This window comes from Zootermopsis nevadensis, unplaced genomic scaffold (assembly GCF_977971745.1).
Source record: "Zootermopsis nevadensis isolate Lab colony 2312 unplaced genomic scaffold, Znev_1.0 Znev_ptg000016l, whole genome shotgun sequence".
Taxonomy (NCBI): Eukaryota; Metazoa; Arthropoda; class Insecta; order Blattodea; family Termopsidae; genus Zootermopsis; species Zootermopsis nevadensis.
Window position 1 is genome coordinate 10,898,971 of NW_028259148.1, and position 127,520 is coordinate 11,026,490.

The following is a 127,520-nucleotide window of genomic DNA, read 5'->3' on the forward strand; positions in this document are numbered from 1 at the left end:
AACAAAGCAGACGTAACTATGACGCAACAGTCAGTAGAGGGAGTGCAATACGGTTGATTCAAGCGTGCATATGGACTGAGAAATGAACCTTATCGCATGCCAGCCTTGATTGTTGCAGGCGTTCGTATTTTATATGAACACCTGCGTTTTATATTTACACATTCTTTGTAGTTAAAGAAATACAAATTGGATTACTATAAGTTATAATTTGTAAGAAATCAAAAATTAATATTAAATATTTTCTGTGTAAAAGGAAATTAATTGAAAAGTAACGAAACGAGGCTTGAAGTAAATTTTGCAATTTACTTTTCCCTTGTTTAAAAATAACGTCGTGTTTTGTATAATTTTTTAATTTTAAAGACGATTTTTGAGGGGCCCGGGCGCTGTTGAACCCATCGCCCCTGCGACAGGGAAAATGCTTCCTTCCTTCGAATCCCGATTATTCATTTTGACCAATGAGAGAACGCAGGAAGGTAAGAACTCTGGAAGAAGCCTGTAAGCTACCGGGTGTTTCCGAATTAATCTGCAGATTTTGTGTGGTTATAGCAAACCATGTATTTTTATTTATTCGTAGTTTGTTTAACGACGCAAGTTTTTACCCCCAAGGCTTCCTTCACTGTTTTGAGGTATTGGCGGACATTAGCCACGAGGGCTGAGATAGACGTAGTTTGATGGGTAAATATGAGCTGCCAATACACTGTACAAGGTTGCACAAAATGTGTCCAAAATTGGAATGTGCAGTTCAAATTTATACCACCATACTCACACATGACAGCAGCACTGTGGCATTTCCTGGTGGATTCCAATAAAGTCTGTGGGCCAGACGCTGGTAAGACTCTGAAAGACTTCAGAAACATCTGATACACAGGCTCATAAATATATCAGAAATCAAACAGAGCTCACAAAATGCATTTGATAAAACTACCTACAAATCTGTGCACTGTAACTGTCACAGAAGTGACTTGTTAGGTTGATCTAAGTCCTATGCTTCTTGGTTCGTATTTAGTATTTATTGGGTGTGTGATTTATCAAGTCTTTCACAGCTTTACAAGTGCCTTTTGACCTGGTCAACTGGACCATTCCCTTGTACGACATTTAGAAGCACAAGCAACTGGAGTTATCAGCGTGCACATTCTATACCTAAATACTGTTTCAAGATTAAACTTCCTAATTCTAGGCAAAACTGCACTGATTATACGGTCGAAAGAATCTGGGAGTCTAAAATGTCAGATTTCGGAAACTGTGATTAAAGTAGATAATAATGCTGATTCACTTTATTGATAGAGCTACCAAAACCGGTTGAACTTCTCTATTTCCCCGAGGGATGGCACAACGAGTATGAACCCCCGACCCCCCAACGCTCATAGTACCAAGAGTACTCCATAGAGTGCATCCGCTATCGCACATTAATATTGATTTTAGTTGGACAGGTTTCGCCTGCGTGAAAGAACGCTGTATAGAACACAGGTTTTAACATCACAATTGAAATGAGGCAGTGAAATTTATTTTACCCATTACTTTTACGAGCTGCATACAGACCTGTCCCTCTGATCCAGTAACCAAATCAGCCAACATTTCTTCATTAAATCTGGCGTGAACAGAGTGCACTGCAAGCCTTTTTAAGGAGTAATTAGATTTTTGTCAGCCCAGCGGAATTCGGCGTACTAATACTAATACCCACCTATCATATATTAGCCAACATAGACATATGCTTATATTGCATGCATCGCGTTAAAGAGCAAATGAGCATAAGAACAAGTCATTTGTCTTTTATTTTTGATTACGCTTAGTCCAGCTTAGGTCGTTGCAAATATTCCGTCCCAGTCAGAGGACACGCACAAAACGTCGGAACAATTTCTTATTCTCACAGTCGGCAATTGTTACAGTTTAGTAGTCTGTTTATTGACATTGTCGCGTCTGGCATTGTTGTTAGTTTATAGACATTGTTGCGTTTAGCATTGTTGCGTTTAGCATTGTTGTGTCTGTTTAATGACATTGTTGTATTCATTTATAATTGTTGTGTCTATTTAATGACATTGTTGTATTTGTATAAAAGCCGAATGACAAGCGGTTTTAGCGTCACCCTTGACGCCGGGCTTACTTGGTCGGCGCACGTCAACCAAGTGGGAAAGAAGGCAGCGCAACGATTAGGTGTGCTAGGCCCGCTTATCAATAGGAGAAGTGGCCTGTCAATCAGGAACGGTGTACTACTCTATAAGCAGCTCATCCGTCCCATAATGGATTACGCATGCCCGATCTGGAGGTCAGCTGCCCACAGCCACGTCCAGAAGCTGCAAGTTCTGCAATCCAAGTGTCTTCGAATTGTTACTAACGCGCCCTGGTACGTTAGTAACAGGCAAATACATGAGGATCTGGGGGTCCCTTTCTTTGCCGACCACATCAGAGCACTAACTGAGAGGTTTGACTCGAGGTTAGCTGGTGTGGGGAACCCCTTAGTTCGGCAACTCGGAAGACACTCGTGCCGAATGAGGGCTGCCAGAGTTCACCCAAGGGCAACCGAGGGCGACTGATGTTCAGCAGGCCAGCCGAAGCCATCCCCAAAAGACGGCCAAGTCAGCACAACGAGTGGTTAGACTACTGGGCTACCCTGACTGAGGTTTTCCGTGCTTTCCTCAGTTGTAAGGCGAATGCCAGGGTATAACTTAATAGGGGCACGGCCCGCCACTCTTCCCCCCGATCATGGAGGCCATCAGCTGAAGTGATCTTCCCCCCATGCCGCAGAGGCCTTCAGCCGAAACGGCCCCTCCCTCTCTGGGTTCATACCCCAGAGACCCAACCAACCAAATTCCTTCGACAACTTGCCTGACAGGATAACCTCCCATCAGCAGCAACAAATCCCAGTTTGAATGGTCGAGGCTCCCGCCACGACGAAACCCCGTTAGCGTTAGCAAAATTTCCGTTCTTATATTACGACCGTTTACCATTTCCAGCAATGCGTCTTGTGCGCAGGAATGGTTTCACCTAGGTAGGGACGATGCTTGCGCTTGCGCAGGCCTCTGCCCTCAGTTAGCTTCTTTGGTTGGTTGGTTGGTTGGTTTTAGCGTTTATGGCCTTTCTGAAGGCCCACCTCCCTGAAGTGTTCCAACAGGTCCAGAAGCAGATCCTGGACGCCATCGCGGCGGAAAAGCAAAGACAGCGGGCAGCAGTGGCAGCAGCATTAAATACAGCAGCTACGACCGTGGTCGGAGGGCCTACTCGAGCCAACACTGGCAAGAGGAAAGCCAAAGAGTTGGACTTGTCCAATTCGAGCGGTTCGTTGGAACCCGCATCCAGGCGCCCGACGCCCGGGCCACTGTCCGGAGCCCAGTCACCTTCTCTGCCGGCACCGGCAAAAGTTCATCGGCCCGATGGCCCGTCGGTAGCAGCAACATCATCCACCGCTTCCATGAGCAGGACAGTGCAGCCCTCAGCCAAGGGACCCGGCTCCCAGCCGGGACCCTCTTCCTCGATGGAGGTGACTGGGGACCTGTCCGGGCCGCTCATTGGTGTGTCATCTGACGCCGCTTCTTCTTCCAACGCTCAAGTGGACAAAACGGCTCCGGGGGAGCGCCGTAACAAAACCCCGGTGTACGTCTCTGGGGTGAAGGACGTACGCAGCTTCCTGCATAGGATTCGCGCGGAGTTGGCCTGCGGGATCGTGGCGCAGATGAAGGGAGACCTTCTGGCTCTTGTGCCTGAGACCGCCGACGGGTTCCGGGCCACCGTCAGGGTCCTGCGGTCCCTCGATGAGGGCGAGGGTGTGAGTTTTCACACATTCTCCCTCCCTGAGGATCGGTGCGTGCGCCTGCTGATTAAAAACCTGGGCGTGCGCATGCCTGAGGCCGAGGTACGCGAGGAGCTGGCCGCCATGCACATTGCTGTGCAGGGGGTCATGCAACTGCGATCGAGGCGCCGGGCCATGGACCAGGACGGTGACCGTCCCCTTACGCCACACTTTATAGTGTCGGTAGCACGAGGCCCCGACGTGGCGAAAGTGCGTTCCCTTACTGAGATCTGCGGTCTGCGGGTCAAGGTAGAAACATATGTTGTACCGAAGGGGCCATGCAGTGTAAACGGTGCCAACGCTTCGGGCACACGCAGCGGAACTGCGGTTATGCGCCCAGGTGCGTGGCCTGCGGGGACGCTCACCCATCCGGGTCGTGTGCCACCCCCAAGCAACAACTTAAGTGCTGCAGCTGCGGAGGCAACCACACTGCGAACTATAGAGGTTGCAGTAAGTGGAAGGAAGCCAAGACGGCCGCTGCACAAGGTGCGAAAGGGGATCGCGGCCGAAAGGACGACGTCTCCACGCGCCTGCCAGCGCCCAAATCGGCGCTAGCTAAGCCTTCCCTCGAGCAGGAGAACTTGGGCCCTGGGTGGAACCACGTGGTCCGTGGTGGCCGCGTCGTCAAGGCTGCGGCTATGAAGAACCCCGCCCCAACGCCAACTGGAGCCATTGTACAGACTGAGCGGCAGACTATCCCCAAGGGCGGCCGTGCCAAGCCCGCTCGTCCTGTGGCGCCGGTGGCAAATCCCACAGCACCTGCTCTCAAGAAGACTGACCCCACCCCACCCAAGGGTCAATCACCGCTCCAGGACATCTCAGATATCCTGGAAACCCTCTCACCACGGGTCTGCATTGAGTTGACACGACGTCTCCTCGCCGCGATCCATTCACTCCCCCCGGGGGGTCTCGTCCGCGAGCCCTCCTCAAAACCGTTCTCCTCTTCATGGCCGACAATGACTGCACGGCCTAGAGGACACGGTAGCAAGGCCTTGCGGCTGGCTTACTGGAACGCCGACGGTGTCCGCGACAGGAAGCTGGAGCTGGAGCAGTTCCTCGGTGACTACGGAGTCGATGTTTGCCTCCTGAACGAGACGCACCTCACGTCGGGTCGGGCCTTGAGGTTCGCGAACTACGTTTGCCACCGTACGGACCGCCCGACGCTAGGGGGTGGCACAGCGATCCTTGTCCGCAGGGGCATTGATCATTACCCTGTGCCGGTATCGGGTCTACAACAACTAGAAGCAACCGCCATTCACCTGGTACTGGCAACCAGGAAAGTCAAGCTAGTGGCGGCATACCTCGCACCCACCCGGCCATGGATAGAGTCGGACCTGACCGAGTGCTTGAGCGGGGGTTTCCCGGTCCTCTTGGCTGGTGACCTCAACGCGAAACACACGGACTGGAATTCTAGCCTTATCTCTACTAGGGGCTCGCTCCTGCGTGATTACGCCAACAGAAATTCCTGCTTCATCTACGGGCCGGATTCTCTCAACCACGGCTCCCTACACACACAACGCCACACCTGACGTCCTTGATATTGTCCTCATCAAGGACTTCGTCCTACCGGTGCACCTGACTGTCTGCCCCGCACTCAGCTCAGATCACCTGCCCGTCCAGGCGACCGCTTCTACCCGCTAGTATTCGAGATGAAATACGCCTGAAGAACCGGCTGAGGAGGCGATGGCAGGTCACAAGAGACCCCGCTCTTAAGACCCAGGTCAATCGACTCCAGAGGTCGGTGACCTATCGTCTCAACGAGTGGCGGAACGAACAGTGGAGCGACACGCTCGAATCCTTGGACTGCGAGGACCAGTCGCTTTGGAAAATGACCAAGCGTGTGATGCGAGTCCCCACTCCGTCGCCCCCCTTCTTAGTGATGGGAGGACTGGCTCTCTCGAACCCCGAGAAGGCAGAAGCCCTAGCCGACAGCCTTGAGGTCCAGTTCCAGCCGGTAGACTACCCGTCGGACCTGACTACAATTGACATGGTTAACGAGGCGATGCGAGCATACGAGTATGCCCCTGTAAATGAACCAAAATTAACCAGTCCATCGGAGGTCGCCCAGGCCATCAAGGGACTCAAGCTTGGCAAGGCTCCGGGCCCCAACGGTATACCGAACAGGGTCCTGAAACATCTTCCACGACGCGCGGTAACCTTTCTCACGAAAGTGTTCAACGCGGTCCTTCGCAGGCAACACTTCCCCTCGGCATGGAAACACGCTCGAGTGGTGTCCATACTGAAGCCGGGGAAGGACCCCACGCTACCTTCTTCCTATAGACCCATCAGTCTTCTCGACACGGTCGGCAAACTCTGCGAGAAAATCCTACTAACGAGGGTCCTACACGAGGTCAGTGAACGCGGGCTGCTGCGCGACGAGCAGTTTGGGTTTCGACCCAGACACAGCACATCGTTACAGCTGGCTCGCCTCGTCGAAAGGGTCAACAGAAACCTTGATGAGAAGCGGCTAACCGGCGCGGTTTTCCTGGACGTGGCCAAAGCCTTCGACACAGTCTGGGTCCAAGGCCTCCTATACAAACTGACCGTCCTCAACTTCCCGTCGTACTTGGTAAAAACCATCTCTTCCTACCTCGCTGACCGGACATTCCAGACATCCTTCCAGTCGGCCACGTCCACACGTCGTACCATGCGGGCTGGAGTTGTGCAGGGCGGAATTCTCTCCCCTGTGCTCTTCAGTCTGTATGTCAACGACATACCCACACCGTCCCGCCACGTCGAGTTAGCACAATACGCGGACGACACGGCTCTAGTAGTCACGTCCCGTAGCCCAACGCTTCTCGTCAGGTATCTGGAGACCTACCTCAGTAGACTTGAGCTCTGGCTCAGGGCCTGGAGGATTGCTATCAACGTCTCGAAGAGCACCGCGGTTCTCTTCATTTCCGCGAGAAGACACATCCAACAGCCCCGAGCAGTGCAGTTCCTCGGACAGCCGATCCAATGGGTCAAAACAGCGCAGTATCTGGGGGTCACCCTTGACGCCGGGCTTACTTGGTCGGCGCACGTCAACCAAGTGGGAAAGAAGGCAGCGCAACGATTAGGTGTGCTAGGCCCGCTTATCAATAGGAGAAGTGGCCTGTCAATCAGGAACGGTGTACTACTCTATAAGCAGCTCATCCGTCCCATAATGGATTACGCATGCCCGATCTGGAGGTCAGCTGCCCACAGCCACGTCCAGAAGCTGCAAGTTCTGCAATCCAAGTGTCTTCGAATTGTTACTAACGCGCCCTGGTACGTTAGTAACAGGCAAATACATGAGGATCTGGGGGTCCCTTTCTTTGCCGACCACATCAGAGCACTAACTGAGAGGTTTGACTCGAGGTTAGCTGGTGTGGGGAACCCCTTAGTTCGGCAACTCGGAAGACACTCGTGCCGAATGAGGGCTGCCAGAGTTCACCCAAGGGCAACCGAGGGCGACTGATGTTCAGCAGGCCAGCCGAAGCCATCCCCAAAAGACGGCCAAGTCAGCGCAACGAGTGGTTAGACTACTCGGCTACCCTGACTGAGGTTTTCCGTGCTTTCCTCAGTTGTAAGGCGAATGCCAGGGTATAACTTAATAGGGGCACGGCCCGCCACCCTTCCCCCCGATCATGGAGGCCATCAGCTGAAGTGATCTTCCCCCCATGCCGCAGAGGCCTTCAGCCGAAACGGCCCCTCCCTCTCTGGGTTCATACCCCAGAGACCCAACCAACCAAATTCCTTCGACAACTTGCCTGACAGGATAACCTCCCATCAGCAGCAACAAATCCCAGTTTGAATGGTCGAGGCTCCCGCCACGACGAAACCCCGTTAGCGTTAGCAAAATTTCCGTTCTTATATTACGACCGTTTACCATTTCCAGCAATGCGTCTTGTGCGCAGGAATGGTTTCACCTAGGTAGGGACGATGCTTGCGCTTGCGCAGGCCTCTGCCCTCAGTTAGCTTCTTTGGTTGGTTGGTTGGTTTTAGAGTAGTTGGAAAGGGAGAGTGTTGGAGAGAGTGTTGAGGAGAATCAGGATGTAGAAGTTAGTTGCAAGCGATATGCTGTTGCGGACATTGGTGGAGTCGAGTGAGTGGAGTCAACGAGAGGTCTGGTGTGGCGCCGAGTAAGGACTGGTCGGCTACGTGTGGGAGCACCGGGTACGTGGACCGGGGCGGCTGAGGATCCAGCGAGAGTCCAGTGGGGTGCTACGGGCCGACGCCGAGTAAGGAAGGGTCGGCTACGTGAGCGAGCACCGGGTACGTGGACCGGGGCGGCTGAGGAGCCAGCGAGAGTCCAGTGGGGTGCTACGGGCCGACGCCGAGTAAGGACGGGTCGGCTACGTGAGCGAGCACTGGGTACGTGGACCGGGGCGGCTGAGGAGCCAGCGAGAGTCCAGTGGGGTGCTACGGGCCGACGCCGAGTAAGGAAGGGTCGGCTACGTGAGCGAGCACCGGGTACGTGGACCGGGGCGGCTGAGGAGCCAGCGAGAGTCCAGTGGGGTGCTACGGGCCGACGCCGAGTAAGGACGGGTCGGCTACGTGAGCGAGCACCGGGTACGTGGACCGGGGCGGCTGAGGAGCCAGCGTGTGTCCAGTGGGGTGCTACGGGCCGACGCCGAGTAAGGACGGGTCGGCTACGTGAGCGAGCACCGGGTACGTGGACCGGGGCGGCTGAGGAGCCAGCGAGAGTCCAGTGGGGTGCTACGGGCCGACGTGTAAGAGAAGAGTGTGAAGAGCGGAGCTCGGGGACCAGATAGACTCGATGGACAGTGCGAGAGAATGTGTGTGTGTGTGTGTGTGCACAAAGACTCGAGTGTATTGTTGTAGAGAGTTGACTGTATGTGCAGACCACTGTAACTGATTTAGTTTGATGTGAATAAATCAGGGTTGACAATCCAAGGTCGCAACGCCGACCCACGTTACAATATAAATATAAGAATACGTAGTATAAATTAGTATTTCACGTGTTCCGAATTTCGTGTTGCATTTAAAAGGGCACTGATGCTATAATAGCATTGGAAGGTAATAAGATGTATCTTTTTTGACTACAGGTGCCTGAGGAGAAAAGCGATAACAACCATGGAGAACGTTAAGACATTGATAGACGATCTGATTGGTGATGGAAAGAAAGAAAATTGTGGAGAACAAATATAAGCAGAACCTTTATTTATGATAATAGCTCATTTCGCTCGCATGGAGAAAGAGCTGGAGGTCCTTCGTGAGCGAAACAAAGACGTCGAGGACATGAGAACAAAAATCAAGAACTTAGAGAAGCGAAAAGTGATTGACAATAGAAGCACACACGAAACGATAAATGGTCTGATTCATGTAGTATCAAATATCATGGCCGAAAGCGTCAACCTGAACGAGCAGATTCAGAGCTTACGTGACTGCCACTATCAGAACTTGGCGCCAGCCTGCAGTGAGAACTGGGACGAGGACTGCAGTGACAAAAGGGACGAGGACTGGAGTGAGAACTGGTACGAGGACTGCAGTGAGAATTGGGACGAGGACTGCAGTGAGAATTGGGACGAGGATTGCAGTGAGAAAAGGGACGAGGACTGCAGTGAGAACTGGTACGAGGACTGCAGTGAGAATTGGGATGAGGACTGCAGTGAGAAAAGGGACGAGGACTGCAGTGACAAAAGGGACGAGGACTGCAGTGAGAACTGGGACGTGGACTGCAGTGAGAAAAGGGACGAGGACTGCAGTGAGAACTGGGACGAGGACTGCAGTGAGAATTGGGACGTGGACTGCAGTGAGAAAAGGGACGAGTACTGCAGTGAGAACTGGGACGTGGACTGCAGTGAGAATTGAGACGAGGACTGCAGTGAGAATTGGGACGAGGACTGCAGTGAGAAAAGGGACAAGGACTGCAGTGAGAACTGGGACGTGGACTGCAGTGAGAAAAGGGACGAGGACTGCAGTGAGAACTGGGACGTGGACTGCAGTGAGAAAAGGGACGAGGACTGCAGTGAGAACTGGGACGAGGACTGCAGTGAGAATTGGGACGAGGACTGCAGCGAGAATTGGGACGAGGACTGCAGTGAGAAAAGGCACAAGGACTGCAGTGAGAACTGGGACGTGGACTGCAGTGAGAAAAGGGACGAGGACTGCAGTGAGAACTGGGACGAGGACTGCAGTGAGAATTGGGACGAGGACTGCAGTGAGAATTGGGACGTGGACTGCAGTGAGAAAAGGGACGAGGACTGCAGTGAGAAAAGGGACGAGGACTGCAGTGAGAATTAGGACGAGGACTGCAGTGAGAAAAGGGACGAGGACTGCAGTGAGAAAAGGGACGAGGACTGCAGTGAAAATTGGGACGAGGACTGCATTGAGAATTGGGACGAGGACTGCATTGAGAAAAGGGACGAGGACTGCTGTGAGAATTGGGACGAGGACTGCAGTGAGAACTGGGACGAGGACTGTAGTGAGAAAAGGGACGAGGACTGCAGTGAGAATTGGGACGAGGACTGCAGTGAGAATTGGGACGAGGACTGCATTGAGACAAGGGACGAGGACTGCAGTGAGAACTGGGATGAGGACTGTAGTGAGAAAAGGGACGAGGACTGCAGTGAGAATTGGGACGTGGTTGCATTGAGAAAAGGGACGAGGACTGCAGTGAGAAAAGGGATGAGGACTGCATTGAGAAAAGGGAAGAGGACTGCAGTGAGAATTGGGACGAGGACTGCATTGAGAAAAGGGACGAGGACTGCAGTGAGAATTGGGACGAGGACTGCAGTGAGAACTGGGACGAAGACTGTAGTGAGAAAAGGGACGAGGACTGCAGTGAGAATTGGGACGAGGACTGCAGTGCGAATTGGGACGAGGACTGCAGTGAGAAAAGGGACGAGGACTGCATTGAGAAAAGGGACGAGGACTGCATTGAGAAAAGGGACGAGGACTGCAGTGAGCATTGGGACGAGGACTGCAGTGAGAACTGGGACGAGGACTGCATTGAGAACTGGGACGAGGACTGCATTGAGAATTGGGACGAGGACTGCAGTGAGAACTGGGACGAGGACTGCAGTGAGAATTGGGACGAGGACTGTATTGAGAATTGGGACGAGGACTGTATTGAGAAAAGGGACGAGGACTGCAGTGAGAATTGGGACGAGGACTGCATTGAGAAAAGGGACGAGGACTGCAGTGAGAATTGGGACGAGGACTGCATTGAGAATTGGGACGAGGACTGCATTGAGAAAAGGGACGAGGACTGCATTGAGAACTAGGATGAGGACTGCAGTGAGAAAAGGGACGAGGACTGCAATGAAAATTGGGACGAGGACTGCATTGAGAAAAGGGACGAGGACTGCAGTGAGAATTCGGACGAGGACTGCAGTGAGAACTGGGACGAGGACTGCAGTGAGAATTGGGACGAGGACTGCAGTGAGAATTGGGACGAGGACTGCATTGAGGAAAGGGACGAGGACTGCAGTGAGAACTGGGATGAGGACTGTAGTGAGAAAAGGGACGAGGACTGCAGTGAGAATTGGGACGAGGACTGCATTGAGAAAAGGGACGAGGACTGCAGAGAGAATTGGGACCAGGACTGCATTGAGAAAAGGGACGAGGACTGCATTGAGAAAAGGGACGAGGACTGCAGTGAGAATTGGGACGAGGACTTCATTGAAAAAGGACTAGGACTGCAGTGAGAACTGGGACGAGGACTGTAGTGAGAAAGTGACGAGGACTGCAGTGAGAACTGGGACGAGGACTGCAGTGAGAAAAGGGACGAGGACTGCAGTGAGAATTGGGACGAGGACTGCAGTGAGAATTAGGACGAGGACTGCAGTGAGAAAAGGGACGAGGACTGCAGTGAGAAAAGGGACGAGGACTGCAGTGAAAATTGGGACGAGGACTGCATTGAGAAAAGGGACGAGGACTGCAGTGAGAATTGGGGCGAGGACTGCATTGAGAATTGGGACGAGGACTGCATTGAGAAAAGGGACGAGGACTGCTGTGAGAATTGGGACGAGGACTGCAGTGAGAACTGGGACGAGGACTGTAGTGAGAAAAGGGACGAGGACTGCAGTGAGAATTGGGACGAGGACTGCAGTGAGAATTGGGACGTGGACTGCATTGAGAAAAGGGACGAGGACTGCAGTGAGAATTGGGACGAGGACTGCATTGAGAAAAGGGAAGAGGACTGCAGTGAGAATTGGGACGAGGACTGCATTGAGAAAAGGGACGAGGACTGCAGTGAGAATTGGGACGAGGACTGCAGTGAGAACTGGGACGAAGACTGTAGTGAGAAAATGGACGAGGACTGCAGTGAGAATTGGGACGAGGTCTGCAGTGAGAATTGGGACGAGGACTGCAGTGAGAAAAGGTACGAGGACTGCAGTGAGAATTGGGACGAGGACTGCATTGAGAAAAGGGACGAGGACTGCATTGAGAAAAGGGACGAGGACTGCAGTGAGCATTGGGACGAGGACTGCAGTGAGAACTGGGACGAGGACTGCATTGAGAATTGGGACGAGGACTGCATTGAGAATTGGGAAGAGGACTGCAGTGAGAATTGGGACGAGGACTGTATTGAGAAAATTGACGAGGACTGCAGTGAGAATTGGGCCGAGGACTGCATTGAGAAAAGGGACGAGGACTGCAGTGAGAATTGGGACGAGGACTGCATTGAGAAAAGGGACGAGGACTGCAGTGAGAATTGGGACGAGGACTGCAGTGAGAAAAGGGACGAGGACTGCATTGAGAACTAGGATGAGGACTGCAGTGAGAAAAGGGACGAGGACTGCAGTGAAAATTGGGACGAGGACTGCATTGAGAAAAGGGACGAGGACTGCAGTGAGAATTGGGACGAGGACTGCAGTGAGAACTGGGACGAGGACTGCAGTGAGAACTGGGACGAGGTCTGCAGTGAGAATTGGGACGTGGACTGCAGTGAGAATTGGGACGTGGACTGCAGTGAGAAAAGGGACGAGGACTGCAGTGAGAACTGGGACGAGGACTGCGTTGAGAAAAGGGTCGAGGTCTGCAGTGGGAATTGGGACGAGGACTGCAGTGAGAAAAGGGACGAGGACTGCAGTGAGAAAAGGGACGAGGACTGCAGTGATAATTGGGACGAGGACTGCATTGAGAAAAGGGACGAGGACTGCAGTGAGAATTGGGACGAAGACTGCATTGAGGAAAGGGACGAGGACTGCAGTGAGAATTGGGACGAGGACTGCAGTGAGAACTGGGACGAGGACTGCATTGAGAAAAGGGACGAGGACTGCAGTGAGAATTGGGACGAGGACTGCAGTGAGAATTGGGACGAGGTTTGCAGTGAGAAAAGGGACGAGGACTGCAGTGAGAACTGGTACGAGGACTGCAGTGAGAATTGGGACGAGGACTGCAGTGAGAAAAGGGACGAGGACTGCAGTGACAAAAGGGACGAGGACTGCAGTGAGAACTGGGACGTGGACTGCAGTGAGAAAAGGGACGAGGACTGCAGTGAGAACTGGGACGAGGACTGCAGTGAGAATTGGGACGTGGACTGCAGTGAGAAAAGGGACGAGGACTGCAGTGAGAACTGGGACGTGGACTGCAGTGAGAATTGGGACGAGGACTGCAGTGAGAATTGGGACGAGGACTGCAGTGAGAAAAGGGACTAGGACTGCAGTGAGAACTGGGACGTGGACTGCAGTGAGAAAAGGGACGAGGACTGCAGTGAGAACTGGGACGTGGACTGCAGTGAGAAAAGGGACGAAGACTGCAGTGAGAAAAGAGACAAGGACTGCAGTGAGAACTGGGACGAGGACTGCAGTGAGAAAACGGACGAGGACTGCAGTAGGAATTGTGACGAGGACTGCAGTAAGAACTGGGACGAGGACAGCAGTGAGAATTGGGACGAGGACTGCATTGAGAACTGTTACAAAGACTGCAGTGAGAACTGGGACGAGGACTGCAGTGAGAACTGGGGCAAGGACTGCAGTTAGAATTGGGACGAGGACTGCAGTGAGAACTGGGACGAGGACTGCAGTGAGAACTGGGACGAGGACTGCAGTGAGAACTGAGACGAAGACTGCAGTCAGAATTGAGACGATTACTGCAGTGAAAAAAAAGACGAGGACCGCAGTGAGAACTGGGACGATGACTGCAGTGAGAACTGGGACGAGGACTGCATTGAGAAAATGGTCGAGGACTGCATTGAGAATTGGGACGAGGACTGCAGTGAGAATTGGGACGAGGACTGCAGTGAGAATTGGGACGAGGACTGTATTGAGAATTGGGACGAGGACTGCATTGAGAAAAGGGACGAGGACTGCAGTGAGAATTGGGACGAGGACTGCATTGAGAATTGGGACAAGGACTGCATTGAGAAAAGGGACGAGGACTGCATTGAGAACTAGGATGGGGACTGCAGTGAGAAAAGGGACGAGGACTGCAGTGAAAATTGGGACGAGGACTGCATTGAGAAAATGGTCGAGGACTGCAGTGAGAATTGGGACGAGGACTGCATTGAGAAAAGGGACGAGGACTGCATTGAGAACTAGGATGAGGACTGCAGTAAGAAAAGGGACGAGGACTGCAGTGAAAATTGGGACGAGGACTGCATTGAGAAAATGGTCGAGGACTGCATTGAGAATTGGGACGAGGACTGCAGTGAGAATTGGGACGAGGACTGCAGTGAGAATTGGGACGAGGACTGTATTGAGAATTGGGACGAGGACTGCATTGAGAAAAGGGACGAGGACTGCAGTGAGAATTGGGACGAGGACTGCATTGAGAATTGGGACAAGGACTGCATTGAGAAAAGGGACGAGGACTGCATTGAGAACTAGGATGGGGACTGCAGTGAGAAAAGGGACGAGGACTGCAGTGAAAATTGGGACGAGGACTGCATTGAGAAAATGGTCGAGGACTGCAGTGAGAATTGGGACGAGGACTGCAGTGAGAACTGGGACGAGAACTGCAGTGAGAATTGGGACGTGGACTGCAGTGAGAATTGGGACGTGGACTGCAGTGAGAAAAGGGACGAGGACTGCAGTGAGAACTGGGACGAGGACAGCGTTGAGAAAAGGGTCTAGGACTGCAGTGGGAATTGGGACGAGGACTGCAGTGAGAAAAGGGACGAGGACTGCAGTGAAAATTGGGACGAGGACTGCATTGAGAAAAGGGACGAGGACTGCAGTGAGAATTGGGACGAGGACTGCATTGAGGAAAGGGACGAGGACTGCAGTGAGAATTGGGACGAGGACTGCAGTGAGAACTGGGACGAGGACTGTAGTGAGAAAAGGGACGAGGACTGCAGTGAGAATTGGGACGAGGACTGCAGTGAGAATTGGGACGAGGACTGCATTGAGAAAAGGGACGAGGACTGCAGTGAGAACTGGGATGAGGACTGTAGTGAGAAAAGGGACGAGGACTGCAGTGAGAATTGGGACGAGGACTGCATTGAGAAAAGGGACGAGGACTGCAGTGAGAATTGGGACCAGGACTGCATTGAGAAAAGGGACGAGGACTGCATTGAGAAAAGGGACGAGGACTGCAGTGAGAATTGGGACGAGGACTTCATTGAGAAAAGGGACTAGGACTGCAGTGAGAACTGGGACGAGGACTGTAGTGAGAAAAGTGACGAGGACTGCAGTGAGAACTGGGACGAGGACTGCAGTGAGAAAAGGGACGAGGACTGCAGTGAGAATTGGGACGAGGACTGCATTGAGAAAAGGGGCGAGGACTGCAGTGAGAATTGGGACGAGGACTGCATTGAGAAAAGGGACGAGGACTGCAGTGAGAACTGGGACGAGGACTGTAGTGAGAAAAGGAACGAGGACTGCAGTGAGAACTGGGACGAGGACTGCAGTGAGAAAAGGGACGAAGACTGCAGTGAGAAAAGAGACAAGGACTGCAGTGAGAACTGGGACGAGGACTGCAGTGAGAAAACGGACGAGGACTGCAGTAGGAATTGTGACGAGGACTGCAGTAAGAACTGGGACGAGGACAGCAGTGAGAATTGGGACGAGGACTGCATTGAGAACTGTTACAAGGACTGCAGTGAGAACTGGGACGAGGACTGCAGTGAGAACTGGGGCAAGGACTGCAGTTAGAATTGGGACGAGGACTGCAGTGAGAACTGGGACGAGGACTGCAGTGAGAACTGGGACGAGGACTGCAGTGAGAACTGAGACGAAGACTGCAGTCAGAATTGAGACGATTACTGCAGTGAAAAAAAAGACGAGGACCGCAGTGAGAACTGGGACGATGACTGCAGTGAGAACTGGGACGAGGACTGCAGTCATAATTGGGACGAGGACTGCATTCAGAACTGGGACGAGGATTGCATTGAGAACTGGGACGAGGACTGCAGTCAGAACTGGGACGAGGACTGCAGTCAGGACTGGTGCAAGAACTGCAGTGAGGAGTGGAACGAGGATTGCAGTGAGGACTGGTCAAGGACTGCAGTGAGAACTGGGACGAGGACTACAGCGGCCAGGGCGCTGACCAAGGCAGATTAGATGTGGCTGTTCGTTCTGCAAGTGCGGTCGAACATTAAGAGATCGGCCTTCCGAGGCTCAAGGACTTCGATCCGCTCCAACTTCTGGGGGCAGGAGGCATTTACGATTTCTTGTAGTAAAAACTTCACAAATTAACTGTGGATTTCTCTACTTATACAATATGGCCCTGATTTTGTGAACCGCTCCAGTAGCAGTAAATCAGCTGAGACAACAGCAATGTAAGTGAGAAGAGTGGAGCTTAACCTCCGTCTAGGAACACTCACGCGACTTACATTTACGCAAACGAATCTGCAGAAACAATAAATATTTTAGACGTCAGTTACAAGAGTTACTCCATTCAGACATTTGCTAATATGAACAAGTGTTGTTGGATCATAATCTTCCTAAACTCAGAGCCAAGTCTTGATTAATAATGTTCTATAAAGATTTAGTGTCAGAATATCAGAGAACGTTTATTGCTTCCAGAAGATGGTTACAAATTGCTCGGAATTTTGTTCTGCCGAGCCTAAGGCAATCAAAATTTTCTGTCAACGATAATTTTCTCTTTCTGATGACGGGTGATTGACATTCTTCTTGAATGTCATCTGCGAAATGTTGTTAGTGGAAATCGATTCCCTACCAAAGGTAAAGGGCCAGAGGAGGGCGATCAAAATAAGATGGAACCCATATTCAGAAATAACCTGCTTCTCCCTTTGATGTAATTGATATTATAATTTTCTGTTGTGATAACGCTCTACTAAAATATTTCACGATCACCGTTGATAAATGACTAATAGATGGCGATACGCTCTTGAACAACATTTCTTTATGTTTGAATATTGATTAAACAGCATTCATTGAAGGACTGCGAAAATTAACTTGTGTTTTCAAGTTGGTGTGACTGGGTCAGTGACCCTCCGAAGACGATTCAAAGCATAAACATTATAGGAGTATGTGTTTAACAAAAATAATTCTGATTATGTATAATGTATTATTACACATAGAAAATACCGCAGAGCTAAGTGGGCTTTCTTTCTGTTTGTGTCACCCGACACGGCCATTCATAGAAGACATACTTTATTATCTTATCAACATCATATTAAGTAAGTTCCAATACATTTGAATTTACTTGCTAATTTTTTGATTTTGTTATTGGTATTGCAGGCATGCTCTTAAATCGCTCCAGTCTTGATGCCTAATGGATCGCACTGAAGAGGGAGTTCTCCGCATTTCTGAAGTTTGGGATGTGATGAGTGATATTTTGGGTGCTTCAATTTATTGGAATTCAGCTTGTAACATTAACAATTTATTTTAATTATTTCCAATAAATGATATTTACCATTGAAACATATACTTGAATATAAACAGATTATTTGATAAACAGCTACATTTTTAACCATTTGTATAATTTTTAAGTTTTCCCAAAATATATTCTTATATCTGCATGTATGTCATCACTTGACTGTCGCAGTATTATGCAGCAATGAAGATTTATGTGACATTACTAATACTTGTAGGAAAACTAACTCAGTTAGAACTTCATTCTTTACAGGCTGCATCCCTCAGACTAAGACACAAAACATTCAGAAACAGTTCCTTTGCAATTTTCAATCCACTCGAACTGTCAGCAAATTACTGTAGTTGCGGAAACATTCTTTATTTTCTGTGGCACCGTGTTTTGTCTTTCTCAGGAACATAAAGAGAATGGGTGGAAAACCTGGAAACAAAACTAAAATGTTAAGGAAATCATGCTTTAAAAGGAAATGTTCCCAATGTATCGTGATATGAAGGATTATCAAAAGGGGCAAGAGTCGAGCCGATGCGCTGATGCTGACAGGCAGAGGCAGACACTTGATGGGTTGAATAACTGCAAGGAAACTGAGGCTGACACTCAGGAACATTCGAGTTAATACAAAAGATCACCGTACATAAAATGAATGCACAGTTAACATTTCTCGCAATAAACTTTGCTCGAGAAGGAAACAATACTTGCTGAAACAGAACACAGCAGAAATGTAATTAAGAGGGTAGTAGTTTGTTGCTAACTACTCACTTTCCATTCTGTCAGCAAATGACTTTCTGGGTTACCTTTTAGATGCATTAAGTGAACAGGTATTTTTTATATTAATATTGGTATTCAGTAAATATCTCTCTATTAATTTTAACTTTACTTAAGTGTTACAATTTTATAGTTCCTGGAAGGTCTTGATGGTAGAAGCAGACCCTCTGGATGGAGGAACTCGATATAACGATATTAAGTGGAGATTTTCTGGTCATTAGATACTAAAATGCACTGAAATCTATGACTGATATGCTAATGGTAATAATGAATGGACATTGCAAATGGTGTCATAATGCTGCAATGTGTCTGCTGTTATACCATAATTAAACGAAAAAAGTCTACAGTCTCTTACAGCTAAGAGTTCTAAATCTGTGTTGCTTCTTTTTCAACGTGAACATGGCCTTTGCAGTTGTTCCCTCCTTGAGAGCCTTAAGTGCGTCTTCGTACTGACAACAAAGAGTTTGTCTTGATGCCAAGTTTTTCATACTCCAGATGCCTTCATACGCCAGGCGATGAAATTAATTATGTGTCATGACAATAATTAATGAATAATAAATGCAGATTCATTGCCTGACACCTCTGCAATAAATAATATATGTGCGTGTGATTCTTAATTGCATTCATTTCATTTAAGGATTGTGATCTACTCCTAAAATCAATCCAAGATGAAGCTCCTATAAACAAATGGTCACAATTGCCTTGTCAGAGGCTGCAGCAATGAAGCATCAGTTCAGACGTAATATTTGGACAGGAATAATTGGTGATCACATTAAGAGTTAGTGTTTAAACTCTTGGGGTGTCTTATATACATTTTCAGTAGAATTACCTTGAATACTACTGGCTGTACCATTGACAGTGTAAAAAAAAACTGTGTGGTTTACGCAAGGCTAAGCTCCTGTTCATTTACCTGCAACATAAAGCAGCTTTTGCACTCTCATCACACACATTGATGGATGAGATAAACCAAATCGACTTTGTGGCCCGATTTTACATCTACCAACTCCTACCTGTGGGGGAATCTGAACGGCATAATTTTGTTGGAAAGAGTCCACATGAATTACTACCTTTGGCATTTGATTCAGTGGCTGGGACAACAGTAGCACATATGACTGGAATTTTTCATTGCACTACTATCAGGAATTCTTGGTGTATCAGAGGTAATTTATGCACTCAATGGAAGAAGCAGTATTTTCAGATTTTTTTTTTTTGGGGGGGGGAGGGGGGGCTTTTTGAAAGTTAAGATGCTGTTAAACTATGCTTAAGTACAAAAATGAATGTGCGTCTAATAAGCTGTTTTACTTGTCTCATTTGATTTACTGATGCTTCCAATTCTCACTAATCAGGTGGTTACTGTGTCAGGGTTTAATATTAATATTAAACCTCGACCCGACACAGTAATACTTCTAGATGTCTTCCGCCAGACACGTCATGTCTCTATCAACTCATCACCGACTAATATTGAACATCAGATGAACCACGCCATATAAAAAACAATACCTTCGTTCTAATATATAAGAGTAATCTGATAAGAACATTTCAATAAACTGCATAACATTGTAAATGATTGTAATTCGAGTTTTAAATTTACCAATCTAATTTATACCTGAGGACGGTTAAATATAACCGAAACATGTCGTAAGAGACGTTCCAATATGTAAATCGATCATTCGATGCGGAACGTGAAATGATATTTTAAATATTTTATATTTTATTATCTTATTAAAATTGTGATTTGACGGAAAATATTAAAATATTAACATAATTCACAATATGACGCAAATATACTACCTTATGTCTCATTGTATTGTTGAGTGAGTGCATCAGTTCATGACGTTTGTAATTCATTACGGTTATTGTCTTATGTCTAGGTGGTATTTATTTTTAAGTTAAGTACTTTAGGTTAGATGGTTTTGTAATCTAAGAGTTGGTTGATTTTGAGTGGGATATGTTGTTTTGTTGTGTCTTATTGTTTTTGTTGTGTCCTTTTTTATTGTTTTGTTCTGTCTCATTGTGTTGATGTATCTCATTGTTTTGTTGTGTCCCTTTTTTATTGTTTTGTTCTGCCTCATTGTGTTGATGTATCTCATTGTTTTGTTGTGTCCCTTTTTTATTGTTTTGTTCTGTCTCATTGTGTTGATGTATCTCATTGTTTTGTTGTGTCTTATTGTTTTTGTTGTGTTCCTTTTTTATTGTTTAGTTCTGTCTCATTGTGTTGATGAATCTCATTGTTTTGTTGTGTCTTATTATTTTTGTTGTGTCCCTTTTTTATTGTTTTGTTCTGCCTCATTGTGTTGATGTATCTCATTGTTTTGTTGTGCCTCATTGTTTTGTTGTGCCCTTTTTTATTGTTTTGTTCTGCCTCATTGTGTTGATGTATCTCATTGTTTTGTTGTGTCCCTTTTTTATTGTTTTGTTCTGCCTCATTGTGTTGATGTATCTCATTGTTTTGTTGTGTCCCTTTTTTATTGTTTAGTTCTGTCTCATTGTGTTGATGAATCTCATTGTTTTGTTGTGTCTTATTATTTTTGTTGTGTCCCTTTTTTATTGTTTAGTTCTGTCTCATTGTGTTGATGAATCTCATTGTTTTGTTGTGTCTTATTATTTTTGTTGTGTCCCTTTTTTATTGTTTTGTTCTGCCTCATTGTGTTGATGTATCTCATTGTTTTGTTGTGTCCCTTTTTTATTGTTTAGTTCTGTCTCATTGTGTTGATGTATCTCATTGTTTTGTTGTGTCTTATTGTTTTTGTTGTGTCCTTTTTTATTGTTTTGTTCTGTCTCATTGTGTTGATGTATCTCATTGTTCTGTAGTGTCTCATTGTTTTGCTGTGTCTAATTGTTTTATATCTTATTGTAGGTCACTGCCACCGGGTATAAACCCATTTGCAGTCAATAATAAATAATAATAATAATAATAAAAGTCTCGATATGTGTGTTAAACATTTTTTCATCCTCTTAGTTCATAATTGTCTTGAATTTTTAAATCTGTCAGTCATTTGTCCCCTTGGACTGGGTTATTTAGTGGATTTTGTTACCTCCTTGAATCCACTGAAATATTTACACTGTAAAAAATTTCTTACAGGTATGTGGTTTTCAGTGGTCAGCTACATACAGAGAACTCATCTCAGGTCATGGTTACGCAAATAATCAACTAATTATGTGGAAATATCCATCAATGACAAAGGTAAATGATCATAATTTTAGTGAGATGAAATGTTAATAGAGAAGGGATTGAAAATGAATTGGTTATTTCTGAACGGTTTGTATTGGGAGATGTCTACAAAAGTTCACTCAGGATATTTTCATGTATTTTAAAATTATACATATATAATTGTTTAGTTGGAAGATAGATTTATTTCACACTTATTTTTGAGCATCCTGTGGCTGAGATTTAATTCTTGTAGAACAGGCTCGTGAAACCAGCCACTTTTGTATATTATTGTCTTCCTGTCTGACTTAGTGTTTAGCACCACAAACATGATGTTCCTGATGCCCAGTCAGGCACCCATTACCAAATATTTTGTAAACGAAAGTCTTCTTCCCCCACTCTCTATTTGCTTCATCATAAATCATGGGTCAGTATACATACTTATGCCGCAGTACATGGCACCAACATGAGAACCTGAAATCTCAGAAAATGTTTATCCAATACTGTCATGGCAAACTTTGTAATTTATGGTTATTTTGATATTGTTCCCATCACCTTTACTCTGCCATGCTTGAGGGAATGAAAGAAGAAAATGGGGTGGTTTTCCTGGCCTCTCAATTTGGTCTCAACCCACAACTCCTATGGTTCTTCCTCTTGACCTTTCTTCTGTCTCTGTTGTGTTTCTTAACCTGTCATTCCCATCTTTATCACAGCCTCCATTGTGAACATATTCCTTTCACTTTCATGTTCAAAGCCTTCTTTGGGATTTGTCTATTATTCATTCCTAATAAACCATTGTCCACACCATTTCCTTCTGTTCTTTGCTAGTTTTCCTTCCATGGCATTTAACTTAGATTCTCTTTCATTTTTTTAAATTTTTTATCCTATCTCTTTTAGTATTTCAGTCTTTGCTTCTTAAAAATTGCATCTCTGCTGCCATTAATCTAGTAGTTAAGGAGTTTACTATTTAACATAAGAATTATGATCCTTAAATTTGGATTGAAACTCTTTTATTTTCATCATTGCACTGGGTGAATATTTTAAATTTGTACAGGAACCACAGACATTAATAACTTCTGTGGTCCCCGTACAAATTTATAAAGTATTTCCATAAAATATTTTTCATCTAAATGTCAGACAGGATCTTGTCGTCCAAACAAAACACTAACACAACACGAATACCGGTACCACCTTCTGCAGGCAGAGTCAGTTTGTATTTTTACTCCAAGAGTTTATTGCCAAACCCCAAAGCTGGAGAACTGGTTCTTGCACAATTTTATCAGTAAAATTAGAGCATTGATTAAGTTAATTAAATCAAGTCTTGAATTAATTTCAGGTTGCCGAATTAACTGGACACACAGCACGGGTCTTGCAACTGGCTATGTCTCCAGATGGAGATTAACTTGTAGATCAGCCTGTGCCTTACTGGTTAGTTACATATTGAGACAATACCTTCCGTGTAAGATCTGAAGCTTTCACGGGGACTAAGTATAATGAATTCTTGGGCTACCAACAGTGTAAGGTTTTTTCCTCCATTAAAGCAACTTACAAGGCTGGTAGCCCGAGAACAATTCATTAAACTTTCCTTATTCATTTTTATGTACACTGACTGGTACATTTTTCCCCAAAAGCTGATCTTCAATTCTAGCAGAATAATATAGAAAAATTTATGGGAATCAGTTTAGGCTGTAGCTCAGCTTTCCTTGTGTTCAAAAATTGTTATAATGTGGAAAGGTTGAGAATTTCTCCTCTTTGAGAATGCAGGAGTGATGAAGTACCTGACTTAAGATAAGGGTCAATTCTGGGCTTTTGTGGTAATGAACACTGCCTGATGTTTCATAATCTCACAGATTTTCGTGAACAGCTGAATAAAAAAATGTAGTTTGTTAGTCAGGACTTGCCATAAGATATTGAAATTTGTGTTCAATCTCTGAGTGAAATATGTCAGACTGTATTCTGGTATCATTAAAATATATAAAATTATTCTATTTCACTTACTTCATCATCCAAATTATAAACTAAAGTATTCTGAAAAACTGGATTCTGCTTCTGTCATCAGATACAAAAGCAAAAGGGGATAGAAATCCTATCTTTTGGCCCTCCTGCCTAAGACCTGCTCCAGATTAAAAAAAGAAAAGAATTATATCCTCCCTCTTCAATACTGGAAGATTAGAGCAGAATTCAGCTTCCAGACACTGTGGTCTTAGTATTTAATAATTCAGAAGATGGACAATGTGCGAAATTGCAATTCTGCACATTATACTTCACAATCACCAAAATACTTTAGACTCTGATTAGATTTCTTGTTTTATATTCAGAGTCCTGTAAAGCAGTATGAATTCACAAGAAAAATGGTTGATGAAGTGTTGCAATAAATAATACAAAATTTAATACAGATGAAAGAAAACACTATCCTGATTGAAAGTTACATTCTTCTATCACTCAAGGTTCAGACACAGCCATGTGCACCAGTCTGGCCTCTGACAAACCCCCACGCCCAAAGCACACATCTTCTGTAGCAGCTAACCCTTTGAAAGTGTGACAGAGTTCAAATATTTTGGATCAGCAATAACAAAAGAAAATGATATTCACAAGGAAATTAGAAGTGAGATTGGATTACAGAAATGCTTGCTACTTCTCAGTTCAAAATATTTTGTCTTCCTGTTTGATTTCCAAGAACATAAAGATTAATATAAAAAACAGTAATTTTACCTGTTGTTTGTATGGGTGCAAAACCATGGTCTCTCACTTTGAGGAGAAGAGGGCGTTGATGAGGATAATTGGGCCTAGGACAGAAACGGATAGGGCATAGTGAAAACTGCATAATAATGGGCTTAATAATTTGTAAGGTAAAAGACTGTTTGTGATTTTATTTTGTACAATTACAGAAGAGGTTCAGATATTCCTACACACCTTCCTTGCCAACTAGTCAACAGGGATAAACATGTATGGATTTATATTCACACGAAAATTTTTAAATAGAATTCTGTAAAGCTGAAGGATTCTTGAGTCTAATGAAGGGAGAGTGGAAAAAAGAGAAATGAAAAACATCTGTTCATGCTATCCCTTTCCAAAATGTCGGCTTGAAATTGCTGCATTCTGCATAAATGTCACTGTAGATTTTAAACTTCCACATTCAATACATATCAGATGTACCTTGTAGTAGTCCATTTGTAACAAATACTGAGTCTGTAAAAGAACAAAGATTCCAGCACACAATATATTTTGTATTATTAACAATATAAAATTAAATCTGGGCGCATTTCATACACTCATCATCTCCAGGCCGTTATGGAATCATTTTTTGTTGTGAAACAGAGTTGTATGCAACTTTCCATTGTCTAGAATTTTTCATTACAAGAATTTAAAAAGTAAGTTTAAAATTGCAATCTGTGGTCTGACAATTAACACAATATTATAAATTTATTCACATGGAGGCATGCACAATTGTTGGCACTCTGGGACACAATAAGTGTGTATACATTTCTTGATGTCTTCTTGCGCATGAGACACAGTCTGAAGGACACACGTCCAACATTACAGTCTCCAATACAATACTCTACACTACACACACACACACACAGCTGACATCCGTCAGATGGCGACTCCTGGAAACACACTACAAAATGAATACACACATATTGTGCTGTAGATTATTATTTCTTTCTTTTCAGCCAAAAGGGCAATATCATCAGTGAACCTTAACATTGCTATCCTCTCCCCTTGATCCTTTATTACTGTCCTGAACTTCTCTTTCAGTTTTCCTTCATTGCTTCCTCAACATACAACCGCAGAAATGTGGGAGTCTAAAACGTCACTTTTGAAGAACCCGGGAGAAAAGCCGATCATAATGCCAATTCAAATGATTGATAGAACTACCAAAACCGGAAGAAGTTCATCAATTCGCGAAAGATGGCGCAACGAGCAAGTAAGTGCTCTCCTCTGCTTATAGTAATTAGAGTACTCCATAGAGTGCATCCGCTACCGCATTATAATATTTAGTAGTAACAACGTGGATATTAAAGATTACGTAATTGTTGTTTTAAATTTTATTATCACAAAATTTCGAATTTAAGGAGACATCTATTATTAACTTAAAATATATTTTATATAAATTAATTACCAAGATTAGTTTAAATCCTGCTTTTTATTAGTACTCGACTCTTATTGGATGATTGAGCATCGCTGTGATTGGTGTGATGTGCCAATACATTCAAATGCAAACGGCCGGAACATCTTGCTACAAGGACTGGTGAGTGTTGTTTGATTTTCTGGAAAATAGTTGTCATTTTAAGCATAATTCGCCTTATTACGGTAACATCCATCATCCAGTTATAGCTGGATAATAAATTGATGAGTGAAAATGGAAGGTTTAGTGTTAGATGCAAATACCAAACATGTTAAGTGCATGGACATTAAAGATGATGTCAATGTTGTTTTAAATTTTAACATCACAATAATTATAATTTAAAGAGACATTTAATATTAGCTGAAAACATGTGAAATGTATTCCGTCTTATAATACGTAAAACCAAATATAAGGTAATCGTATCCTACCATATCGTCCGCATTAATGCAAATTAACATCAACGTTAATGAAAGTATTTGAGCAGTAAATTAAAGCACATAGTAGGCCTGTAAAATACATTATATATTTATGTAATTTATGCAGTGTTGAAATGCAAGAAATTATTCTATATAATTTACATCAAAGTATAGTATAGCCTTATTGCCTGACTCATTATTTGGAGAGGGATTAACTTATATGCTTGTAACACCAATAATATTCGTATTTGTAAAACGAACGTCACTCCCATTGCTTGCCTCATCACAAGTATTTGGTCATGATGCATTGGTCAAAATCCACATCCACCCCTCTTATCTCATTGATGTATGTAATAAGTCTTCAAAGAATAATATGTAACAGAATTTTGTATGTCACAATTAACATAATTATTACAATGATACTCGTCCCCATTGTTAAAAATTGGGCATATCAAACCGTCCATCTATTCTGATGGCATTCCTTCAGGGACTGTTATCGTAAATATTAATTTATATATTCTAACAAATAATACTTGACCTCCATGTTTTCTTCATTTGTCAGCAACAGGGTCTTCACCTGAAGCCTTATTATTTTTGTAATTTGAATATTGCACTTCCTCTAAAGCAGGATCATCAAGGGCTGTGCAGTGCAGCATGTTTAATATTTTCATTATTTCTTTCTGCATTTACATCATTCTTACTTAAGGGTTCTTCAGATCACTCAGCCCTTGTCTAGAGGGCACGAGAATATGACCTATTTAATTAATTTGGTTAATACCATCCTGACCTGGTGATTTGCAGGTACCTTTGTAAATAAACTTACAGTAAAACCAGGTACTTATAACCATTAAGTTATTCATTTAGGCAAACTGAACTAATGGATTACCATTAACACTAGTTTCATTACATATGGTCTATTTACCCTTAACATGTGATACAAAGATAATAATTGTCTGTTAATTTGGTGCTAAGTTTCACAAAAGTGTCATTTTTTTAAATACAGACAGAAGTATGTTGGCTGAATTTAATCGCTGATTCTGTTCTCTCTGTGTGTTCTAGTACTGCGACAATGGAAGACTTAGATGACTTTATCAACAGTGTCCTGGATGATGAAGGTAAGACCTCTCTCCTCCCAAGAAAGTAAAGATTATGATGTGTTTGCTCTGCTGTCATTGTTATATTTTAACTTTGCTGTCGTATAAACAGCAATTATTGAAAATGTTTTATTATTTGGGCTCCTCTTTAGGACATGTTGGATTGTTTGGCAAATTTGTACAAGTGCCTTCAGTACAAAAGGTCATCAAAATTACTCCATTGGTTTCCAAGTTATAAAATGACAGCACGAGACAACCTTGTGGTCCATTTATCTCTACAACTACTGCTAATAACATTCTTGCATCAATGAATATCTACTTGGCAATTTATGTTCAACATCTTGCCTGAGAAACAATTTCAATCCTGTAAAATATCCATATTTGCCAATTTTTTACAAGAAGTTTAATGTGCAGAAAACTTGAAAAATCCCTAATATCCAATTTGATGGAAATCCATTCAACTGTTCCTTATGAAAATTCATGAGAAAGCAGTTTTACAACATTAGTGGTTGGTCACGTTAAAAGGCAGCTTTACAATAAAGTGAACATGCTCTGTGTGGTCAGCTTAAGATTTAATTCAAGTGTTATTGTGAATTTGAGCCCATAATGACAATTTTTTCTTTCTTTCTTAATTTGCCATCTTTCACCAGAAGACTTAATGATACTGTAAATATTATGGGCAGATGAACTCAGAAGGAGATTGCATTAAAGTGGTTTAATTTATTCAAGGTATGCGACTTGTAGATCTGTTTGTTTTTTCTCATTCTATATACATAAGCCTATTCCCTAAATATTTTGGGACTCCTACCTCCATAATGTGACCTTAAATTAAAATAAGTTGAGATTGCATTAGTATAATAAAAGTATCATTTATGACTATCATAAGACTTTTGACAGAGGGGTTGATCCACAAGTAACTACATAAAATTTCACTCATCTCTTAGGTCAAATTTCTACCAAGAAATGAAAGCAAGTTGGATGGAAGGAAAAATTAGCAAGTACTGTTGTTGGGACACTGTTACTTGCATCAGATACACCAAAGCTAATAAGTTAGTTGCTTTATGGAAATAACTTATCAGATAGACAGAAAATACTGAAATATAAAAATTGTGTCTATTCAAAATTTGTAAATGTGTGCATTCAACGTATTTTAGTTACACAACTCTTGAAAAGCTTTCTTATAAATCAGGAACAGTTGCTCTTATGGAATCAAAATGTTTGTTGCCGTTTACCAACAGCCCACCCCTGGACGGTAACGTGAGCCAGAGAAATTCAATAATACTATTTACATATCATTTTCATTATTCTCCCACTTCCACGAGGTCACTTTCCTTAAGGTTTACAACTAAAATTGCATGTATTTGTGCATTTCTCATCTCTACCATTGTCAGTACTATCAATTTTTGGACAGAATGAGGCAAAATACATTCAAAAAATCTTATGATAAGATGATGAGCTCACACCAACATCCATTAGGTTCTGTTCTTTAAACAATACTATAAATGGGCATTACTAGAAAACATTTAATTTTGTAAAAATTCTGTTGTGACACCATCAACTGTTTCTTTAATATTTCATTACCTATTATTATTACCTAATATTAAGTTGGCCTAATTTAGACACAGATATTACTACAGTGGGATAGTGTCTGAATTGTCATATATTAATCATCTTTGTCATCAATGTGTGCATCTACAGACCACCAATGCCAGTCCTTGCCAGAGCTACGAGGCCAAATGAGTGTGGCTCTTCTAGTCTGTGAAACAATGCTACAAAGCACATGGGAGAAAAATCAATATCGCTAGCCATTTGTTGTGTACATTGTGGTGCATATACTAAAGACATAGAAGAACCTTGTAGTGTTTCTCTACATCTACAAAATCATCTGGTGGTTGTAACTGATCTGTGGAATTAAATATAGTCAATTCTAATAATCTTAATTGTTTTGAAACACCGAGTAAAAACACTGTGTGATCATTACAGTGACAGATTATAAATTCCCATCCAGCATAAAGTCAAGGGCCGCTATTTTTGGCTGCCTATGACTGCTTATTTGCATCTACTTTTATATTTGAGGGCCACATCCTCCTCAATCTTCAACCAGAGGAGGCGTCATATGTGGTGAAAAAGGACCTATGAAATATGTTCATATGGTGCAGTACTTAATGGCTGCAGTTGAGGGAGCTTGTAAAATAAACTATTCAAATTTATGTCAGTAGGACTGCAAGAGGAAATCGGTCTTTTTCTGTAAAATGTCATCCAAGGAATAATTTTTTCTGAGTACTGTGTGCATCAATGCATGCTTTATTACCTGAATACTACTGGAATAATACTAGGAAATGTATTCGTTACGGCTGACGGATACAGAAACTGACCAGTCATTTGAAACACAAAACTCTTGTCTCTTACTCACAGTTCAGATATTCTCTGTTATACGGATGTTAGTGAGACCTCATTCAGATATGTTAACACAGCATGTTGTATTACTTAAGATTTGTATGTCTGTAACTCTTCAGTGATCTGCAGGGCCACGTACGTTGGAGACAGCCATGTTCTATTATACTGTTGACCATATTCTGATTCTTATAGGTTTTACACTATGTTATATATGGATTCCACTTTTCTTTCAGGAAATTTTAAGATCACAGATTCAGACCAAGATAAGAGACACGTAGGACAGGCGCAGAAAATCACGCGCCCCCCAAACGCCTTCCTGGTCTTCGCCAATGATTGGCGAAAGACACTGGCTGCCCTGTATCCTGGGGAAAAAAATAAGCACATTAGTGTGAGGTAAGTTTCTATACAAAATGTACTTGAGGACAATTATTTGTTAATAATTTAATGTGCAGAGCATTTGTGAAAGACAAATTGTTTTCAAAGCCATTCAAATTCAGCAGACCTATTATTTGAGGTTTCTGATGAGCGTATTTAGCTTGTGCCTTTTTTGGTGAAAGATGACATTATATCACAAAATCTTTTACATGAATCGCATTCCACTGTACTTTTTATTTCCATAATGCTGTCACTTGGGAAACAATTTAAAAAAGTGAAGATAATTGACAACATAACACAAATATAAATTAGGTACATGTTTTTATGACTTTATGTTATGTTCAACATTGACTGGCCTACACTGTATAACTATATAATATTTTTGTGTTTTTATGGTGTAATTACAAATATTTTAAGGTATTTTAAATTAATTTAAGGTAAGCAATGTGTGTACTTAAAAAGTCATGTCAACTAATTTTTTGGGGACAAACACGTTATATTGAAGTAAGTCCAAAATATACATATGAAAGGGCACGATATACTCCTCCGATTGGCGTAGTCAGATCAGGTAGGTGTGAATGGTTGTAGGTATAGTAGGCAAGAAAAAATGACACATTACGGAATGACCTTTTTTCGTTCTTTAATCCTCGAAAAATTCAATTGTGATTAAAAAAATCAGTGTGAGTTAAATCACAATTCTTACATTAAGACTCGCAACCTTCAAAGTAGTGTCCTAGTGTATCAAGTACTCACTGCCAACGACGAGGAAGACGGCGAATACCATCAGCTTCACCTTCTTCAAATCCTGCCAATCTGTGTCGGAAATGTCCTCTCTGCAGAATAACTTACGTCATGCAATTAGGAATAATCGTCCTGAACTGCTTCACAATGTCATCGTCCTTCACTACAATGCACACTGGGTAGAGTATGCATGAGGTGAAATTTGAAATTGGATATCTTATTTCCATTTACTGAAAATGTTCTGATCGTCGAGAACAAGTGAAACATTTTGAGCGCTCTCAAACACCACTGCCTTTGCCTTTACCCAGCTGCAACCCTTGATGTTCGTCCTGCAACCTGCCTGTATTCTTACAAGTTTCACTTTTTCTATTTGCAGACTTGGCTGTATGTGGAGGACTATTCAAAATAAGGACAAGGAAGGGTATTTTGCTCGGGCCCGCCAGGCGGATGAAGAACATAGGAAGAAATATCCTGGTAAGTAATTTTTCTTTTAATGTCAATAAGCAGCAGCTCTCTTATACGTCAGAAAACTTCCAAAAAATGTACCCGAGAATTTTGAGAGACATCACTGATTCAGATATATTTGAGATTGACTGACCTGTTGCTGAGTATTTATTCTTCAGTAACATGCTTTATGATTTGAGTTGATCATAGCTGGAGTGGTAATAATCAGCAAAGGTACAGACGGCTTATGTATTTTTTGTTTTCCTGCTACGTCTACACTGCACCAAAATCCAGAATATAATCATCATCCTCATTCCCACCGCCGTAAAAGCCTCAAAGTCATGTGGGTGTGTACCAGTTGAAGAGACTTCAACCTCGATACTGAGGCAGTACGTAACACGGAAGACCTGACTGTAAAGTGTTATTAATGTTTGCTTCATTTTAATATTTGTAATGGAAATATTAATTTTGTATTATCAGGAGCTTTCATGGCGAATAAGTAGATGCAACGCTTCGGAGAAAGGTACTTTCACAATCTTCAGGGCTGTAGTGCTATGCGGGGAAATGGAGATATTTATATTAGACGACGAGAAAGCTGAGGAAAGCTGGAGACAGTTTCTCCGAAACGTTTATGAGTCAAGGCAACAGAACCCAGATATCGAAACGCATCGAGATGTTATAATATTAAAATGGAGTAACTTAAACATTTAATTCTGCAATTAGATATGATCAAAATACATTGTACTGTTTCTGTTCTTCTGTAATACATGATTTATGAATGTCACTGATTTTTCTTCTCTGATGTCAAATGACGGGATCAGAAACAACCGTGTACGGAATGCTGTAATCTGAATGTCATTCTTTGGGTTTTTAGATTATGTCTACAACCCCAATGTGGCCCGCGAAAAGAAGATTCTCCGCACAAAGGCCCTGAAGAAAATGTTGCGACGCCAGTCTGCGAAGCGACGCGTCAGCAGGGCGAAGACCAGGAGAGCCCGTATCCTGCCTGCCCGTGAACATCAACGGGCAGAGACAACAGGCAGGGAATGTGTCACTTCATCAAAGGTAAGACGTCGTCATTGCACTTGCCTGACATCTGTCGCTTGCACATGGAAAACAAAGGAGTGAGGAATGTCAGAGGTGAAAAATGACTGCTGTAAACTCTGGATTATCGGGGTGAGTAGGAAAGTAAGTCTGCCCCTGTTTGTAAGAACGCATCGCAGTTGAATTTATTTAGCAGATTCCACTACTTAAATCCCTAAAACTCTGCCCTAAGTTTTAAACATTAATTCTGTATTTTAAAAAGAAACTGGCCGTTGAAAGGAAAGACATGTTACAAGTAGTTTATATTTATATGGACATTAAATATACACAGGTCGCCATTTTACTTGACCTACGAGAATTACATCATTTCCTACATGAGCACTGAAATCACCTGTAATTAAACATTTATTGCTCTTAACCATTTCTGTTGGGTTTACATCAAAACCCTCTGTCACATTTTCATCACATCCCATTTGGGAAGAGTGCATCTGCATAAAATTCATCACGTTCACTGCAATGAAGGATGAGACTTTATCATTCTGGATATAAATGTGCATCTGATTCTTTATTGTCAGGGTCTTCTGACATCGTACTATTATATCGAATGTTGTATCAATAATTTAAGTTACAAGAATTTTGTTTAATTCGTTGCAGCCCATTAATCCACCAATGTATGTCGAACCGTCATGCGCAGGAGACAGAGTGGCCGACGACGAAAATGTTCCTGTGCCATTTGATGACGACTTTGGTTTGGCAGAATTTTTGGACGCCAGTGAGAATGCTGAAATCCAACAGTTTATTGACGATGAGGTTAGTGTCAACTCTCCTTTTGATTACAACAATTATTTGGGCCCAACATAAATTTCTGAAAGCACTAATCTATGTAAATGGTGTAGTAAAATGTGTTTAAGAGAAAATTCAAAATGGCAATTTAACTATACAGTTAAGAAATATCTGAACATTCGAGCACATGATGATTTTGTAGGTGTATTTTTAATTATGTGTGATTGTTAATAGAATTGGCTTTAAAATGGTCCTTTTGAGCTTCATTTCAATATGTACTTTCACTTTCAATGTCCCTGTTGAAAACAAAAATTACAAATTGACGAACTGGGATTTTGAATTGTTTGGTGGCAATCTCAAAGGACTCAAGGAACATTTATCCAGCAGAATTATTTGGGATGTAAGATAACTTTCCCTGAACATTTAGTAAAGTGAAACACAGAAGAAAATATAAGTGCAACGCCACTGCACATTTTTGAGCAGATTCAAGAACCTATTTTTAGCCAAATTAAACTCGTTTAAAATCTTTGTATCCACATCTAGAAATACGTATTATAGAATAAAAGAACCTGGCAAGGCGTGAGGTATAAGCCAGTACTTGCCTAATTATCACACAGAACTAATTACACACTCACAGTTAATTATTGCCACAGAAAATGCCCACCACACAATTACTGACGTGCCTCTCATTTAAAAGTATTGCCTGGATCTACGTCCAACCCCACCCTTGCAAGTCTTCGTTTGTTTCCTCCTGCTCTTCTGTTCTTGTTGAATAAGTTTTTCTACGTTGATCAATGTAAGTCTTCCTTCGCTTTTCTTTATTTGTTAAATATGTCTGATGTTTAAGTTTTTGCGTCCCTATTCAGAGGCCAACTCTTCTTGGTCAGTCAACTTTCTACGTCCAATCCCACCCTTGCAAATCTTCGTCTGTTTTTCTATGTGTGTCGTTAATATGGTGTCGTTTATCAATGTAAGTCTTCTTTCGCTTTTCTTTATTTCTTAAATAGGTCTGATGTTGTACTTCTTTACGTCCCTGTTCAGAGGCCAACAGTTCTTGTTCAGTCAACTTTTTACGTCCAGAGCCACCCCTGCAAATCTTTGTCTTAAAATCGATCAAAAGTCAGTTTTCATAATACTTTCGTAATCGTAATATATTGAATAAGTATCAGTTTACCTTGTAGGAGTTGTTAGAGTTGGTACTTCAAATACTTGATAACTTCTTCTTTCACTTTTCTGATGTTTTAGGCCAGATGTCGGTCAATTTTTAATAATGCGACGTGCTGCTTCTGGAGCAGTGATAATGCGACTGGCTTGGTAGTGAAGCGTTATTTGTTTACTCGGCATTGTTGTGTTCCACAACAATGCCGAGTAAACAAATATAAGGTGATATTTTTGATGACATCATTTTTTGACGACAAATTGGTTGACGACAACGACTAATCACAAATTTCTATAGTAGATTGCAAGTGATTATGAGCGTTTGTGGAATTTTCCTGATTGTGTAGGAAGCATTGACGGGAAACACATCCGCATAAAATGTCCCCCTAAATCTGGCTCCATGTTTTATAACTACAAAAAAAAAATGTCTCCATCCATCTTCAAGGCATCGCAGACGCTAAATATAAATTTATAACCGTGGATGTAGGAGCATATGTAAGAAGGAGCGATAGTGGTGTTTTCATGGAAACTGGTGTCTATCATCATTTGGAAAATAATTCATTCAACGTACCACCCAATAAACCACTGCCAGGAACAAATGTTAGTGTGCCTCATGTATTGCTTGGTGATCAAGGATATCCATTAAAGGAATATTTGATGAGACCGTATCCTACTGGGAACAATAATGACCACGAAACTGAGATTTTTAATTATCGCCCGAGTAGAGTTAGACGCTCAATCGAATGTGCCTTCGGAATCTTAGTAAGCAAATGGAGATGCCTCAAGACGGAACTACAATTACATTGAAGTCACGTTGATACTGTTGTCAAGTGCGTTTGCTTATTGCACAATATCGTAATCGATACATAAGGAATAAGTGAGTCTGTATTATCAGATACCAACGCAACCCATGAAAACAATGATAGTGACCAGGCCAACTCTACAAGACGTTTCAATCGGTCATCACGGAGAGCTTATGAAATTCGCAATGCATTTCAACAATATTTTCTTGTCACAAATGTACCTTAAAACTTTGTTGGTTACGTTAATTATTTCAGAAATGACAATTCAATTGTTAACACACTGCGTGATGGTTGAATTAATAATTAATTATAATGTGTGATGGTTGTATATCTGTGTATGTTAATAATTTCAATACTTACTTGTAGTTTCCAATGAAGTGGCGATCTCAATCCACAGCTTCCGAGCTACATCTCTATTATGATACTGACCACATCGCGGATCCCACAAACTTCTTCTTTCCTGCACCAAACTTATCAATTTTTCACAGTCCATCTTTGTATCTCTCACATGAATCATACATCGGCCGAAAAAAACAAACTGATTTGAATTCGCCCGATCACCGTCCGACATCTGCTATAATCGGCCGATGAGATCGGTTGCACTGAGACCACGCACGTGCCTTCCAACTGGTTTGAAAAGATCGGGCGAGTTCGGCCGAAACGACCGATGTCAGTGCCACTGTGACCACAGCCATAGAGATCGCCTTCCACGAGATATTCGCCGCATGTGTTTCCATACTTGTTCCCCATTATTCCAGTTCATTTTTTGATTCCAATGTTTATTTCCTTTCCAGATCCCAGAAATGGACGAAGATCTATATGCTTCGATTCTGGAAGATCTCAAGTCCATACCAGTATAGAATAGTCATTTACATAAATAGTTAAATTGTTTTAGTAAATAGTTTAGTATTTTTAAATAGTTAAATTGTTAAATAACTTAATTGTTAAGATTTTGTTAAATAGTTTAATTATTTGTGGCTTGTTAAATAGATTAGTTTTATTGAATAGTTAAATTGTTTTCAATTCAGTACTTATATTGTTTTTAGGAAATTAGTTGAAATTTTTTTTGTTAAATTGTTTTAGTAAATAGTTTAGTATTTTTAAATTGTTTAGTATTTTGTTAAATAACTTAATTGTTAAGATTTTGTTAAATAGTTTAATTATTTGTGGTTTGTTAAATGGATTAGTTTTATTAAATAGTTAAATTGTTTCCTCCTGAAGGTATCACCACCTTGTCGAAGGCAAATAAATTTTGCTGGGTGAGGAGGCTTGCGTGCTCAAATGACCCTTAGGGCTATGCCGGCCAGAGCTTCAGCTCCTGGTAGGGTCACCCATTCTGGACAGGTCTAATTCGATGAGCCAGACTAAGAGTGATACCCTGGTCCTCCAGGTTGGGGGTTGGGCTTGGGGTTAACAACCCCACCCCGGAAAACAAATATTGTTAGGATACTCTCAAAAGAGCCTCGGATGGATGGATCATTTGGTAATGGACCTGGCAAACGTTCACGGACTCAGAAGCAAACTGCGACATTGACCATGGCCACATGGAATGTTAGAACCATGATGAAGGTAGGAAAAATGATGGAGGTGCTGAAGTATGGGATGGACATGGTGGCATTGGAGGAGGTGAGGTGGAATGGACATGGCAGGGTGGATAAAAACGAAGCTATTTAGGTTTTGAGCCTTTAGGAGACAGAATATGCAAGATAAGGCTCAAAGGACTCTTCAGAAACTTGTCTTTTGTTTCAGCTTATGCACCCACGGAAGAGGCTAAAGAATAGTCTGATCATCAAAAGCACTTGTTTCGAGGACCATGTGTGTTGGAAGGTGGTGGGAGAAGCTGTGGAGTAGGGAAGACTGGAGGGAAGGAGGAGACGTCGAAGGCGGAGGAAGAGATGGATGCAGAACTTGGAGGAGGACCTGAGGACCTTGCGTGTTGGAAGGTGGTGGGAGAAGCTGTGGAGTAGGGAAGGAGGAGACGTCGAAGGCCGAGGAAGAGATGGATGCAGGTCTTGGAGGAGGACCATGTGGGTTGGAAGGTGGTGGGAGAAGGTCTGGAGTAGGGAAGGAGGAGAGCAAGTCCATCTACCGCCACCTCTATATATTTGTGTAATTTGGAGATTCTGCATGGATGACAGGAGTCGGTGTTTCAGGTTAGTATGTGCTCTGTGCCTTGCTGATTCTCTTTTGTCATTAACTGTTGTTTCCTGTCTGCAGTTGAAATTCTTAAGTTGGGAAGGAGTGCGTTACTTGTTTTGTACTTCAAACTGCAATGTTACCGACATCTTGTCCTTACTTGCAGTCAGGAGATCGCTTTATTGAGCCGCGTGCTGGCAAGAGTTGGCGCATCAAGTTTCTCATGAACACAGTAAGTGTTTTTCATTAAGTTATGATTTTTGTGATTTTATAAGAGTAGTGGATAGATGAAGTGAGTATGCTGTGCTCAGGATGAAATCAATTTGTGTTCATGACAATACTTTATCAGATATGTAAATGAACCTTTATCCACAAAAATTGGTTTCATCTTAATTGACTACAATTGCACTGTACAAAAACAATAACAGATTATGAAATTGAGGACATAAGAAGTGCTGTATGTCCCGGTAATTAATTTACTTTTTTTTTTCTTTGGACCTGGAGTGAGTGTATCATGCCATCATTTAAAACTACTATTTGTGATGTACTTCCCATCAGGTCTTTTGCATGAAGTTGTCTATAAGCTTTATGAATTTCTCTTTATGTAAGCCAGTTGTAGAAATGTCAATGAAATTTATGTCTGTTTTTAAATATAGGAGTCTGGCCAGAATGGATTTACTACGAAAGAGGCTCGTGAAAATGGTGACAGAGGGAGTGGGAGATTGGCATACGCATGTCTGCTGAAAAACGAACTTCTTGGCGCCAACATTCAAGATCTTAGAGACCAATGTGATGAGAGAAGAGCGTCCATTCCAGGATCAAATATATTTTCCTTGTCACCACTTAGTGCACAAAGCCAGAAGTTGCTTAGTGCACCGAGAAAGTGAAGGAGGAAAATATGAAGAATACCCTTCAAGGTTAGTCATATTTTGTATTAGTTTTAATCTTGAAAAATCCACAAATGAAGTATCTCTGCTCACTCCACATTCCGTCTCAGTGTCTGATTCTCCCCCGTCTCTGATGAAATCTGAATTGGCTGACGTGGCTGTTGTCACTCCATGATCAGCTGTTCTGCCAACACAAGCCACGAGACAATGATAGAATGTTTATTATGAAATAGTTAATTTTCTTCTTCTTTATATTAATCATTGTGAGTTTCATATTTTGTACTTTAATATTTGTCCATATTTATTGAAGGTTATGTCTTTTTCTTGAAGGTGTTGGATGCCCCTGAGCTTCAAGATGACCTCTACCTCATTCTTATTGATTGGTCTTAAGAGAATGTGTTAAGTGTGGGATTGGGAAGTTGCGTCTATCTTTGCTGTGGATGCTGTATTAAAGTATGTGTCTGGAAATGGCAACTCTGTGATATCAGTTGCATGGAATGAGCGCGTAAGTATTGGCCAGACTGTTTTTACTCAGATTGTTGAAAATTATTTCTGTTAAATATGAATTTGGTTATTTCTGTGTTTGTTGTTATTCTTTAAAGTATTTGTTATGCATATATGCATTATTAATTGTATAGGAAAATTATCACTATGCATTGACATGTCAGTTGTTTAATGTTTACCATAATTTTTGCAAACAATGCACTTATGCACAGTCAAGTTGGTTATAGGATGGGGCCAGTTGTGAAGGCCTTGTTTATGTAGGCTGTTCCAGCCATAAAGACCTATGAGCCAAAATGTATTTGTCTGTGTTTTGATATACCATGGTGTCATGATTATGTATAAATGAAAAATTATTGCCATATTCTGCAAGTGCTGTAGATAGTAGATAAGGATATGCATGTTCTGACCAGGAAATGTTACCGAACAGATAACGCATCATCACCTCTGATATAATTTAGGACTTGCTTTAATTAGTGGACACAATAATGACCTGGTGTTTTGCATTTGTAGGGATAGCTGTTGGCACACATCATGGCTACATGCAGGTCTGGGACGTTGCTATAAATTCCCAAGTTAATGAGCTGCTGACCCATCCAGACAGAGTTGGATCGCTTGCTTGGAATGGTGATGTTGTGTCGTCAGGAAGTCGGGATGGACTTATCTTACAATGTGATGTGAGAACTCCTAGTCTTGTGCCAGAGAGAAGGTTGCTTGGCCATCGACAAGAGGTAAGTAGGAAATCATTTAAGTGTTATTACTGCAAAACAGATGTAATATTTTTCTGGATTGTTAAACCATGTGGACTGACATAGATACCAGAGTTTTGGAGACACATACATACAGTCTCCATCTTGAGCTCTGAAGATAAAGACATTTCATCTCCGCATCGCATCATGACCCAGAAGAACAGCATCAACATCTTCACCACGGTCAGAACCTCACATCTAATATTGTTATTATAGTTAGAGCTGAAAAATATGTTTTAAATTATTGTCATCAATTTCAATTACTATAAATATACATTGTTTAAAGGTTTGCAGCTTGAAGTGGTCTCCAGACAAGCAGAGCCTGGCATCCGGTGGCAATGACAATCGCCTCAATATTTGGAATCTCCATTTGGATTCACCTGTGCAGACTTACACTCAGCATTTGGCAGCAGTGAAAGGTAGGAATCATTGTGTTTATCATCCGCATTTGTGACGGATTAAAATAAGATTCTATGAAGTGAATAAATATTGTTATTATATTGTCACGTGTTTGTGCAGTCTTTGATGCAGGAAAAATCATGCACTTAAAACCATAAGTGCTGGAAGAATCGGTTCCAATCATTGCCCGTAAATCACATTTATTTATGACACCATTTTTGTGGATATATTCCAAATGTGAAATAAAAAGAATGTTATGTTTTGGTTCATATTCTCAAAAAGATATTGATCGTGGAAGGGATTGATTGAAAACAATAGGAGCAAATTTTGTTTAATGCCATTATACCATGCCTTGAGCATTAATTGAAAAACTCCAGGTCATCTCCTCCTCCTCCCCCCCCCCCCCCAAATTTTTTTTATGTAAATGCATTTCGTTTTCCTGTACTGTGTATAGTATTTGCTGCTTCACATGATTCGTAATTGAGTGCTGGAATGGAAAATTGAGAAGAGCGTAATATAACTGATACAAGTTCATGGTTTCTCCAATATGGTGCTCATATTCTTTGGATGTCATTGATTTCACTGTTCTGCGCAGCATTTATAATTTGCAAAGTAAATTTCTTCACATTTCTCATCTCTGCCTCCTTCATTCTCTTTCTTTATTTTAATATTCTATGCAGCATGATGTATCAAACTGATGATTTGGACACAATTCTTAATATACAGAAATACATTTTTTTTTTTCAGCTATTGCCTGGTCCCCGCACCAACGTGGACTCTTGGCTAGCGGTGGAGGCGCAGCTGATCAGTGTATTCGTTTCTGGAACACACTCACAGGACAACCAAAGCAGTGTGTGAACACTGGATCTCAAGTCTGTAATCCTGTCTGGTCTAAACATTCCTCTGAACTGGCAAGTTCTTTGCATGTCGATGTGATCTGCAATTTGTACTTGGAACGATATTGTTGATAGAAGTAAGATATATTATTATTATTATTTTTTTTTCTTCGGATAGTGAAGTATTTGTAAAATAGAAGATTAAATTTAAATATATATTGTGTTCACCTTAACATTTTATATATTATTTAGTGTTCTGTCTGACGACAGGTCCATATGAACAGGATCCTTCCATCCTTTTCTCGGACTGGGACCTGTTCATATACGTTCTTGGCAGATGATCCAGAAGTGGTTTTCCATTGCCTTCTTCTGTGTGTGAATGGAGTAATTGTTGGGATGCCACGGAGGAAAACTCCGTGTTGCCTAGACCACGGCCTTGCCCAACACAAGTTATAAATTCGGGCACCGCAAAAATAATTTTGAAATGCCATTTGCCTCAGGCATAATTTATAAAATCTGTACATTTGTACTTTGATGAAGATTGCACTTAATGTAACCATAAAATTATAACTGCGAAGTCGTCTCCACTTGGGACGGTTCCTTGCCTTCACCCTGTGTTGGCAGTGTAAAAGGGCCAGCTTTACATCGAATAAGTTTTCATTAGGTTAATACTTGTCGTTTACAGAGGAATTAACAGGGTTTTCATTCATCCACATCTCTCAGATTTTGCTTATGAACTGATGTCTTAAAATTTTCCAAAAATAAATTCTTGGGAAATGAAGTGTACCGTACCCCCCACTGTGGTTCAGAACACTCAGTAAACTTTAGGGACCCTCTTACTAATCACCGTTTTGGTTGCGGTATGGAATCTGCCCTGTGGTTGCCTCAGACTTGCCCAGAGTTAGCAGAGACATTGTAAACCAGGAACATTTAAATGATGAAGAGCTGAATTTTCCTTTTCCTAGAATACCTTTCGGGATAGCTCAGTCAGTATAGTGACTAGGTACGGGCTGGACGACCGGGGTTCGATCCCTGACGGGGGCAGAGGATTTTTCCTCTAGCCTCTGCGTCCAGACCGGCTCTGGGGCCCACCCAGCCTCCTCTATAATGGGTACCGGGGGTAAAGCCGGCCGGGGCGTGATGCTGACCACTCACCCCCATCTAGTGCTGAGGTCAAGGAAGAGAGGAGCTATACCTCCACTCACCCCAAAACGCCTACATGGCGTATAGTGGGACAAACTTTTTTTACTTTTTAGAATACCTTTGGTGTGCGCGATGTACCAATGCGTGTTTCCTAGGCATGTTTGAGTCCGTGCAGAGGACCTGATAAGTTTTCTTTGTACTACCATACACTTACAACAATAGACGTTTGGCATGTAAAGTACTCTGTTTGAGGCTACTCCATAATTGTACTCTGCAATCTGTAATACCAACATGACATGGTACAAGTTGTGAGGTAGCTGGATTACGATCTACAGTGATACCAATATCCATTATCCTGTGCATTAACTGATGATGTCATTGTTTGCATCATTACCTGTTAATGAGAATGGCTGACAAATTTTCAAGGAATTTGGTATGGATGTTATTCCAGATTGTTACTGTAACGTTCTACTTTGTATAAATTGGTGTGGATTAGTCTTACTAATGTGGTAGTGTGGCTTGGCATGGAGCAAGGCAAGTTCCCAAGGATGCTGGTGTCAGCTTAAACATGCTCAGCTAATATGATAGATAATACGTCCATGAGGCTACAACTTGTTTCATAAGACTATCACATTTATTTCTAACACTAAGTTCTACATAAACTTTACATTTAATTTAAAACATTACCTTCTTAATTTAGGCTAATTCACTTTATCCTTAGTATATTCTAGTTATGAAATTTTGAATATTTATTCATCCACCCGTACTAAACTTGAATACGTCTCCTCAGCGCTTACCTGTTAGAAGTAGTCCAATCAGCTGCACCTTGCCCATCTTGATTCTAGTAACCTCCTGCTATCTTCGAAGTTTCGGCCCATCTGCTCTAGATCTCACTTCAACTTCCTTTCACAACCTTTCCGTTAGCGTTTTCCCACATTATTTTGCTGACTCCTAATGGCTACGTCTGCATTTTTTCATATCCTGAGAATAAGGTGAACTAGCCTTGCTGCTTTACTCTAGACAGGAAATGAATCAATAGATTCCTACATGCAAAGGTCTACTATACTTACTTCTAACTACATTCAATTCTCTACATTCATAATTCACTACATTACTTTTGATTCTATGTTTTATGGAAATTTAATTGTTTGTTGTAGGTTAGCACCCACAGTGACTCCAAATACAACACACACATTTGGAAATATCCATACATGTCACGGGTTGCAAATCTCACTATGTCTCCAGACAGAGAAGATATTGTAACTGGCGCTGGGGATGAGACTCTGCGATTCTGGAAAGTGTTCAGTAAAGATCGTTCACGGAAGGTAAGATGTTTAACTTATTCATTGGGAGGGGGAAACTTGTATCTTGTAATGTTAACATTTTTTAAGGTTACATTTGTAGACATTTATAAAAATGTTTGATGTGATTTTCATCTCTTGTTTCAGGAGAAGAAATCAGTCCTAGACCTCCTCACCGCCATCCGGTGAAGAATCTGATTGTTTTGTTATATTTGATTGTTATGTTCAAATTAGTTTTGTTATATTTGTTTTTTCAAATTAATTGTGTTGATTTTTTATTTTCAAATATATGGTTAGATAAGACTCATGTTTACTCTTTAATGCCATATACCCAGAAGTACATGGTTCTTAAATCTCTTTATAAGTAATCAGCTATTTAGCCTTTTTATATATATGTATGTGTATATATACAGAGTGAGTCAAAAGTATGTTTACAAACTTTATATGATTGTACTGGCAGAATGCATGCCTGATGATTCGAGGAAACCCTGTTGCGTATGAATGAATCCGTCAACCTTGTGTACATCGTGCTCGGGCATGTGTGGAGAATGGAGGAGCAACCTTTGAGCATCTGTTACAAAGAAACATCCCTGTCCTTATCTTTGGCAATAAAGGCATACATCAAGACTTATTTATGGCTATTATTTTGAAAAATAAGCATTTGCGGCCACATGTTCATAGAAACATTCTTTCCTATTTTTGATCCATTAATACACACACACAGTTTGTAAACATACTTTTGACTCAACCTGTATATGATTGTTTTTTCATTAAATTGTGTTGTATTTTTAATTTTAAATATATTGTTATATATAAGACTCATCTTCACTCTTTTAATGCCACGTACCCAGAAAGAAGTACAAGATTCATAATTCTTTTGATAAGTAATCAGCTTTTTGTTCTTTATATATATATATATATATGTATATATATTAAAAAAATTAGTAGAGTACTAATGTTTGAAGAAGGAAAAGGAAATAAGGATCTTACCTTACAATTCTTCATTGTTTCCTTTCACTTTTGTCTTTTATTATTCGTTTATTTCTCAGACAAATCCTCATTTGAAGTGATAAAGGGCCATTATCAACCACCCATACCTGCTGTACATGGAGTGTATGTATTGTAGCAATTATCAGGCACATTATTCCATCATCTTGTCTGTGGTCTCATACAGTGTGTCTCACTAAATGTGGAATCCACTGTGACACTTGCCAGTGCAGCTGCAGGAAGCAAACTGCCAGGAAATGAGGTGGTCACAATTAGAACATATCCATCACATGCTTGTGGGTGGGTTTTAACTTACATGGGACTCATAAGGGCAAACTGTTTAATGTGATTTCATATTAGACCTACATAAAATGATGTAAAAATGCACCTGTTGATAGGAATGTGAATCCTTTATGTCGTGCATTCATGGCTTAAATATATGTTTGTTTTCACAATTGTAAACGGTGTTGTTTACTGGTCACATTTGGTGCCAGTGTAATGTTTGTTATTCTGCACTTTGAAAGTGTGCATTCTGTCTCATAAATGAAATTCTTGGCCACACCAGGTAAAGTTGAAAAGTTAATAATTTACTCATTAACTTCTTGCTTTGTACGGAAATTAATTGGAATAACTGTTTAGTTCTTGCAGTTATTATAATTTAATTTGCAATATTTAATGTTCTTCTGCTGTTGTGTGAGTTAATGAGTTTACAGTTTAATTAATTTTCTACCTTAGAGTAAGCTGTCATCACTGAAATATAAGCCTCTTTTGTTACCTGTCTGAAAACCCTTAGAATGAGGTTTTTTAGTAGTGCATGGCATTAACTTTATTCTCTGAAATCACCACTTTATGATCCAATAAAATAGTCTCAAATATCTTTGGAATAACAGAATGGAATGGCTATCCTCTGAGGTACAGATTTTTTCCTGTGAAGTTCAGAATAAATTTCCATTTTTCAAACTTCAACATATGACATATATGTTTGTTTCACGAGATGTGACAATTACATCCCTGAAATGCCCCATAAAAGCTGTGTTTAATTACTTGCCAAATAATGGTTGCTGTTATGTTTGAAGCAGTCTTCCTGCATACCAATACACTTTGTGAAGCGGTTTATCCTCTGCTGGAAACGTTTCTGTAACTCCTCTTTAGGAATGCTTTTCAGGGTGGCCATTGCATGTCCCTGAAATTCTGTGGCCCCTCAAATGAGTGTTCAGTTTTTGGCATAGCCAGATGTGGTGAATCTGGTAGATGGTCCAGTTTCAACATCAATTTCTGGCCTAAAACTCGTAGACAGCAAGTGCATCATTACCAAGGTCATTGTCACGATGCGTAACTTTCAACAAAATCAAAGTGAACAGTTCTCCTGCGATCGAAAGAGAAGGGAAAAGGAACAAAATTTGTCTTCACCTTACTCTCCTGGAGTCCTTTATGTCACTGGCAGACACTCAACATTTTCATGGCAACAGCACCTTCAACCTCTGTCAACACCCGCACAGTAAGATAACTAAAATAATTTATGAATATAGGCCTGCAGTCACATAGTTGAAGGTTGCTTCTGAATCACAACATGCCCAAGAACTAATTTCTGGTTGATGATTATGAGGATAAAAATGAGATGAATATAACACAGCATGTAAAAATCAATTTTCATTGCCTTAGAATTCTTTGGTACACTGTTCCATTATTATAGACTCTTAATTACAACATCAGCTTTTATTTAATACACGAGCTGGAGTCCTTTCTTACTTTCTTCAATCCTTTCTTTCTTGTCTCATTCATCCCATACCTCATTTTTGAATGAGAGAGCGCAGTTGCAGTGTTATTACAAAGGCTGCATGCAGTCAGACTGTCAACTGGCTCTTAGTCTGTTAATGCTCAATGTGTTTTCATTCTAAGCACTTGAAAGAAGAGCATCCCACGAGAATTAACAGGTTGTGGGGGACTGCATGCTATAAACTGTGAAGGCACTCAAAATTTTCCCTGTGCACGCAGTAGATGAAAGATAGATTCACTTCACATAAGTGCTTTACGTTGGCGGATCCCATGGCTACTTAAATTAATTATGCTGCAGGTCAGGAATGCCAAACTTGGGAATGTGGCAAGAGGGGGGGGGGGGATAGAGATCGCTTAGTGATCGTTTTCGGACAGAAGGCAGCATGAATTCACAGAGGGACTTCATGGTCACATTTGAGATGCTTGATTTCTTTTGCCACATTTTGAATACACAGAGAAACTTGTCAAGGAAACCTAATGGAAAATAGAGATGAAGATGTGCACAAAAATTTGTACTGCATGGAGCATTCTTTTTGAGAGGCTGACAGCACGCTCAGCTAGTTAAAAAATTAGACCCGTATAAATATGCTAGTCCTTTTATGGTGAGGAGTTAGCATCCCACCTGATTTCCAGAGATCTCCATTTCTGGATGCCTTCTCCTGCTACCAGAGGAAGTACCATGCAGTGGGAAAAGATGACTTAACAAATTGGTATTGGTAATGTAAATTACATTAAGCTAATTCAGCTTCAGGTTCACTGTTGAATTTTACACATAATGAAGACATTTGTTTAATTTTCAGGGGCCTAGTATGAATTTTAAAACAAAAATACACTTTTATAATCATGTCTTAATAAGACATTGTTACTTATCTCTTACACACCATATTAATTAAGTTCCACTATATCTGAATTTACTCACTAATTTTTTACCTTTGTTATTAGTATTGCAGGCTTGTTCTTGCATAGCTCCAGTCCTGATGCCTAATGGATCATAATGAAGTGGAAATTCTCAGCAGTGTTGAACTTTGGGATGTGTTGAGTGATATTTCAGCTCCAGTTTTCAGATGTTGTGCCTTTGAAATTCAACTGATAATATTAATAGTTTATTTGAATCTATGCAATAAATGATGTTTTGTTATTTACCAGTGAAACATACACATGAATATAAACATTTTTGATAAATTGCTACATATTTGCCAATTTTTTCCATTTTTAAGAAGAAAACTAATGCAGTTAGAACTCCATTCTCCACTGTCTGCATTATTCAGAGTAAGATGCAAAACATTCAGAAACAGTTCCGTTACAATTTTCCATCCACCTAAACTGTCAGCAAATTACTATACTTGAGGTAATGTACTTTGTTTTCTATGGCACCATCTTTTGGCCTTCTCAGGAATAGAACGGATATGAGTGGAAATCCTGGAAGTGAAACTAAAATGTTAAGAGGATCATTCTTTAGAAACAACTGTTACTGATATATATCTTGGTGTTGAGGAAGTTTAAAAGGGGCAAGTGTCACGCCAATCATAAGTAGCAAAGTGATGATGCTGAGAAGCAGAGGCAGACAAATGGTGGGTCGAATAACTGAAAAGAAACTGCAGCTGATACTCAGGAACATGAGAGTTAATACAGAAGTTGAGTGCACAGTGAAAACATATCATAATAACGCTCGTAGAAGCAAACTTAATTAAGAGGGCAAAAGGTCTAGTAATTTCTGTTCCTGACCACTCACTTGCTGGTCAGAATTACCATTCCGTCAACAGATGACTTTGTATGTTACTTTTAAGAAGCTTTAAGTGAACAGGTAATTTTTATATTAATATTGGTGTATAGTAAATATCTCTATGTATTCATTTTAAATTTACTTAAGTGTTACAATTTGATGTTTCTTAGAAGGTCTGGATGCAAGAACTTTATATGATGATGATGTGTTACACTTTGTTTCCTCTAGAAAGATCTGGACACTTGCTGGTCATTAGATACTAAAATGCAGTGGAATCTATGACTGATTTGCTGATGGTAATAATGAATGGACATTGCAAATGCTGCAATGTTGTCTGTTGTTATAGCATAATTAAACAAATAAAGTTTCAATGAAATTACAGTAATTAAAGTACAGTCTTTCACAGCTAAGAGTTCTAACTCTGTGTTGCTGCTTCTCCAACTTGAACATGGCCTTTGCAATTGTTCCCTCCTTGAGAGCCTTAATTGCGTCTTCATACTGGCAAAAAAGAGTTTGTCTTGATGCCAAGTTTTTCATGGTCCAGATTCCTTCACACGCTAGGCGATGAAATGAATTACGCGTCATGGCGTATTAATATGAAGAATAAATGCAGATTAATTGCCTGACACCTCCTGCAATATATAATATATGGGTGGCTGATTCTTAATTGCATGCATTTCATTTAAGGATTGTGTTCTACTCCTTCCTAGAATCAAGCCAAGATAAAGCTCCTGTAATGATATGGTCAGAGCGTTGTTAGTGGCTGCAGCAATGAAGCATCAATTCAAAAGTAACATTTGGACAGGAATAACTGGTGATCACTTTATGAGTTAGTATTTCAACTCTTAGGGTGTCTTATTTCCATTTTCAACAGAATTATCTCAAATAATGTTGGCTGTACCATTGACAATGTAACAAACTGTGGTTTATGCATGGCAAAGCTCCTGTCCATTTTACCTGCAACATAAATCAGCTTTTGGACTCTTGTCACACATGCTGATGGATGAGATGAACCAAATCTGTAGTCTGATTTTACATCTACCAAATCCTACCTGTGGGGGCATCTAAAGGATGTAATTTACTTGGAAAGAGTCAACATGAAGGACTAGCTTTAGCATTTGATTCAGTGGCTGTGACAACAGATATTTTTCAGTGTACCAGAGCCACAGAGCTCAGCTACGCATTCAAAGTAACAGACGACATTTTCAGAAAGTTTTGTCAATACTTTATGACCATAAAAATACTGCTAAGGTATTTTTAAGAACAAAATTGAATGTGCTTCTAATAAGGTGTTTTACTTGTCTCATTTGATTTACTGATGCTTCCAGTTCTCACTAATGAAGAGGTTGCAACCCTATGTTTATAATAATTTTATGAGTTTGCTTTAAGAATAGAACACAATCATTTTGTTTGATGCATACAATTAAGAAGAACCAACTATTTGGCCATTTCTAATTATCTGCATATGTTACCCAAAACACTGATCTAGAAGACATCCTATTTTTATACTTCAGAAGAATTATATAAGTGCTTTTTGTTACAATTACCAATTAATTCATGTCATATATGCATTCACTTTTTCCTCCATTTGTATATTTTTACAATACCTTTTTATGTACAAACTATCACATAAAGTACCCTCTATCAATTTCATGTAGTAGGGTTATCTTGCATGAGGCATCTTTGCAGATTACAGACTTTTAAAATAATATCTGTTAATATAGCCACTCAGCCAAGAAGTGGAGGAAATATGCTTTAAAACTGAAATCAATATCCTTCTTCTCCATTTGTGCAAACCATTAAAAAGCAAATTTCCCACATGCCTGTTTCCATCACATTTACATTGGGAGAATAATAGGGACATGACTGGAACCTGCAGCAAACATTCTAGGTGTTGAACAGTGCAGCTTGTTGTTTTCCTAATCATGTTGAATATTGTCAAAAGATGTTGTTGATGAGTAAATGACTGCTCTTTTCATGAATGGAAACCCAGTTATTCATCATACCCAACGCAATTCTAACCAGGCTCATACTTTGAAATATGGGGGTTGGTGTATGTAGTTGCATTACTGTGTTATTCATCATTTAATATTTTAAGGAGCTTTATCACATCATCTTCAAAATGTGTTGTCTTGGTACATGGATCTCTTTGTCATGTCCTACCCTTCTGTTTTGCATACCACCTCATCATGCTGAGTCTTCTATTAAAATACATATTTATGCAGTTATGAATGGCACAGTTGTATTTTAATTAAGAAATTTCAATGTTTTAGTTTAATTTGTATTTAAGTTGGTGTGCCTGTTGAATGTCTGGGTGGTATTTGTGAATGATGAAAGGTACGAGTTTTGGATTGTTAGCCTTAAAACTTCCTAATTTTCATCAAGCCTGTCTTGTTCTTCCTGCTGCTTCCAACAATTGTGGACAAATAATTACAATATGGTGATTAATGCATGAGGTAAGTTAAAATGGGGTGTGTTACTAGAAAGTAAATACATTTGAAATTCCAACTTCGTGGCAGGTCATGTGAGTTAGTTCAATTGAAATAGTTTCATAGAATTACAATAAGTAAATGAACCTCAAAAACATCAACAGGTAAACGTGGTCATTAATTGCAGGAATATTTCCGATATTTCTTTCATACCCTTTTGATATTTACAAAGTGTCTTGGGCCAGAAATTAAACAGCAATGGTTGGCAAGGAATTAAACCAACTAGTGAATCAGAATGCAGGCTGCGAGTGACAGCAAAGGAACTCATACAAGAGGCATCTCTTATATTCGTGGCAAGGCTGTCATACTTTTAACTGTATTAATGAGTTGTAAAGGGAAGGACACATCTTTACATGGTCCACTGAAATGCTCTAGTGAGTAATTTATAGTGACATATCTATTGCTCTGTAACAGGAAACAAGCTATTATGGTAAACAAAATTAGGCTAGGTTTGTTTTAGGTTAAAACTTATTTAGTTTTGATTTTAAAAATAATTTGATGTGTTGATAGAAGAGTAGAGTTTATTTACATTCCATAGATCCTTGTTAGGACTCAACCAAAGGATGTAGATCATGTCATTTCATACAATATACATAAACTTCAGAACTTTTGACACAAGTACAAGAACGTATTTCACATATCAATGTACATAAACTTCATATTCTGCAATACAAGAGTGAAAAATAATTTTACAAATTAATATACATAAACCTCAGCATTTAAAATAGAAATACAAAACTTGCTTTACATATAGATTATAGATATATATAAAGCTTAAAAATTTTCAGCAGAGATAAAATCATCTACAGAATAGAAAGAGTGAGAGAGTGATGGTCATTGTCTAGGTCTGCAGGTGTGAAGTTTATTAGCTGCATGAATGTCCTTGCAGTCTCCAAGAGGTTTTATCTGTGTAAACATTACTTTCTCAGATGGCAAGCGAAGATAGACCCTCAGGACAGGTGTTTGGAAATTACCCAAATTTTGTTGAAACCTTGCAGGAGTGAAGTCTTAAGGTTTCTGATGATGGTGAATTATAATCTGTAAAACTGGCTTACACTTTGCTCATCATCTAAATTTTGGATACAAACACTACATTTAGGAAGTTGGGTCTTCTTTTGTCTTCACATGCAATAACGAACACACGACACGCAACTCAGGCTGTCAGTACTTGGAATCTATGGTTTTTGAACTGAGACAACACAGCACAATACATTCACCATAACTACCCGAAATGCCTCATACCTGCTTACGTCTGCCAAATGTGGTTTTGCAAAACTTTGTTAGGTAATCAAACGTAGAGCAGAAATTATTACAAAATTCTCTATGTGTTGTCTTCACGATGAATTACTCTCTAAGATTCAACATTTAGCTATTGTAAACAATGTTCATAAAGCAAGAAAATCAAATTTTCCTTTAAGGTGACGCGATTCCCCCACTGCCTAACCTTCTGCATGTAGGCAGTAAGTACAATTACCATTTCTCTGCTTACAAAAAACAGACCTGATTTCTGAGCCCTTAAGCAGCGACTGGTACTGAAGCAGCTCAACACAAGTTCACTGTCACTTTCTTCTTATTATTATTATTATTAACTGTGTACAAACCTTTACAATTATGAACAGCTGAATCTAACTATGAAATTCATAAACTCAGCCAAGTCTTCATTGATTTTACATAAGATTCTTGTATCAGAATTATTGTCAATCATTTTTTTTAAGAATTCATAACAAATGGCTGAAGAAAATTATAAAAGGTACAGATTTTGTTATCTGTAAACTAAGGCAATCAAAAATGTTTTTCCAACAGTATCGATCTTTCTGTGATGGTTCACCGCTTTCTTGACTGCCTTCTCAGAACAATGGTCTAGCATAAACTTAATCATTACCCTGATATTTTATCATTCATCCTTTGCGTATCGTTATGAATGATTCATGAATCAGTGCAGGGGGCGTAGATCCAGATCTCGATGTCACTGCTCAGCTTCATGTATGCTTTCAAGGACATAATTACTAAGACCAAGAAGGAGACAGGAATACACATTAAGCTGGATGTTAGAGAAAAAGGTTGTGAGCGTAGGTGATGGACTGAACTGGCTGTGTGTTGCTTCCGTTGACAATCTTGAGTGTTTGCAATCCTCTGTGTTATTCTTCAAAGACGATTTTTGAGGGGCCCGGGCGCTGTTGAACCCATCGCCCCTGCGACAGGGAAAATGTTTCCTTCCTTCGAATCCCGATTATTCATTTTGACCAATGAGAGAAAGCAGGAAAGTCAGAACTCTGGAAGAAGTGTCTGGAGTTCGATTTCCATCAAGGGCGATTCCTGTAGCTCCGAAACTAAGCGAGACAGAAGAAAGGATCAGAGTTTTTTGTTTCGAAGAGGAGATTTCGGAAACGAAGGCCTCGACACTGAGTTCGAGTCCCGACAAGGATGGTTTCTGTTGACGGGAAAGCACCCACGAGAAGAAATCGACGCCAAGGCAAAATTCTTTCGTTTCGGAGAGGAAATTACGGGGTCTAAGGTCACAGACACGAAAACAGTCCTCTGTTCGAGTCTCTGTTAGGATGTTTGTTTCTGAGGTAATTTTATGGGCGTATTAAACGACGCACGTTCAATGATGAGGCCTGTAAGCTACCGGTGTTTCCGAATTAATCTGCAGATTTTGTGTGGTTATAGTAGCCCATAATTTTTTATTTATTCGTAGTTTATTTAACGACGCATTTTCAATAGGCGTAGCACAGGAGCATTAAATCCATTGATAAATCCTATTTTATTGTTTGGAAACACAAAACTAGCTTCATTTTGTATTACTGCCGACTAACACGGATGCCACCAGATGTCTCAAAAGTAAAGTGCTGTACAATTTGTAGGGTTACCCAAATATTAGAAAAGTTTTTGTGGTAATATAATTTACCGCATTCGACCAGCGGCTGAATAAAGCACGTTGTTTGGAAATGGTTTTGAGGAATTGCTAAGGAATTTGCCTTCGATAAGGTGGAAATTGTCTCGTTGTAGAAGATTCGAGCAGAATATCGCTTGGATAACCTGTCTGCTTTGTCTTGAGTACTTCGAGGTTTTACTTTCGTTAAGTTAGAGAATTTTCTGGTGTTGATTCCGATTCTGCCTCAGATAATTCGTTGATGCGATAATTGTTCCTGTGCTCAAGCGTCATCTTCACGCTTCGGCCTGCTTGACCCTCGGTGGTCAGGGTATACCAGGCTAGGTGGGCCCCAGAAACAGACTGAACCCAGAGAGAGGGAGGGAATTTCGCCCCGTAGTCCACACAAAACTAGGATCGCGATCGACTATGGCCGCCAGATACGGAGTGTTTCGAATACGCATTCGGGGACAGCCGATAAGGGGTGATTCTCGGACTTGTGGGTTGTCGCGGGGCTAACAATTACCGACTGTGAGAATAATAAATTGTTCCGAAATGGTGGGCGTGGCCTCTGACTGGTCAGAGGAGCAACAAGGAACGACAATCGAACTGTGGGACGCTGAAGAGACAAACAGCAGAAGGCAGAAGCTCGCCACGAAAATAGTAGTTTCGATAATTTGGTTTATCGGTCAATTCTTACTTTCTGTGAAGTCACAGGCTTCCCGCCCCCGCTGGAACAGTTTCAAAATTTCTTCTTTCCTTCAAGGGATTCTGACCTGTTGTCAGTTTATTGTCGCGTAAGGAAGTGAATTTGCGATTCGGTCCGTCCCTCGCTGTGAATTCGCTGTTTGGTGAAGTGTTGAAGTGGTTTAATTGTCTGCATATCAAGAACGAATCAATGTTTCAGCTGCTTTCGATCTCGAATTGATAAGAAAATGTTTACAGGGAAGTGAGCTGAGTTTATCCAAACAAAATTATTCTTAACTTACTGGGAAATACAATTACTAAAACAGGGATTAGAATAAACTTCCAAGTTAACAAGACGAAAAATTCCGTTCACTGGGTGCAGTAATTGATTTGTCGCGAAATTAACTGTAGTGTGAAATATTACGTGTAGCCGAAAACGCCTGGGATGGACGTTTTCGAATATTTATTTTTGTGTACGTGTTCAGTATTTTACGTCCTTTAATGACAAGACGTTGAGATATTATTAATTGTTTATTTAATACAAATTTAGTTCGGCTTTTATGAGAATGTATTCGAAACAGATTTATAATGTTATCGTCAGTTTCGCATCGCGTCACACAGTTCCAAAAGGAGATTCCACGCCATCTGTTGTTGTCCAGACCGTAAAGAATAGGCCTAGGTCATGATCAACGGCGTATTAGTTGGTGGCTGATAAATATGCGATAAGAAGTTGAAAGGGCACAACTGCACTGACCAAAAGGCGACAAACCCAAAAGCTGCCATTGTTGTGGAGTTCAAGGTTGTACTTAACGGGAGACTCCGCTCCAGGTTGTGAAGTTATTTCCTGGGTTTTTCAAATAACAGTTCTGCCACTCTAAACGATAATCGTTATAATTGTGAAAATGGTCCACATTGTGTATTGAGCACGTTGCACCAGTGCGTCATGTTGTCAGTTCCCTGTTACCTGAAGACGGTCATTGAAGCCAAAGCATCTTGTAACAATACGTGCTTGTTAACATTTGAAGCCACCCTTGAACAAAAAAGTATTGTTTAAGTAAAGCTTAAATTTTTCTACAATGCCCTTGTGTAAATGCATTGAACAGTTTCGTCTTCTTAAGAGCTGTGCCACTTTAATTGTTTGAAAATCACTTGTTTCTTTGTGGTGATGATTTTGTGACGATTTTTGAACTTTATGATTTCCAATCGACCTTATATTGTCGTCCCGAGACGAAACAAACCACGAGGAAGACGTCAGAGGGCTAATTACACTGGGAAATACAAATATCAAGAGCACGATCAACTCCCTTTGTGCCTTTTGTCGGAGAGGATCGGACGTCGTAATTTTCCTGTGCAGTTTTGCATTCTGAAGCCCTCCTCAACGAAATTTAATGATCCTGTGCGCCAAGCGATATATCGACCAAGCTCGGAAAGTGTTTTCCGTGACGCGTTCTTTGCAGCGTGCATTTGGATGTATTAAAGCCGTCTTATTTCGATACTTCCCACTTTGACCACCAGATCGTAGCAAATCAGCGACTGCCTCACTGCTTTCCTCAAACGCCATCTTGTTCTCACCGTTCGTAGGAAATTCAAAAGTACGATTTTGGAATCTTGCAGAATAGCCAACCTCCACATCAAATATCAAACAAGTCCGTCTACTGGTTCTCGAGTTGAATCGACTGGACGGACAGACAGAGACGACCAGCCCATAACGAGTTCTTGAAATGCACTTCATTGAAAGATAACAGATAATTTTCATTTACTTTGATAAGCCGTTTTAGGAACATTGAAGGGTTTAGTTTGATTAGTGCGTCTGAGTAAAACACTTTCTTCCATTCTGTAAGTCGTTTTATATAACGTACTGGCTTGCATATAAAATCGATGATAACTATCGACAGAAAGTGGAAATGTAACTGGCACACAAGGTCTATGCAAACATCGTCGAAGTTTGTTCGCAAGGCGCATGCGTGATTAGGGTTTCGACAGATGAACGAACACGGAAATTTATTGCTAGAGTTACGCTCCTCTTGAAAGGGAATTAGAAGTCAGACGTCATCACCCAAAGGGAGAAAGTAAGTGAAGGCCAGAGACAAATGGAGAAAAATTCACAACAAAGAACTTATGGATTTTACTGTTAAAATTGTTATATTAGGACGATTAATTCAATGTTACTGAGATGATTAGGTCATGTAGCATGCGTGAGCAAGGCGAGATATTTGTACGGCATTTTGGTGTGAATCCTGAAGGGACGAGGTAACTCGGACACGTAGGCACAGATATGAATATAATATTAAAATGTATCTTCCAGGAGTAAGGTCTGGACTGGATTTATCTGGCTGAAGACTGTGATGCAATCTCGGTTTTTGCGTTTAAGAGGAGGGATATTTGACTAGCTAACTAACTAACTAGATGGCTTACCGAACGCAAAGGTTCATCACCGAATTAACCAAAGCCCTCCACCGGACCCTGTCCTGGGCCAACAAAATCCAGTTTTCTTCAACTCCTATCTCCCATAGATCCCGCTTGATACTATCCTCCCATCTACGTTTAGGTCTCCCCAGCGGTCTTTTCCCCTGAAGTTTCCCAACCAGTACCCGGTGCATACCTCATATCCCATCCATGCGCGCTACATGCCCAGCCCATCTCATTCTTCTCGACTTAATCACCCTGACAATACTGGGGGAGCAGTACAGATTTTTAAGCTCGTCATTGTGCAGTTTTCTCCATGTCCCATCGTCTTCTATCCTAGGCCCAAATATCCTCCTCAACACCCGATTCTCAAACACCTGCAATCTGTGTTCCTCCCTTTGAGTGAGAGACCATGTTTCGCACCCATACAAAACAACAGGCAAGATTATTGTTTTGTATACTTTAATTTTCAGGTTCTTAGAAATCAGACGGGAAGACAAAATATTTTGGACTGAGAAGTAGCAAGCATTTCCGGAATTTAATCTCCTCCTAACTTCCTCACGAGTATCATATTGATTTGTTATTGTTGTTCCCAAATATTTGAACTTTGTAACCCTTTCAAAGGATTTATTATCCACCCTAAGATAATTTTGTCCTCCTGTCTGCTGACAAGATACTAACATGTACTTAGTTTTTTCTGAATTTCCTTCTGTCTACTAGCCTCTAGTAAAACTTCTGCGTTCCTCTTTATTGTATTCATATCGTCCCCCAATAAATTAACATCATCAGCATATGCCAATAGCTGATGTGTCCCATTCAATTGCAAACCCTCCTGCCTTTGTTGGACTTTCCTGATGGCATATTCTAGCGCAAAGTTAAAGAGCAAGGGAGACAAAGCATCTCCTTGTTTTAGACCGTTCTTGATGTAGAATGTCTCAGAAACAAATTTACCTACTCGAATTTTCCTACAGGTTTCATTTACGCACATTTTTATTAGACTCACTAGCTTCTTTGGTATATTTGACTAGCTGAGCGACCATTAGCGTCTCAGGAGTCAGTTTACATGATCATAGCGTCGTAGATTTATCTCTTGGCCTGAACTTCTTTCAAGCATTAAGACTGTTCCTTCGTATTGTCTGACGTCCTTTGGCGTCTGCCCCACCCCCGGGGGCTTTTGCCTCCAGAAGATCCTTGGGTGTCGCGTTCTCAGGCGTTCTTTGCTAGTGTACGAACCAGTGCTTTGGTGAGGCTTTGAACGTCGTATTTATATTCGTAATTCTCGTTTCTTTCCTTGCGTCTTTAATTATTCGCGTGCACTTAATTCAAAAGATGTAATTATGTCAATTAACTTTGTCATATTTAAACATTAATAATCTTTTCCCTTGAATCATGATATCAGCTTCTGATTTAAGTGAGTGAGAACTCGTGTAATGAAAACGGATAGAACAAGAAGCGGAAGGAATTTTTGAGTAGGCCTTGGCTTCCGCAATAAGAGATTTATTACCTAATGGAGGAGGTAAGCCATGGTCTTTTCTTGCCATAAATAAGGCAGTCATGATTTCTGGTGCCTGCCAGCTGTTTCGTTTTACTCCCCTGTATTTTCTACCGTGGCCGATCTCCATGGAGCAGAGTCCTTGACAATCTAACATATTCCAGTCCAGAGCTCAAGCAACCAAGAACACCCGGTTCGAACCCGAACTCGGCATTAGTCCGATGTTACCCCATTTCGAATTTCTTCGTCCAAGTGGCTGTTGATGGACTCCAGGAGGATGGAAGAGGAAGGGTCGACGTCCTACAGGGGCAATAATTTAGCAGTTTGCAGCTTCGAGGGCAGTCAGGCTACGTGAGTTTTTTCTTGTCTGTCTGCACTAAAAGTGTCAGGATACTCGACTCACGTCATCAGTGATTGGCTGGCGGTGTTATACTCGCAAAGAGAACCAGACGCAGATTACGGTATAATATTAAAATGGAGCGTAAATAAATATAAAGTCTTCCGTGGAATCATCTGGCGCAGAATAGCAAACAAGATAGCGAGTCTTCGGTTCGGTAATAGGCGGGAAATTGTTTTGACAAGAACGGAGAAACTGTCGACATAATTACCCGCTGCAATACCGACTGAGAATTCGTGGCCACTCCATTTTGTTAAAATGGCTGACTATGTGTTGCGTGCAATCATTCTGCGACTGTTGGTAGTTGCAGTGAGGGATTTTCACTCGCGAAATTTACCCGTACGATGCACACGCTTTCGCTAAATCCTCACAAGGGAAATTTTTCTTGTGTATGTTTTAAATTGCGCCTAATTAATTTAGAGAAAATTATTTTGAAGAATACCACTTAAATTTGTGGCACTTATATTCTTCTTATCTCTGTGAAATATCCTAATTTTTCATCTGCCACCCAGTCAAAATATTTATTAGCGCTAGTTTCGCCACGTTCTTATTATCGATTAAGCGACAAACATGTAAATTCTGGGTGTCGTTCATACATCATTTCATCAAAATCCGTCTGGGGGTCCTAGAGGGTAAAGATGCTGACACGCAGATGGGCAGGCGTGTGTAAAGTAGGAATTTCATTTAACTTGTTCATATTAAACCATCGAGAACATTCGGCAGAATCACAGTTACCAGACGCCATTAAAATGGTCCGGTGGATGAAGCTTAGTCATGTGTAGGCACAAGAACTATTTGTGACTTCGTTTTGTACGCGCTTTATCTAATTCTTATAATTTCGGGAAAGCGTAATCACTGGAAGGTCCATTAAAGAAGCCAGACTTTACCCAGTCCCCGTGACAAAGGGGTCATTTACGTCACCACGAAACTTCCGAATTGTAACTGCTCAGGAATATGATGCCCCGAAGATGGAGACCGTGTATCATTCATGTCGACGTCCTTCGCCTTCTCCTCTCTTATCCCTAACAAAACGCGGCTTCTGGTACGTGAACGAGCAGCGGGAAATTCGTGTGGAGTTGAGGTCTTGAAACCAGAAGAGAGGGAGACGCTGAGGAATATTAAAAGAGGATAATGTAACTTCGTATGTAGAAGGAGCAAGAAACGTTCTGTTCACATTCATACAGCAAATAGAGGAAGCTTTTTTAAGAAGGGCAGGGGAAATAAATTTCGACACGTTGGTATTAATGTAGGATAATGCTAACGCGTGTCTGAGGTCTAACCTTTAAGGATGAGGACCGGACTCAGCTGGCGAGGGACGAAGTGAGTTGGGAATTTAGAATTCTGTATAACGAGTACGGGTCACCTGGAACAGTGAGGGTAGTGAAATATATCAGGCTCCGATGGGCTGGGTATGTAGCACGCAAGGCTTGCATGCAGAATTGCTTGTATCATCAAAACCTCTAATCCTACATAGAACGAAGGAATGTGTTGTTAAACAGTGGGCAAAATTAAGCACGTCCTACATCAGCAAAACGTTTTGGAACTCGTACAAGAACATAAATTCAGAGGCCGAATGTTCAGTCATGTAGTGCGGGTAGCAGCGATGGTTCGTTATCTTGAAATTGTTTAAACTAAAAATGCTCTCCTTCATCGGAAAATTATTGCTAATGGCTGAATTTTGCTTAAGAAACATCTCGTTCGTGCTTGTAAGGTTCTTTTACGCGCCGTAAATCTACGTCATGGGACCGCCGGCTCTACTTCCCCTCTGGAGGAAGCTGTGCTATGGATTCTTATCGACCTCGGCCGGGTTTGAACCCGCGTACCTTGGGTCCAGTACCGAGCACATTATCCTCTATTCCACGGATGGAGACACGTTCAAATATTACTTTGCTAAAATAACAAAAGGAAAGTTTATAAACATGCTTTTTATTTAATATTCAAGCGAGGGTAGTCAGTTCTAGGAATTACGCAGTTGACAAGGAGGCACTGCGTAATTATTGCTTGATTTCTAAAGCCTACGAATGGTGAGAGGCTAGCGTGATTTCATAATTTTTGCGTGGCCTGGTGACGCTAAACAGAGGAGAGTGGGAGTTGAGAGAGATTAGTGTGTGGCTTGGTTGACCATGCGGGTGTTTGGTCGTTAGAGAAGGTGTAGTTTCTGGATTTGTGAAGTGAAGAAAAACGTGTGAACCGTGCCATGGGGCACCCGGTGTTCTGGATTTTTTGTTGTTGTAACATATATGTAAGTTCTGTTGAAGTTGGAAAATCATATGTGTCATCACATTGGTGATGCACGTGAACATTTCCTGTTTGAATCTTGTAACGTGGTTACAAGGGGTACCACTTGCAGTGGCGAGTTTGGGCCGGTAGGTGGTCGGGAAAAGTCAAGCAGCTAAGTCAGCGCACACAACCCTACAATTTTGAGGGGGGGGAGCTTTTTACTGTAATTCTGTTTCATAGGGGAATGTTTCTCGCTGCTGTGTCTTGGGTGTGGTAGCCAGTGAAGTATGGATGCACCACGTGTGTGTGTAACACGAATGTTCCTTCTGTTATATTAGAATTGTACAAGACAAATTACCTATTCATTTTTTTTTGGTTTATATTCTTGTTTATTTTTTATTATATATTGTCATATTACTTTGCTTTTTTTTGAATATATTACATTAGTTGTTTTGTTTGAATTCTAATGGATGTGATTTATCTGATAAACAACTACCTAATTTCATGTTCCCTATTTTAACCAATTTTATATAGGGGCATAGAATACACAAACGACGAGTCAGCAGGATAGATCGACTTGAAAAACGGTGCAAAGTCCTCGTCCCAGTTTCCAATGCAGTCCACGTCCCAGTTCCGACTGCAGTCATCGTCCCAGTTAACACTGCAGTCCTCGTCCCAGTTCCGACTGCAGTCCTCATCCCAGTTCTCACTGCATTCCTCGTCCCAGTTCTGAATGCAGTCCTCGACCCAATTCTCACTGCAGTCCTCGTCTCAGTTATGACTACAGTCCTTGTCCCAGTTCTGACTGCAGACTTCGTCCCAGTTCTCACCGCAGTCCTCTCCCAGTTACGACTGCAGTCCTCGTCCCAGTTCTCACTGCAGTCCTCGTCCCAGTGCTGACTGCAGTCCTTGTCCCAGTTCTGACTCCAGTCCTCGTCAAAGTTCTCACTGCAGTCCTCGTCCCAGTTCCGACTGCAGTCCTCGTCCCAGTTCTGCTGCAGGATTTGTCCCAGTTCTGAATCCAGTCCTCGTCAAAGGTCTAACTGCAGTCCTCGTCTCAGTTCTCACTGCAGTCCTCATCATAGTTCTCACTGCAGTCCTCGTCCCTTTTCTCACTTGAGTCCTCGTCCCAGTTCTGACTGCAGTCCTCGTCCCAATTGTAACTGCAGTCCTCGTCCCAGTTTTCACTGCAGTCTCGTCCCAGTTCCGACTGCAGTCCTCGTCCCAGTTCTCACTGCAGTCTTCGGCCCAGTTCCGACTGCAGTCTTCGTCCCAGTTCTCACTGCAGTTCTCGTCCCAGTTCCGACTGCAGTGTTCGTCCCAGTTCTGACTGCAGTCCTTGTCCCAGTTCCTACTGCAGTCCTCGTCCCTGTTCTCACTGCAGTCCTCGTCCCAGTTCCGGCTGCAGTCCTCATCCCAGTTCTCACTGCAGTCCTCGTCCCAGTTCTGATTGCAGGCCTCGTCCCATTTCTGACTGCAGTCATTGTCCCAGTTCCGACTGCAGTCCTCGTCCCAGTTAACACTGCAGTCCCCGTCTCAGTTCTGACTGCAGTCCCCGTCTCAGTTCTGACTGCAGTCCTCGTCCCAGTTCCGACTGCAGTCCTCGTCCCAGTTAACACTGCAGTCCTCGTCCCAGTTACGACTGCAGACCTCGCCCCAGTTCTCACTGCAGTCCCCGTCTCAGTTCTGACTGCAGTCCCCGTCTCAGTTCCGACTGCAGTCCTCGTCCAAGTTAACACTGCAGTCCTCGTCCCAGTTCCGACTGCAGACCTCGCCTCAGTTCTCACTGCAGTCCCCGTCTCAGTTATGACTGCAGTCCCCGTCTCATTTCTGACTGCAGTCCTCGTCCCAATTAACACTGCAGTCCTCGTCCCAGTTAACACTGCAGTCCTCTTCCCAGTTCCGACTGCAGACCTCGCCTCAGTTCTCACTGCAGTCCCCGTCTCAGTTCTGACTGCAGTCCCCGTCTCAGTTCCGACTGCAGTCCTCGTCCAAGTTAACACTGCAGTCCTCGTCCCAGTTCCGACTGCAGACCTCGCCCCAGTTCTCACTGCAGTCCCCGTCTCAGTTCTGACTGCAGTCCTTGTCCCAGTTCTGACTCCAGTCCTCGTCCCAGTTCTCACTGCAGTCCTCGTCCCAGTTCTCCCTGCATTCCTCGTCCCAGTTCCGACTGCAGTCCTCGTCCCAGTTCTCACTGCAGTCCTCGTCCCAGTTCTAACTGCAGTCCTCTTCCTAGTTCTGACTGCAGTCCTTGTCCCAGTTCTGACTGCAGTCCTCGTCCCAGTTCTCAGTGCAGTCCTCGTCCCAGTTCTCACTGCAGTCCTCGTCCCTTTTCTCACTGCAGTCCTCGTCCCAGTTCTCACTGCAGTCCTCGTCCCAGTTCTCCCTGCATTCCTCGTCCCAGTTCTGACTGCAGTCCTCGTCCCAGTTCTCCCTGCATTCCTCGTCCCAGTTCTCACTGCAGTCCTCGTCCCAGTTCTCCCTGCATTCCTCGTCCCAGTTCTGACTGCAGTCCTCGTCCCAGTTCTCCCTGCATTCCTCGTCCCAGTTCTCAATGCAGTCCTCGTCCCAGTTCTCACTGCAGTCCTTGTCCCAGTTCTCACACTGCAGTCTTTGTCCCAGTTCTCACTGCAGTCCTTGTCCCTGTTCTCACTGCAGTCCTCGTCCCTGTTCTGACTGCAGTCCGCCTCGGCTAATATTTGTTGTCCACACTTTTCTTTCTTTCCATCACCATTCAGATCGTCTATCAATGTCTTAACGTTCTCCATGGTCGTTATCGCTTTTCTCCTCAGACACCTGCAGTCAAAAAAGATACATCTTATTACCTTCCAATGCTATTAAAGCATCAGTGCCCTTTTAAATGCAACACGAAATTCGGAACACGTGAAATACAAATTTATACTACGTATTCTTATATTTATATTATTAATATTTTGCTCTTTCACCGGTTGATTAGTCTGTTATTATGCTAAAAATTAATCCAGGGATACGATATTTTGTATATATTATTCATCCTTGGACGCACTGCAGGATAAATCGGAATGAGAAAACGTTTCCTGCTCTTTCGGTGAAAGCAAGATCAGGTACATCGACTTACTACGATTTCAATTCCGAGAAACAGAATTTACGTTCCTTCAGTTAATAAGACGATATCATACTTGCCAGTTGGTTCATCATCGTTTCAAACTCAAAAGCAAAACACCATTAAGCTTCGTTGCTCCGCACTGAACTTCAAGAAAAACTTCACAGTTTTCACGTCACTTGAAACCGAGTGCTAGTTCGTACACGAGTTAACGCTACATTCCTTATTTAAGGGTTACTCTGTAAGCAGCGATTATTCGGAATTCTTAAATATTCTTTGGGCCATCCACGAATTAAAATAGTTACGAAATTAATTCACTAGGTTTTTTGTATTGCTGTAGAAATTGAACTATTTACCATAAATGCAGACAGTATTTGGAGGACAACAACAATGTTTAACAATTTCATACCAATCCTCACGATGCCACAGAAAATTACAAATAAAAATTCAATAGCCATTTACAGTTACAGCACGCGAGACGAACACAACAATGAAGATGGAAAGGTAACAACAAAGAGATTATCAAACAACACACGAGTGCATAGGACGTTAATGCACAAAGAAAAATTGCTACTGAATGCATCAGATGTTTGTAATAATAATTTAAATAAATCAAATAAAATAGAACTTCGTAAAATCCGATTAAAGGAAGCGATCTTCCTTACAAATTCATGGACGCCCCAGCAGACAGCATCAGCAGTTGATGAGCGTCCAGCAAAGGGAATGTTTTTAATCGAAGGGCTGCAACTGAACAGAGAAGAGTCCCTCAGATTCCGAGCAGGAATGCGGAGACCGACAGCTTCCAGAAGGGAAGAACAGCGTTTAAATCCGCGGTAAACTTTCGTAAGAGACAGCACATCACTGCAATAATCCTTCTCACAATTGTAAATGATAACCTGTAAATGTAATGAGCAATAATATTAAATAGGAAACCCTTGGCTCACCTTTGTGGAGAGGAGGAAATCTCGATGTTCACAGGCAGCGAAAGTTGAATTATAAATTAAATATTAATCGAACGAAATATTAATTGTCACTAAATTATAGAACGTAAATCCACGAAAGGCTTTTGCTAATTAAGGCAACACAAAAGTATCTCGTTCTCGAAGCACTTAATCCAAAACCTCTTTGCAGCACAATTCGAACCAGAGTGACGAAAGCCGATTGTTGCCTGCTATTTATACCAACACAACAAAGCAGACGTAACTATGACGCAACAGTCAGTAGAGGGAGTGCAATACGGTTGATTCAAGCGTGCATATGGACTGAGAAATGAACCTTATCGCATGCCAGCCTTGATTGTTGCAGGCGTTCGTATTTTATATGAACACCTGCGTTTTATATTTACACATTCTTTGTAGTTAAAGAAATACAAATTGGATTACTATAAGTTATAATTTGTAAGAAATCAAAAATTAATATTAAATATTTTCTGTGTAAAAGGAAATTAATTGAAAAGTAACGAAACGAGGCTTGAAGTAAATTTTGCAATTTACTTTTCCCTTGTTTAAAAATAACGTCGTGTTTTGTATAATTTTTTAATTTTAAAGACGATTTTTGAGGGGCCCGGGCGCTGTTGAACCCATCGCCCCTGCGACAGGGAAAATGCTTCCTTCCTTCGAATCCCGATTATTCATTTTGACCAATGAGAGAACGCAGGAAGGTAAGAACTCTGGAAGAAGCCTGTAAGCTACCGGGTGTTTCCGAATTAATCTGCAGATTTTGTGTGGTTATAGCAAACCATGTATTTTTATTTATTCGTAGTTTGTTTAACGACGCAAGTTTTTACCCCCAAGGCTTCCTTCACTGTTTTGAGGTATTGGCGGACATTAGCCACGAGGGCTGAGATAGACGTAGTTTGATGGGTAAATATGAGCTGCCAATACACTGTACAAGGTTGCACAAAATGTGTCCAAAATTGGAATGTGCAGTTCAAATTTATACCACCATACTCACACATGACAGCAGCACTGTGGCATTTCCTGGTGGATTCCAATAAAGTCTGTGGGCCAGACGCTGGTAAGACTCTGAAAGACTTCAGAAACATCTGATACACAGGCTCATAAATATATCAGAAATCAAACAGAGCTCACAAAATGCATTTGATAAAACTACCTACAAATCTGTGCACTGTAACTGTCACAGAAGTGACTTGTTAGGTTGATCTAAGTCCTATGCTTCTTGGTTCGTATTTAGTATTTATTGGGTGTGTGATTTATCAAGTCTTTCACAGCTTTACAAGTGCCTTTTGACCTGGTCAACTGGACCATTCCCTTGTACGACATTTAGAAGCACAAGCAACTGGAGTTATCAGCGTGCACATTCTATACCTAAATACTGTTTCAAGATTAAACTTCCTAATTCTAGGCAAAACTGCACTGATTATACGGTCGAAAGAATCTGGGAGTCTAAAATGTCAGATTTCGGAAACTGTGATTAAAGTAGATAATAATGCTGATTCACTTTATTGATAGAGCTACCAAAACCGGTTGAACTTCTCTATTTCCCCGAGGGATGGCACAACGAGTATGAACCCCCGACCCCCCAACGCTCATAGTACCAAGAGTACTCCATAGAGTGCATCCGCTATCGCACATTAATATTGATTTTAGTTGGACAGGTTTCGCCTGCGTGAAAGAACGCTGTATAGAACACAGGTTTTAACATCACAATTGAAATGAGGCAGTGAAATTTATTTTACCCATTACTTTTACGAGCTGCATACAGACCTGTCCCTCTGATCCAGTAACCAAATCAGCCAACATTCTTCATTAAATCTGGCGTGAACAGAGTGCACTGCAAGCCTTTTTAAGGAGTAATTAGATTTTTGTCAGCCCAGCGGAATTCGGCGTACTAATACTAATACCCACCTATCATATATTAGCCAACATAGACATATGCTTATATTGCATGCATCGCGTTAAAGAGCAAATGAGCATAAGAACAAGTCATTTGTCTTTTATTTTTGATTACGCTTAGTCCAGCTTAGGTCGTTGCAAATATTCCGTCCCAGTCAGAGGACACGCACAAAACGTCGGAACAATTTCTTATTCTCACAGTCGGCAATTGTTACAGTTTAGTAGTCTGTTTATTGACATTGTCGCGTCTGGCATTGTTGTTAGTTTATAGACATTGTTGCGTTTAGCATTGTTGCGTTTAGCATTGTTGTGTCTGTTTAATGACATTGTTGTATTCATTTATAATTGTTGTGTCTATTTAATGACATTGTTGTATTTGTATAAAAGCCGAATGACAAGCGGTTTTAGCGTCACCCTTGACGCCGGGCTTACTTGGTCGGCGCACGTCAACCAAGTGGGAAAGAAGGCAGCGCAACGATTAGGTGTGCTAGGCCCGCTTATCAATAGGAGAAGTGGCCTGTCAATCAGGAACGGTGTACTACTCTATAAGCAGCTCATCCGTCCCATAATGGATTACGCATGCCCGATCTGGAGGTCAGCTGCCCACAGCCACGTCCAGAAGCTGCAAGTTCTGCAATCCAAGTGTCTTCGAATTGTTACTAACGCGCCCTGGTACGTTAGTAACAGGCAAATACATGAGGATCTGGGGGTCCCTTTCTTTGCCGACCACATCAGAGCACTAACTGAGAGGTTTGACTCGAGGTTAGCTGGTGTGGGGAACCCCTTAGTTCGGCAACTCGGAAGACACTCGTGCCGAATGAGGGCTGCCAGAGTTCACCCAAGGGCAACCGAGGGCGACTGATGTTCAGCAGGCCAGCCGAAGCCATCCCCAAAAGACGGCCAAGTCAGCACAACGAGTGGTTAGACTACTGGGCTACCCTGACTGAGGTTTTCCGTGCTTTCCTCAGTTGTAAGGCGAATGCCAGGGTATAACTTAATAGGGGCACGGCCCGCCACTCTTCCCCCCGATCATGGAGGCCATCAGCTGAAGTGATCTTCCCCCCATGCCGCAGAGGCCTTCAGCCGAAACGGCCCCTCCCTCTCTGGGTTCATACCCCAGAGACCCAACCAACCAAATTCCTTCGACAACTTGCCTGACAGGATAACCTCCCATCAGCAGCAACAAATCCCAGTTTGAATGGTCGAGGCTCCCGCCACGACGAAACCCCGTTAGCGTTAGCAAAATTTCCGTTCTTATATTACGACCGTTTACCATTTCCAGCAATGCGTCTTGTGCGCAGGAATGGTTTCACCTAGGTAGGGACGATGCTTGCGCTTGCGCAGGCCTCTGCCCTCAGTTAGCTTCTTTGGTTGGTTGGTTGGTTGGTTTTAGCGTTTATGGCCTTTCTGAAGGCCCACCTCCCTGAAGTGTTCCAACAGGTCCAGAAGCAGATCCTGGACGCCATCGCGGCGGAAAAGCAAAGACAGCGGGCAGCAGTGGCAGCAGCATTAAATACAGCGGCTACGACCGTGGTCGGAGGGCCTACTCGAGCCAACACTGGCAAGAGGAAAGCCAAAGAGTTGGACTTGTCCAATTCGAGCGGTTCGTTGGAACCCGCATCCAGGCGCCCGACGCCCGGGCCACTGTCCGGAGCCCAGTCACCTTCTCTGCCGGCACCGGCAAAAGTTCATCGGCCCGATGGCCCGTCGGTAGCAGCAACATCATCCACCGCTTCCATGAGCAGGACAGTGCAGCCCTCAGCCAAGGGACCCGGCTCCCAGCCGGGACCCTCTTCCTCGATGGAGGTGACTGGGGACCTGTCCGGGCCGCTCATTGGTGTGTCATCTGACGCCGCTTCTTCTTCCAACGCTCAAGTGGACAAAACGGCTCCGGGGGAGCGCCGTAACAAAACCCCGGTGTACGTCTCTGGGGTGAAGGACGTACGCAGCTTCCTGCATAGGATTCGCGCGGAGTTGGCCTGCGGGATCGTGGCGCAGATGAAGGGAGACCTTCTGGCTCTTGTGCCTGAGACCGCCGACGGGTTCCGGGCCACCGTCAGGGTCCTGCGGTCCCTCGATGAGGGCGAGGGTGTGAGTTTTCACACATTCTCCCTCCCTGAGGATCGGTGCGTGCGCCTGCTGATTAAAAACCTGGGCGTGCGCATGCCTGAGGCCGAGGTACGCGAGGAGCTGGCCGCCATGCACATTGCTGTGCAGGGGGTCATGCAACTGCGATCGAGGCGCCGGGCCATGGACCAGGACGGTGACCGTCCCCTTACGCCACACTTTATAGTGTCGGTAGCACGAGGCCCCGACGTGGCGAAAGTGCGTTCCCTTACTGAGATCTGCGGTCTGCGGGTCAAGGTAGAAACATATGTTGTACCGAAGGGGCCCATGCAGTGTAAACGGTGCCAACGCTTCGGGCACACGCAGCGGAACTGCGGTTATGCGCCCAGGTGCGTGGCCTGCGGGGACGCTCACCCATCCGGGTCGTGTGCCACCCCCAAGCAACAACTTAAGTGCTGCAGCTGCGGAGGCAACCACACTGCGAACTATAGAGGTTGCAGTAAGTGGAAGGAAGCCAAGACGGCCGCTGCACAGCGTGCGAAAGGGGATCGCGGCCGAAAGGACGACGTCTCCACGCGCCTGCCAGCGCCCAAATCGGCGCTAGCTAAGCCTTCCCTCGAGCAGGAGAACTTGGGCCCTGGGTGGAACCACGTGGTCCGTGGTGGCCGCGTCGTCAAGGCTGCGGCTATGAAGAACCCCGCCCCAACGCCAACTGGAGCCATTGTACAGACTGAGCGGCAGACTATCCCCAAGGGCGGCCGTGCCAAGCCCGCTCGTCCTGTGGCGCCGGTGGCAAATCCCACAGCACCTGCTCTCAAGACGACTGACCCCACCCCACCCAAGGGTCAATCAATGCTCCAGGACATCTCAGATATCCTGGAAACCCTCTCACCACGGGTCTGCATTGAGTTGACACGACGTCTCCTCGCCGCGATCCATTCACTCCCCCCGGGGGGTCTCGTCCGCGAGCCCTCCTCAAAACCGTTCTCCTCTTCATGGCCGACAATGACTGCACGGCCTAGAGGACACGGTAGCAAGGCCTTGCGGCTGGCTTACTGGAACGCCGACGGTGTCCGCGACAGGAAGCTGGAGCTGGAGCAGTTCCTCGGTGACTACGGAGTCGATGTTTGCCTCCTGAACGAGACGCACCTCACGTCGGGTCGGGCCTTGAGGTTCGCGAACTACGTTTGCCACCGTACGGACCGCCCGACGCTAGGGGGTGGCACAGCGATCCTTGTCCGCAGGGGCATTGATCATTACCCTGTGCCGGTATCGGGTCTACAACAACTAGAAGCAACCGCCATTCACCTGGTACTGGCAACCAGGAAAGTCAAGCTAGTGGCGGCATACCTCGCACCCACCCGGCCATGGATAGAGTCGGACCTGACCGAGTGCTTGAGCGGGGGTTTCCCGGTCCTCTTGGCTGGTGACCTCAACGCGAAACACACGGACTGGAATTCTAGCCTTATCTCTACTAGGGGCTCGCTCCTGCGTGATTACGCCAACAGAAATTCCTGCTTCATCTACGGGCCGGATTCTCCAACCACGGCTCCCTACACACACAACGCCACACCTGACGTCCTTGATATTGTCCTCATCAAGGACTTCGTCCTACCGGTGCACCTGACTGTCTGCCCCGCACTCAGCTCAGATCACCTGCCCGTCCAGGCGACCGCTTCTACCCGCTAGTATTCGAGATGAAATACGCCTGAAGAACCGGCTGAGGAGGCGATGGCAGGTCACAAGAGACCCCGCTCTTAAGACCCAGGTCAATCGACTCCAGAGGTCGGTGACCTATCGTCTCAACGAGTGGCGGAACGAACAGTGGAGCGACACGCTCGAATCCTTGGACTGCGAGGACCAGTCGCTTTGGAAAATGACCAAGCGTGTGATGCGAGTCCCCACTCCGTCGCCCCCCTTCTTAGTGATGGGAGGACTGGCTCTCTCGAACCCCGAGAAGGCAGAAGCCCTAGCCGACAGCCTTGAGGTCCAGTTCCAGCCGGTAGACTACCCGTCGGACCTGACTACAATTGACATGGTTAACGAGGCGATGCGAGCATACGAGTATGCCCCTGTAAATGAACCAAAATTAACCAGTCCATCGGAGGTCGCCCAGGCCATCAAGGGACTCAAGCTTGGCAAGGCTCCGGGCCCCAACGGTATACCGAACAGGGTCCTGAAACATCTTCCACGACGCGCGGTAACCTTTCTCACGAAAGTGTTCAACGCGGTCCTTCGCAGGCAACACTTCCCCTCGGCATGGAAACACGCTCGAGTGGTGTCCATACTGAAGCCGGGGAAGGACCCCACGCTACCTTCTTCCTATAGACCCATCAGTCTTCTCGACACGGTCGGCAAACTCTGCGAGAAAATCCTACTAACGAGGGTCCTACACGAGGTCAGTGAACGCGGGCTGCTGCGCGACGAGCAGTTTGGGTTTCGACCCAGACACAGCACATCGTTACAGCTGGCTCGCCTCGTCGAAAGGGTCAACAGAAACCTTGATGAGAAGCGGCTAACCGGCGCGGTTTTCCTGGACGTGGCCAAAGCCTTCGACACAGTCTGGGTCCAAGGCCTCCTATACAAACTGACCGTCCTCAACTTCCCGTCGTACTTGGTAAAAACCATCTCTTCCTACCTCGCTGACCGGACATTCCAGACATCCTTCCAGTCGGCCACGTCCACACGTCGTACCATGCGGGCTGGAGTTGTGCAGGGCGGAATTCTCTCCCCTGTGCTCTTCAGTCTGTATGTCAACGACATACCCACACCGTCCCGCCACGTCGAGTTAGCACAATACGCGGACGACACGGCTCTAGTAGTCACGTCCCGTAGCCCAACGCTTCTCGTCAGGTATCTGGAGACCTACCTCAGTAGACTTGAGCTCTGGCTCAGGGCCTGGAGGATTGCTATCAACGTCTCGAAGAGCACCGCGGTTCTCTTCATTTCCGCGAGAAGACACATCCAACAGCCCCGAGCAGTGCAGTTCCTCGGACAGCCGATCCAATGGGTCAAAACAGCGCAGTATCTGGGGGTCACCCTTGACGCCGGGCTTACTTGGTCGGCGCACGTCAACCAAGTGGGAAAGAAGGCAGCGCAACGATTAGGTGTGCTAGGCCCGCTTATCAATAGGAGAAGTGGCCTGTCAATCAGGAACGGTGTACTACTCTATAAGCAGCTCATCCGTCCCATAATGGATTACGCATGCCCGATCTGGAGGTCAGCTGCCCACAGCCACGTCCAGAAGCTGCAAGTTCTGCAATCCAAGTGTCTTCGAATTGTTACTAACGCGCCCTGGTACGTTAGTAACAGGCAAATACATGAGGATCTGGGGGTCCCTTTCTTTGCCGACCACATCAGAGCACTAACTGAGAGGTTTGACTCGAGGTTAGCTGGTGTGGGGAACCCCTTAGTTCGGCAACTCGGAAGACACTCGTGCCGAATGAGGGCTGCCAGAGTTCACCCAAGGGCAACCGAGGGCGACTGATGTTCAGCAGGCCAGCCGAAGCCATCCCCAAAAGACGGCCAAGTCAGCGCAACGAGTGGTTAGACTACTCGGCTACCCTGACTGAGGTTTTTCGTGCTTTCCTCAGTTGTAAGGCGAATGCCAGGGTATAACTTAATAGGGGCACGGCCCGCCACCCTTCCCCCCGATCATGGAGGCCATCAGCTGAAGTGATCTTCCCCCCATGCCGCAGAGGCCTTCAGCCGAAACGGCCCCTCCCTCTCTGGGTTCATACCCCAGAGACCCAACCAACCAAATTCCTTCGACAACTTGCCTGACAGGATAACCTCCCATCAGCAGCAACAAATCCCAGTTTGAATGGTCGAGGCTCCCGCCACGACGAAACCCCGTTAGCGTTAGCAAAATTTCCGTTCTTATATTACGACCGTTTACCATTTCCAGCAATGCGTCTTGTGCGCAGGAATGGTTTCACCTAGGTAGGGACGATGCTTGCGCTTGCGCAGGCCTCTGCCCTCAGTTAGCTTCTTTGGTTGGTTGGTTGGTTTTAGAGTAGTTGGAAAGGGAGAGTGTTGGAGAGAGTGTTGAGGAGAATCAGGATGTAGAAGTTAGTTGCAAGCGATATGCTGTTGCGGACATTGGTGGAGTCGAGTGAGTGGAGTCAACGAGAGGTCTGGTGTGGCGCCGAGTAAGGACTGGTCGGCTACGTGTGGGAGCACCGGGTACGTGGACCGGGGCGGCTGAGGATCCAGCGAGAGTCCAGTGGGGTGCTACGGGCCGACGCCGAGTAAGGAAGGGTCGGCTACGTGAGCGAGCACCGGGTACGTGGACCGGGGCGGCTGAGGAGCCAGCGAGAGTCCAGTGGGGTGCTACGGGCCGACGCCGAGTAAGGACGGGTCGGCTACGTGAGCGAGCACTGGGTACGTGGACCGGGGCGGCTGAGGAGCCAGCGAGAGTCCAGTGGGGTGCTACGGGCCGACGCCGAGTAAGGAAGGGTCGGCTACGTGAGCGAGCACCGGGTACGTGGACCGGGGCGGCTGAGGAGCCAGCGAGAGTCCAGTGGGGTGCTACGGGCCGACGCCGAGTAAGGACGGGTCGGCTACGTGAGCGAGCACCGGGTACGTGGACCGGGGCGGCTGAGGAGCCAGCGTGTGTCCAGTGGGGTGCTACGGGCCGACGCCGAGTAAGGACGGGTCGGCTACGTGAGCGAGCACCGGGTACGTGGACCGGGGCGGCTGAGGAGCCAGCGAGAGTCCAGTGGGGTGCTACGGGCCGACGTGTAAGAGAAGAGTGTGAAGAGCGGAGCTCGGGGACCAGATAGACTCGATGGACAGTGCGAGAGAATGTGTGTGTGTGTGTGTGTGCACAAAGACTCGAGTGTATTGTTGTAGAGAGTTGACTGTATGTGCAGACCACTGTAACTGATTTAGTTTGATGTGAATAAATCAGGGTTGACAATCCAAGGTCGCAACGCCGACCCACGTTACAATATAAATATAAGAATACGTAGTATAAATTAGTATTTCACGTGTTCCGAATTTCGTGTTGCATTTAAAAGGGCACTGATGCTATAATAGCATTGGAAGGTAATAAGATGTATCTTTTTTGACTACAGGTGCCTGAGGAGAAAAGCGATAACAACCATGGAGAACGTTAAGACATTGATAGACGATCTGATTGGTGATGGAAAGAAAGAAAATTGTGGAGAACAAATATAAGCAGAACCTTTATTTATGATAATAGCTCATTTCGCTCGCATGGAGAAAGAGCTGGAGGTCCTTCGTGAGCGAAACAAAGACGTCGAGGACATGAGAACAAAAATCAAGAACTTAGAGAAGCGAAAAGTGATTGACAATAGAAGCACACACGAAACGATAAATGGTCTGATTCATGTAGTATCAAATATCATGGCCGAAAGCGTCAACCTGAACGAGCAGATTCAGAGCTTACGTGACTGCCACTATCAGAACTTGGCGCCAGCCTGCAGTGAGAACTGGGACGAGGACTGCAGTGACAAAAGGGACGAGGACTGGAGTGAGAACTGGTACGAGGACTGCAGTGAGAATTGGGACGAGGACTGCAGTGAGAATTGGGACGAGGATTGCAGTGAGAAAAGGGACGAGGACTGCAGTGAGAACTGGTACGAGGACTGCAGTGAGAATTGGGATGAGGACTGCAGTGAGAAAAGGGACGAGGACTGCAGTGACAAAAGGGACGAGGACTGCAGTGAGAACTGGGACGTGGACTGCAGTGAGAAAAGGGACGAGGACTGCAGTGAGAACTGGGACGAGGACTGCAGTGAGAATTGGGACGTGGACTGCAGTGAGAAAAGGGACGAGTACTGCAGTGAGAACTGGGACGTGGACTGCAGTGAGAATTGAGACGAGGACTGCAGTGAGAATTGGGACGAGGACTGCAGTGAGAAAAGGGACAAGGACTGCAGTGAGAACTGGGACGTGGACTGCAGTGAGAAAAGGGACGAGGACTGCAGTGAGAACTGGGACGTGGACTGCAGTGAGAAAAGGGACGAGGACTGCAGTGAGAACTGGGACGAGGACTGCAGTGAGAATTGGGACGAGGACTGCAGCGAGAATTGGGACGAGGACTGCAGTGAGAAAAGGCACAAGGACTGCAGTGAGAACTGGGACGTGGACTGCAGTGAGAAAAGGGACGAGGACTGCAGTGAGAACTGGGACGAGGACTGCAGTGAGAATTGGGACGAGGACTGCAGTGAGAATTGGGACGTGGACTGCAGTGAGAAAAGGGACGAGGACTGCAGTGAGAAAAGGGACGAGGACTGCAGTGAGAATTAGGACGAGGACTGCAGTGAGAAAAGGGACGAGGACTGCAGTGAGAAAAGGGACGAGGACTGCAGTGAAAATTGGGACGAGGACTGCATTGAGAATTGGGACGAGGACTGCATTGAGAAAAGGGACGAGGACTGCTGTGAGAATTGGGACGAGGACTGCAGTGAGAACTGGGACGAGGACTGTAGTGAGAAAAGGGACGAGGACTGCAGTGAGAATTGGGACGAGGACTGCAGTGAGAATTGGGACGAGGACTGCATTGAGACAAGGGACGAGGACTGCAGTGAGAACTGGGATGAGGACTGTAGTGAGAAAAGGGACGAGGACTGCAGTGAGAATTGGGACGTGGTTGCATTGAGAAAAGGGACGAGGACTGCAGTGAGAAAAGGGACGAGGACTGCATTGAGAAAAGGGAAGAGGACTGCAGTGAGAATTGGGACGAGGACTGCATTGAGAAAAGGGACGAGGACTGCAGTGAGAACTGGGACGAAGACTGTAGTGAGAAAAGGGACGAGGACTGCAGTGAGAATTGGGACGAGGACTGCAGTGAGAATTGGGACGAGGACTGCAGTGAGAAAAGGGACGAGGACTGCATTGAGAAAAGGGACGAGGACTGCATTGAGAAAAGGGACGAGGACTGCAGTGAGCATTGGGACGAGGACTGCAGTGAGAACTGGGACGAGGACTGCATTGAGAACTGGGACGAGGACTGCATTGAGAATTGGGACGAGGACTGCAGTGAGAACTGGGACGAGGACTGCAGTGAGAATTGGGACGAGGACTGTATTGAGAATTGGGACGAGGACTGTATTGAGAAAAGGGACGAGGACTGCAGTGAGAATTGGGACGAGGACTGCATTGAGAAAAGGGACGAGGACTGCAGTGAGAATTGGGACGAGGACTGCATTGAGAATTGGGACGAGGACTGCATTGAGAAAAGGGACGAGGACTGCATTGAGAACTAGGATGAGGACTGCAGTGAGAAAAGGGACGAGGACTGCAATGAAAATTGGGACGAGGACTGCATTGAGAAAAGGGACGAGGACTGCAGTGAGAATTGGGACGAGGACTGCAGTGGGAACTGGGACGAGGACTGCAGTGAGAATTGGGACGTGGACTGCAGTGAGAATTGGGACGTGGACTGCAGTGAGAAAAGGGACGAGGACTGCAGTGAGAACTGGGACGAGGACTGCGTTGAGAAAAGGGTCGAGGACTGCAGTGGGAATTGGGACGAGGACTGCAGTGAGAAAAGGGACGAGGACTGCAGTGAGAAAAGGGACGAGGACTGCAGTGAAAATTGGGACGAGGACTTCATTGAGAAAAGGGACGAGGACTGCAGTGAGAATTGGGACGAGGACTGCATTGAGGAAAGGGACGAGGACTGCAGTGAGAATTGGGACGAGGACTGCAGTGAGAACTGGGACGAGGACTGTAGTGAGAAAAGGGACGAGGACTGCAGTGAGAATTGGGACGAGGACTGCAGTGAGAATTGGGACGAGGACTGCATTGAGGAAAGGGACGAGGACTGCAGTGAGAACTGGGATGAGGACTGTAGTGAGAAAAGGGACGAGGACTGCAGTGAGAATTGGGACGAGGACTGCATTGAGAAAAGGGACGAGGACTGCAGAGAGAATTGGGACCAGGACTGCATTGAGAAAAGGGACGAGGACTGCATTGAGAAAAGGGACGAGGACTGCAGTGAGAATTGGGACGAGGACTTCATTGAAAAAGGACTAGGACTGCAGTGAGAACTGGGACGAGGACTGTAGTGAGAAAAGTGACGAGGACTGCAGTGAGAACTGGGACGAGGACTGCAGTGAGAAAAGGGACGAGGACTGCAGTGAGAATTGGGACGAGGACTGCAGTGAGAATTAGGACGAGGACTGCAGTGAGAAAAGGGACGAGGACTGCAGTGAGAAAAGGGACGAGGACTGCAGTGAAAATTGGGACGAGGACTGCATTGAGAAAAGGGACGAGGACTGCAGTGAGAATTGGGACGAGGACTGCATTGAGAATTGGGACGAGGACTGCATTGAGAAAAGGGACGAGGACTGCTGTGAGAATTGGGACGAGGACTGCAGTGAGAACTGGGACGAGGACTGTAGTGAGAAAAGGGACGAGGACTGCAGTGAGAATTGGGACGAGGACTGCAGTGAGAATTGGGACGAGGACTGCATTGAGAAAAGGGAAGAGGACTGCAGTGAGAATTGGGACGAGGACTGCATTGAGAAAAGGGACAAGGACTGCAGTGAGAATTGGGACGAGGACTGCAGTGAGAACTGGGACGAAGACTGTAGTGAGAAAATGGACGAGGACTGCAGTGAGAATTGGGACGAGGTCTGCAGTGAGAATTGGGACGAGGACTGCAGTGAGAAAAGGTACGAGGACTGCAGTGAGAATTGGGACGAGGACTGCATTGAGAAAAGGGACGAGGACTGCATTGAGAAAAGGGACGAGGACTGCAGTGAGCATTGGGACGAGGACTGCAGTGAGAACTGGGACGAGGACTGCATTGAGAATTGGGACGAGGACTGCATTGAGAATTGGGAAGAGGACTGCAGTGAGAATTGGGACGAGGACTGTATTGAGAAAATTGACGAGGACTGCAGTGAGAATTGGGCCGATGACTGCATTGAGAAAAGGGACGAGGACTGCAGTGAGAATTGGGACGAGGACTGCATTGAGAAAAGGGACGAGTACTGCAGTGAGAATTGGGACGAGGACTGCAGTGAGAAAAGGGACGAGGACTGCATTGAGAACTAGGATGAGGACTGCAGTGAGAAAAGGGACGAGGACTGCAGTGAAAATTGGGACGAGGACTGCATTGAGAAAAGGGACGAGGACTGCAGTGAGAATTGGGACGAGGACTGCAGTGAGAACTGGGACGAGGACTGCAGTGAGAACTGGGTCGAGGACTGCAGTGAGAATTGGGACGTGGACTGCAGTGAGAATTGGGACGTGGACTGCAGTGAGAAAAGGGACGAGGACTGCAGTGAGAACTGGGACGAGGACTGCGTTGAGAAAAGGGTCGAGGTCTGCAGTGGGAATTGGGACGAGGACTGCAGTGAGAAAAGGGACGAGGACTGCAGTGAGAAAAGGGACGAGGACTGCAGTGAAAATTGGGACGAGGACTGCATTGAGAAAAGGGACGAGGACTGCAGTGAGAATTGGGACGAAGACTGCATTGAGGAAAGGGACGAGGACTGCAGTGAGAATTGGGACGAGGACTGCAGTGAGAACTGGGACGAGGACTTCATTGAGAAAAGGGACGAGGACTGCAGTGAGAATTGGGACGAGGACTGCAGTGAGAATTGGGACGAGGATTGCAGTGAGAAAAGGGACGAGGACTGCAGTGAGAACTGGTACGAGGACTGCAGTGAGAATTGGGACGAGGACTGCAGTGAGAAAAGGGACGAGGACTGCAGTGACAAAAGGGACGAGGACTGCAGTGAGAACTGGGACGTGGACTGCAGTGAGAAAAGGGACGAGGACTGCAGTGAGAACTGGGACGAGGACTGCAGTGAGAATTGGGACGTGGACTGCAGTGAGAAAAGGGACGAGGACTGCAATGAGAACTGGGACGTGGACTGCAGTGAGAATTGGGACGAAGACTGCAGTGAGAATTGGGACGAGGACTGCAGTAAGAAAAGGGACTAGGACTGCAGTGAGAACTGGGACGTGGACTGCAGTGTGAAAAGGGACGAGGACTGCAGTGAGAACTGGGACGTGGACTGCAGTGAGAAAAGGGACGAGGACTGCAGTGAGAACTGGGACGAGGACTGCAGTGAGAATTGGGACGAGAACTGCAGTGAGAATTGGGACGAGGACTGCAGTGAGAAAAGGGACAAGGACTGCAGTGAGAACTGGGACGTGGACTGCAGTGAGAAAAGGGACGAGGACTGCAGTGAGAACTGGGACGAGGACTGCAGTGAGAATTGGGACGTGGACTGCAGTGAGAAAAGGGACGAGGACTGCAGTGAGAACTGGGACGTGGACTGCAGTGAGAAAAGGGACGAGGACTGCAGTGAGAACTGGGACGAGGACTGCAGTGAGAACTGGGACTAGGACTGCAGTGAGAAAAGGGACAAGGACTGCAGTGAGAACTGGGACTAGGACTGCAGTGAGAAAAGGGACGAGGACTGCATTTAGAAAAGGGACGAGGACTGAAGTGAGAACTGGGACGTGGACTGCAGTGAGAAAAGGGACGAGGACTGCAGTGAGAACTGGGACGAGGACTGCAGTGAGAATTGGGACGAGGACTGCAGTGAGAATTGGGTCGTGGACTGTAGTGATAAAAGGGACGAGGACTGCAGTGAGAAAAGGGTCGAGGACTGCAGTGAGAATTAGGACGAGGACTGCAGTGAGAAAAGGGACGAGGACTGCAGTGAGAAAAGGGACGAGGACTGCAGTGAAAATTGGGACGAGGACTGCATTGAGAAAAGGGACGAGGACTGCAGTGAGAATTGGGACGAGGACTGCATTGAGAATTGGGACGAGGACTGCATTGAGAAAAGGGACGAGGACTGCTGTGAGAATTGGGACGAGGACTGCAGTGAGAACTGGGACGAGGACTGTAGTGAGAAAAGGGACGAGGACTGCAGTGAGAATTGGGACGAGGACTGCAGTTAGAATTGGGACGAGGACTGCATTGAGACAAGGGACGAGGACTGCAGTGAGAACTGGGATGAGGACTGTAGTGAGAAAAGGGACGAGGACTGCAGTGAGAATTGGGACGTGGACTGCATTGAGGAAAGGGACGAGGACTGCAGTGAGAAAAGGGACGAGGACTGCATTGAGAAAAGGGAAGAGGACTGCAGTGAGAATTGGGACGAGGACTGCATTGAGAAAAGGGACGAGGACTGCAGTGAGAATTGGGACGAGGACTGCAGTGAGAATTGGGACGAGGACTGCAGTGAGAAAAGGGACGAGGGCTGCATTGAGAAAAGGGACGAGGACTGCATTGAGAAAAGGGACGAGGACTGCAGTGAGCATTGGGACGAGGACTGCAGTGAGAACTGGGACGAGGACTGCATTGAGAACTGGGACGAGGACTGCATTGAGAATTGGGACGAGGACTGCAGTGAGAATTGGGACGAGGACTGCAGTGAGAATTGGGACGAGGACTGTATTGAGAATTGGGACGAGGACTGTATTGAGAAAAGGGACGAGGACTGCAGTGAGAATTGGGACGAGGACTGCATTGTGAAAAGGGACGAGGACTGCAGTGAGAATTGGGACGAGGACTGCATTGAGAATTGGGACGAGGACTGCATTGAGAAAAGGGACGAGGACTGCATTGAGAACTAGGATGAGGACTGCAGTGAGAAAAGGGACGAGGACTGCAGTGAGCATTGGGACGAGGACTGCAGTGAGAACTGGGACGAGGACTGCATTGAGAACTGGGACGAGGACTGCATTGAGAATTGGGACGAGGACTGCAGTGAGAATTGGGACGAGGACTGCAGTGAGAATTGGGACGAGGACTGTATTGAGAATTGGGACGAGGACTGTATTGAGAAAAGGGACGAGGACTGCAGTGAGAATTGGGACGAGGACTGCATTGTGAAAAGGGACGAGGACTGCAGTGAGAATTGGGACGAGGACTGCATTGAGAATTGGGACGAGGACTGCATTGAGAAAAGGGACGAGGACTGCATTGAGAACTAGGATGAGGACTGCAGTGAGAAAAGGGACGAGGACTGCAGTGAAAATTGGGACGAGGACTGCATTGAGAAAATGGTCGAGAACTGCATTGAGAATTGGGACGAGGACTGCAGTGAGAATTGGGACGAGGACTGTATTGAGAATTGGGACGAGGACTGCATTGAGAAAAGGGACGAGGACTGCAGTGAGAATTGGGACGAGGACTGCATTGAGAATTGGGACAAGGACTGCATTGAGAAAAGGGACGAGGACTGCATTGAGAACTAGGATGGGGACTGCAGTGAGAAAAGGGACGAGGACTGCAGTGAAAATTGGGACGAGGACTGCATTGAGAAAATGGTCGAGGACTGCAGTGAGAATTGGGACGAGGACTGCAGTGAGAACTGGGACGAGAACTGCAGTGAGAATTGGGACGTGGACTGCAGTGAGAATTGGGACGTGGACTGCAGTGAGAAAAGGGACGAGGACTGCAGTGAGAACTGGGACGAGGACAGCGTTGAGAAAAGGGTCGAGGACTGCAGTGGGAATTGGGACGAGGACTGCAGTGAGAAAAGGGACGAGGACTGCAGTGAAAATTGGGACGAGGACTGCATTGAGAAAAGGGACGAGGACTGCAGTGAGAATTGGGACGAGGACTGCATTGAGGAAAGGGACGAGGACTGCAGTGAGAATTGGGACGAGGACTGCAGTGAGAACTGGGACGAGGACTGTAGTGAGAAAAGGGACGAGGACTGCAGTGAGAATTGGGACGAGGACTGCAGTGAGAATTGGGACGAGGACTGCATTGAGAAAAGGGACGAGGACTGCAGTGAGAACTGGGATGAGGACTGTAGTGAGAAAAGGGACGAGGACTGCAGTGAGAATTGGGACGAGGACTGCATTGAGAAAAGGGACGAGGACTGCAGTGAGAATTGGGACCAGGACTGCATTGAGAAAAGGGACGAGGACTGCATTGAGAAAAGGGACGAGGACTGCAGTGAGAATTGGGACGAGGACTTCATTGAGAAAAGGGACTAGGACTGCAGTGAGAACTGGGACGAGGACTGTAGTGAGAAAAGTGACGAGGACTGCAGTGAGAACTGGGACGAGGACTGCAGTGAGAAAAGGAACGAGGACTGCAGTGAGAATTGGGACGAGGACTGCATTGAGAAAAGGGGCGAGGACTGCAGTGAGAATTGGGACGAGGACTGCATTGAGAAAAGGGACGAGGACTGCAGTGAGAACTGGGACGAGGACTGTAGTGAGAAAAGGAACGAGGACTGCAGTGAGAACTGGGACGAGGACTGCAGTGAGAAAAGGGACGAAGACTGCAGTGAGAAAAGAGACAAGGACTGCAGTGAGAACTGGGACGAGGACTGCAGTGAGAAAACGGACGAGGACTGCAGTAGGAATTGTGACGAGGACTGCAGTAAGAACTGGGACGAGGACAGCAGTGAGAATTGGGACGAGGACTGCATTGAGAACTGTTACAAGGACTGCAGTGAGAACTGGGACGAGGACTGCAGTGAGAACTGGGGCAAGGACTGCAGTTAGAATTGGGACGAGGACTGCAGTGAGAACTGGGACGAGGACTGCAGTGAGAACTGGGACGAGGACTGCAGTGAGAACTGAGACGAAGACTGCAGTCAGAATTGAGACGATTACTGCAGTGAAAAAAAAGACGAGGACCGCAGTGAGAACTGGGACGATGACTGCAGTGAGAACTGGGACGAGGACTGCAGTCATAATTGGGACGAGGACTGCATTCAGAACTGGGACGAGGATTGCATTGAGAACTGGGACGAGGACTGCAGTCAGAACTGGGACGAGGACTGCAGTCAGGACTGGTGCAAGAATTGCAGTGAGGAGTGGAACGAGGATTGCAGTGAGGACTGGTCAAGGACTGCAGTGAGAACTGGGACGAGGACTACAGCGGCCAGGGCGCTGACCAAGGCAGATTAGATGTGGCTGTTCGTTCTGCAAGTGCTGTCGAACATTCAGAGATCGGCCTTCCGAGGCTCAAGGACTTCGATCCGCTCCAACTTCTGGGGGCAGGAGGCATTTACGATTTCTTGTAGTAAAAACTTCACAAATTAACTGTGGATTTCTCTACTTATACAATATGGCCCTGATTTTGTGAACCGCTCCAGTAGCAGTAAATCAGCTGAGACAACAGCAATGTAAGTGAGAAGAGTGGAGCTTAACCTCCGTCTAGGAACACTCACGCGACTTACATTTACGCAAACGAATCTGCAGAAACAATAAATATTTTAGACGTCAGTTACAAGAGTTACTCCATTCAGACATTTGCTAATATGAACAAGTGTTGTTGGATCATAATCTTCCTAAACTCAGAGCCAAGTCTTGATTAATAATGTTCTATAAAGATTTAGTGTCAGAATATCAGAGAACGTTTATTGCTTCAGGAAGATGGTTACAAATTGCTCGGAATTTTGTTCTGCCGAGCCTAAGGCAATCAAAATTTTCTGTCAACGATAATTTTCTCTTTCTGATGACGGGTGATTGACATTCTTCTTGAATGTCATCTGCGAAATGTTGTTAGTGGAAATCGATTCCCTACCAAAGGTAAAGGGCCAGAGGAGGGCGATCAAAATAAGATGGAACCCATATTCAGAAATAACCTGCTTCTCCCTTTGATGTAATTGATATTATAATTTTCTGTTGTGATAACGCTCTACTAAAATATTTCACGATCACCGTTGATAAATGACTAATAGATGGCGATACGCTCTTGAACAACATTTCTTTATGTTTGAATATTGATTAAACAGCATTCATTGAAGGACTGCGAAAATTAACTTGTGTTTTCAAGTTGGTGTGACTGGGTCAGTGACCCTCCGAAGACGATTCAAAGCATAAACATTATAGGAGTATGTGTTTAACAAAAATAATTCTGATTATGTATAATGTATTATTACACATAGAAAATACCGCAGAGCTAAGTGGGCTTTCTTTCTGTTTGTGTCACCCGACACGGCCATTCATAGAAGACATACTTTATTATCTTATCAACATCATATTAAGTAAGTTCCAATACATTTGAATTTACTTGCTAATTTTTTGATTTTGTTATTGGTATTGCAGGCATGCTCTTAAATCGCTCCAGTCTTGATGCCTAATGGATCGCACTGAAGAGGGAGTTCTCCGCATTTCTGAAGTTTGGGATGTGATGAGTGATATTTTGGGTGCTTCAATTTATTGGAATTCAGCTTGTAACATTAACAATTTATTTTAATTATTTCCAATAAATGATATTTACCATTGAAACATATACTTGAATATAAACAGATTATTTGATAAACAGCTACATTTTTAACCATTTGTATAATTTTTAAGTTTTCCCAAAATATATTCTTATATCTGCATGTATGTCATCACTTGACTGTCGCAGTATTATGCAGCAATGAAGATTTATGTGACATTACTAATACTTGTAGGAAAACTAACTCAGTTAGAACTTCATTCTTCACAGGCTGCATCCCTCAGACTAAGACACAAAACATTCAGAAACAGTTCCTTTGCAATTTTCAATCCACTCGAACTGTCAGCAAATTACTGTAGTTGCGGAAACATTCTTTATTTTCTGTGGCACCGTGTTTTGTCTTTCTCAGGAACATAAAGAGAATGGGTGGAAAACCTGGAAACAAAACTAAAATGTTAAGGAAATCATGCTTTAAAAGGAAATGTTCCCAATGTATCGTGATATGAAGGATTATCAAAAGGGGCAAGAGTCGAGCCGATGCGCTGATGCTGACAGGCAGAGGCAGACACTTGATGGGTTGAATAACTGCAAGGAAACTGAGGCTGACACTCAGGAACATTCGAGTTAATACAAAAGATCACCGTACATAAAATGAATGCACAGTTAACATTTCTCGCAATAAACTTTGCTCGAGAAGGAAACAATACTTGCTGAAACAGAACACAGCAGAAATGTAATTAAGAGGGTAGTAGTTTGTTGCTAACTACTCACTTTCCATTCTGTCAGCAAATGACTTTCTGGGTTACCTTTTAGATGCATTAAGTGAACAGGTATTTTTTATATTAATATTGGTATTCAGTAAATATCTCTCTATTAATTTTAACTTTACTTAAGTGTTACAATTTTATAGTTCCTGGAAGGTCTTGATGGTAGAAGCAGACCCTCTGGATGGAGGAACTCGATATAACGATATTAAGTGGAGATTTTCTGGTCATTAGATACTAAAATGCACTGAAATCTATGACTGATATGCTAATGGTAATAATGAATGGACATTGCAAATGGTGTCATAATGCTGCAATGTGTCTGCTGTTATACCATAATTAAACGAAAAAAGTCTACAGTCTCTTACAGCTAAGAGTTCTAAATCTGTGTTGCTTCTTTTTCAACGTGAACATGGCCTTTGCAGTTGTTCCCTCCTTGAGAGCCTTAAGTGCGTCTTCGTACTGACAACAAAGAGTTTGTCTTGATGCCAAGTTTTTCATACTCCAGATGCCTTCATACGCCAGGCGATGAAATTAATTATGTGTCATGACAATAATTAATGAATAATAAATGCAGATTCATTGCCTGACACCTCTGCAATAAATAATATATGTGCGTGTGATTCTTAATTGCATTCATTTCATTTAAGGATTGTGATCTACTCCTAAAATCAATCCAAGATGAAGCTCCTATAAACAAATGGTCACAATTGCCTTGTCAGAGGCTGCAGCAATGAAGCATCAGTTCAGACGTAATATTTGGACAGGAATAATTGGTGATCACATTAAGAGTTAGTGTTTAAACTCTTGGGGTGTCTTATATACATTTTCAGTAGAATTACCTTGAATACTACTGGCTGTACCATTGACAGTGTAAAAAAAAACTGTGTGGTTTACGCAAGGCTAAGCTCCTGTTCATTTACCTGCAACATAAAGCAGCTTTTGCACTCTCATCACACACATTGATGGATGAGATAAACCAAATCGACTTTGTGGCCCGATTTTACATCTACCAACTCCTACCTGTGGGGGAATCTGAACGGCATAATTTTGTTGGAAAGAGTCCACATGAATTACTACCTTTGGCATTTGATTCAGTGGCTGGGACAACAGTAGCACATATGACTGGAATTTTTCATTGCACTACTATCAGGAATTCTTGGTGTATCAGAGGTAATTTATGCACTCAATGGAAGAAGCAGTATTTTCAGATTTTTTTTTTGGGGGGGGGGGAGGGGGGGCTTTTTGAAAGTTAAGATGCTGTTAAACTATGCTTAAGTACAAAAATGAATGTGCGTCTAATAAGCTGTTTTACTTGTCTCATTTGATTTACTGATGCTTCCAATTCTCACTAATCAGGTGGTTACTGTGTCAGGGTTTAATATTAATATTAAACCTCGACCCGACACAGTAATACTTCTAGATGTCTTCCGCCAGACACGTCATGTCTCTATCAACTCATCACCGACTAATATTGAACATCAGATGAACCACGCCATATAAAAAACAATACCTTCGTTCTAATATATAAGAGTAATCTGATAAGAACATTTCAATAAACTGCATAACATTGTAAATGATTGTAATTCGAGTTTTAAATTTACCAATCTAATTTATACCTGAGGACGGTTAAATATAACCGAAACATGTCGTAAGAGACGTTCCAATATGTAAATCGATCATTCGATGCGGAACGTGAAATGATATTTTAAATATTTTATATTTTATTATCTTATTAAAATTGTGATTTGACGGAAAATATTAAAATATTAACATAATTCACAATATGACGCAAATATACTACCTTATGTCTCATTGTATTGTTGAGTGAGTGCATCAGTTCATGACGTTTGTAATTCATTACGGTTATTGTCTTATGTCTAGGTGGTATTTATTTTTAAGTTAAGTACTTTAGGTTAGATGGTTTTGTAATCTAAGAGTTGGTTGATTTTGAGTGGGATATGTTGTTTTGTTGTGTCTTATTGTTTTTGTTGTGTCCTTTTTTATTGTTTTGTTCTGTCTCATTGTGTTGATGTATCTCATTGTTTTGTTGTGTCCCTTTTTTATTGTTTTGTTCTGCCTCATTGTGTTGATGTATCTCATTGTTTTGTTGTGTCCCTTTTTTATTGTTTTGTTCTGTCTCATTGTGTTGATATATCTCATTGTTTTGTTGTGTCTTATTGTTTTTGTTGTGTTCCTTTTTTATTGTTTAGTTCTGTCTCATTGTGTTGATGAATCTCATTGTTTTGTTGTGTCTTATTATTTTTGTTGTGTCCCTTTTTTATTGTTTTGTTCTGCCTCATTGTGTTGATGTATCTCATTGTTTTGTTGTGCCTCATTGTTTTGTTGTGCCCTTTTTTATTGTTTTGTTCTGCCTCATTGTGTTGATGTATCTCATTGTTTTGTTGTGTCCCTTTTTTATTGTTTTGTTCTGCCTCATTGTGTTGATGTATCTCATTGTTTTGTTGTGTCCCTTTTTTATTGTTTAGTTCTGTCTCATTGTGTTGATGAATCTCATTGTTTTGTTGTGTCTTATTATTTTTGTTGTGTCCCTTTTTTATTGTTTAGTTCTGTCTCATTGTGTTGATGAATCTCATTGTTTTGTTGTGTCTTATTATTTTTGTTGTGTCCCTTTTTTATTGTTTTGTTCTGCCTCATTGTGTTGATGTATCTCATTGTTTTGTTGTGTCCCTTTTTTATTGTTTAGTTCTGTCTCATTGTGTTGATGTATCTCATTGTTTTGTTGTGTCTTATTGTTTTTGTTGTGTCCTTTTTTATTGTTTTGTTCTGTCTCATTGTGTTGATGTATCTCATTGTTCTGTAGTGTCTCATTGTTTTGCTGTGTCTAATTGTTTTATATCTTATTGTAGGTCACTGCCACCGGGTATAAACCCATTTGCAGTCAATAATAAATAATAATAATAATAATAATAAAAGTCTCGATATGTGTGTTAAATATTTTTTCATCCTCTTAGTTCATAATTGTCTTGAATTTTTAAATCTGTCAGTCATTTGTCCCCTTGGACTGGGTTATTTAGTGGATTTTGTTACCTCCTTGAATCCACTGAAATATTTACACTGTAAAAAATTTCTTACAGGTATGTGGTTTTCAGTGGTCAGCTACATACAGAGAACTCATCTCAGGTCATGGTTACGCAAATAATCAACTAATTATGTGGAAATATCCATCAATGACAAAGGTAAATGATCATAATTTTAGTGAGATGAAATGTTAATAGAGAAGGGATTGAAAATGAATTGGTTATTTCTGAACGGTTTGTATTGGGAGATGTCTACAAAAGTTCACTCAGGATATTTTCATGTATTTTAAAATTATACATATATAATTGTTTAGTTGGAAGATAGATTTATTTCACACTTATTTTTGAGCATCCTGTGGCTGAGATTTAATTCTTGTAGAACAGGCTCGTGAAACCAGCCACTTTTGTATATTATTGTCTTCCTGTCTGACTTAGTGTTTAGCACCACAAACATGATGTTCCTGATGCCCAGTCAGGCACCCATTACCAAATATTTTGTAAACGAAAGTCTTCTTCCCCCACTCTCTATTTGCTTCATCATAAATCATGGGTCAGTATACATACTTATGCCGCAGTACATGGCACCAACATGAGAACCTGAAATCTCAGAAAATGTTTATCCAATACTGTCATGGCAAACTTTGTAATTTATGGTTATTTTGATATTGTTCCCATCACCTTTACTCTGCCATGCTTGAGGGAATGAAAGAAGAAAATGGGGTGGTTTTCCTGGCCTCTCAATTTGGTCTCAACCCACAACTCCTATGGTTCTTCCTCTTGACCTTTCTTCTGTCTCTGTTGTGTTTCTTAACCTGTCATTCCCATCTTTATCACAGCCTCCATTGTGAACATATTCCTTTCACTTTCATGTTCAAAGCCTTCTTTGGGATTTGTCTATTATTCATTCCTAATAAACCATTGTCCACACCATTTCCTTCTGTTCTTTGCTAGTTTTCCTTCCATGGCATTTAACTTAGATTCTCTTTCATTTTTTTAAATTTTTTATCCTATCTCTTTTAGTATTTCAGTCTTTGCTTCTTAAAAATTGCATCTCTGCTGCCATTAATCTAGTAGTTAAGGAGTTTACTATTTAACATAAGAATTATGATCCTTAAATTTGGATTGAAACTCTTTTATTTTCATCATTGCACTGGGTGAATATTTTAAATTTGTACAGGAACCACAGACATTAATAACTTCTGTGGTCCCCGTACAAATTTATAAAGTATTTCCATAAAATATTTTTCATCTAAATGTCAGACAGGATCTTGTCGTCCAAACAAAACACTAACACAACACGAATACCGGTACCACCTTCTGCAGGCAGAGTCAGTTTGTATTTTTACTCCAAGAGTTTATTGCCAAACCCCAAAGCTGGAGAACTGGTTCTTGCACAATTTTATCAGTAAAATTAGAGCATTGATTAAGTTAATTAAATCAAGTCTTGAATTAATTTCAGGTTGCCGAATTAACTGGACACACAGCACGGGTCTTGCAACTGGCTATGTCTCCAGATGGAGATTAACTTGTAGATCAGCCTGTGCCTTACTGGTTAGTTACATATTGAGACAATACCTTCCGTGTAAGATCTGAAGCTTTCACGGGGACTAAGTATAATGAATTCTTGGGCTACCAACAGTGTAAGGTTTTTTCCTCCATTAAAGCAACTTACAAGGCTGGTAGCCCGAGAACAATTCATTAAACTTTCCTTATTCATTTTTATGTACACTGACTGGTACATTTTTCCCCAAAAGCTGATCTTCAATTCTAGCAGAATAATATAGAAAAATTTATGGGAATCAGTTTAGGCTGTAGCTCAGCTTTCCTTGTGTTCAAAAATTGTTATAATGTGGAAAGGTTGAGAATTTCTCCTCTTTGAGAATGCAGGAGTGATGAAGTACCTGACTTAAGATAAGGGTCAATTCTGGGCTTTTGTGGTAATGAACACTGCCTGATGTTTCATAATCTCACAGATTTTCGTGAACAGCTGAATAAAAAAATGTAGTTTGTTAGTCAGGACTTGCCATAAGATATTGAAATTTGTGTTCAATCTCTGAGTGAAATATGTCAGACTGTATTCTGGTATCATTAAAATATATAAAATTATTCTATTTCACTTACTTCATCATCCAAATTATAAACTAAAGTATTCTGAAAAACTGGATTCTGCTTCTGTCATCAGATACAAAAGCAAAAGGGGATAGAAATCCTATCTTTTGGCCCTCCTGCCTAAGACCTGCTCCAGATTAAAAAAAAGAAAAGAATTATATCCTCCCTCTTCAATACTGGAAGATTAGAGCAGAATTCAGCTTCCAGACACTGTGGTCTTAGTATTTAATAATTCAGAAGATGGACAATGTGCGAAATTGCAATTCTGCACATTATACTTCACAATCACCAAAATACTTTAGACTCTGATTAGATTTCTTGTTTTATATTCAGAGTCCTGTAAAGCAGTATGAATTCACAAGAAAAATGGTTGATGAAGTGTTGCAATAAATAATACAAAATTTAATACAGATGAAAGAAAACACTGTCCTGATTGAAAGTTACATTCTTCTATCACTCAAGGTTCAGACACAGCCATGTGCACCAGTCTGGCCTCTGACAAATCCCCACGCCCAAAGCACACATCTTCTGTAGCAGCTAACCCTTTGAAAGTGTGACAGAGTTCAAATATTTTGGATCAGCAATAACAAAAGAAAATGATATTCACAAGGAAATTAGAAGTGAGATTGGATTACAGAAATGCTTGCTACTTCTCAGTTCAAAATATTTTGTCTTCCTGTTTGATTTCCAAGAACATAAAGATTAATATAAAAAACAGTAATTTTACCTGTTGTTTGTATGGGTGCAAAACCATGGTCTCTCACTTTGAGGAGAAGAGGGCGTTGATGAGGATAATTGGGCCTAGGACAGAAACGGATAGGGCATAGTGAAAACTGCATAATAATGGGCTTAATAATTTGTAAGGTAAAAGACTGTTTGTGATTTTATTTTGTACAATTACAGAAGAGGTTCAGATATTCCTACACACCTTCCTTGCCAACTAGTCAACAGGGATAAACATGTATGGATTTATATTCACACGAAAATTTTTAAATAGAATTCTGTAAAGCTGAAGGATTCTTGAGTCTAATGAAGGGAGAGTGGAAAAAAGAGAAATGAAAAACATCTGTTCATGCTATCCCTTTCCAAAATGTCGGCTTGAAATTGCTGCATTCTGCATAAATGTCACTGTAGATTTTAAACTTCCACATTCAATACATATCAGATGTACCTTGTAGTAGTCCATTTGTAACAAATACTGAGTCTGTAAAAGAACAAAGATTCCAGCACACAATATATTTTGTATTATTAACAATATAAAATTAAATCTGGGCGCATTTCATACACTCATCATCTCCAGGCCGTTATGGAATCATTTTTTGTTGTGAAACAGAGTTGTATGCAACTTTCCATTGTCTAGAATTTTTCATTACAAGAATTTAAAAAGTAAGTTTAAAATTGCAATCTGTGGTCTGACAATTAACACAATATTATAAATTTATTCACATGGAGGCATGCACAATTGTTGGCACTCTGGGACACAATAAGTGTGTATACATTTCTTGATGTCTTCTTGCGCATGAGACACAGTCTGAAGGACACACGTCCAACATTACAGTCTCCAATACAATACTCTACACTACACACACACACACACAGCTGACATCCGTCAGATGGCGACTCCTGGAAACACACTACAAAATGAATACACACATATTGTGCTGTAGATTATTATTTCTTTCTTTTCAGCCAAAAGGGCAATATCATCAGTGAACCTTAACATTGCTATCCTCTCCCCTTGATCCTTTATTACTGTCCTGAACTTCTCTTTCAGTTTTCCTTCATTGCTTCCTCAACATACAACCGCAGAAATGTGGGAGTCTAAAACGTCACTTTTGAAGAACCCGGGAGAAAAGCCGATCATAATGCCAATTCAAATGATTGATAGAACTACCAAAACCGGAAGAAGTTCATCAATTCGCGAAAGATGGCGCAACGAGCAAGTAAGTGCTCTCCTCTGCTTATAGTAATTAGAGTACTCCATAGAGTGCATCCGCTACCGCATTATAATATTTAGTAGTAACAACGTGGATATTAAAGATTACGTAATTGTTGTTTTAAATTTTATTATCACAAAATTTCGAATTTAAGGAGACATCTATTATTAACTTAAAATATATTTTATATAAATTAATTACCAAGATTAGTTTAAATCCTGCTTTTTATTAGTACTCGACTCTTATTGGATGATTGAGCATCGCTGTGATTGGTGTGATGTGCCAATACATTCAAATGCAAACGGCCGGAACATCTTGCTACAAGGACTGGTGAGTGTTGTTTGATTTTCTGGAAAATAGTTGTCATTTTAAGCATAATTCGCCTTATTACGGTAACATCCATCATCCAGTTATAGCTGGATAATAAATTGATGAGTGAAAATGGAAGGTTTAGTGTTAGATGCAAATACCAAACATGTTAAGTGCATGGACATTAAAGATGATGTCAATGTTGTTTTAAATTTTAACATCACAATAATTATAATTTAAAGAGACATTTAATATTAGCTGAAAACATGTGAAATGTATTCCGTCTTATAATACGTAAAACCAAATATAAGGTAATCGTATCCTACCATATCGTCCGCATTAATGCAAATTAACATCAACGTTAATGAAAGTATTTGAGCAGTAAATTAAAGCACATAGTAGGCCTGTAAAATACATTATATATTTATGTAATTTATGCAGTGTTGAAATGCAAGAAATTATTCTATATAATTTACATCAAAGTATAGTATAGCCTTATTGCCTGACTCATTATTTGGAGAGGGATTAACTTATATGCTTGTAACACCAATAATATTCGTATTTGTAAAACGAACGTCACTCCCATTGCTTGCCTCATCACAAGTATTTGGTCATGATGCATTGGTCAAAATCCACATCCACCCCTCTTATCTCATTGATGTATGTAATAAGTCTTTAAAGAATAATATGTAACAGAATTTTGTATGTCACAATTAACATAATTATTACAATGATACTCGTCCCCATTGTTAAAAATTGGGCATATCAAACCGTCCATCTATTCTGATGGCATTCCTTCAGGGACTGTTATCGTAAATATTAATTTATATATTCTAACAAATAATACTTGACCTCCATGTTTTCTTCATTTGTCAGCAACAGGGTCTTCACCTGAAGCCTTATTATTTTTGTAATTTGAATATTGCACTTCCTCTAAAGCAGGATCATCAAGGGCTGTGCAGTGCAGCATGTTTAATATTTTCATTATTTCTTTCTGCATTTACATCATTCTTACTTAAGGGTTCTTCAGATCACTCAGCCCTTGTCTAGAGGGCACGAGAATATGACCTATTTAATTAATTTGGTTAATACCATCCTGACCTGGTGATTTGCAGGTACCTTTGTAAATAAACTTACAGTAAAACCAGGTACTTATAACCATTAAGTTATTCATTTAGGCAAACTGAACTAATGGATTACCATTAACACTAGTTTCATTACATATGGTCTATTTACCCTTAACATGTGATACAAAGATAATAATTGTCTGTTAATTTGGTGCTAAGTTTCACAAAAGTGTCATTTTTTTAAATACAGACAGAAGTATGTTGGCTGAATTTAATCGCTGATTCTGTTCTCTCTGTGTGTTCTAGTACTGCGACAATGGAAGACTTAGATGACTTTATCAACAGTGTCCTGGATGATGAAGGTAAGACCTCTCTCCTCCCAAGAAAGTAAAGATTATGATGTGTTTGCTCTGCTGTCATTGTTATATTTTAACTTTGCTGTCGTATAAACAGCAATTATTGAAAATGTTTTATTATTTGGGCTCCTCTTTAGGACATGTTGGATTGTTTGGCAAATTTGTACAAGTGCCTTCAGTACAAAAGGTCATCAAAATTACTCCATTGGTTTCCAAGTTATAAAATGACAGCACGAGACAACCTTGTGGTCCATTTATCTCTACAACTACTGCTAATAACATTCTTGCATCAATGAATATCTACTTGGTAATTTATGTTCAACATCTTGCCTGAGAAACAATTTCAATCCTGTAAAATATCCATATTTGCCAATTTTTTACAAGAAGTTTAATGTGCAGAAAACTTGAAAAATCCCTAATATCCAATTTGATGGAAATCCATTCAACTGTTCCTTATGAAAATTCATGAGAAAGCAGTTTTACAACATTAGTGGTTGGTCACGTTAAAAGGCAGCTTTACAATAAAGTGAACATGCTCTGTGTGGTCAGCTTAAGATTTAATTCAAGTGTTATTGTGAATTTGAGCCCATAATGACAATTTTTTCTTTCTTTCTTAATTTGCCATCTTTCACCAGAAGACTTAATGATACTGTAAATATTATGGGCAGATGAACTCAGAAGGAGATTGCATTAAAGTGGTTTAATTTATTCAAGGTATGCGACTTGTAGATCTGTTTGTTTTTTCTCATTCTATATACATAAGCCTATTCCCTAAATATTTTGGGACTCCTACCTCCATAATGTGACCTTAAATTAAAATAAGTTGAGATTGCATTAGTATAATAAAAGTATCATTTATGACTATCATAAGACTTTTGACAGAGGGGTTGATCCACAAGTAACTACATAAAATTTCACTCATCTCTTAGGTCAAATTTCTACCAAGAAATGAAAGCAAGTTGGATGGAAGGAAAAATTAGCAAGTACTGTTGTTGGGACACTGTTACTTGCATCAGATACACCAAAGCTAATAAGTTAGTTGCTTTATGGAAATAACTTATCAGATAGACAGAAAATACTGAAATATAAAAATTGTGTCTATTCAAAATTTGTAAATGTGTGCATTCAACGTATTTTAGTTACACAACTCTTGAAAAGCTTTCTTATAAATCAGGAACAGTTGCTCTTATGGAATCAAAATGTTTGTTGCCGTTTACCAACAGCCCACCCCTGGACGGTAACGTGAGCCAGAGAAATTCAATAATACTATTTACATATCATTTTCATTATTCTCCCACTTCCACGAGGTCACTTTCCTTAAGGTTTACAACTAAAATTGCATGTATTTGTGCATTTCTCATCTCTACCATTGTCAGTACTATCAATTTTTGGACAGAATGAGGCAAAATACATTCAAAAAATCTTATGATAAGATGATGAGCTCACACCAACATCCATTAGGTTCTGTTCTTTAAACAATACTATAAATGGGCATTACTAGAAAACATTTAATTTTGTAAAAATTCTGTTGTGACACCATCAACTGTTTCTTTAATATTTCATTACCTATTATTATTACCTAATATTAAGTTGGCCTAATTTAGACACAGATATTACTACAGTGGGATAGTGTCTGAATTGTCATATATTAATCATCTTTGTCATCAATGTGTGCATCTACAGACCACCAATGCCAGTCCTTGCCAGAGCTACGAGGCCAAATGAGTGTGGCTCTTCTAGTCTGTGAAACAATGCTACAAAGCACATGGGAGAAAAATCAATATCGCTAGCCATTTGTTGTGTACATTGTGGTGCATATACTAAAGACATAGAAGAACCTTGTAGTGTTTCTCTACATCTACAAAATCATCTGGTGGTTGTAACTGATCTGTGGAATTAAATATAGTCAATTCTAATAATCTTAATTGTTTTGAAACACCGAGTAAAAACACTGTGTGATCATTACAGTGACAGATTATAAATTCCCATCCAGCATAAAGTCAAGGGCCGCTATTTTTGGCTGCCTATGACTGCTTATTTGCATCTACTTTTATATTTGAGGGCCACATCCTCCTCAATCTTCAACCAGAGGAGGCGTCATATGTGGTGAAAAAGGACCTATGAAATATGTTCATATGGTGCAGTACTTAATGGCTGCAGTTGAGGGAGCTTGTAAAATAAACTATTCAAATTTATGTCAGTAGGACTGCAAGAGGAAATCGGTCTTTTTCTGTAAAATGTCATCCAAGGAATAATTTTTTCTGAGTACTGTGTGCATCAATGCATGCTTTATTACCTGAATACTACTGGAATAATACTAGGAAATGTATTCGTTACGGCTGACGGATACAGAAACTGACCAGTCATTTGAAACACAAAACTCTTGTCTCTTACTCACAGTTCAGATATTCTCTGTTATACGGATGTTAGTGAGACCTCATTCAGATATGTTAACACAGCATGTTGTATTACTTAAGATTTGTATGTCTGTAACTCTTCAGTGATCTGCAGGGCCACGTACGTTGGAGACAGCCATGTTCTATTATACTGTTGACCATATTCTGATTCTTATAGGTTTTACACTATGTTATATATGGATTCCACTTTTCTTTCAGGAAATTTTAAGATCACAGATTCAGACCAAGATAAGAGACACGTAGGACAGGCGCAGAAAATCACGCGCCCCCCAAACGCCTTCCTGGTCTTCGCCAATGATTGGCGAAAGACACTGGCTGCCCTGTATCCTGGGGAAAAAAATAAGCACATTAGTGTGAGGTAAGTTTCTATACAAAATGTACTTGAGGACAATTATTTGTTAATAATTTAATGTGCAGAGCATTTGTGAAAGACAAATTGTTTTCAAAGCCATTCAAATTCAGCAGACCTATTATTTGAGGTTTCTGATGAGCGTATTTAGCTTGTGCCTTTTTTGGTGAAAGATGACATTATATCACAAAATCTTTTACATGAATCGCATTCCACTGTACTTTTTATTTCCATAATGCTGTCACTTGGGAAACAATTTAAAAAAGTGAAGATAATTGACAACATAACACAAATATAAATTAGGTACATGTTTTTATGACTTTATGTTATGTTCAACATTGACTGGCCTACACTGTATAACTATATAATATTTTTGTGTTTTTATGGTGTAATTACAAATATTTTAAGGTATTTTAAATTAATTTAAGGTAAGCAATGTGTGTACTTAAAAAGTCATGTCAACTAATTTTTTGGGGACAAACACGTTATATTGAAGTAAGTCCAAAATATACATATGAAAGGGCACGATATACTCCTCCGATTGGCGTAGTCAGATCAGGTAGGTGTGAATGGTTGTAGGTATAGCAGGCAAGAAAAAATGACACATTACGGAATGACCTTTTTTCGTTCTTTAATCCTCGAAAAATTCAATTGTGATTAAAAAAATCAGTGTGAGTTAAATCACAATTCTTACATTAAGACTCGCAACCTTCAAAGTAGTGTCCTAGTGTATCAAGTACTCACTGCCAACGACGAGGAAGACGGCGAATACCATCAGCTTCACCTTCTTCAAATCCTGCCAATCTGTGTCGGAAATGTCCTCTCTGCAGAATAACTTACGTCATGCAATTAGGAATAATCGTCCTGAACTGCTTCACAATGTCATCGTCCTTCACTACAATGCACACTGGGTAGAGTATGCATGAGGTGAAATTTGAAATTGGATATCTTATTTCCATTTACTGAAAATGTTCTGATCGTCGAGAACAAGTGAAACATTTTGAGCGCTCTCAAACACCACTGCCTTTGCCTTTACCCAGCTGCAACCCTTGATGTTCGTCCTGCAACCTGCCTGTATTCTTACAAGTTTCACTTTTTCTATTTGCAGACTTGGCTGTATGTGGAGGACTATTCAAAATAAGGACAAGGAAGGGTATTTTGCTCGGGCCCGCCAGGCGGATGAAGAACATAGGAAGAAATATCCTGGTAAGTAATTTTTCTTTTAATGTCAATAAGCAGCAGCTCTCTTATACGTCAGAAAACTTCCAAAAAATGTACCCGAGAATTTTGAGAGACATCACTGATTCAGATATATTTGAGATTGACTGACCTGTTGCTGAGTATTTATTCTTCAGTAACATGCTTTATGATTTGAGTTGATCATAGCTGGAGTGGTAATAATCAGCAAAGGTACAGACGGCTTATGTATTTTTTGTTTTCCTGCTACGTCTACACTGCACCAAAATCCAGAATATAATCATCATCCTCATTCCCACCGCCGTAAAAGCCTCAAAGTCATGTGGGTGTGTACCAGTTGAAGAGACTTCAACCTCGATACTGAGGCAGTACGTAACACGGAAGACCTGACTGTAAAGTGTTATTAATGTTTGCTTCATTTTAATATTTGTAATGGAAATATTAATTTTGTATTATCAGGAGCTTTCATGGCGAATAAGTAGATGCAACGCTTCGGAGAAAGGTACTTTCACAATCTTCAGGGCTGTAGTGCTATGCGGGGAAATGGAGATATTTATATTAGACGACGAGAAAGCTGAGGAAAGCTGGAGACAGTTTCTCCGAAACGTTTATGAGTCAAGGCAACAGAACCCAGATATCGAAACGCATCGAGATGTTATAATATTAAAATGGAGTAACTTAAACATTTAATTCTGCAATTAGATATGATCAAAATACATTGTACTGTTTCTGTTCTTCTGTAATACATGATTTATGAATGTCACTGATTTTTCTTCTCTGATGTCAAATGACGGGATCAGAAACAACCGTGTACGGAATGCTGTAATCTGAATGTCATTCTTTGGGTTTTTAGATTATGTCTACAACCCCAATGTGGCCCGCGAAAAGAAGATTCTCCGCACAAAGGCCCGGAAGAAAATGTTGCGACGCCAGTCTGCGAAGCGACGCGTCAGCAGGGCGAAGACCAGGAGAGCCCGTATCCTGCCTGCCCGTGAACATCAACGGGCAGAGACAACAGGCAGGGAACGTGTCACTTCATCAAAGGTAAGACGTCGTCATTGCACTTGCCTGACATCTGTCGCTTGCACATGGAAAACAAAGGAGTGAGGAATGTCAGAGGTGAAAAATGACTGCTGTAAACTCTGGATTATCGGGGTGAGTAGGAAAGTAAGTCTGCCCCTGTTTGTAAGAACGCATCGCAGTTGAATTTATTTAGCAGATTCCACTACTTAAATCCCTAAAACTCTGCCCTAAGTTTTAAACATTAATTCTGTATTTTAAAAAGAAACTGGCCGTTGAAAGGAAAGACATGTTACAAGTAGTTTATATTTATATGGACATTAAATATACACAGGTCGCCATTTTACTTGACCTACGAGAATTACATCATTTCCTACATGAGCACTGAAATCACCTGTAATTAAACATTTATTGCTCTTAACCATTTCTGTTGGGTTTACATCAAAACCCTCTGTCACATTTTCATCACATCCCATTTGGGAAGAGTGCATCTGCATAAAATTCATCACGTTCACTGCAATCAAGGATGAGACTTTATCATTCTGGATATAAATGTGCATCTGATTCTTTATTGTCAGGGTCTTCTGACATCGTACTATTATATCGAATGTTGTATCAATAATTTAAGTTACAAGAATTTTGTTTAATTCGTTGCAGCCCATTAATCCACCAATGTATGTCGAACCGTCATGCGCAGGAGACAGAGTGGCCGACGACGAAAATGTTCCTGTGCCATTTGATGATGACTTTGGTTTGGCAGAATTTTTGGACGCCAGTGAGAATGCTGAAATCCAACAGTTTATTGACGATGAGGTTAGTGTCAACTCTCCTTTTGATTACAACAATTATTTGGGCCCAACATAAATTTCTGAAAGCACTAATCTATGTAAATGGTGTAGTAAAATGTGTTTAAGAGAAAATTCAAAATGGCAATTTAACTATACAGTTAAGAAATATCTGAACATTCGAGCACATGATGATTTTGTAGGTGTATTTTTAATTATGTGTGATTGTTAATAGAATTGGCTTTAAAATGGTCCTTTTGAGCTTCATTTCAATATGTACTTTCACTTTCAATGTCCCTGTTGAAAACAAAAATTACAAATTGACGAACTGGGATTTTGAATTGTTTGGTGGCAATCTCAAAGGACTCAAGGAACATTTATCCAGCAGAATTATTTGGGATGTAAGATAACTTTCCCTGAACATTTAGTAAAGTGAAACACAGAAGAAAATATAAGTGCAACGCCACTGCACATTTTTGAGCAGATTCAAGAACCTATTTTTAGCCAAATTAAACTCGTTTAAAATCTTTGTATCCACATCTAGAAATACGTATTATAGAATAAAAGAACCTGGCAAGGCGTGAGGTATAAGCCAGTACTTGCCTAATTATCACACAGAACTAATTACACACTCACAGTTAATTATTGCCACAGAAAATGCCCACCACACAATTACTGACGTGCCTCTCATTTAAAAGTATTGCCTGGATCTACGTCCAACCCCACCCTTGCAAGTCTTCGTTTGTTTCCTCCTGCTCTTCTGTTCTTGTTGAATAAGTTTTTCTACGTTGATCAATGTAAGTCTTCCTTCGCTTTTCTTTATTTGTTAAATATGTCTGATGTTTAAGTTTTTGCGTCCCTATTCAGAGGCCAACTCTTCTTGGTCAGTCAACTTTCTACGTCCAATCCCACCCTTGCAAATCTTCGTCTGTTTTTCTATGTGTGTCGTTAATATGGTGTCGTTTATCAATGTAAGTCTTCTTTCGCTTTTCTTTATTTCTTAAATAGGTCTGATGTTGTACTTCTTTACGTCCCTGTTCAGAGGCCAACAGTTCTTGTTCAGTCAACTTTTTACGTCCAGAGCCACCCCTGCAAATCTTTGTCTTAAAATCGATCAAAAGTCAGTTTTCATAATACTTTCGTAATCGTAATATATTGAATAAGTATCAGTTTACCTTGTAGGAGTTGTTAGAGTTGGTACTTCAAATACTTGATAACTTCTTCTTTCACTTTTCTGATGTTTTAGGCCAGATGTCGGTCAATTTTTAATAATGCGACGTGCTGCTTCTGGAGCAGTGATAATGCGACTGGCTTGGTAGTGAAGCGTTATTTGTTTACTCGGCATTGTTGTGTTCCACAACAATGCCGAGTAAACAAATATAAGGTGATATTTTTGATGACATCATTTTTTGACGACAAATTGGTTGACGACAACGACTAATCACAAATTTCTATAGTAGATTGCAAGTGATTATGAGCGTTTGTGGAATTTTCCTGATTGTGTAGGAAGCATTGACGGGAAACACATCCGCATAAAATGTCCCCCTAAATCTGGCTCCATGTTTTATAACTACAAAAAAAAATGTCTCCATCCATCTTCAAGGCATCGCAGACGCTAAATATAAATTTATAACCGTGGATGTAGGAGCATATGTAAGAAGGAGCGATAGTGGTGTTTTCATGGAAACTGGTGTCTATCATCATTTGGAAAATAATTCATTCAACGTACCACCCAATAAACCACTGCCAGGAACAAATGTTAGTGTGCCTCATGTATTGCTTGGTGATCAAGGATATCCATTAAAGGAATATTTGATGAGACCGTATCCTACTGGGAACAATAATGACCACGAAACTGAGATTTTTAATTATTGCCCGAGTAGAGTTAGACGCTCAATCGAATGTGCCTTCGGAATCTTAGTAAGCAAATGGAGATGCCTCAAGACGGAACTACAATTACATTGAAGTCACGTTGATACTGTTGTCAAGTGCGTTTGCTTATTGCACAATATCGTAATCGATACATAAGGAATAAGTGAGTCTGTATTATCAGATACCAACGCAACCCATGAAAACAATGATAGTGACCAGGCCAACTCTACAAGACGTTTCAATCGGTCATCACGGAGAGCTTATGAAATTCGCAATGCATTTCAACAATATTTTCTTGTCACAAATGTACCTTAAAACTTTGTTGGTTACGTTAATTATTTCAGAAATGACAATTCAATTGTTAACACACTGCGTGATGGTTGAATTAATAATTAATTATAATGTGTGATGGTTGTATATCTGTGTATGTTAATAATTTCAATACTTACTTGTAGTTTCCAATGAAGTGGCGATCTCAATCCACAGCTTCCGAGCTACATCTCTATTATGATACTGACCACATCGCGGATCCCACAAACTTCTTCTTTCCTGCACCAAACTTATCAATTTTTCACAGTCCATCTTTGTATCTCTCACATGAATCATACATCGGCCGAAAAAAACAAACTGATTTGAATTCGCCCGATCACCGTCCGACATCTGCTATAATCGGCCGATGAGATCGGTTGCACTGAGACCACGCACGTGCCTTCCAACTGGTTTGAAAAGATCGGGCGAGTTCGGCCGAAACGACCGATGTCAGTGCCACTGTGACCACAGCCATAGAGATCGCCTTCCACGAGATATTCGCCGCATGTGTTTCCATACTTGTTCCCCATTATTCCAGTTCATTTTTTGATTCCAATGTTTATTTCCTTTCCAGATCCCAGAAATGGACGAAGATCTATATGCTTCGATTCTGGAAGATCTCAAGTCCATACCAGTATAGAATAGTCATTTACATAAATAGTTAAATTGTTTTAGTAAATAGTTTAGTATTTTTAAATAGTTAAATTGTTAAATAACTTAATTGTTAAGATTTTGTTAAATAGTTTAATTATTTGTGGCTTGTTAAATAGATTAGTTTTATTGAATAGTTAAATTGTTTTCAATTCAGTACTTATATTGTTTTTAGGAAATTAGTTGAAATTTTTTTTGTTAAATTCTTTTAGTAAATAGTTTAGTATTTTTAAATTGTTTAGTATTTTGTTAAATAACTTAATTGTTAAGATTTTGTTAAATAGTTTAATTATTTGTGGTTTGTTAAATGGATTAGTTTTATTAAATAGTTAAATTGTTTCCTCCTGAAGGTATCACCACCTTGTCGAAGGCAAATAAATTTTGCTGGGTGAGGAGGCTTGCGTGCTCAAATGACCCTTAGGGCTATGCCGGCCAGAGCTTCAGCTCCTGGTAGGGTCACCCATTCTGGACAGGTCTAATTCGATGAGCCAGACTAAGAGTGATACCCTGGTTCTCCAGGTTGGGGGTTGGGCTTGGGGTTAACAACCCCACCCCGGAAAACAAATATTGTTAGGATACTCTCAAAAGAGCCTCGGATGGATGGATCATTTGGTAATGGACCTGGCAAACGTTCACGGACTCAGAAGCGAACTGCGACATTGACCATGGCCACATGGAATGTTAGAACCATGATGAAGGTAGGAAAAATGATGGAGGTGCTGAAGTATGGGATGGACATGGTGGCATTGGAGGAGGTGAGGTGGAATGGACATGGCAGGGTGGATAAAAACGAAGCTATTTAGGTTTTGAGCCTTTAGGAGACAGAATATGCAAGATAAGGCTCAAAGGACTCTTCAGAAACTTGTCTTTTGTTTCAGCTTATGCACCCACTGAAGAGGCTAAAGAATAGTCTGATCATCAAAAGCACTTGTTTCGAGGACCATGTGTGTTGGAAGGTGGTGGGAGAAGCTGTGGAGTAGGGAAGACTGGAGGGAAGGAGGAGACGTCGAAGGCGGAGGAAGAGATGGATGCAGAACTTGGAGGAGGACCTGAGGACCTTGCGTGTTGGAAGGTGGTGGGAGAAGCTGTGGAGTAGGGAAGGAGGAGACGTCGAAGGCCGAGGAAGAGATGGATGCAGGTCTTGGAGGAGGACCATGTGGGTTGGAAGGTGGTGGGAGAAGGTCTGGAGTAGGGAAGGAGGAGAGCAAGTCCATCTACCGCCACCTCTATATATTTGTGTAATTTGGAGATTCTGCATGGATGACAGGAGTCGGTGTTTCAGGTTAGTATGTGCTCTGTGCCTTGCTGATTCTCTTTTCTCATTAACTGTTGTTTCCTGTCTGCAGTTGAAATTCTTAAGTTGGGAAGGAGTGCGTTACTTGTTTTGTACTTCAAACTGCAATGTTACCGACATCTTGTCCTTACTTGCAGTCAGGAGATCGCTTTATTGAGCCGCGTGCTGGCAAGAGTTGACGCATCAAGTTTCTCATGAACACAGTAAGTGTTTTTCATTAAGTTATGATTTTTGTGATTTTATAAGAGTAGTGGATAGATGAAGTGAGTATGCTGTGCTCAGGATGAAATCAATTTGTGTTCATGACAATACTTTATCAGATATGTAAATGAACCTTTATCCACAAAAATTGGTTTCATCTTAATTGACTACAATTGCACTGTACAAAAACAATAACAGATTATGAAATTGAGGACATAAGAAGTGCTGTATGTCCCGGTAATTAATTTACTTTTTTTTTTCTTTGGACCTGGAGTGAGTGTATCATGCCATCATTTAAAACTACTATTTGTGATGTACTTCCCATCAGGTCTTTTGCATGAAGTTGTCTATAAGCTTTATGAATTTCTCTTTATGTAAGCCAGTTGTAGAAATGTCAATGAAATTTATGTCTGTTTTTAAATATAGGAGTCTGGCCAGAATGGATTTACTACGAAAGAGGCTCGTGAAAATGGTGACAGAGGGAGTGGGAGATTGGCATACGCATGTCTGCTGAAAAACGAACTTCTTGGCGCCAACATTCAAGATCTTAGAGACCAATGTGATGAGAGAAGAGCGTCCATTCCAGGATCAAATATATTTTCCTTGTCACCACTTAGTGCACAAAGCCAGAAGTTGCTTAGTGCACCGAGAAAGTGAAGGAGGAAAATATGAAGAATACCCTTCAAGGTTAGTCATATTTTGTATTAGTTTTAATCTTGAAAAATCCACAAATGAAGTATCTCTGCTCACTCCACATTCCGTCTCAGTGTCTGATTCTCCCCCGTCTCTGATGAAATCTGAATTGGCTGACGTGGCTGTTGTCACTCCATGATCAGCTGTTCTGCCAACACAAGCCACGAGACAATGATAGAATGTTTATTATGAAATAGTTAATTTTCTTCTTCTTTATATTAATCATTGTGAGTTTCATATTTTGTACTTTAATATTTGTCCATATTTATTGAAGGTTATGTCTTTTTCTTGAAGGTGTTGGATGCCCCTGAGCTTCAAGATGACCTCTACCTCATTCTTATTGATTGGTCTTAAGAGAATGTGTTAAGTGTGGGATTGGGAAGTTGCGTCTATCTTTGCTGTGGATGCTGTATTAAAGTATGTGTCTGGAAATGGCAACTCTGTGATATCAGTTGCATGGAATGAGCGCGTAAGTATTGGCCAGACTGTTTTTACTCAGATTGTTGAAAATTATTTCTGTTAAATATGAATTTGGTTATTTCTGTGTTTGTTGTTATTCTTTAAAGTATTTGTTATGCATATATGCATTATTAATTGTATAGGAAAATTATCACTATGCATTGACATGTCAGTTGTTTAATGTTTACCATAATTTTTGCAAACAATGCACTTATGCACAGTCAAGTTGGTTATAGGATGGGGCCAGTTGTGAAGGCCTTGTTTATGTAGGCTGTTCCAGCCATAAAGACCTATGAGCCAAAATGTATTTGTCTGTGTTTTGATATACCATGGTGTCATGATTATGTATAAATGAAAAATTATTGCCATATTCTGCAAGTGCTGTAGATAGTAGATAAGGATATGCATGTTCTGACCAGGAAATGTTACCGAACAGATAACGCATCATCACCTCTGATATAATTTAGGACTTGCTTTAATTAGTGGACACAATAATGACCTGGTGTTTTGCATTTGTAGGGATAGCTGTTGGCACACATCATGGCTACATGCAGGTCTGGGACGTTGCTATAAGTTCAAAAGTTAATGAGCTGCAAGGCCATTTTGACGGAGTTGGAGTACTTGGTTGGACACAATCCTTAATATACAGAAATACATTTTTTTGCACCTATTGCCTGTTCCCCGCACCATCGTGGACTCTTGGCTAGTGGTGGAGGCGTAGCAGATCAGCATACTCGTTTCTGGAACACGCTCACAGGACTACCAATGCAGTGTGTAAACACTGGATCTCAAGTCTGTAATCTTGCCTGGTCTAAACATTCCTCTGAACCTGGGGAAAATTAAGTATACCAGGCCCCCAACTGTGGTTCAGAGCACACATTAAACTGTAGGGCCCCTCTTAATAATCACCCTTTTGGTTGGGGTAATGGAATCTGTCCTGTGGTTGCCCCCACCTGAACAGGAGATTCTAGACTTACCCGAAGTTGGCAGAGGCCTGGAGAGATCATCCCTGGAGACATTGTAAACCAGAAACATTTAAATGATGTAGAACTGAATTTTCCTTTTTCTGCTATACCTTTGGCAAATTGGGTGTACCAGTACAAGTTTTCTAGGCATGTTTGAGTCCGTACAGAGCACCTGATAAGTTTTCTTTGTCCTACCATACACTTACAACTCTAGAATGTCTGAATAGATTTTTATGACTTTGGCATGGAAATTATGCTGTTTTGATTTTACTCCATAATTGTACTCTGCAATCTGTAATACCAACATGACATGCATGGTACAAGTTGTGAGGTAGCTGGATTACAATCTACAGTGATGCCAATGTGCATTAACTGATGATGTCAACACCTGTTGTGCTGTCATTGGCTGTTAATTGAGAATGGCTGACAAATTATCATGGAAGTTGGTATGGATGTTATGTCATATTGTTGCTTTTAATTCCAATTCTAATGGAAGTTTGATTGTTTGTTGTAGGTTTAGCTCCCTTGGCTACCCAAAGAACATAATAAGAGTGTGGAAGTATCCCAGCTTGGGACAGGAGGCAGAACTCCCTGGCCATCCGTATAGTGTGCCCTACCTGGCCATGTCACCTGATGGAGAAGTGATCGTAACTGGCACTTGTGATGAGACTCTTCAGTTCTGGAAAGTATTCAGCAAAGCTCATTCAAAGAAGGTAAGATGTTTAAGTCATCCATTTGAGGGGAGGGGGATTTCTTGTAATGTTAACACTTTTTAAGGTTACATTTGTAGACATTTATAAAAATGTTTGATGTGATATTCATATCTTGTTTCAGGAGAAGCAATCAGTCCTAGACCTCTTCGCCACCATCTGGTGAAGAATCTGATTGTTTTGTTATATTTGATTGTTATGTTCAAATTACTTTTGTTATATTTGTTTTTGAAATTAATTGTTTTTTCTAATTGTTCATCTGCAAAACCGAAAAAACCGGGGTCCACTCTCAACGCTTTTACTAATGTGTGGAGTAAAACAATATAGCCAGGTAAGAAATGGTTCCTTTGCTGAATTATGTAAATAAAATACACCTACAGTTCATTACTTTTAGCTTTAACGTTGGCAAAAAGCAGTTTCAACTATTGACACCCTTGCATTCTTGTGTAATTTAGATATATGCATAGATGGCAGGTGTAGGTGGCAATGTTCCTAATCGATATGGGGCTTGGTGATACTCTTTTGTCTTTAACAGCTGTCTGTGTTCTGCATTTGAATTTTTGTAGGTTCTTTTACTGAAAACTGAAATATTCAAGGTTCGTAGACACACTGGATATATAAATTAATTTGTGGAAAACTTTAGACTACTTGATGTAATTAGGTAAGTAGGTTTGTGTTTAAATGCTTTCCTACATTGACTATTTGTGTGTCATTCTCTTGGTTCTCTTAATGTTCCATCTTTGAATTCAGATTTGCTGTAAAGGAAGTCTTTAAAGTTGGGTTTAATTTGTAATGGTACAGTAGTTTCTTCTTTACTTTAGTGAAATTTGTTATATTCTGATACCTGTGTTTCAATACTCCTTAGTACCAAGTAGAACACCATACAGAAAGTGGTGAGCTGTGTCTTGTGACAAAACCTTTCACAACAGCAGAAATTTAATTTTTCCTACATTATATAATAATAATAATAGTACTGGTTTTAACTTCCAAATATTTCTATTATTTCAGTAGTTGTAACTTTTATTCATTGTTAATCTCCTTTCCCACTTTTATAGGATAATTTGTCCCTTTGAGCCTGAACTAATTTGTGTGTATTTGTTAGTTAAGAAGGTGATTGATGTTAAAATGCTTGACTAATTATAAATCCTTCTTTTATAGGTTACTCGTGCCAACTTTAAGTCTACTAGAATGGTAAGTGGAGTTAATTTCTGATTTTGTAAACTTATTGATGACTATGGTAGCATGATGAATACAGTGAAACCTCTATCCATCGTTCCCGGAACTATCGTTTTCCCGGATGCATCGTCCGTTTTGTTCGGTCCCGAATACATCCCATATAAAATAATGTTACATTTTCCCGCTTCTATCGTTCCTCGAACTATCGTTTTATCGCATCGATCGTTCAAAAATCTTAGTCCCGGCCCACAATTTTCCCGCAATGATCGTTTCTGAGAATTTAAAATGCAGATTTTTGAGATAAATTAATACCGAAAGACGCACAATGTTTTTGGAATACACAGTAGCGGTAACCTGTTATGTCGCCCAACCAGCACAGATTCTTTTGGAATGAGGGGTCAGCGGTGCAGGGGTGATAGTTGGAGTGAATGGCGGTGCCCATTGTCAGAAATTTTAATTTGGGTGCACTCATATTTCGTTCCAGCGATGCCAGATGGCATGTGCAGTGTGAATTTCTTCACAAATGCTTTTATTATAAGTACAAAGGAAAGGCGAGCGAAACTTTTTCATTCTCTGGTTCATCTCGTGTCTTCTACAGCTACGTTTCGTTGAGTTCGGCAGTACTGGTACTTCCATTTTTCCTGTTATAGTCCGCGCAGGTTGATGGAGCGGTGAGGAAGAGGGAGAAACGACGAATGCGAGCCCGAACTTTGCCGAGTTTTGCCGAAGCACACGCTGCATTGGCAAAAGTGAAGTCGTTCTTTTATGCGCATAATATTAGTGAACGTGACGAAGAAAACATTTTGAACGTGGAAAGGGCTCTGTTTGGCCTAAAACGTAAAGTTTCGACAAACCAGTTGTCCATTAAAGACTTTTTTGGTAAAAAGAAGTAACTTTGAAAGAGAAACAATGTTTTTTTTTAAATTTTTAATGCTTTCCCGCATCTATCGTTTTCCCGCATTCATCGTTTTTATTTCCCACCCCCGCCGAAAACGATGCATCGAGGTTTCACTGTAATTGAATTGGATGGCTGGGAACAAATCCCAGTGGACACATTTCAGTTTTGTGTTATCAACGTGTCAAAACACCTCTAGAGCCAAACCAAGTCTTTTGTCCAAAGGATGTAAGGAGATGGCTCATTTCTGAGTTCACATGCCATGTAGTCTGGTTGAAGTTTACTGACAATTCAGAGTTACTAGCTTCCTCCAATCATGATGGCTATAAGTCACACTGATGATGAAGACAGCAAGTACATCTGAAATGCTGGTAAACTTCTACCGGACCACACAGTTTCACAACCCAGAAAACAGCCGTCTTCACATCCGCTGTCATGAGTACCTCAAGTCCTACCTAAAGGAAGAACGGTTGCAAATGTGACCACTTGCGTTGTTTACGTGGAGCTCATCATTTACTTTCAAGTTGAATATTATGGTTGATCCTTGTGGAGAGACTTGCACTTTGTTCCTTAGGCAGGCAGAATTCAGAGCAATCAGAATATGTAACCCAGAAATCTGCCCACTTGGGAAGTGTATCTTCAGGCCGTGAGCTTACAATGATAGGATCAGTGTAATTTGTTATTTATCCAGCGAAACCCTCTGATGGGCACGATCTGTTTCACACGGAATGTCAGAGGTGTGAGGAGTGAGCTGGGCCAAATAAAGACACCTGATTCATCTTCTTTACATTAAGGAGAAAAATACAACTTTAGTGATTGTAATATATACCTGCTGAAAATTAGTGTGACTGTTGGTTTCCACCTGCTCAAGTGTTATTAAATTATAACCTGTCGCTGAATGTAACATTTCTTTACTTAATGTCGCTGTTAAGTGGTTACCACTGTGTTTGGGAAGTTGTGAGTTCAAATCTTGAAGTTTTTCATGGTTGTGTTCAGTCCCTCTGGGCGAATGTCGTGATAGTATTTGAAGTAAGCTGTGACCACTTCCTTCCATGTCTCTTCCACTTCAGAAACCATTGTAGCATTTGATGCTGTATAGTTAGAGCTACCGAAAGTGTCTTCAAGTGAACTGGAAATAAATAATGAATATTTCTGTGTGTGTGAAGATTTCCCCTTCATATGTTTATTATTGCAGGTGACCGCTTGAAGATGGCACTTTTAGACAATATTAATTTCGTGCACTTCTGTTACTTTCTGCCATGATGACATTCAGTCCCACATGATGTTGGTTGGTGGTCATTAGGATTTGTGGGTAAGATGAAATGTTGGACTTTGTAAGCATGGCAGAGTGGCATGTGCATGTACACGTGTGGTTGTTTAAGGGAGAGGAAAGGATAAAATTGGAGGAGTTAGCATTTTACAATTATAGATGCACAGAAAAGTGCTTTGAGTTTCCCGTTTTATATTATATCCGTGATTTGTGTGATTTATCCTTACTTATTCATAGGTGAGGCTGCACTTTTTGTTTTGCATATATGCTGATGAAGCAACCATCTAACTAACTAACTTACTTACTTGATGGCTTAGGGAACACTATTCATCACCATATCAACCCAAGTCTCCCCCGTCCCTGCCGTTGGCTATGAAAATCCAATCATCTTCATCTCCTGTGTCCCATGGATCCTGCCTGATGGTATCCTTCCATCTTCGTATGACAATCGCAAACAATTTCTGCATGTCAACTTTGAAGTCTGCAGCAGCAAAGAATAGGTTCATTCACAACCCAAGTGGAAATTTTCTTTGTCGTTCTGATAGCTTTGTTCGTTATTGCACTGCTTAGTGGTGATGAAGGCATTTTGACTGTAGTCGTGTGTGTCTCTGGTGTGTGAGCTGAGGACGCTTCTAGATTTTACTTGCATTCTGGTTTCTAATACATGAACTGTGCAGTTGAGTATAAGAATTTTTCTCTGATTTAAAAGTGTGTTACATATTTCCATACTGGTGACATTTCAGGTTCTCATGGCAGCAGGTAAGGAAATTAGTGTCCTCTGGAGGTTGCACCATGTAGTCTGTTCGAAGTTTGACAACATTTCAGACGCACATTCGGCCTTCTTTGCTCTGATGATGAAGGCAGCAAGCACCTCTGAAACGTCTGTGGACTTCCGCGATGCTACTTGGCACAGTGCCCCAGAAGACAGTTATCTTCATATTGTATATTGTTCTCTCAGTTAGTTGAGAAAATGTGGTTAAAGGAATTGTGAGATTTTACAGGCATCTTTTCCTTACTTTCAGACAGGCGATCGGTTTATTCGGCCACGCTATGGCAACAGATGGCGGATGAAGTTTGAGATGAACACAGTAAGTGTTTTTCATTGAGTTATGATTTTTGTGACTTTTTAAAAGTAGTGGATAGATGAAGTGAGTATGCTGTGCTGAGGATGAGATCAATTTATGTTCATGACAGTACTTTATCAGATATGTAAATGAACCTTTATCCACAAAAATTGACTACCATTGCACTGTACAAAAATGTTATCAGATTATCAACTTGACATAAGCAGTGCTGTATGCCCTGTAATTAATTTACTTTTTTTCTGTTTGGACATGGAGTTAGTGTTTCATACCGTCATTTAAAACTGCTATTTGTGATGTACTTGTATAGCTCACTTCCCATCAGGTCTTTTGCATGAAGTTGTCAACTCCCCATTGTCTATAAGCTTTATGAATTTCTCTTAAGATAAGCAAGTTGTAGAAATGTCACTGAAATTTGTGTCTGTTTTTAAATATATGAGTCTGGCCAGAATGGATTTACTACGAAAGAGGCTCGTGAAAATGGTGGCGGAGGGAGTGGGAGATTGGCATACACATGTTTGCTGATAAACGAACTTCTTGGCGCCAACATTCAAGATCTTAGAGACCAATGTGATGAGAGAAGAGCGCTCATTCCAGGATCAAATATCTTTTCCTTGTCACCACTTAGTGCACAAAGCCAAAAGTTGCTTAGTGCACCGAGAAGGTCAAGGAGGAAAATATCACCAATACCCTACAAGGTTAGTCATATTTTGTATTAGTTTTAATCTTCAAAAATCCACAAATGAAGTGTCTGTTGTGACTTCGTGATCAGCTGTTCTGCCAACACAAGCCACGAGACAGTGATAGAGTGTTTATTATAAAATAGTTATAATATTCTTCTTCTTTATATTAAGCATTGAGAGTTTCATGTGCTGTACTACCTTATTTGAATTTTATGTCTTTTCTGTTGAAGATGTTGGATGCCTTTTATCTCCAAGATGACTTCTACCTCAATGTTATTGACTGGTCTTCAGAGAATGTGTTAAGCGTGGGATTAGGAACTTGCATATATCTTTTTTGTGCAAGCACAAATCAGGCTGGAAGGCTGTGTGATTTATCTGGAGATGGCACCTCTGTAACTTCAGTTGCATGGAATGAACACGTAAGTATTGGCCAGACTATTTTTACTCAGGCCGTTGAAAAGTATTTCTGTTAAATTTGAATTTGGTTGTAAGATTTGAGGTTTTCACAGCGGTGATTACGAAGTTTTCTGTCTTCTGGGTTGTTGCGCTGTGTAGTATTCATCGCCTTGATGACGGAGGTAGCACGCCCTCAGAAACGTTGGTAAACATCGACCATTCTACATAGCGCAACAACCCAGAAGCTAGAAATCTTGTATTTGGTTATTGCTGTGTTTGTTGTTAATCTTAAAGTATGTGTTGTGCATAAATACATTATTAATTGTATAGGAAAATTATCATGTAGTACGTAATGTTGATGCAGCCTATGGTCACCCGCCACTAGAATACTATTTGACGTAATTGTTGGTTTACAATTAACACATTTGTTTATTGGAGAGCAGGTCCTGATATTAGGTGGCCAATATTTCTTGAGCTTTGCATAGCCTCTTCCCGTTTAACACTCTACTACTGTGCTTTTTTATACCATGTTATTGAAGGATGTGTTCAACTGTAGCTAACATATGACTTGTGGACTTTGCCCTTGAAGTTAGAGCAAAAGAAGGTCCCTCTCTTATACAGCAACATGGGATCAGGAAGGGTTGTTATCTGTTGGAGTAGACTTTTTATTGCCTGTCATAAAGTAACTTTCCTCAGGCTTGTCTCATGCCCAGTAAGTCTGTGGACTTGTGTTCTTAATTCCGAAAGTTGCCAAAGTCCCCATTTTGGCCTCTTGTTGTTGCTGCTGCAATTCTGCTTCTGCTCGTCTTCCTTGTACCCATCTCAAATCAGTGTCAGCTGCTAGCCCCATTTCTGTGGGTGCTTTCTGCTTTTCATTTTATGTTTTGTGTCCATGACAAAGGAAACACCTTGTTATTTCTGAAGTTCACTGTTGTGTGCATTAGAAGAAATCTGAAGAATTTGGATTTCTTGTTGCAAACTTCCTGGAGGAAGGTGGAGAAGAATTGTGTCCTCCGCCTGCCAAGTGAGGGAGACCAAGCCCAAAATTTTAGTGGTTTGTCTTATAGAGATTTTTGTTGTGAGGTAGCCATATTTATTTCAGGATACATGCATTTGTCTGTATAACTTTGGCTTGTGGGTGTTTAGTGTTAACAGTAATTTTTGCAAACATTACAGTTACACACATTCAAGGTGGGTATGAGATGGGGCCAGTTACGAGGGCGTTATTTATATAGCCTACTCCATCCATGAAGACTTGCAAAGAAAAATGTATTTGTCTGTATTCTGATGTACCATGATGTCATAATTTTATATAAATGAAATATTATTGCCATATTCTTCAGCGGCTGTAGATAATAGGTAAGAATTTGCATATTCTGACCAGGAAATGTTACCGAACAGATAACACATCAAATCACCTCTGACATAATTTAGGACTGACTCTTATTATTGGACAAATTTATGACCTGGTGTATTGTGTTTGTAGGGAAATTTGGTAGCAGTTGGCACACATCATGGCTACGTGCAGGTCTGGGATGTTGCTATAAATTCCCAAGTTAATGAGCTGCTGACCCATCCAGACAGAGTTGGATCGCTTGCTTGGAATGGTGATGTTGTGTCGTCAGGAAGTCGGGATGGACTTATCTTACAATGTGATGTGAGAACTCCTAGTCTTGTGCCAGAGAGAAGGTTGCTTGGCCATCGACAAGAGGTAAGTAGGAAATCATTTAAGTGTTATTACTGCAAAACAGATGTAATATTTTTCTGGATTGTTAAACCATGTGGACTGACATAGATACCAGAGTTTTGGAGACACATACATACAGTCTCCATCTTGAGCTCTGAAGATAAAGACATTTCATCTCCGCATCGCATCATGACCCAGAAGAACAGCATCAACATCTTCACCACGGTCAGAACCTCACATCTAATATTGTTATTATAGTTAGAGCTGAAAAATATGTTTTAAATTATTGTCATCAATTTCAATTACTATAAATATACATTGTTTAAAGGTTTGCAGCTTGAAGTGGTCTCCAGACAAGCAGAGCCTGGCATCCGGTGGCAATGACAATCGCCTCAATATTTGGAATCTCCATTTGGATTCACCTGTGCAGACTTACACTCAGCATTTGGCAGCAGTGAAAGGTAGGAATCATTGTGTTTATCATCCGCATTTGTGACGGATTAAAATAAGATTCTATGAAGTGAATAAATATTGTTATTATATTGTCACGTGTTTGTGCAGTCTTTGATGCAGGAAAAATCATGCACTTAAAACCATAAGTGCTGGAAGAATCGGTTCCAATCATTGCCCGTAAATCACATTTATTTATGACACCATTTTTGTGGATATATTCCAAATGTGAAATAAAAAGAATGTTATGTTTTGGTTCATATTCTCAAAAAGATATTGATCGTGGAAGGGATTGATTGAAAACAATAGGAGCAAATTTTGTTTAATGCCATTATACCATGCCTTGAGCATTAATTGAAAAACTCCATGTCATCTCCCCCCCTCCCCCCGCCCAAATTTTTTTATCTAAATGCATTTCATTTCCCTGTACTGTGTATAGTATTTGCTGCTTCACATGATTCGTAATTGAGTGCTGGAATGGAAAATTGAGAAGAGCGTAATATAACTGATACAAGTTCATGGTTTCTCCAATATGGTGCTCATATTCTTTGGATGTCATTGATTTCACTGTTCTGCGCAGCATTTATAATTTGCAAAGTAAATTTCTTCACATTTCTCATCTCTGCCTCCTTCATTCTCTTTCTTTATTTTAATATTCTATGCAGCATGATGTATCAAACTGATGATTTGGACACAATTCTTAATATACAGAAATACATTTTTTTTTTTCAGCTATTGCCTGGTCCCCGCACCAACGTGGACTCTTGGCTAGCGGTGGAGGCTCAGCTGATCAGTGTATTCGTTTCTGGAACACACTCACAGGACAACCAAAGCAGTGTGTGAACACTGGATCTCAAGTCTGTAATCCTGTCTGGTCTAAACATTCCTCTGAACTGGCAAGTTCTTTGCATGTCGATGTGATCTGCAATTTGTACTTGGAACGATATTGTTGATAGAAGTAAGATATATTATTATTATTATTTTTTTTTCTTCGGATAGTGAAGTATTTGTAAAATAGAAGATTAAATTTAAATATATATTGTGTTCACCTTAACATTTTATATATTATTTAGTGTTCTGTCTGACGACAGGTCCATATGAACAGGATCCTTCCATCCTTTTCTCGGACTGGGACCTGTTCATATACGTTCTTGGCAGATGATCCAGAAGTGGTTTTCCATTGCCTTCTTCTGTGTGTGAATGGAGTAATTGTTGGGATGCCACGGAGGAAAACTCCGTGTTGCCTAGACCACGGCCTTGCCCAACACAAGTTATAAATTCGGGCACCGCAAAAATAATTTTGAAATGCCATTTGCCTCAGGCATAATTTATAAAATCTGTACATTTGTACTTTGATGAAGATTGCACTTAATGTAACCATAAAATTATAACTGCGAAGTCGTCTCCACTTGGGACGGTTCCTTGCCTTCACCCTGTGTTGGCAGTGTAAAAGGGCCAGCTTTACATCGAATAAGTTTTCATTAGGTTAATACTTGTCGTTTACAGAGGAATTAACAGGGTTTTCATTCATCCACATCTCTCAGATTTTGCTTATGAACTGATGTCTTAAAATTTTCCAAAAATAAATTCTTGGGAAATGAAGTGTACCGTACCCCCCACTGTGGTTCAGAACACTCAGTAAACTTTAGGGACCCTCTTACTAATCACCGTTTTGGTTGCGGTATGGAATCTGCCCTGTGGTTGCCTCAGACTTGCCCAGAGTTAGCAGAGACATTGTAAACCAGGAACATTTAAATGATGAAGAGCTGAATTTTCCTTTTCCTAGAATACCTTTCGGGATAGCTCAGTCAGTATAGTGACTAGCTACGGGCTGGACGACCGGGGTTCGATCCCTGACGGGGGCAGAGGATTTTTCCTCTAGCCTCTGCGTCCAGACCGGCTCTGGGGCCCACCCAGCCTCCTCTATAATGGGTACCGGGGGTAAAGCCGGCCGGGGCGTGATGCTGACCACTCACCCCCATCTAGTGCTGAGGTCAAGGAAGAGAGGAGCTATACCTCCACTCACCCCAAAACGCCTACATGGCGTATAGTGGGACAAACTTTTTTTACTTTTTAGAATACCTTTGGTGTGCGCGATGTACCAATGCGTGTTTCCTAGGCATGTTTGAGTCCGTGCAGAGGACCTGATAAGTTTTCTTTGTACTACCATACACTTACAACAATAGACGTTTGGCATGTAAAGTACTCTGTTTGAGGCTACTCCATAATTGTACTCTGCAATCTGTAATACCAACATGACATGGTACAAGTTGTGAGGTAGCTGGATTACGATCTACAGTGATACCAATATCCATTATCCTGTGCATTAACTGATGATGTCATTGTTTGCATCATTACCTGTTAATGAGAATGGCTGACAAATTTTCAAGGAATTTGGTATGGATGTTATTCCAGATTGTTACTGTAACGTTCTACTTTGTATAAATTCGTGTGGATTAGTCTTACTAATGTGGTAGTGTGGCTTGGCATGGAGCAAGGCAAGTTCCCAAGGATGCTGGTGTCAGCTTAAACATGCTCAGCTAATATGATAGATAATACGTCCATGAGGCTACAACTTGTTTCATAAGACTATCACATTTATTTCTAACACTAAGTTCTACATAAACTTTACATTTAATTTAAAACATTACCTTCTTAATTTAGGCTAATTCACTTTATCCTTAGTATATTCTAGTTATGAAATTTTGAATATTTATTCATCCACCCGTACTAAACTTGAATACGTCTCCTCAGCGCTTACCTGTTAGAAGTAGTCCAATCAGCTGCACCTTGCCCATCTTGATTCTAGTAACCTCCTGCTATCTTCGAAGTTTCGGCCCATCTGCTCTAGATCTCACTTCAACTTCCTTTCACAACCTTTCCGTTAGCGTTTTCCCACATTATTTTGCTGACTCCTAATGGCTACGTCTGCATTTTTTCATATCCTGAGAATAAGGTGAACTAGCCTTGCTGCTTTACTCTAGACAGGAAATGAATCAATAGATTCCTACATGCAAAGGTCTACTATACTTACTTCTAACTACATTCAATTCTCTACATTCATAATTCACTACATTACTTTTGATTCTATGTTTTATGGAAATTTAATTGTTTGTTGTAGGTTAGCACCCACAGTGACTCCAAATACAACACACACATTTGGAAATATCCATACATGTCACGGGTTGCAAATCTCACTATGTCTCCAGACAGAGAAGATATTGTAACTGGCGCTGGGGATGAGACTCTGCGATTCTGGAAAGTGTTCAGTAAAGATCGTTCACGGAAGGTAAGATGTTTAACTTATTCATTGGGAGGGGGAAACTTGTATCTTGTAATGTTAACATTTTTTAAGGTTACATTTGTAGACATTTATAAAAATGTTTGATGTGATTTTCATCTCTTGTTTCAGGAGAAGAAATCAGTCCTAGACCTCCTCACCGCCATCCGGTGAAGAATCTGATTGTTTTGTTATATTTGATTGTTATGTTCAAATTAGTTTTGTTATATTTGTTTTTTCAAATTAATTGTGTTGATTTTTTATTTTCAAATATATGGTTAGATAAGACTCATGTTTACTCTTTAATGCCATATACCCAGAAGTACATGGTTCTTAAATCTCTTTATAAGTAATCAGCTATTTAGCCTTTTTATATATATGTATGTGTATATATACAGAGTGAGTCAAAAGTATGTTTACAAACTTTATATGATTGTACTGGCAGAATGCATGCCTGATGATTCGAGGAAACCCTGTTGCGTATGAATGAATCCGTCAACCTTGTGTACATCGTGCTCGGGCATGTGTGGAGAATGGAGGAGCAACCTTTGAGCATCTGTTACAAAGAAACATCCCTGTCCTTATCTTTGGCAATAAAGGCATACATCAAGACTTATTTATGGCTATTATTTTGAAAAATAAGCATTTGCGGCCACATGTTCATAGAAACATTCTTTCCTATTTTTGATCCATTAATACACACACACAGTTTGTAAACATACTTTTGACTCAACCTGTATATGATTGTTTTTTCATTAAATTGTGTTGTATTTTTAATTTTAAATATATTGTTATATATAAGACTCATCTTCACTCTTTTAATGCCACGTACCCAGAAAGAAGTACAAGATTCATAATTCTTTTGATAAGTAATCAGCTTTTTGTTCTTTATATATATATATATATATGTATATATATTAAAAAAATTAGTAGAGTACTAATGTTTGAAGAAGGAAAAGGAAATAAGGATCTTACCTTACAATTCTTCATTGTTTCCTTTCACTTTTGTCTTTTATTATTCGTTTATTTCTCAGACAAATCCTCATTTGAAGTGATAAAGGGCCATTATCAACCACCCATACCTGCTGTACATGGAGTGTATGTATTGTAGCAATTATCAGGCACATTATTCCATCATCTTGTCTGTGGTCTCATACAGTGTGTCTCACTAAATGTGGAATCCACTGTGACACTTGCCAGTGCAGCTGCAGGAAGCAAACTGCCAGGAAATGAGGTGGTCACAATTAGAACATATCCATCACATGCTTGTGGGTGGGTTTTAACTTACATGGGACTCATAAGGGCAAACTGTTTAATGTGATTTCATATTAGACCTACATAAAATGATGTAAAAATGCACCTGTTGATAGGAATGTGAATCCTTTATGTCGTGCATTCATGGCTTAAATATATGTTTGTTTTCACAATTGTAAACGGTGTTGTTTACTGGTCACATTTGGTGCCAGTGTAATGTTTGTTATTCTGCACTTTGAAAGTGTGCATTCTGTCTCATAAATGAAATTCTTGGCCACACCAGGTAAAGTTGAAAAGTTAATAATTTACTCATTAACTTCTTGCTTTGTACGGAAATTAATTGGAATAACTGTTTAGTTCTTGCAGTTATTATAATTTAATTTGCAATATTTAATGTTCTTCTGCTGTTGTGTGAGTTAATGAGTTTACAGTTTAATTAATTTTCTACCTTAGAGTAAGCTGTCATCACTGAAATATAAGCCTCTTTTGTTACCTGTCTGAAAACCCTTAGAATGAGGTTTTTTAGTAGTGCATGGCATTAACTTTATTCTCTGAAATCACCACTTTATGATCCAATAAAATAGTCTCAAATATCTTTGGAATAACAGAATGGAATGGCTATCCTCTGAGGTACAGATTTTTTCCTGTGAAGTTCAGAATAAATTTCCATTTTTCAAACTTCAACATATGACATATATGTTTGTTTCACGAGATGTGACAATTACATCCCTGAAATGCCCCATAAAAGCTGTGTTTAATTACTTGCCAAATAATGGTTGCTGTTATGTTTGAAGCAGTCTTCCTGCATACCAATACACTTTGTGAAGCGGTTTATCCTCTGCTGGAAACGTTTCTGTAACTCCTCTTTAGGAATGCTTTTCAGGGTGGCCATTGCATGTCCCTGAAATTCTGTGGCCCCTCAAATGAGTGTTCAGTTTTTGGCATAGCCAGATGTGGTGAATCTGGTAGATGGTCCAGTTTCAACATCAATTTCTGGCCTAAAACTCGTAGACAGCAAGTGCATCATTACCAAGGTCATTGTCACGATGCGTAACTTTCAACAAAATCAAAGTGAACAGTTCTCCTGCGATCGAAAGAGAAGGGAAAAGGAACAAAATTTGTCTTCACCTTACTCTCCTGGAGTCCTTTATGTCACTGGCAGACACTCAACATTTTCATGGCAACAGCACCTTCAACCTCTGTCAACACCCGCACAGTAAGATAACTAAAATAATTTATGAATATAGGCCTGCAGTCACATAGTTGAAGGTTGCTTCTGAATCACAACATGCCCAAGAACTAATTTCTGGTTGATGATTATGAGGATAAAAATGAGATGAATATAACACAGCATGTAAAAATCAATTTTCATTGCCTTAGAATTCTTTGGTACACTGTTCCATTATTATAGACTCTTAATTACAACATCAGCTTTTATTTAATACACGAGCTGGAGTCCTTTCTTACTTTCTTCAATCCTTTCTTTCTTGTCTCATTCATCCCATACCTCATTTTTGAATGAGAGAGCGCAGTTGCAGTGTTATTACAAAGGCTGCATGCAGTCAGACTGTCAACTGGCTCTTAGTCTGTTAATGCTCAATGTGTTTTCATTCTAAGCACTTGAAAGAAGAGCATCCCACGAGAATTAACAGGTTGTGGGGGACTGCATGCTATAAACTGTGAAGGCACTCAAAATTTTCCCTGTGCACGCAGTAGATGAAAGATAGATTCACTTCACATAAGTGCTTTACGTTGGCGGATCCCATGGCTACTTAAATTAATTATGCTGCAGGTCAGGAATGCCAAACTTGGGAATGTGGCAAGAGGGGGGGGGGGGATAGAGATCGCTTAGTGATCGTTTTCGGACAGAAGGCAGCATGAATTCACAGAGGGACTTCATGGTCACATTTGAGATGCTTGATTTCTTTTGCCACATTTTGAATACACAGAGAAACTTGTCAAGGAAACCTAATGGAAAATAGAGATGAAGATGTGCACAAAAATTTGTACTGCATGGAGCATTCTTTTTGAGAGGCTGACAGCACGCTCAGCTAGTTAAAAAATTAGACCCGTATAAATATGCTAGTCCTTTTATGGTGAGGAGTTAGCATCCCACCTGATTTCCAGAGATCTCCATTTCTGGATGCCTTCTCCTGCTACCAGAGGAAGTACCATGCAGTGGGAAAAGATGACTTAACAAATTGGTATTGGTAATGTAAATTACATTAAGCTAATTCAGCTTCAGGTTCACTGTTGAATTTTACACATAATGAAGACATTTGTTTAATTTTCAGGGGCCTAGTATGAATTTTAAAACAAAAATACACTTTTATAATCATGTCTTAATAAGACATTGTTACTTATCTCTTACACACCATATTAATTAAGTTCCACTATATCTGAATTTACTCACTAATTTTTTACCTTTGTTATTAGTATTGCAGGCTTGTTCTTGCATAGCTCCAGTCCTGATGCCTAATGGATCATAATGAAGTGGAAATTCTCAGCAGTGTTGAACTTTGGGATGTGTTGAGTGATATTTCAGCTCCAGTTTTCAGATGTTGTGCCTTTGAAATTCAACTGATAATATTAATAGTTTATTTGAATCTATGCAATAAATGATGTTTTGTTATTTACCAGTGAAACATACACATGAATATAAACATTTTTGATAAATTGCTACATATTTGCCAATTTTTTCCATTTTTAAGAAGAAAACTAATGCAGTTAGAACTCCATTCTCCACTGTCTGCATTATTCAGAGTAAGATGCAAAACATTCAGAAACAGTTCCGTTACAATTTTCCATCCACCTAAACTGTCAGCAAATTACTATACTTGAGGTAATGTACTTTGTTTTCTATGGCACCATCTTTTGGCCTTCTCAGGAATAGAACGGATATGAGTGGAAATCCTGGAAGTGAAACTAAAATGTTAAGAGGATCATTCTTTAGAAACAACTGTTACTGATATATATCTTGGTGTTGAGGAAGTTTAAAAGGGGCAAATGTCACGCCAATCATAAGTAGCAAAGTGATGATGCTGAGAAGCAGAGGCAGACAAATGGTGGGTCGAATAACTGAAAAGAAACTGCAGCTGATACTCAGGAACATGAGAGTTAATACAGAAGTTGAGTGCACAGTGAAAACATATCATAATAACGCTCGTAGAAGCAAACTTAATTAAGAGGGCAAAAGGTCTAGTAATTTCTGTTCCTGACCACTCACTTGCTGGTCAGAATTACCATTCCGTCAACAGATGACTTTGTATGTTACTTTTAAGAAGCTTTAAGTGAACAGGTAATTTTTATATTAATATTGGTGTATAGTAAATATCTCTATGTATTCATTTTAAATTTACTTAAGTGTTACAATTTGATGTTTCTTAGAAGGTCTGGATGCAAGAACTTTATATGATGATGATGTGTTACACTTTGTTTCCTCTAGAAAGATCTGGACACTTGCTGGTCATTAGATACTAAAATGCAGTGGAATCTATGACTGATTTGCTGATGGTAATAATGAATGGACATTGCAAATGCTGCAATGTTGTCTGTTGTTATAGCATAATTAAACAAATAAAGTTTCAATGAAATTACAGTAATTAAAGTACAGTCTTTCACAGCTAAGAGTTCTAACTCTGTGTTGCTGCTTCTCCAACTTGAACATGGCCTTTGCAATTGTTCCCTCCTTGAGAGCCTTAATTGCGTCTTCATACTGGCAAAAAAGAGTTTGTCTTGATGCCAAGTTTTTCATGGTCCAGATTCCTTCACACGCTAGGCAATGAAATTAATTATGCGTCATGGCGTATTAATATGAAGAATAAATGCAGATTAATTGCCTGACACCTCCTGCAATATATAATATATGGGTGGCTGATTCTTAATTGCATGCATTTCATTTAAGGATTGTGTTCTACTCCTTCCTAGAATCAAGCCAAGATAAAGCTCCTGTAATGATATGGTCAGAGCGTTGTTAGTGGCTGCAGCAATGAAGCATCAATTCAAAAGTAACATTTGGACAGGAATAACTGGTGATCACTTTATGAGTTAGTATTTCAACTCTTAGGGTGTCTTATTTCCATTTTCAACAGAATTATCTCAAATAATGTTGGCTGTACCATTGACAATGTAACAAACTGTGGTTTATGCATGGCAAAGCTCCTGTCCATTTTACCTGCAACATAAATCAGCTTTTGGACTCTTGTCACACATGCTGATGGATGAGATGAACCAAATCTGTAGTCTGATTTTACATCTACCAAATCCTACCTGTGGGGGCATCTAAAGGATGTAATTTACTTGGAAAGAGTCAACATGAAGGACTAGCTTTAGCATTTGATTCAGTGGCTGTGACAACAGATATTTTTCAGTGTACCAGAGCCACAGAGCTCAGCTACGCATTCAAAGTAACAGACGACATTTTCAGAAAGTTTTGTCAATACTTTATGACCATAAAAATACTGCTAAGGTATTTTTAAGAACAAAATTGAATGTGCTTCTAATAAGGTGTTTTACTTGTCTCATTTGATTTACTGATGCTTCCAGTTCTCACTAATGAAGAGGTTGCAACCCTATGTTTATAATAATTTTATGAGTTTGCTTTAAGAATAGAACACAATCATTTTGTTTGATGCATACAATTAAGAAGAACCAACTATTTGGCCATTTCTAATTATCTGCATATGTTACCCAAAACACTGATCTAGAAGACATCCTATTTTTATACTTCAGAAGAATTATATAAGTGCTTTTTGTTACAATTACCAATTAATTCATGTCATATATGCATTCACTTTTTCCTCCATTTGTATATTTTTACAATACCTTTTTATGTACAAACTATCACATAAAGTACCCTCTATCAATTTTATGTAGTAGGGTTATCTTGCATGAGGCATCTTTGCAGATTACAGACTTTTAAAATAATATCTGTTAATATAGCCACTCAGCCAAGAAGTGGAGGAAATATGCTTTAAAACTGAAATCAATATCCTTCTTCTCCATTTGTGCAAACCATTAAAAAGCAAATTTCCCACATGCCTGTTTCCATCACATTTACATTGGGAGAATAATAGGGACATGACTGGAACCTGCAGCAAACATTCTAGGTGTTGAACAGTGCAGCTTGTTGTTTTCCTAATCATGTTGAATATTGTCAAAAGATGTTGTTGATGAGTAAATGACTGCTCTTTTCATGAATGGAAACCCAGTTATTCATCATACCCAACGCAATTCTAACCAGGCTCATACTTTGAAATATGGGGGTTGGTGTATGTAGTTGCATTACTGTGTTATTCATCATTTAATATTTTAAGGAGCTTTATCACATCATCTTCAAAATGTGTTGTCTTGGTACATAGATCTCTTTGTCATGTCCTACCCTTCTGTTTTGCATACCACCTCATCATGCTGAGTCTTCTATTAAAATACATATTTATGCAGTTATGAATGGCACAGTTGTATTTTAATTAAGAAATTTCAATGTTTTAGTTTAATTTGTATTTAAGTTGGTGTGCCTGTTGAATGTCTGGGTGGTATTTGTGAATGATGAAAGGTACGAGTTTTGGATTGTTAGCCTTAAAACTTCCTAATTTTCATCAAGCCTGTCTTGTTCTTCCTGCTGCTTCCAACAATTGTGGACAAATAATTACAATATGGTGATTAATGCATGAGGTAAGTTAAAATGGGGTGTGTTACTAGAAAGTAAATACATTTGAAATTCCAACTTCGTGGCAGGTCATGTGAGTTAGTTCAATTGAAATAGTTTCATAGAATTACAATAAGTAAATGAACCTCAAAAACATCAACAGGTAAACGTGGTCATTAATTGCAGGAATATTTCCGATATTTCTTTCATACCCTTTTGATATTTACAAAGTGTCTTGGGCCAGAAATTAAACAGCAATGGTTGGCAAGGAATTAAACCAACTAGTGAATCAGAATGCAGGCTGCGAGTGACAGCAAAGGAACTCATACAAGAGGCATCTCTTATATTCGTGGCAAGGCTGTCATACTTTTAACTGTATTAATGAGTTGTAAAGGGAAGGACACATCTTTACATGGTCCACTGAAATGCTCTAGTGAGTAATTTATAGTGACATATCTATTGCTCTGTAACAGGAAACAAGCTATTATGGTAAACAAAATTAGGCTAGGTTTGTTTTAGGTTAAAACTTACTTAGTTTTGATTTTAAAAATAATTTGATGTGTTGATAGAAGAGTAGAGTTTATTTACATTCCATAGATCCTTGTTAGGACTCAACCAAAGGATGTAGATCATGTCATTTCATACAATATACATAAACTTCAGAACTTTTGACACAAGTACAAGAACGTATTTCACATATCAATGTACATAAACTTCATATTCTGCAATACAAGAGTGAAAAATAATTTTACAAATTAATATACATAAACCTCAGCATTTAAAATAGAAATACAAAACTTGCTTTACATATAGATTATAGATATATATAAAGCTTAAAAATTTTCAGCAGAGATAAAATCATCTACAGAATAGAAAGAGTGAGAGAGTGATGGTCATTGTCTAGGTCTGCAGGTGTGAAGTTTATTAGCTGCATGAATGTCCTTGCAGTCTCCAAGAGGTTTTATCTGTGTAAACATTACTTTCTCAGATGGCAAGCGAAGATAGACCCTCAGGACAGGTGTTTGGAAATTACCCAAATTTTGTTGAAACCTTGCAGGAGTGAAGTCTTAAGGTTTCTGATGATGGTGAATTATAATCTGTAAAACTGGCTTACACTTTGCTCATCATCTAAATTTTGGATACAAACACTACATTTAGGAAGTTGGGTCTTCTTTTGTCTTCACATGCAATAACGAACACACGACACGCAACTCAGGCTGTCAGTACTTGGAATCTATGGTTTTTGAACTGAGACAACACAGCACAATACATTCACCATAACTACCCGAAATGCCTCATACCTGCTTACGTCTGCCAAATGTGGTTTTGCAAAACTTTGTTAGGTAATCAAACGTAGAGCAGAAATTATTACAAAATTCTCTATGTGTTGTCTTCACGATGAATTACTCTCTAAGATTCAACATTTAGCTATTGTAAACAATGTTCATAAACCAAGAAAATCAAATTTTCCTTTAAGGTGACGCGATTCCCCCACTGCCTAACCTTCTGCATGTAGGCAGTAAGTACAATTACCATTTCTCTGCTTACAAAAAACAGACCTGATTTCTGAGCCCTTAAGCAGCGACTGGTACTGAAGCAGCTCAACACAAGTTCACTGTCACTTTCTTCTTCTTATTATTATTATTAACTGTGTACAAACCTTTACAATTATGAACAGCTGAATCTAACTATGAAATTCATAAACTCAGCCAAGTCTTCATTGATTTTACATAAGATTCTTGTATCAGAATTATTGTCAATCATTTTTTTTAAGAATTCATAACAAATGGCTGAAGAAAATTATAAAAGGTACAGATTTTGTTATCTGTAAACTAAGGCAATCAAAAATGTTTTTCCAACAGTATCGATCTTTCTGTGATGGTTCACCGCTTTCTTGACTGCCTTCTCAGAACAATGGTCTAGCATAAACTTAATCATTACCCTGATATTTTATCATTCATCCTTTGCGTATCGTTATGAATGATTCATGAATCAGTGCAGGGGGCGTAGATCCAGATCTCGATGTCACTGTTCAGCTTCATGTATGCTTTCAAGGACATAATTACTAAGACCAAGAAGGAGACAGGAATACACATTAAGCTGGATGTTAGAGAAAAAGGTTGTGAGCGTAGGTGATGGACTGAACTGGCTGTGTGTTGCTTCCGTTGACAATCTTGAGTGTTTGCAATCCTCTGTGTTATTCTTCAAAGACGATTTTTGAGGGGCCCGGGCGCTGTTGAACCCATCGCCCCTGCGACAGGGAAAATGTTTCCTTCCTTCGAATCCCGATTATTAATTTGACCAATGAGAGAAAGCAGGAAAGTCAGAACTCTGGAAGAAGTGTCTGGAGTTCGATTTCCATCAAGGGCGATTCCTGTAGCTCCGAAACTAAGCGAGACAGAAGAAAGGATCAGAGTTTTTTGTTTCGAAGAGGAGATTTCGGAAACGAAGGCCTCGACACTGAGTTCGAGTCCCGACAAGGATGGTTTCTGTTGACGGGAAAGCACCCACGAGAAGAAATCGACGCCAAGGCAAAATTCTTTCGTTTCGGAGAGGAAATTACGGGGTCTAAGGTCACAGACACGAAAACAGTCCTCTGTTCGAGTCTCTGTTAGGATGTTTGTTTCTGAGGTAATTTTACGGGCGTATTAAACGACGCACGTTCAATGATGAGGCCTGTAAGCTACCGGGTGTTTCCGAATTAATCTGCAGATTTTGTGTGGTTATAGTAGCCCATAATTTTTTATTTATTCGTAGTTTATTTAACGACGCATTTTCAATAGGCGTAGCACAGGAGCATTAAATCCATTGATAAATCCTATTTTATTGTTTGGAAACACAAAACTAGCTTCATTTTGTATTACTGCCGACTAACACGGATGCCACCAGATGTCTCAAAAGTAAAGTGCTGTACAATTTGTAGGGTTACCCAAATATTAGAAAAGTTTTTGTGATAATATAATTTACCGCATTCGACCAGCGGCTGAATAAAGCACGTTGTTTGGAAATGGTTTTGAGGAATTGCTAAGGAATTTGCCTTCGATAAGGTGGAAATTGTCTCGTTGTAGAAGATTCGAGCAGAATATCGCTTGGATAACCTGTCTGCTTTGTCTTGAGTACTTCGAGGTTTTACTTTCGTTAAGTTAGAGAATTTTCTGGTGTTGATTCCGATTCTGCCTCAGATAATTCGTTGATGCGATAATTGTTCCTGTGCTCAAGCGTCATCTTCACGCTTCGGCCTGCTTGACCCTCGGTGGTCAGGGTATACCAGGCTAGGTGGGCCCCAGAAACAGACTGAACCCAGAGAGAGGGAGGGAATTTCGCCCCGTAGTCCACACAAAACTAGGATCGCGATCGACTATGGCCGCCAGATACGGAGTGTTTCGAATACGCATTCGCGGACAGCCGATAAGGGGTGATTCTCGGACTTGTGGGTTGTCGCGGGGCTAACAATTACCGACTGTGAGAATAATAAATTGTTCCGAAATGGTGGGCGTGGCCTCTGACTGGTCAGAGGAGCAACAAGGAACGACAATCGAACTGTGGGACGCTGAAGAGACAAACAGCAGAAGGCAGAAGCTCGCCACGAAAATAGTAGTTTCGATAATTTGGTTTATCGGTCAATTCTTACTTTCTGTGAAGTCACAGGCTTCCCGCCCCCGCTGGAACAGTTTCAAAATTTCTTCTTTCCTTCAAGGGATTCTGACCTGTTGTCAGTTTATTGTCGCGTAAGGAAGTGAATTTGCGATTCGGTCCGTCCCTCGCTGTGAATTCGCTGTTTGGTGAAGTGTTGAAGTGGTTTAATTGTCTGCATATCAAGAACGAATCAATGTTTCAGCTGCTTTCGATCTCGAATTGATAAGAAAATGTTTACAGGGAAGTGAGCTGAGTTTATCCAAACAAAATTATTCTTAACTTACTGGGAAATACAATTACTAAAACAGGGATTAGAATAAACTTCCAAGTTAACAAGACGAAAAATTCCGTTCACTGGGTGCAGTAATTGATTTGTCGCGAAATTAACTGTAGTGTGAAATATTACGTGTAGCCGAAAACGCCTGGGATGGACGTTTTCGAATATTTATTTTTGTGTATGTGTTCAGTATTTTACGTCCTTTAATGACAAGACGTTGAGATATTATTAATTGTTTATTTAATACAAATTTAGCTCGGCTTTTATGAGAATGTATTCGAAACAGATTTATAATGTTATCGTCAGTTTCGCATTGCGTCACACAGTTCCAAAAGGAGATTCCACGCCATCTG

General features: G+C 41.6%; 6 protein-coding genes, 3 long non-coding RNA genes and 1 pseudogene across 25 annotated transcripts; 6 read left to right on the forward strand and 4 right to left on the reverse strand.

The window, feature by feature from the left end:
* Window positions 1–24,259: 24,259 nt before the first annotated feature.
* On the reverse strand, window positions 24,260–29,678 carry LOC147873755 (uncharacterized). The gene is made up of 3 exons (XR_015535400.1): window positions 29,457–29,678; window positions 25,528–25,675; window positions 24,260–24,593 (listed from the first exon to the last, which is right to left on the reverse strand). It is a non-coding gene; the product is annotated as an uncharacterized LOC147873755 (long non-coding RNA).
* On the forward strand, window positions 25,539–36,928 carry LOC147873756 (uncharacterized). 3 transcript variants are annotated; one of them, XR_015535388.1, is made up of 8 exons: window positions 25,539–25,656; window positions 27,009–27,064; window positions 29,674–29,833; window positions 30,933–31,030; window positions 31,875–32,065; window positions 32,699–32,854; window positions 36,538–36,716; window positions 36,813–36,928. XR_015535388.1 is itself a non-coding variant. In XM_087349920.1 (7 exons), the coding sequence occupies exons 1-7, from the start codon at window positions 25,604–25,606 to the stop codon at window positions 36,637–36,639; spliced, it is 816 nt and encodes a 271-aa protein (XP_087206046.1). In that variant the 5' UTR covers window positions 25,539–25,603; the 3' UTR covers window positions 36,640–36,928. The 3 variants fall into 3 exon arrangements, 2 of the variants coding, with proteins under 2 accessions (XP_087206046.1, XP_087206047.1); XM_087349920.1 differs by having other exon boundaries at window positions 36,538–36,928; XM_087349921.1 differs by lacking the exons at window positions 36,538–36,716; window positions 36,813–36,928 and adding an exon at window positions 35,583–35,793.
* Window positions 36,673–102,129, reverse strand: LOC147873757 (uncharacterized). The gene is made up of 2 exons (XR_015535397.1): window positions 102,054–102,129; window positions 36,673–36,716 (listed from the first exon to the last, which is right to left on the reverse strand). It is a non-coding gene; the product is annotated as an uncharacterized LOC147873757 (long non-coding RNA).
* Window positions 36,788–44,693, forward strand: LOC147873758 (fizzy-related protein homolog; annotated as a pseudogene).
* On the reverse strand, window positions 59,442–64,003 carry LOC147873759 (uncharacterized). The gene is made up of 2 exons (XM_087349634.1): window positions 63,816–64,003; window positions 59,442–62,585 (listed from the first exon to the last, which is right to left on the reverse strand). Exon 2 carries the CDS (start codon window positions 62,555–62,557, stop codon window positions 60,974–60,976), a length of 1,584 nt encoding a protein of 527 aa, XP_087205760.1. The 5' UTR covers window positions 62,558–62,585; window positions 63,816–64,003; the 3' UTR covers window positions 59,442–60,973.
* Window positions 80,059–82,998, forward strand: LOC147873760 (uncharacterized). Its single transcript, XM_087349635.1, has 2 exons — window positions 80,059–81,886; window positions 82,812–82,998. Exon 1 carries the CDS (start codon window positions 80,064–80,066, stop codon window positions 80,742–80,744), a length of 681 nt encoding a protein of 226 aa, XP_087205761.1. The 5' UTR covers window positions 80,059–80,063; the 3' UTR covers window positions 80,745–81,886; window positions 82,812–82,998.
* On the reverse strand, window positions 89,714–95,132 carry LOC147873761 (uncharacterized). Its single transcript, XR_015535402.1, has 3 exons — window positions 94,911–95,132; window positions 90,982–91,129; window positions 89,714–90,047 (listed from the first exon to the last, which is right to left on the reverse strand). It is a non-coding gene; the product is annotated as an uncharacterized LOC147873761 (long non-coding RNA).
* LOC147873762 (uncharacterized) lies at window positions 90,993–102,381 on the forward strand. 8 transcript variants are annotated; one of them, XR_015535387.1, is made up of 8 exons: window positions 90,993–91,110; window positions 92,463–92,518; window positions 95,128–95,287; window positions 96,387–96,484; window positions 97,329–97,519; window positions 98,153–98,308; window positions 101,991–102,169; window positions 102,266–102,381. XR_015535387.1 is itself a non-coding variant. In XM_087349913.1 (7 exons), the coding sequence occupies exons 1-7, from the start codon at window positions 91,058–91,060 to the stop codon at window positions 102,090–102,092; spliced, it is 816 nt and encodes a 271-aa protein (XP_087206039.1). In that variant the 5' UTR covers window positions 90,993–91,057; the 3' UTR covers window positions 102,093–102,381. The 8 variants fall into 8 exon arrangements, 7 of the variants coding, with proteins under 7 accessions (XP_087206039.1, XP_087206043.1, XP_087206040.1 ...); XM_087349913.1 differs by having other exon boundaries at window positions 101,991–102,381; XM_087349917.1 differs by lacking the exon at window positions 102,266–102,381 and having other exon boundaries at window positions 98,193–98,308; window positions 101,991–102,089.
* On the forward strand, window positions 102,089–118,291 carry LOC147873763 (fizzy-related protein homolog). 8 transcript variants are annotated; one of them, XM_087349904.1, is made up of 15 exons: window positions 102,089–102,394; window positions 102,544–102,609; window positions 103,034–103,294; window positions 103,595–103,769; window positions 104,279–104,529; window positions 105,239–105,765; window positions 106,593–106,625; window positions 108,701–108,817; window positions 109,798–109,863; window positions 110,298–110,555; window positions 110,771–110,959; window positions 112,423–112,647; window positions 112,952–113,084; window positions 113,806–114,031; window positions 116,195–116,450. In XM_087349904.1, the coding sequence occupies exons 9-14, from the start codon at window positions 109,843–109,845 to the stop codon at window positions 114,024–114,026; spliced, it is 1,047 nt and encodes a 348-aa protein (XP_087206030.1). In that variant the 5' UTR covers window positions 102,089–102,394; window positions 102,544–102,609; window positions 103,034–103,294; window positions 103,595–103,769; window positions 104,279–104,529; window positions 105,239–105,765; window positions 106,593–106,625; window positions 108,701–108,817; window positions 109,798–109,842; the 3' UTR covers window positions 114,027–114,031; window positions 116,195–116,450. The 8 variants fall into 8 exon arrangements, with proteins under 8 accessions (XP_087206030.1, XP_087206031.1, XP_087206029.1 ...); XM_087349905.1 differs by having other exon boundaries at window positions 104,279–104,313; XM_087349903.1 differs by lacking the exon at window positions 104,279–104,529.
* On the forward strand, window positions 102,141–105,600 carry LOC147873764 (uncharacterized). Its single transcript, XM_087349804.1, has 6 exons — window positions 102,141–102,293; window positions 103,034–103,166; window positions 104,279–104,383; window positions 104,650–104,779; window positions 105,239–105,437; window positions 105,559–105,600. The coding sequence occupies exons 1-6, from the start codon at window positions 102,141–102,143 to the stop codon at window positions 105,598–105,600; spliced, it is 762 nt and encodes a 253-aa protein (XP_087205930.1).
* Window positions 118,292–127,520: the final 9,229 nt, after the last annotated feature.

Coding starts and splice junctions, on each gene's coding strand:
- LOC147873756 (XM_087349920.1), top strand. CDS start 25,604: ATGTGCCAATACATTCAAATGCAAACGGCCGGAACATCTTGCTACAAG. Junction 25,657..27,008: donor ACATCTTGCTACAAGGACTG/GTGAGTGTTGTT, acceptor TGTGTGTTCTAG/TACTGCGACAATGGAAGACT. Junction 32,855..36,537: donor AACAGTTTATTGACGATGAG/GTTAGTGTCAAC, acceptor CTTTTGTTTCAG/CTTATGCACCCACGGAAGAG.
- LOC147873759 (XM_087349634.1), bottom strand. CDS start 62,557: ATGGAGAACGTTAAGACATTGATAGACGATCTGAATGGTGATGGAAAG.
- LOC147873760 (XM_087349635.1), top strand. CDS start 80,064: ATGGTCGAGGACTGCAGTGAGAATTGGGACGAGGACTGCAGTGAGAAC.
- LOC147873762 (XM_087349913.1), top strand. CDS start 91,058: ATGTGCCAATACATTCAAATGCAAACGGCCGGAACATCTTGCTACAAG. Junction 92,519..95,127: donor CAGTGTCCTGGATGATGAAG/GTAAGACCTCTC, acceptor CTTTTCTTTCAG/GAAATTTTAAGATCACAGAT. Junction 96,485..97,328: donor ACATAGGAAGAAATATCCTG/GTAAGTAATTTT, acceptor TTGGGTTTTTAG/ATTATGTCTACAACCCCAAT.
- LOC147873764 (XM_087349804.1), top strand. CDS start 102,141: ATGCAGAACTTGGAGGAGGACCTGAGGACCTTGCGTGTTGGAAGGTGG. Junction 102,294..103,033: donor TTGGAAGGTGGTGGGAGAAG/GTCTGGAGTAGG, acceptor TTTTAAATATAG/GAGTCTGGCCAGAATGGATT. Junction 104,780..105,238: donor AGATCATCCCTGGAGACATT/GTAAACCAGAAA, acceptor TGTTTGTTGTAG/GTTTAGCTCCCTTGGCTACC.
- LOC147873763 (XM_087349910.1), top strand. CDS start 109,843: ATGAAGTTTGAGATGAACACA. Junction 110,556..110,770: donor TATCACCAATACCCTACAAG/GTTAGTCATATT, acceptor TTTCTGTTGAAG/ATGTTGGATGCCTTTTATCT. Junction 116,363..116,485: donor GTAAAGATCGTTCACGGAAG/GTAAGATGTTTA, acceptor CTCTTGTTTCAG/GAGAAGAAATCAGTCCTAGA.